The 144,179-nt window shown below is 42.7% G+C and overlaps 4 protein-coding genes across 5 annotated transcripts in view; 2 read left to right on the top strand and 2 right to left on the bottom strand.

The window, feature by feature from the left end:
• SMIM8 (small integral membrane protein 8) overlaps positions 1 to 2,740 on the bottom strand; it is a 6,789-nt gene extending 4,049 nt beyond the window's left edge. Inside the window, exons 1-3 of the mRNA XM_053288894.1 lie at positions 2,584 to 2,740; positions 2,202 to 2,280; positions 417 to 558 (exon numbers count right to left, since the gene is read on the bottom strand). Coding sequence (XP_053144869.1) covers positions 417 to 551 — 135 coding nt within the window. The 5' untranslated portion in view covers positions 552 to 558; positions 2,202 to 2,280; positions 2,584 to 2,740. The remainder of the gene's footprint in view (positions 1 to 416; positions 559 to 2,201; positions 2,281 to 2,583) is intronic.
• A 7,057-nt stretch (positions 2,741 to 9,797) lies between these two features.
• Positions 9,798 to 25,002, top strand: GJB7 (gap junction protein beta 7). Its single transcript, XM_053289747.1, has 2 exons — positions 9,798 to 10,407; positions 22,861 to 25,002. Exon 2 carries the CDS (start codon positions 22,888 to 22,890, stop codon positions 23,683 to 23,685), a length of 798 nt encoding a protein of 265 aa, XP_053145722.1. The 5' UTR covers positions 9,798 to 10,407; positions 22,861 to 22,887; the 3' UTR covers positions 23,686 to 25,002.
• A 21,658-nt stretch (positions 25,003 to 46,660) lies between these two features.
• Positions 46,661 to 111,979, bottom strand: ZNF292 (zinc finger protein 292). 2 transcript variants are annotated; one of them, XM_053287235.1, is made up of 8 exons: positions 111,672 to 111,979; positions 84,023 to 84,177; positions 83,848 to 83,926; positions 79,500 to 79,635; positions 69,790 to 69,992; positions 65,395 to 65,531; positions 57,531 to 57,672; positions 46,661 to 54,722 (listed from the first exon to the last, which is right to left on the bottom strand). In XM_053287235.1, exons 1-8 carry the CDS (start codon positions 111,843 to 111,845, stop codon positions 47,589 to 47,591), a joined length of 8,160 nt encoding a protein of 2,719 aa, XP_053143210.1. In that variant the 5' UTR covers positions 111,846 to 111,979; the 3' UTR covers positions 46,661 to 47,588. The 2 variants fall into 2 exon arrangements, with proteins under 2 accessions (XP_053143210.1, XP_053143211.1); XM_053287236.1 differs by lacking the exons at positions 57,531 to 57,672; positions 79,500 to 79,635; positions 83,848 to 83,926; positions 84,023 to 84,177; positions 111,672 to 111,979 and having other exon boundaries at positions 69,790 to 69,925.
• Positions 111,980 to 112,042: 63 nt separating this feature from the next.
• CGA (glycoprotein hormones, alpha polypeptide) lies at positions 112,043 to 126,964 on the top strand. The gene is made up of 5 exons (XM_053287238.1): positions 112,043 to 112,223; positions 122,020 to 122,090; positions 123,294 to 123,400; positions 125,005 to 125,195; positions 126,350 to 126,964. The coding sequence occupies exons 1-5, from the start codon at positions 112,092 to 112,094 to the stop codon at positions 126,431 to 126,433; spliced, it is 585 nt and encodes a 194-aa protein (XP_053143213.1). The 5' UTR covers positions 112,043 to 112,091; the 3' UTR covers positions 126,434 to 126,964.
• The last annotated feature ends 17,215 nt before the right edge of the window (positions 126,965 to 144,179 follow it).

The following is a 144,179-nucleotide window of genomic DNA, read 5'->3' as shown; positions in this document are numbered from 1 at the left end:
GGTGGCAACTTGGGACCGGGCTTTCTCTGTGGCTGCCCAAGAGCTTTGGAATATGCTCCCTGCTGAACTAAGAGCATCTCCTTCTCTGTTTGTTTTCAGGAAGACCCTCAAGACTTTCCTGTTTTTGCAAGCTTTATATTAGAATTTTAATAATTTTAATATTTTTTTAATATTGTTTTTATCATGTTTTATGCATTTTAACCTGTGATTTTAATGTGGGATTTGTACACCGCCTGGAGATTTACATATCAGGTGGTATTAAAATATGATAGATAGATAGATAGATAGATAGATAACTAGGTTCTACTTGTGAATGAATTAACAAAATCCCAATTTTACATGTACTGTAAAGAACACAAAAACAAGCCATTGCTATTATTTATATTATTTATTTATGTTTTTAAGGCGCTACTTACAGGTTTAATGAAAAGTTCTGGATTCACAGCACGGAACAGGGTGGTGGTCCGGGCACCTCGGAGCCCTGGAATTTGATAGTCTTTCCCCTTGAGTGCTTCATGCTGTAAGTCTGGAGGCTGAGGTGCTGAGGACATTTTGCTGCTGCATAAAACACTTGGATTATTTTATTTTATTTTTATATACCGCCCTTCCAAAGGTGGCTCGGGGCAGTTTAAATTAAAATAATTTTTTTTAAAAAGCAGATTAAAATTACAATTAAAACTAGATAACATTATCAATGCCTACTTAGGTATTCTTTTGGTAGGAATGTGGTGCAAAGGAATGCAAGTAACCAATTAAATTAAGAAAACAACTGGATATGAGTTAATGGATACCAGTGGTAAGCCTTCCAGAATATATGAAGGACTTAAAGGTAAGGTAAAGTGTGCCATCAAGTCAATTTTGACTCCTGGCGCCCACAGAGCCCTGTTGTTTTCTTTGGTAGGATACAGGAGGGGTTTACCGTTGCCTCCTCCTGCGCAGTCTGAGACGATGCCTTTCAGCACCTTCCTATATCACTGCTGCCTGATATAGTAGCAGTGAGATTCGAACTGGCAACCTTCTGCTTGTTAGTCAAGCATTTCCCCGCTGCACCACTGAAGGACTTAGTGGAGAATAAAAGGGAGCAGGGTTGCAATTTTTGATATGGAGAATGTAAACTATCTGTTTATAGAAAGCGGTGGAAGGGGGAGCTAGATGATTATTCTTGATTAAATAATTTTTGGGACTTCGCCATCATGAAGAAGGTAGTTATTAGCCTGGTTAAAATATGAGAAGCAAGATTTTATTTTCAGCGCAAATGACATTCCTTGGGTTTTTTCTAGAAAACATACAGTAACAGTTATTAGTTTGCTATTGTTGAGTCAGATGGGAAAAGTCAATTTGGATTACTATAATTTTATTATGAGTCACCTTAAGTGGCGCAGCAGTGAAATGCTTGACTAGCAAGCAGAAGGTTGCCAGTTCGAATCCCCACTGGTATTATATCGGGCAGCAGCAATATAGGAAGATACTGAAAGGCATCATCTCATACTGCACAGGAGGCAATGGTAAACCTTTCCTGTATTCTACCAAAAGAAAACCACAGGGCTCTGTGGGCGCCAGGAGTCATCACCAACTAGACGGTACACTTTACCTTTTAATTTTATTAGAACTAGCTGAACCTGCACAGAGCATTTGTGCGCTAGGACTTTGTTGCTCTCCTTGCCCTCTGCCACAGCCCGCTTTATTGCTCAGTGTTAGCTACCCACTCTCAGCCACCCCCTCCCCACTGCTCACCCACCAACCTGCCCTCCCCATCACTCACCCCCCCCTTCCCTATCTGCATATGGAATCCCCCACTGCCCAATCACCACGGTTACCTCCGACTGGTAAAGCACTGTGCAGGAGGGGTATGCTACATTGATTGACAGATAGATTTAGATGTTGCATTGATCCATACAAATAAATTATATTAAGTATAGGAATGTAATTGAATGTATTTGATATGAGCAAATATTTTATATTTTATGAGCAAAATATTAAAAAGATAATTATTATGATATAGTTTTGAGTTTAATCCAGAAAGTTTTTTTTTACTTTTAATTTAGTTGGCATGTGGTCCCAGGATTAATATTTACATTTCTTCACATGCAGCCAAGCTTTCTCTTCTCATCCTGCTATGAGAGAGTGATATACTCAGTGCAAATTACAATAAATGTGAAATTCACATGCACAACTTCATGTTTCTACCAAACTTAACTGACCTTCTATTCTCTGTGTGGGTGCTGTTTTAATCCTCCTCTCTGTGTGCGTTTCTTTCTCCAGTTTTCGTTTTTTAAAAGACTAGACCAGAGAGAGAGTGAGAAGATAACCCCCCGCCGCCAGTGTAACTCACCTGGGCCCGGGGAACGAAACACCTGAGGGTCCCACCCGCGACCTACCCCGTTTAGACCAATGTACGAGGGCGAGCTCGAAGGCTCTCTGGCCCTACGGCAGCCGGAAGCTATTGGTGGTACTGTGCTAATTTGAGGACATGCATGATGGGGCGGGATTGGAACGGGGTCACTGCTCCAATAAATACGACAGGCAACAGGACTCTGGATAAATGCCTCCCCTTCCCCCCCAATAGAGACACTTCGCGCTCACCTCCCTCTACTCCCCGCGATATGCCGTGCTGCCAGCGAGACTACACACACGGCTCAGGACAGGCGCAGAGTGAGCCTCTGAGTAAGCGTCGTCCACGCGGCCAATCCGCAGGGAAGCGACAAAGGTTCGCGAGCGCCTCTTTCGGTGCGGAGGCTTCCTCTCCTCTCGGTTGTTCTCTGCGGGATTGGCGGCCTTTTATTTTTTCTTTCCGTAAAAAAAAAAAAAAATCCTCGGCGCGACCGAGCGAGAAAAGGAAAAGTGGAGGAGTTATTTCAGCGGGAGTTTGTGGAAACCAATCGCTACGCACGTTCAGCTGCGACTGCGGGTTATCAAGGAAGAAGAAACTCTAGGGATGCCCGTGCATATGTGAACTAACACTTTGTATACTGTATCTGAAATAAATTTGGCTTGTTTTATTTTCTAATTATTTGATTTAGGCGTTATCCGAATCTGGAATCCTAAGATTTCTCCTCTTTTAATGGACCCAAGTCTACGGTGTGTGTGTGTTTCGTAGGCTACCCCATCTGGAAGAGCGTGTTACTTATTTGGCAAAGTAGCTACAGCGAAAGTAACTTTTCTGTTACCCAAATGTTCTGAATTTTTTTATTTATAATGTTGGCGTTCCTATCACTGTTGCTAAGCAATTATTAGTAATCTGCCTTCATTATAATGGAAGACAGTTTGTCAGCCACTGTGACTGCAATTCGTATGCATTACTAATTTGCAAACATCAGATACATCAGATAGTGGAAAACTCAAGAAGCTACTTTGGTGCTAGACAATTCAATGGGCCATCTGTGTTTTGTGTCAATATTTTACTCACAGCACATCATCTGCTGTACTAGTAGATAGTGTTGTGACAACAGCTTTTATGATAATCCACAGAGAAGAAAACAAAGAAATATTAATAGCTAGGTTATTCCATTCTTTTTGTTATGGCTAGAAAAATACAACATGACAGTGCCAAACGAGTTGTTTCTGTTGAGATGAGACAGTAGGCAGAAAGATCTTTCTATGGTGACCCAGTAGGTATGGATGGGAAGTTCAGGACCTTCTAAAGAAATCAGCATAATTCTTAGAACAGTCTGTTATTTTTACACTGGAAACTGAATACCTGTCATTGAGCAATTAGAACCAAAAACAAGTTGTTCTAGTAAGAACTAATCAGCCTACTTTCCTTTCACTTTCTCTACATCTGAACTACATTTGGTGCAGATCAAAGTCCACAAGTTAGATCTCTTGTGCCTCAAATGTTCATGTGTCCACCATCTTGGATTGGGGTGGATGTCATCATTACAAACTGCACCATTGAGGTGTCCCTATGTGTAATTCGCTACAGCTGTTCCAAATTTGATTCAAATCGGCTAGACAGTCTTCAACTTAGTGCACATGTGCCTCAAAAATTTATGCATCTGCCATCTTGGATCAAGGTGGGTGACATCATCACAAACCACACCATTGGGGCATCCCTATGTATCCATTCAGCTATAGCAAATTTGGTTCTAATTGATTAGACTGTCCACGAGTTAGTGCACTTACGCCTCCAAAGTTTATGTATCCACCATCTGCTTTGAGGTGGATGACATTGTCACAATCTTCGCTGTTGAGGTATCCCTATATGTCCCTACAACTGCAGCAAGTTTGGTTCAAATCGGTTAAGCGGTTCACAAGTTAGCCCACTTGCACCTCAAAAGTTTATGTGTCCACCATCTTGAATCGGCATGGATGACATCATCACAAACTACGCCATTGAGGTGTCCTTGTGTGTCACTCACTGCAACTGTACCCAATCTGGGTCAAATAGGTTAGGCAGCCCACAAATTAGCCCACTTGCACCTCAGATGTTCACATGGCCACCATCTTGAATTGGAGTGGATGACATCATCACACACCATCCCTATGTGTACTTACATCTGTAGCAAACCCCTGCTAACTTGGCAAAGAGGCACCTTTTAATGTCGTGATTCTCTTTATTTAGCAGGGGGAGAGTAACTGGCCCTATTCACCCCCAGCACAGTACCTCTAGTGACTGTTTCTGGTGTCTATTTTATGTTTCTTTTTAGATTGTGAGCCCTTTGGGGACAGGGATCCATCTTATTTATGTATTATTTCTCTGTGCAAACCGCCCTAAGCCATATTTGGAAGGGCAGTTTAGAAATCGAATAAATAATAATAACAATAATAAATTTGGTTCAAATTGGTTAGGCGGTTCATAAGTTAGCCCACTTGCACCTCAAAAGTTTACACATCCACCATCTTGGATCACGGTGGATGACATCATCACAAACTATGCCATTGAGGTGTCCCTATCTGTCACTCACTGCAACTGTACCTGAATTGGTTTAAATTGGTTAGATAGTCCACAAATTAGCCCACCTGTGCCTCAGATGTTCACGTGGCAGCCATCTTGAATTGGAGTGGTTGACATCATCACACACCACACCCTTTGTGCATACCTATGTGTCCCTACATCTGTAGCAAATTTGGTTCAAATTGGTTAGGCATTTCACAAGTTAGCCCACTTGCGCTTCAAAGGTTTACATGTCCACCATCTTGGATTGGGGTGGATGACATCATCACAAACTATGCCATTGAGGTGTCCCTATGTGTCCCTACAACTGTTCCCGATTTGGTTGATATTGGTTCAGGCGTTGCAAAGTTGATTGGGGGCGGGGAGACACATGGACACACACACACAGAATGCCTGGTGATCTCATAAGCCTACTGGAAAGTAGGCTAAAAAGCACCATCCAGGTGTATTCTGCACTACAGGCACAAGCTTGCCATGGTTCCTGAAACTGGGCCTGGTAACCATTTCACAGAGAGAACTGAGGCCAAATGATCAAAGTGTTTATTTTTAGTGGTGGGCACAACATTGCACACCTTGATTCTATGAACAGGCAGCTGAGCTGTTGCTGTACAAGTGATAGCTAAAGTGAAAGTTTTATAGCTAAAACTACATGGCTCTAATTCTGGCAAGTAAGGAAAAGTGATCCAGTTATTTCCTACTTTCTTAACAACCTGTGTTAGCAATATTTCACAAACATTTTGAATTTGGGCACTTCTTTTAACTTGCTATGCCTGCTGCCCCCAATCCAGACCCAACCATCTCTTTTGCAAGTGAGCATGTGGAAATCTTTTGGGAATCTGTGGAATCTGACACTAATCCAACACTGGCATTAGTATAGGAACAGATCAGGACATCCCTGTCTCCTGCTAAAACTAGGCATACTCCAGGGAATATCTTTTGATAAAAGGAGCTTTTCTTCCTGGGCTCAATTATTCCCAAATTAAGTTGGGATGATGAGTCAGTGATGGAGGCGGATTTGTATATTTAAATGTCACATCTATTTAAACCATGTGTTTCATTCCCAGGTCTTCTAGGGCAGGGGTAGATAATGTGGCTCTCCAGATGTTGCTGAACTACAACTCCCATCAACCCCAGCTACATTTTATTACAGCTTGGAATGATGGGAGTTGTAGTTCAGCAACCTCTGGCAAGCTGCACATTACCTTCCCCTGTTCTAGGGAGTGTTCCACAGTGATAATCTAGGGCCTTAGGGAACAGTGATGGAGATTGTTGCCTGACTATTCCTGGTTCCAGATCTGTACAGGGTATGGTTCCGGGACCTTTTCACAGACCTTTTACGGCCTCCCTGCTCATGATCCCAAAGCCTGGGATTAATGTCCTTGCATTGGCATGATGGAACATATAAGTCCACTCACAACTGGAGGTTGTCTTCAGGAGGACCTGTGCACAGATGTTCATTAAGCTAATGATGGAGGGCTGAGTGGAAAAGTCAACAAACAGGTGTGATAATATGCCACATTTTAATTGTGCTGCCTCCTACATACAGTATCACAAAATATAGATGTGATAATACTATCTTCACAAGGCATCCGTCAGAATGTGTAGAATAGCATCTTGATTCCAAATACAGGCCTATTCAATCAAAATAAATTTTTCGATTATGAGCACTATTTAGTCACAATTAAGAACGTTTAAAACCTATTAGTTCAAATGAAGGAGTTAAGCATGGCTTAGCTCTCTTCTATTGAATTAAGGGGACTTGGAAGTGCTTAAATTTGGCAAAATCATGCCCAATGTTAAATTTTAAAAAAAATTACTGGCTGACATCCAGACTAAATTACTTATGAGTAGCACCACTGAAATTAATGAGGTAAGTTAGCTATGAGGCACTTGCCCCATTAATTTCAGTTGGACTACTCATAAGTAATTTAGTCTGGATGTCAGCCACTGTTATTTGAGGCAAACAGTCACAAAATTATAAACCGAGTAATAAATGTAATTGAGTTTTCCTCTCCCTCCCCATCCCCACCCACAGTCCTGCTGATTGTTTTTGTCAGCAGTTTTTGTTAATTATTTTGTTAATCAAAAACATGGTTAATATGAATGGAGCCCGGGACACTGGGGAATATAAACAAGAGGAAAGGACTACAATAAAACATATTGTACTCATATTATAAAAGCTTATAAAACAAAATTTATTGAAGAATCATGAATAGTCCTGAAGATAAGAGAAGGCATTTTGTAAATGAAATTGCTTTGTTATAACTTTACCAATCTCTTCACAGATAATTTGTGTACCCCTCTAAAATATACAAAACTATTATTTTATTAAAAATAAAGTATATGAAAAAACCAATTAAGAGCTCTTTGCTACACATGTGTATTAGCACTATATATTTATCTACTAAGATCATTTATCTGATCTATCTCTAAAGGTTTTTGAATGCTTTGCCATTGTATCTTTACATCAAGAGTTTTGACAGATAAAAGGACTAAGTATTAGTTATGCATGCTGAGATCCAGGTGGTGAGATATTAAAAAAAAAAATTGTAACGGGCACTTCCATTTCAAAATGAAAGATCTTATCAGAAAGAAGAACCTTACTGTTTCCATGTTTTCATATGTTGTGAGAAGCAAGTGGATTAAATTGCTTGGCCTTGCCTTTGTCAAGGAAGATTAAAGCAATTGTTCACCTTAAAATACTGAACAAGCACATAGATGAATCATTTCCGTTGAATAGAACATGGAAGACACAGTGTTTTGTTCTTTTCACTGTCATATAGTCTAGTCATACACTCAGCAAAGCTGCTGTCAGTGGGTACACCCCAAAGCCAACAATATTTTCCAGAGTCAGATTTCCATCAAATGTGGGAAGTTGAATATGATAGGTTTTTAAAACTGTCCTTTGCAACCAGAGTACAGTCACATCCCTATATGTCAAGATTTCCCCCTTCCTTCGTAACCTTAAGACAATGCCTGGATAGCTTACGAAATGTACATAGGTGAGGCTGGAGGGAGGGTTTCTTGGCTGCATCTCCAGTGTGCTCTTCTCATTCTGGGGAGGCTCTGAAAATGTTCTGCTATCCTGTTGTGGGTGTCAACATTGATCCTGTACAGAGTGGATAATCCTGAGGTACTTTGATGTAGGCATGGTTGCATTCCCAAGGTAAATTATCCCTTTAAGAAGCTTGTTTTTGTGAGATTTCCTCATGCTTTCTCTCTACATCAGGAAGAGCCTCCCATTATCATAACTCCTTCTGCTACATCAGGAAAGCCACCTAATGGCGCAGCAGGGAAATAACTTGCCTAGCAAGCCAGAGGTTGCCAGTTTGGATGCCCACTGGTATGTTTCCCATACTATGGGAAACACCTATATTGGGCAGTAGCAATACAGGAGGATGCTGCAATGCAAGGCATCATCTCATACTGCACGGGAGGAGACAATGATAAACCTCTTCTGTATTCTACCAAAGGGCTCTGTGGTCACCAGGAGTTGACATCGACTCGACAGCACAACTTTGCCTTTACATCAAGAAAGGATAGACATGGCAAAAGGAGCATTGGAAAGAAGCTCTCAGATGCATACACTTTTCCAGGACTGCCCCTGAGATTTTGTAACATCTGTTCCAATTTTTCTTTTAACAGGGAGTTTTCTTAGGAGTCTTTGTGCTCTGAATACCTAAGCGGCATGGGAAGAGGAAGGTAGGAAAGATATGGGTCTGGGAAATAAGTGAACAACAGGGGGTCCAGGTGGGCACAGAGAACCCTTGCTCCTTTGCTTTGCATAGCCATGCATCAGCTAGTCTGTACATTTCTTGCTCACCAAGCCACTCTGTTCCATTAGAGATGTGTCTTTCATATGCAATATTTCTCAAGCTAACGGTTTCATTTTCTTTTGTCGGTGTTGTCATATTCAACTGTGGATATACATCACTATGGTAAAACATATAGATAAACCAACACATACAAACTAAACATTTCCTGAAGTCTGAAGGAGGAAAGCCCTGTTTTGGTGAGCTGCCAGTGCCTAATTTCTGTTGGCTAAAAGGATCTTCTGCAAATTAGTGTAGTTAAAATGTTTTATTTAATTTATTTATTTATTTATTTATTTAAACAAACATTTTAATACCACCCAAAACTTACATCTCTGGGTGGTTTACAACAGCAGGGACATTTTATATCCCGCTCCAAGGAGCCCCAGTCCTGTAGTACTACAAATTTAAGTTTCTCCTCACAACAACCCTGTGAAGTAGGTTAGGCTGAGAGAGAAGTGACTGGCCCAGAGTCACCCAGCAAGTATTTGGCTGAATGGGGATTTGAACTCTGGTTTCCCCAGTCCTAGTCCAGCACTGTAACCACTACACCATGCTGGCTCTATTATAGCTGGTCATCTAAAGATTAAAGGAAAAATATTTGGAATAAAATGTTAACATTCAGAAGAAATTCAGTTTCCACTAAAAGAGTGTTCCAGTCGAAGCCTGCTGGGTTGCTGTTATTTAAAAAACACTTTGCACATGTGCACATTTCAGAGGCAGCATTAAAGTTATATGATCAGGATAAATGAGTATAGAGAATCAAGGTTATTGATTCTCACAGTGGGAAATGGAGAGCTTTGGAACACAAACAGCTCTATTGCATCTTTATTTATTTAGCACCATCTGTGTGCATGGCACTTTCCAGAGAATGAGAAGACAGGCTCCTGCCCGGAGGGACTCACACTCTAAAAACAGGCAGGGGGGAGACATCAGAAGAAGAAGAGAGAAGTGGAGGCTGAAGTATACTGAGAAAGAATACAGAATTAATATATGAACATATGTATGTGGGTGGGCTGTTACAGAACCATCTGGGAATAAGTAAGGGCATTTGTATCTATGAAGTTTATTTTCTGAAAAAAGCCCAAAGCAAGAGCAGTATGACAGCAGCTGAATATGTACCTTAGGATCCCAGCCTCCCTCCACAGAGCTCAGAGCTCTGTATGTGGAATTTCCTCCATTTCATCTTCACAATCGATTTTGTGAGGTAGATGAGAAAGAGTGACTGGTTCAGAGTGAGGCAATGAGCTTCATTCCTGATCAGGAATTTGAACACAGGTCTCTGAAGGCCAAGCCTCACACACTATCCACTATACCACACTGTCTCTCAACTAAGCCTCTACTCAAAGAGCTTCCAAATTGTACTGTACAGTATCAGAAGACTTGGTGGGTTGCATATGATACTTAGAAAAGAAACAAACATTTGAGCAGCAGTATGTGCCTCTAAACATTTGCCCAAGTTTCTGTTTGCTTCTGATACTTTTCTTGACAACAGGAGACATGCTGGGTGTTCTCATTTGAATAGTATGCCAGAAGAAATGATCAGGTTACACCTGTTTAGGTTATACTGCCTAGGAAACCAGTGAACTCCATTTGCAAAGGTTGAGACTGTAAAACTGCCTCTCTGGGGAAATGAATCATTAATGTTTCATGGTACCAGAAACCTGCTGTGTTTTTTGAAAACCATCTGCTGCATTACAGGTACGTAAAATTTCCACTTACGAGAAAGTGTATTTATGTGTGTGTTTAAAATTGCATGTAAAACAGCTTTAACTATGGAAGCAGAACCAAAAACATAGTATTACAAAAATGTTTTCTGAAAACGTAAAAATTCTTACTAAGTAGAAGTCTAGTGGAAAAAGAGAAATGCTAGTCCATATTAGAGAACAATAACTGACTATCTATAATGGTTGCTTAAGTGGGATTTATTAAAGTTGGGATCTCACACACACGCACCCTGCCCTCTTGTAGTTTCTTGGTTTATTACCACATTTTCCCCGAGACTAAAAATGTTCTAAAAATCTACATCTAGAAAATCTTCTAAAAATGTTTTTGCTCTGGCTCAGGTGACACAATAACAAATTGTTCATCTGTCGCCTTGGGAATCCACCTAAATGCCACCAAAAGAGCATTTCTTTTCAGTATAGCAGACCTAAAGAAAAAAAGAAAAAGAAAAGTGATGTGAAATGGATATGAATGTATGTTAATGAGAATAATGATGTTCTGTGAAACCAGTTTGTTCATAACAGATGTGGGAAATGTGCAGTAAAATATATTATTTGCAGAAAGGTATAAATAGACAAAGCTAACTTTATAAAGGCTAATGCACCGAGGGAGCATATTTGCCAGATTCAGTATGGCCCTGGTCTTTGCCAGAGGGTTGGGGGGCGAGAAGGACCTGCATCTCCTGACAAGTAGCTTGTCCCCCTGCTCCTCCACCCCACTTTGCTGGATCCCTGTGGTAGCTTGGAGGAAAGACACTATCCACATAGAGCACTTGTTATTATCTATCTATCTATCTATCTACGTACAGTTCTCAATGGGCTCATTTCCATTTATGTCCAGGACAGAACAGATAGCTAGGGGAGAGGGGGCCCGTGTTCACCCCTCTCCCCAGTGGCCCCTCGAAGATAATGAAGCAAATAGGGAGGGGTGGAACTGAGGGGGCCCTCAGGAGCTGTGGGCCCAGGCTCTTTGAACCCATCCGCTCCTATTAGTTACACCCCTGGGACAGAAGCAGTCATGAAAACACCATTATTTTTCTTTCATAAAAAGAAACCACTGCACTCACAACCCACAGTTGTACTGCAACAACCTTACCTCAGGGGGGTTGCACCAGGCCCCATGCCAATCTTTTGGGAGGGATAATAGAAGAGAGAGAGAAGTGAGAGAGTTAGGAGGAAAGAATTAGGAGGACAGAGCCATCTAACTTGATAGGAAGAAAAGAGAGAGAATAGAAGAGTAAAAGGGAAAATAAGACAAACCATTTAAAGCAGATCCCATATTGTAGGCTGCTGTAAATATGGATCCTAGATCTGGACAGCTTCAAGGCTTCCATCATCAATCATCATCATCATCATCATCATTAATTCAATTTCTATACCGCCCTTCTAAAAATAGCTCAGGGCGATTTACACAGAGAAATAATAAATAAATAAGATGGATCCCTGTCCCCAAATGGCTCACAATCTAAAAGAAACATAAGTTAGACACGAGCAACAGTCACTGGAAGTATTGTGCTGGGGGTGAATGGGGGTGAATAGGGCCAGTTATTCTCCCCTTGTCATTGGCGTATCTAGGCAAAATAGTGCCTAGGGAAGCACTGAAATTGTGCCCCCTGTCCAAACCATTTCAGCCCCCTGTCTGCAAAGGTTCCCCCTCCCACTGCTGGCTTCTAGGGCCTCACAGGGACCATTTTAGCATGTGTCATGGCCATTAAAAAAAATTTTTTTAATGGCCGCTAAAAACAAAATGGCCACCACGCATGCTCAAATGGCCTCTGCGAGGCCTGGACTGGCCTAGGGCCTCACAGAGGCCATTTGAGCATGTGCAGTGGCCATTGTGTTTTCAGCAGCCATTTTTAATTTTTTTTGAATTTTATTAAATGGCACCCCCCCCTTCAAGTGGTACCCAGGGCACGTGCCCTGCCTGCCCCACCCTAGATATGCCCCTGCCCCTTGTTAAATGAAGAGAATCACCATGTTAAAAGGTGCCTCTTTGCCAAATTAGCAGGGATTATCATGGAGAGATTGTTTGTATTTTTAGTAGTTTAGAAGGGAACTTTGTGGATAGTGGACAGCTTTTCCTGCCAACATTTTATGGGGACAGGAGAAGTTGCATCTGCTGGTAGGGATGTGCACAAACCAGTTCAGCACTCCTTTTACAGAGCACCAAACTGCTTTGGTAGTCTGGCATTCAAGCTGGTTCGGAGGTGATGTAGGGGCTTTGAGGGGCAGCGAAGATGCTCTTACCCGCCCCACCACTTTCCCCCTGGCCACCAGTGCTCTCTCCAAAACTGCTGGTGCGGGGCTGCAGCATGCCTCTTTACAGCCCCAGTCAGCATCATTCTGGAAGTGGCTGGTGTGCCTGTGCATGGCGCACATGCACACACGCATTGGCCACTTCCAGTAAGATGCTGACCGGGTAGACAAGGAGGTACGCTGCAGCCCTGCGCCAACGGTTTTGGGGAGAGCACCGGCGGGGGGGGGAGTGGTGGGGTGGGTAAGAGCACCCTCTCTGCCCCTTAAAGCCCCTCCCCCGCACCTCCCAGGAGTGCACAAACCAATTCGTGCACATCCCTATCTGATGGAATTCTCCTTTTAATGAACCTAAAGGACAGGGGGAAACTAGGAATGAGCAATTTAGTAGCCAATCACACTGGAGTAGTCTCCTTAAAGTCCTCGTAATTCTCCTTAAATGGGACTTCACAATGTAAGTGATCATTAAAGGCCTCTAAAAAGATTACAAACTATTTGTGCCTGAAAGGATATTGCACTTCACAGGTACTTGGTTATTAAGTGGTGCCCATCTCTTCTCAAATGCAAATGTTAAATATTAACCAGATGGAACAATGCCATTGGTAACTATAAAAAAGATGGCTGGTTGAAGTTCTAACACACATGGTAGTGCTGGGTGGGCGGGGCAGGTTGTGTTTTCTCTGAAATATCACCTGGTATAGGCATATGAAACTCTATATCTCTTTTTAAACATTTATATCCCACTTTTTCCTCCAAGGAGCTCAGAGCACATGGTAATGTTTATCTTCGCAACAACCCTGTGAAGTAGGTTAGGCTGAGAGATACATGACTGGCCCAGAGTCACCCAATGAGTTTCATGGTTGAATGGGGATTCAAACTCGGGTCTTCCTGGTCCTAGTCCAACACTCTAACCACTGCACTCATGCATTCATTCATTTTGAGAGGAAGGGATTGATGTGTTGCTTTATAGGGAGAAAAGATCTGTTGGTGGTAGTGATTTCAAAATTTATGGAGAAGGAGACCCCTCAGCAGAACTCTGTCACATCACCTGATCTTATAAGTTGCTGTGTTGTGATTGTCTAGCATGTTCTTAGTATGTCCTAGAACATACAGGTTATCATACGAACGTACCCCTCCACTTAACCAGTGCTTCAGCCTTTTGCCAGCATACTAATACCGTAGGAGCCACTCCCTTTCTTGTCATGTTGCTGGGCCAAGAAAGAAAAAGATCCACCACATGCCCTGATGTGATATGCACACACACCCTGGGATGGCGCCAGTCTTCTACGCCATGAGCTGTACGTACTCGTGGCAAACACAACTACTCAGAATGTATGAGGCAGCTCTCAAAGTCACTTCCAAATGGCATATCTAAACTGCAGCCTAATCCTTCTTCCTCCACTTGCTAGCAGTGTCAGCTGTTGTGGAGCATTCAGCTGTGTGAACATTCATTGAGGGGATGGGGCTGTTGCTCAGAGTTAAAGCATGTGCTTGCATGCAGAAGGTCTTGGGTGCAATTCATGGCATCTCCAGGTAGGCCTGGAAAGACTTCTGTCTGGAACCTGGTGGAACTGCTACCAGCAGGGGCATAATGAGGCTGGAGTGGGCCCAGAGACAAAATTTTAAAATTGGCCCCTCGCTGATACACACACACTCACTTCACATGTGACTTGCCTCTGGGGGGCCCCTCGAGGCGTGGGGCCCCCCAGGCAGCCCCCCCCCTGCCTAATGGTAGTTACGCCCCTGGCTACCAGTCAGTGTAGGCAATACTGAGCTAGATGGGCCGATGGTCTGACTCAATAATATAAGGTAGCTTCCTGTGTCCTAAGCTTCTGGCACAGCATCTGACACTATGCATAGAATTTAACTTCCAGCATGCACTGGCAAAAGTGTTGAAAAAAGTGTTTTTCCCCACACTTGGCAAACTGTGTTGAAAGCCACATCCTGCATGTTTTATAGCTGCTTCCCTCACAAACACAAAGTAATCTTATATAGATTTAATTAAGAGTTTATTCAAAAACAACTCCATTTTCTCCTTCTCCTTTTCCTTCCTGACTCCACCTCCAACACTCTCTACAGGATCCCCACTGGGACAAACTTCTAAACAACAAAACATAAAAGATACTGGATAGAGTACAACACTGCATATGGTGGTAGGTGCACATGACTACTCCACTTTGGACTAGGATTTGCCACATAAAGTGGTCTCAAACTCTTTCCTTTGGCTACTGTTCCATACACAATGGCCCAGTGAACAGGCTCCTTATTTCCAGCAATCCACAGCTTTAGGTCAACAGATGCATCTGGACTAGTTTTCTTGTCACTGTTCATTTCACTTTGATTTTGTCTGAGTTCCCTCAGCCTGGAGCTGGTATATGTAGGTTTTCCTCACAGCCACCAGCCAGCCACCCCAGATGTTTGTGTGAATGAGATGTGCCGCGAACTCAGCATAATCTTGACAAATATCATAGTTCAAAATGTAATAACAACATCAAAAATCAACACCACCACATACCACCACACAGAGTCTTATGTGTCAGAGAGACCTTATTAGAGAAACCTCATTATGCAAACATAAATAAATATCACAGCACCACCAAATTGTTGTGGGCTGTACACATTCCTTTTCTTTGCAAAACCGGTAAGAAAATCCCAAGCAAACAATAATAAACTATTTTTTAAATCTCTGCTCTGTCTTGGAAAAGTGGAAGGGGACAAGAAGGGAAGGAAGTGCTGAAATCAAATGTTTGCTAGCAAAGATGAGATTATTTTCCATTATCATTGTATTGGAAGTTTCTTTTCTAGGCTCAAGAGTATATGCTGTTTAGTGATGATCAGAATGAGCAGTCTTGTTAAGCAGTCCCTGGCTGTTGTGTTAGTATAGCTCTTTTCTTCTACGAGACACATTGATTAAAACTCTTTTTGTCCCAGTATCAGATTGTTGTTAAAAGCAACAAGTCGAAGAGCTTCTTCCTATGTGCACAGGGCTCTGGAAAGCTCTCCACATGGAAACAACTTTATTTGCAGGGCTGAGAAGATGAGTAGAGTAAAAGGAGGGAGAGTGTGGGATCTGGGGACATCTGCGTTCCTGGGTTGTTTACACAGATGGTGGATGTTCTCATCACAGCTCAGTGACAGTTGCTTGCAGAGGATGAACAAGCAAAACAAAAATTTCCATACTGCATAGAACATGCTGTGGAACCACCTACAGAAACTGGTGAAGCACTGGCTCACTGGTAAATTGTCCCAAATTAAGCAACTGGGTTTGTCATGGCATTGATTGATTTAGCACGTTTATATATTTAGCATTTCCATTTGAGAGCCAGTGTGTTGGAGTGGTTAGTGTGGCAGACTAGGGAGATCTGGGTTCCAATACCTGCTCAGCCATGAAACATACTAAATGTCTTTGGGCCTGTCAGGAACCCACTCTGACACCCCACTTAAGTCCAGGGAGGTGATTTGTTTTTATATTGTTTTATAACTACTTAGTCTCCAGGTTCTGGGAATTTATTCAGTTTTTACTTTCTTTCACTGACACTATATGATTACTTATTACTCTGCTCTCAGTACTCAACACCTTGGTTATATAGCCTCACAAGCACAGAATAAGCAAATATGTTCACTGTATAAATGAAACAAAACTTGAGGTGTAGAACAAAAACCAGAATAAGTTTATTGTTTACAACTGATTGGAATAAAGATCTCTCTGCAAGGCAGGGCACATAAACTTCTCTACAAAGTTGCAAAGTACATCATCTGTTTAACTGTCTCAGAGTGGTTTTTCTTCTTCTTCTTGATAACATGTAACATTGAGGGAGGTGATGAAACTGCGACAAAGGTATATAAAACTTGGTTTGCAGACTTAGTGAATCAGCTCAGACAGGAGGTTTCACTTCTGGGCACCTTTCACATTCAAGGTCCGTCCCCCGCCCGCCCCCCAGGCTTAACACTCCCCACTGCCAGTTCCATAGTCTTCACACATTCACCAATCAAGTCTCACACAACCCCCTGAACAATCTCTCCGCTATGCTCTGTCCAACACCTCTCACTCCTAACAATCAGCTCCAACTACTCCCTCCAACTCTAACACTGACTCCAACTGTCTTCTCCTAACCAACTATCCTAATTTAAATCCCCCCCCCAACATTCCATGCTTAGTTACTATGGCAACACACAGTCTCACACACTCACTCCTCAGCGCCTATATGTATTTTCCATCACAGGGCCAGTCTCTCTTTCAAATATCTATGCTATATAGTTTACATACAATTTCTAAAAGGATTATGCCATATTTTTGGACTGTCTTCCTCTGCTAGTGCATGGTATAATAACTGAATATAAAGCCCACCTTCTAAACCAGGGCTGCACAATTATGTCCCTCCAGCAGTTGTTGGACTATGATTCCCATCATCCCCAGTCAAGTGTCCAATAGTCAGGAATGATGGGAGTTGTAGTTCAACATCTGCAGCAGGGCTGAAGTTGTGCAACCCTGTTCTAACCCACACGCCTGGGAACACAGGAAACTGACTTATCTTAAGTCAGAACATTGGCTCAGCACCTGAGCTCAAGATTGGCAGGCAGCACTTCTCCAGGTATCATACAGGGACCTTTCCAAGCTCTATCTGGAACTGCCCAGAATTGAACCTGAGACCTTCTGCAAGCAAAGGATGTGCTCCACCACTCAGCTGCCCTTCCCTTGAATCCTAGGTGTGCAGAGGCTTCTTGTAATGATGATTCAGTTGCGAGGGAAGTGATTCAACACAGACTCAAAGATGATATATATATATATCAACACAAACATGCATTTGAACCGGATGCTGTTAATGTAGGATGGAAATTAACGGAATACAGAAGATAAACTGAATGCTTATTCTAGCAAATGTAGCTTTTCCATTTTCATTAGGGACTGATTTAATTTCACATTTAAAAATGTCCCAAGGCTTTTTACATGTTTCTGGGTATGGTGTTGAAATAAGTTAGGCTCAAATTCAGTCTTGTTTTTCTGACTACTACTGATCAGCTCTCAGACATTTTTGCAGTTCTTCTGGGGTTTTGTTTTTAAAGTCAAAATTATCTGATTATCTGTCGTCTCTGAGGTTGAAGAATGCTTGAAACTTAGACCAATCATTCTCATCATAGAAGCTTGAGATTTTGCATAATCTCTGCTTTAACTTGTACCATCTGAATGGCTGTGTTGAAGATTTTGAATAGTTATAAAAGCCACTATTTAAGAGGGGGGCGGCGGGGGTGGGAGGAAGGTAGGATTATACTTTGTACATTGCATTTCATGATACAAGATTGGGCATGGAATGGTCATCTTTTATGATGACACAAGATCATGCTGGTGGTGATGAAGCAGTACTATCTAGTGAGAAAACAGTGCCATCTGACAGCCAAAAAGTAGAATTGCAAGTTCTACATTGTAGGCATTTACAGTGCAATCATCAGTACATTTACTCAGAAGTAAGTTTTCACTCAGTTCACATGGACTTACTCCCACAGTAAATTGTGCCAGGACTGCAGCCTAATAAAACAATCATGCAATCCCATCCAATATAATCAACACTGCATTTTACTCGTTAAAGCAGAAGCTTCAGAGTAATAATAATAATATTATAATAATAATTCAATTTCTATACCACCCTTCCAAAAATGGCTCAGGGTGGTTTAGACAGAGAAACAATAAATAAATAAGATGGCTCCCTGTCCCCAAAGGGCTCACAATCTAAAAAGAAATATCAGATAGACACCAGCAACAGTCACTGGAGGTACTGTTCTGGGGGTTGATAGGGCCAGTTATTCTCCCCCTTCTAAATAAAGAGAATCACCATGGTAAAAGGTGCCTCTTTGCCAAGTTAGCAGGGGTAATGAGAATTTCATTCCACTAGTACCTACAGGTTAATTATTTGGGTGTGTGTGTGTGTATATATGTGTGTGTGTTTGTGTGTATTTACTCACGTACTTACATATTTGGACATTTTGATCTATACTATAACTGTTAGGACACTTAAGCCTTTAACTTAGTATGTTTGTATACAAATGAATAGGTCCAGGGAGACCTGAGTTCAAATCCACACTCAGCTATGAAACTCACTGGGTGACTCTGGATCAGTCGCTTATCTCTCAGCCTAACCTCCCTGACAGGGTTGTTGTCATGATAAACAGAACAATGCACACTGCTCTGGGCTCCTTGGAGGAAGAGTGGAATACAAACACAGTAAATAAATAAAAATAATAATATATTTTACACCGTCAAGCTGGCTCAAATTCTTAGCATTGATGCTGGATGAGCATCAATTCTCCACTTCTAATATCCAAAGGAACTGGCTTTTGCTAATGTAGTGCAAACCAAAGGGAAGTGTTGAATCTCACCCTGGGAACTGGGGATGAACTGGGCCCCTTTAAAATTACTACCAGGAAACAGCAGCATAGGATGGGCCCTGGGGCCAGGGAACAGCTTTTAGGATGTTCCTAAAACATCTCAGAAGCTGAGAGGATGTTCCTTTCAGCTTCTCTCCCTCTCCCACCTTAAAAAAAGAAACTCTTGTACGGCAGTACTGTGCACAGAGAAAGCCTGCACAGCAACTGCGATGAGTGATTCTATCTAGTATGGTGCTTAGGACTAGGTGTAGTATTAGTGCAAGGATTTATTCCTTCATGCAGAATATACATGACACCCTTGGTAATTGTGGCCTCTCGGAGCAATATATACGATCGTTAAATTATGATCAGGCAAAAAAGATCATTTACACAGAAGGTAAGAGACATAGAAAAGCAGAGTGATCTTAGCCTGATTGCTTCCAGATATAATTATCCCAGTTTTTCAAATTACCCGAGGCCAGCTGCATACCTAACACATTTGCCTACACCTGGGCTGAGAAGGGTCTTCTCTCAGGCCCGTTTTAATGTCCTCCCTTCAGCTGTGTTGGGGGGCAGATTTCGAGGGATCCCCTTGGAGGAATGTATGTGCCCATGTGGAGCTGCCGAGGTGGAAACAAACATTAACACATACCTTGTTTAACTGCCCTTTCTATGATATTGCCCGTTCCATTCAGATCACCCCCTATCAAAAGAAACATTTGGATTGGTCTGAGGAACATTTTATTTATTTTTTAGGAGAAAGGCATGAAGAAGTTACTCATAGGATTGCTTGCTTTTGCTCGGAGGCATGTAAAATAAGGTGTCTGCAACTGGTTTTTAAATTTTTACTTATTGTATTGTACTGTATGCTCTTTGCTGTAGTGTTTATTTGGTCGTTGACAGTAAATAAATGAGTTCATTCCTTCATGCTGATACGGAGAGCCCTTCTCTAGGCTGGAAGCTAGCTACTGCATTTGCCCATAACTTTAAAATACTGATAATGAAAAGAGTTCTTGCTAGGTAAGGGATCATTTGCCATTATTTCCCATTTCCTGCTGAACAGCATATCTTGCAAGTAGAGATTGGTAGGGCTAGAAGAGCATCTTTAAGTAAACCATATTATATTCAGTAAACTATAAAAGAGCATCTTTAAGTAAACCATAACATCTTCTCTGTGTTTCTCACCCTAGATCAGCATACTGTTGTAACAAATGTCTCACTAAATCCTTGGCAAGTCTGATTGCTAAACTGTCTGTTTGGCCTAAGCAAAGACTTGAAAACATTTTGATAGACAACAGGCTTGGAAATAATTCTAAGGGCTCACAAGAATTAATTGGTGACTATGTTGTTGTTGTTATTGTTATTGTTGTTGTTGTTTACACAGTCAGGCAGGTGTTATTGACTGGTTTGTTTTATCCAGACAGCGAGTCCTTCCCAAGGACCTGGGATGGCTGAATTTTATTATCAGTGTTGTTGCTGTTGTTATAAATATCGTCGCAGAATATAGGCTGTTCCCAGTAAAGTTGCTTTTTGTAATTGGTGGTTTGTAATTGATGGTGATTTGTAATTCTATAATTGTGATTTGTAATTTTATAATTGATTACAAATTTTATTTGTAATTGTAATTTTGTAATTGATGGTGATTTCTGTGGCCCCTATGGTGCTGAGGTGCTCTTCAAGTAGTTTTGGAATTGCACCTAGGGTGCCAATTACCACTGGGATTATTTTGGTCTTCTTCTGCCAAAGCCTTTCAATTTCAATTTGTAGATCTTTGTATTTTGTGATTTTTTCTATTTCTTTTTCTTCTATTCTGCTATCCCCTGGTATTGCTATGTCAATTATTTTAACTTGTTTTTCTTTCTTCTCAACTACAGTTATATCTGGTGTATTGTGTGGCAGATGTTTGTCTGTTTGTAGTCAGAAGTCCCATAATAATTTTTCATCTTCGTTTTCTACAACTTTTTCAATTTCATGGTCTCACCAATGTTTGGCTACAGGTAGCTTGTATTTTTTGCAGATGTTCCAGTGTATCATCCCTGCTACCTTGTCATGCCTTTGTTTGTAGTCAGTCTGTGCGATCTTTTTACGACAGCTTATTAGGTGGTCCATGGTTTCATCTGCTTCCTTACAAAGGCGGCACTTGCTGTTTGTTGTTGACTTTTCTACTTTTGCTCTTATTGCATTTGTTCTTAGTGCCTGTTCTTGTGCAGCCAGTATTAAACTCTCTGTTTCTTTCTTCAATTTGCCATTCTTAAGCCATTGCCAGGTCTTGGTGATGTCTGATTTTCCACTTATATTGTGTAAATATTGAGCATGCAGTGGCTTATTTTTCCATTTTTCTGCTCGGTTCTTGACTTGTTCTTTCTTGTAGGCCTGCTTTGTTTCATTGGTGTTGAATAGTTTCTCATTATTGACCATTTGAAGTGCATCTTCTTCTCTGTCCTTGATATATTCTTCAAGGCCTCTTTTCTCCTCCTCTGCTGTTTGATGGACTTGCAGTATTCCTCTTCCACCTGAGCTGCGAGGGAGATATAGCCTATCTACATCACTGCGGGGGTGCATAGCATGATTGATGGTCATTATTTTCCTGGTCTTACGATCTAGCGTCTCTAGCTGTGCCTGGATCCAGTCTATTATTCCTGCAGTGTATCTGATAACAGCTATAGCCCAGGTGTTTATGGCTTGTATGGTGTTCCCGCCATTGAGTTTGGACTTGAGGATTTTTCTAACTCTCCTGATGTATTCACTTCCAATTTTTCTCTTAACTTCAGTGTGTGCAATGTTATCAGCCTGGAGAATGCCCAAGTATTTGTAATGTTCTTTCTCTTCCAGGTTCTTGATGTTGCTTCCATTGGGCAGTTCTATTCCTTCTGTTTTTGTTATTTTCCCTCTGTTCATTATTAATGCATCACACTTGTCTAGTCCAAATAATAACAATAATAATAATTATTATTATTTCTATACCACCCTTCCAAAAATGGTTCACGGTGGCTTACACAGAGGAATAATAAATAAGTAAGATGGATCCCTGTCCCCAAAGGGCTCACAATCTAAAAGAAACATAAGATAGACACCAGCAACAGTCACTGGAGGTACTTTGCTGGAGGTAGATAGAGCCAGTTACTCTCCCCCTGCTAAATATATAATTTATATAAATATATAAGCAGGGGTAGGACCAGATAAAATTCTAATTGGATTAATTAAAAATGTCAGTTGCTCAGTTACTCAAAGGGACAATTCTTAGGTGACAGGAGTAATGTGGCTGTTGCTCTCTGTTCCCCATGGTTCCATCCCATCTCCATCCAGAAATGTTTAACAGAAGCAAACACATGGGATGGGCTGACAACACGGTTACTTCATTAATCTACCCTAGGTTCAAGCATTACAGCAGCTGCTTGGGACAGAACCATGGGGAAAGAGAACCCATACTGTTCCTGAAATGGAAGAACTGACAGGATTAGATAAGCCTTTTTTATTCTATATTATTTCTTAGGGGATAGTAATGTATTGTACTGTACCCCACTTAGGATACAAGAATCTCTCTTTGTACTCTGAACTCCAACAGCTAATGGGAAGTCAAAACAGTTGTGTTATTTCCAATTTGCATATAGGAAGATAACCAATAGAAATAATTTGAACTCAGATTCAACATTCCACCCCTCTGGCAAGCCCAATTATTTCTAAATTGGTTCAGTTATCACTTTATGGTTCAACCAGTTATGCAATTCAGACTGCATATCCTGTCCCGTCCTCAAAAAGAGGGCAGTTTCATAGCTGATATTTAATTTTATTTATTTATTTATTTATTTGCTTGCAGCTCTTTGTCCTGCCTGAAGCAGAAACAATGAGCTGGGGATTCCTCCGAGATATCCTAAGTGGCGTGAATAAATATTCAACTGGAATTGGTAGGATTTGGCTGGCTATCGTATTTATATTCCGCCTGCTTGTCTACGTGGTGGCAGCAGAACAAGTCTGGAAGGATGAACAGAAGGAATTTGAGTGTAACATTAGACAACCTGGCTGTGAAAATGTGTGCTTTGATCACTTCTTTCCAGTCTCCCAAGTAAGGCTTTGGGCCTTGCAACTGATCATGGTCTCCACCCCATCACTTCTTGTTGTTCTCCATGTTGCTTACCGAGAAAACAGAGAAAAGAGATACAAAAAGAAGCTGTATAAGAAGCCAGGAAGCATGGATGGAGGATTGCTCTGCACCTATCTCATCAGCCTCCTTTCCAAAACTGGGTTTGAAATTGGTTTCCTCTTTCTGTTTTACAAGCTGTATGGTGGCTTCAATGTGCCCCGCCTTGTGAAATGCGACATGAGTCCCTGCCCCAATACTGTTGACTGCTACATAGCCAAGCCCACTGAGAAGAAAGTCTTCCTGTATATTGTGTTGGTGACATCCTGCCTGTGTATTGTCTTAAATGTCATTGAATTCAGCTATTTGATTTTAAAATATACCATCAAATGTTGTTTAAGGAGACACCCAAAGTCTGATCGAGATGCCAAATATGGACACAAAAACTTGAATTCTATGAATCACAATGGAACAACCTTGCACCATGGCAATGATTTAGCCACTGACATTGAGATCCAAGAAGAAAATAAAAGAAGCCTGCCCATCACTCTGCAGGAGGAATAAAAGTACTGTTCCATGATGTTAAATAAAATGCATTTTAATAATCTTTTAAATCTATGTTCGGATTAGTCAAAGCCAGCCTGAGGATTTTAACCAGTAGAAAAAACATTTTATCTTCTACCACACATGAAATTATGCAAGTTGTTCATGGAGTTTAATAAAGATGCAAAAACTGACATTTTCTTTGAGCTGTTGTATAAATCCTGATGTTCCTGCTAATAAATATTGAAAAGAACAAGCAGTCACTGGGCATGTTTTGATATAATTCATTAGAAAAAGAGAAGTCTGTTTTACTGTCTTGAAGATTTTTTCAAGCCAAAGAAAAACAATGCTTCCCCATTAGGGCAACCCTGCCTGTGGTGGACCATAGTCATTTAAAGCTGTCAGTGTTCAGCAACTACTCACTGGCTTTTTGTACTGTGTGCAGGAAATCCACCGGTCAGGATTCTCAGGTCCATCACCTACCAGATCTACAGAGACTACAGCAACAGAGACTTCCATAGTTTGACCTATGCCCTCTGCTTCCTGCTGACTTATGTGAGGACATTGATAGGACTAGTCAAAACAAGTTTCATGACAAGCTCCAGCATCAATCAAAACTTGTTCCCTTCTGCTCATAATTTCAAACCCTTTGCATTTTCTAGCAGAAATCAGTGGATAACCATACACATTTACAGATAACAAGAGACCATTATACTGAGAGTCACTATACTAGCTATGGCTTACTTGTTATCATTATTCCTAAGGGTACAGAGAAAAATGGAGAATTATTTGCTAAAGTCTCTCACCATGTTCAGGCTCACAGTCCCAAATGATGTGTTTGGAATCAAATAAGAATGTTGGTGGAAATGTAATTTTTATCTTGTAATGTAGCTGCACAGTTTGACTGTTACAGAATTTTGGAGTGGGGTTTTTGGGGGGGTGTTTTTGTTTTTGTTTTAATGACACTGCCTTTGGCATTGAGGAAGTCTTCTCTGTGAAACGCGGACAGTGGCTCTAGAGAAGGACTGAGAGCTCTATGGAGTAAAATAATGTTATCTATGGATCATGAGATACTATATTCAGGCCTACTTCCATTTGTAAGTTTTAAAACTAAATGTAGCCATGTTTACAGATTTTTCTTCACATTTTAAAAACCCAAGCACATGTACCAACTCATTCTCATGTGATATCTACTAGAAACTACCACCAGAATTTTGTGTGCTGCATGCTTGGCTCCATTTGACTTCCACTTTCAGGTTTATTAGCATAAATACATTGGCCAATCTTTTGAAAACTGACTCGTTTCCATCTCATTTCCCTATGGAATCTCTCTCTCTCTCTCTCATCTGCTTGCATATACCTGTTCACCAACAGCTACCTCTTCTCTTTCAGTTTACCCTACAGTATTTCACAATCCATCAGAAGTGTCTTAAACGTTAGGTCTCCTCTCCTTCACACCTAGTTTTGTACACCCAAAGTAGCTGGTGACTATGGAGGTTTCCATCTTTTTGCTTACTAAGTGCTGGTCATGATCATACAATTATACATGGCATAGGACAATTGGATGCAGAGATGCTTTTCTCTCTTTTTTTCATAATATTAAAACTTGGGGTCAGCTTATGAAATTGCTTGGTTGTGGATTCTGGACACGCAAAAGAGTTCCTCACACTTTGCACAATCAATTTATTAGATATGCAGTTGTAAGACATGGTGATGACCTCCAGTTTAAAAAGAAGATTCAAAAAGATTAATTAAAGAGATGCTTATCAATCGCTGCTGGCCACAATGGTTATCTGGATCTGCATAGTTAGAGGCCATGCCACTGAAAACCATTTGCTGTGGAGCAACAGCAGGAGGGGCTAGACTGTGCAAGCACTGCGTGTAGACTTCTCAGAGGGAGATCTGGTGGGCCACTGTGGAAAGCGGGGTACTGGATTAGATGGCCCTTTGGCCCGATCCACTAAGGCTCTTCTTCTGTTCTTATGATTGCATACTATCAAGTGATTTTTGTCATCTTAAAAAAAAGTGCTACCCTTCACCCAAAAGAAAAGCAGCCACGATTGCCCTGATGAGCTGCAGCTGTGTGGGGGCTGTTCCAGCTGCAATGCAACAGAAGTCCACGTGAGAAGTGGGATCTGGCGGCCTTTTGGCTTAAAAAGGGACCAGGGCTAGCCGGAGGTGCAGCCACTGGCACAGGCTGCCAAAGGGGGTGGGTTTGAGGGCTGGGGCCAACTTATTGTTCAGGATTGTTGGAAGGAAGAGTCCTGCTCACTTCATAGTTTTTAGTTAGGCTTGATACAGGTGTGTGTCTTGGGTTGAACAGAGATGGGGGGGGCGACAACCCTGGGGCAGCTACACCAGTTGTGGTAATTGACAAAGGTATGGCGTTGGTAGGCCAGTGGGTCATTATAGGGGGAGGGAATTCAGAAATTTAATTGCTATTGCCTCTTACGTCCTCTTTGACCTCAGAGAGCAATGCCCCCCACCCACAGAACCTCACCTTATTACTCTGTAATGCCAGGCCAGTTCACAATAAATCTGAGGTAATCCATGACTTGATCATGGATGAAGGAGCTGACTTGGTATGTATCACAGAGACCTGGTTGGGAGAGACTATTGTTCTGGTTTGGTGCCAGCTTCTCCCAGAGGATTACTCCATGATGAAGCAGGTGAGAGGATGTGGGCAGGGAGGTGGGGTGACTGTGGTCTATAAGAATACTATCTCCCTTACTAGGATCCCTGTCAGGGATTTGGCCTATATTGAATGTGTGAACCTAAGTCTAGGGACCAAGGATAGAATGGAACTTCTGCTGATGTACCGATCACCCCTCTGCCCAGTGACGTACTTAATTGAGCTGATGGACATGGTTGCTGAGTTGGCATTGGAGCAGCCCAGGTAGTTGCTGGTGGGGTACTTCAATGTTCATTTTGGGACTGGGTTGTTGGGAGTGGCTCAAGAGTTCATAGCAGCCATGACGACTGTGGGCCTACCCCAACTGATCACATATCACTGGTCAGATGTTCAAGTTAGTCTTTTGCTCTGATCAGGGTGGTGTTCCATGGGTGGGGACTCCTGTCATCTCCCCCTTGTCATGGATGGATCACCATATGGTTAAGGTAGAACTTACAGCTGCAACCCACCTTTGCAGGGGTGAAGGACTTATTAGATTGTTCTGCCCGAGGAGGTAAATGGATCCAATAGGATTCCAAGAAGCCTTGGAAGGGCTTAGGGTTGGCTCCGCTAGTGATTCTGTCAGTGCTCTGGTGCAAGCATGGAATAATGAAGTCACTAGAGCAGTAGACACAATTGCTCCTAAGCGTCTATCTAACTTACTTTAAAGACAGCCCCATGGTATCTAGATGAACTACAAGAGCTGAAGCGGCAAAGTAGATGATCAGAGCGCAAGTGGAGGAAGACTCAGAGCAAGTCTGATTGGGTAAAACACAGAGCACATTTGAAAATCTATGCTTTGGCAGTGCGGGTAGCAAAGAAGCAGTCCTTTTCTGTCCGTACTGCTTCCACAAACTCATATCCAGCTGAGTTGTCTAGGGTTATGAGTGGGTTAGTATGTTCCATTCCCCCTTGAATTTAAACTTGGAACTATCAGTTACTCACTGTGACATTTTTTACAACTTTCTTGTGAATAAAATATCTTGCATTCAGCCAAGCTGGATTCCACAGTTACTGGAGTCTACTATGGAGATATCTCTTCTTATGGGATTAGATTGGATTTTCAGTTTGTGACTCCTGAAGAAGTGGACAAACTGCTTCAGACTGTGTGCCCTACAACCTGTTCTCTTGACCCTTACTCAACTTGGCTTATCTCATCTGATAATCATATTATCAGAGAGGGTCAGGTAAATATTATAAATGCTTTTCTGAGGGAGGGCAGGATATCTCCTTCTCTTAAGGAGGCTATTATTAGAGCACTCTTGAAGAAACCTGCATTGGATCCCTCCGAGTTAGCAAATTACAGACCTGTTTTCTAACCTTCCATGGGTGGGCAAGGTGATTGAGTGGGTGGTGGTCTCTCAACTCCAGGCAGTTTTAGATGATACAGATTATCTGGACCCATTTCAAACTGGCTTCCATGTGGGCTATGGGGTTGAGACTGCCTTGGTCAGCCTAACGGATGATCTCCAACTGGCTATTGACAGAGGGAGTGTGACTCTGCTGATCTTTTTGGATCTTTCTGTAGCTTTTGATACCATCGACCATGGTATCCTTCTGGACCGCCTGAGGGAGGTGGGATTGGGTGGCACTGTTATACAGTTCGCACTGTTATACACTTGTTCTGCTCCCACCTCTCTGGTACATTCCAGATGGTGTCACTTGGAGATTGCTGCTCTGTAAAGTGAGAACTTCAGGTTACTTACCTGTAACTGGAGTTGTTCTGGTGGTCATCTGTCCAGTCACACAGATGGGCTTCTAAGCAGTGCCAGAAGCATCCAGAACCTCACAAGCTGATCTTTCTCTTTCCCCCCCTCAATATCTGCCTTATGATAGGTACCTAGGCTCCACCCCTGTACACCTTGGTTACATGACCCTCACCCTCCTCCTCAGTTCGAGCCCGCCAAATCTGGCTCTGCGTGTGACAAGTTGGGCGGGTGTGTGACTGGACAGATGACCACCAGAAGAATTCCAGTTATAGGTAAGCGACCTGCAGTTCTTCTAAGTGGTCTCTGTCCATCACACAGATGGGCGCATAGCAAGCTCCAGAACTATGGAGAAGGGGCAGAGCCCAGGACATATGGCTTTTCACAAGTACACTGTACAGAGCCAAGAGAACAAAGCTAACGTAGAACACACACAACTTTATTGAACTTAACAGCAAAAGAAGCAGCAGAGAGACCATATGTAAATCATCAGCAATATACAGGAATGGAGCAGTTAATCGAATACAGCCTGTAAAACCGATTTCCCAAAAGAGGCATACTCTGATGGAGGACATAGAGAGCCCCGACTTTTAAAATTCCAATAGATAAGCAAGAATTACTGCAAGTATCGTGTGGGTCGGGTCATGAAAACCTTTCAAGACTGCGAACCCTGAAAAACTTCTCCACTTTGCTGCATAAAACCCCATTGTAGACGGCTTTCTACTAGCCGCCAAAACCTCTTTCAGCTCTGATGACCAGACAGCCAGATTCTCCACGCTGTCAGATGTAACGTCTGTATGTCGGGATGAAGAATCCGGCTGTTCTGCATTGACAAAAGCGATGGTTGGAGAGGCAGTCGGACGAACCGACCCCGCGAGAGGTGCAGGAGACAAGGGAACCATGGACGACGTGGCCACCAAGGGGCTATCAGAATGCAGTCTGCCAAGTCAAGGTCCAACTTTTGGAGAACTCGAGGCAGAAGGGGAATTGGAGGAAACAGATCTAGAAACTTCCCTGACCAGTTGGTCGCAAATGCATTGCCCTTCGAACCTTTCCCGATTCCTGCCCTAGAGTGGTAGAGAGGTCACTGGCGATTGGCCTCGCTTGCGAACAAGTCGACTACTGGGGACCCCCAGAGTCTGAAGATGGTAAGCAACACGTCTGGATCCAATTTCCATTCGTGAGATGTGTGACTCGAAAGGCTCAATGAGTCTGCCAAGGATTTGTCCAGTCCCTTGACGTGCACGGAGAAAAGGACCACATGGTATTCTAGGGCCCAATGCCAGAGTTCGAGCGTTAGCGTCAAAAGAGCACGAGACCCCGTCCCTCCTTGCCTGTTGATATAGGCCTTGGTTGTTGTATTGTCTGTTATGATTTGTACATGACGGCCTTGTATCTCTGGCAGAAAACCCTTTAAGGCCTTGTATACGGCCAAGAGCTCTAAATAATTTATATGATGGATGGACTCTTCAGTCCAATGGCCATTTATGCGAAAGTCTCGCAGATGCGCTCCCCAACCGTCCTTTGAGGCATCTGTCGTCACTTGCACTTGGGGAGATGGCTTGTGGAATGGAGTTGATTGTTTCAAATTCCATACAGTCACCCACCATTTCAAAGAACGGTGAATCTGAGTCGGGACCTGCAACAACTTGGAATTGTGGTCTTTCGTCAGTCTGAAGGTATCGAGGAACCATCGCTGCAGAGGTCTCATGTGGAACCTGGCTGTTGGCTGAGTAGCCATCGTGGAGGCCATGTAACCTAACATTCTTTGCAATGTCCTTGCCGGGTGAAGAGCCTGACCTTAAACGTGACATGCCAACTGCTGAATATTCTGAATATGGTCTTCCGGCAGACACGCTGTCGTGGACACAGAGTCTAACATGACACCCAGGAACCTGATGCAGCGTGTGGGGCGTAGTTGTGACTTCTTGTAATTGACTGATAGTCCCAGATCTGTCAGTAGTTCTATAGTCATGTGGAGGTTGTTGCGAAGGCAGTCCAGAGAGTGTGCTGCCAAAAACCAATCGTCGAGTACAGGAATATTTGAACCCCTCTTTCTTGCAGATAACCCACAATGACCACCATGCATTTCGTATACACTCTTGGTGCCGAGGAAAGTCCAAAAGGCATGGCCCTGAATTAGTAGATTTCCTCCCCTACTGGAAATTGAAGGTATTTCTGGTGTTGCGGGCGGATGGAAATGTGGTAGTAGGCATCCTCCAGGTCAATGGACACAAACCACATTCCTTCTGACAGGAGAGTCATAATGTCTGAAATCGTAAGCATTCTGAAGCGATGGTACTGCACGAAAGTGTTCAGAAGATGAAGATCTAAAACAGGCCTTAGGCCTCCGTCTTTCCATCTGTAGATCCGTTGCCAGATAGCTTCATAACATCAGCTGATAAGGCTCTTTCCCAAAAATGAAGGTGTAGTCGAGACACCCTGTTTCTTCGTGCCTTCCTTGAGAATTTCTGGCAGTGCGTGCAGGACACAGTACTATGAGTTTCACCCAGACAGAATAAGCATAAACTATGCCCGTCTGAAGAGGGAAAGGCAGATTTGCATTTCAAACAACATTTAAAGGCCAGAATGCAGGCCATGCAGTGAATCAAATCACCACAGCCTTCACCTCAGAATGAGGGATGAATTCAAGAAGGAACACTAAACATGAATAAAAGAAAAGCACAAAATGATAAAGGGAGAAATATGTTAAGGAGGCAGAAGAAATAAACTAAAAATTATAAATCCTAATAGAATAACCTGTGAGGTAATCTAAGATGTTTCTCTTTTGGTGGACAAAAAGGAACAGAGGAGGAGGGTGTGGGTCATGTGACCAAGGTGTACAGGGGTGGAGCCTAGCTACCTATATAAGGCAGATATTGAAAGAAAAAATAAAGATTAGCTTGTTAGGTTCCAGATGCTTCTGGCGCTGCTTAGAAGCTAATCTGTGTGATGGACAGAGACCACTTAGAAGAACTAGTGTAGAGTTTCATGAGGCTCCATACTGTCTCCAATGCTCTTTAGCATCTACATGAAGCTGCTGGGAGAGCATGAGGAGGTTTGGTGCTAGGTGTTATCAATATGCCAATGAAACCCAGATTTACTTCTCCATGTTGATCTCATCAGGAAATGGCATATCTTCTCTAAATGCCTCCCTGGTGGTGGGAATGGGCTAGATGAGGGATAACAAACTGAAGTTGAATCCAAATAAGATGGAGGTACTGACTGTGGGGGGTTGAAACCTGAGAGATGGTCTAGATCTGCCTGATCTGGATGGGGTTACACTCCTCCTGAAAGATCAGGTACATAGCTTGGGAGTGCTTCTGGACCCAAACCTCTCTCTGATTTCTTAGGTTGAGGCAGTGGCCAAGAGTGCTTTTTATCAGCTTTGGCTGATACGTCAGCTACGTCCATTTCTACTGGTAAATGACCTTAAAACAGTGGTACATATGCTGGTAACCTCCAGCTTGACTGCTGCAATACACTCTACATGGGGCTGCCTTTATACATAGTCTGGAAACTATAATTGGTACAGAATGCGGCAGCCAGATTGGTCTCTGGGACAACACGAAGGGACCATATAACCCCAGTTTTGAAAGAAGTGCACTAGCTTTGTCTATGTTCCCAGATGAAATACAAAGTGCTGGTTATTACCAATAAAGTCCTTAATGGCTTGGGTCCAGGCTATTTAAGAGAGTGCCTCCTTTGTCATGAACCATGCCACCTTTTATGGTCTTCTGGAGCGGTCCGGTCATGGTTGCCACTGGCTCATTTGATGGCAACTCAGGACCAGGCTTTCTCTGTGGTTGTCCCAGAGCTTTGGAATATGCTCCCTGCTGAAATTAGAGCATCTCCTTCTCTGTTTGTTTTCGGGAAGGCCCTCAAGGCTCTCCTGTTCTCATAAGCTTTTAATTAGAATTAATTTTAATAATTTGTTTTATATTGTTTTTGTGTTATGTATTTTAATCTGTGATTTTCAATATTAAAATTTGTACACCATCTAGAGATGTACATATCAGGCAGTATAAAAACACGATAAATAAATAAATACCCAGTTCCTTCAATCCTCCCTCCTAAGGCTTGTTTTGTAAACCTCCAACTATTATTGTTGACCTCCTGTGAACCTGCTCCAATTTCTCTACTTCATATTAAAAGTGCAGTGCCCAGAACCAGACAGTACTCCAAAAGCTGTCTAATGTGGAATAAGGTGGAACTATCACCTTGCATGACTTGGAAACCATGGTTCTGTTAAACCTAAGTATGTAGTATACCGCTCTGGGCTCCTTGGAGGCAGAGCGGGATATAAAATGTTAAAAAAAAAAAAAAGTCACATTAGCCTTTCTTGCAGCTGAATTATACTGTTGACTCAGGTTCATCTGGTTCAGGTTCTGCTGACTCAGGTTCAGCTTGAAATCATGAGATCCTTTTCGCATGTTACTGGTAAGTCAGCTATGTATCTCCTATGCCTCTGTATTTGATTATTTTGTCTTAAGTGCAAAATGTTGTATTTTCAGTTGGATTTCATTTTACAAGTTATAGCCCACTTTTCCTTTCTATCAATATTAATTTGAATGTTATTCCTGTGGTGCTAGTTAGCCCTCCCAGTTTTGTGTCATCTGCAATTTTGATAAGGATTCATCCTACCTGTTCATCTAAGTCACTAATAAAAATGTTGAGTATCAGATCCAGGACAAAGTCCTTCAGCATCCCACTTGAACCCTCCCCCCCGCTCCAGTTTTAGGAGGAGCCACTGATGGGTACTTTGCATAGAGTTTTTCAACCAATTGTGAATGAACCTGATGAAAGACATTATAATCTAGACCAGCGTTTCCCAGCCTCCAAGTCCTGCCACACTTAATCTATACAATTATAGATTAATAACTATATTATACTAGATATAACTATATTATATATTCTATATAATTGAATACCTCTATACCATTGCTTTACCCTTCTGGAGCTTTAATTAAATTAAATTTTTGTTTTTATACTGGCTCACCCAGATGGCTCTAGGCGGCCCACAAATATAAACACAGATTTAAAAAACTCATTAAAACAAAATTAAAATCAGTTTACCATCATTTCAGTACTCACTAAAGGCCAGGCTAAAAAGATCTCTCTTTAGGGCTCTTTTACAGGCTACTAAAACTCTTAAGCCTTTAATACCCATAGGGAGGGAGCACATTCCAGAGCCCAGAAGCAGCTACAGTGAAGGCCCAATCCCAAATCACTGCCAGGCGAGCTGGCAGCAGCCGGAGATGGACCTCTCCTGATGACAAAGTGCGGTGGGGATCATACTAAAGAAGGCGCTCTCCTATGTAACCCGGTCCTAAGCCATTTAGGGCTTTAAAAGGTCATTACCAGCACTTTGTATTTTGCCTGGAAACATAATCGGTAGCCAGTGCAGCTGTTTTAAAGCAGGCATTACATGGGGTAAGACAACTGCCAACGCAAGACTTCTGCAACCGACCTGCTCCTTTATGCATCCGGAGGGATATGCTTTCTTTGGTGTTATGAGGCAAGTCATCTCCAAATGGGGCACACTCTGCAGTGAAGGCACATCCTTCCCTGTACTTAGGTCAGCTGCAAAGGCAGCAGGAGTCTAAATTCCCTGCAGTTGGAGCCAATTCGCCCTATAAAGCCAGGTCTTTGAATTCAATCTCAGCTTTGCAGTTGACTCACTCATTTATGCACAAGGAAGGGGGCACTCCTTCCCACTGCATTCAGGGGTAAGTCAGCTGCAAAAGCAGGGAATGCCCTGCTTTTGCTGCCGTCTTGGAGCCAGCCACCATGGCACATCTGCCAGAATATCATTGCACACTGGTTGGGAAACACACTGATCGAGACTGTATATTACCAGTTTGCTAATCAGTATCATGGGGGAAACCTACTTTGCTGAAATCAGGATAATTTACTTCTACAGTATCCCCATAGCCCACTAAGCTAGCTTTTCTAATAAAATAAATACATAAAATAAATAAGGAAAAGGAAAAGGAAGGAGAAAAAAAGATTAATCTGGCAGAAATTATTCTCGACAAATCCAAATAGGCTTTTATTAATCACTGCATGCTATCAGTACAGACTGGCTGCTTTTAATCTGTTTTAGAATCTTCCCTGGTGTTAAAGTCAGACTCACTTGTTGGAGTGTAATAGAGTTCATGCAAGGTGTCTTCCAAGTCCGGCCCCCACAATCCAGTCTCCTCAAAAGCTGCTCCTGAAAGTTGGGCAATATAGGAAGTAGCATGGGTAACTAGTGAGAAGGAGAAATCCCTGGAAATCACATGGCGGCACATTCTGCGGGTGGAGCTCCACAACAAAAGGTACCTGCCTCTACCTGATTTCCACAGACTCCTCTCCCACTGCAGCCCTGGACCTTATTAAATGACACTCCCAAGGAATCTTTTTTTGGAGAGCCCCCCTGGGGGGGGCGCTGAATTGAGAGCTGAGCTGAACCCTTGCACAACCTTCATTTCACTCTCACAAGTTTGGACCCAAGCCTTTATGCAACACCCACTGATTTCTGCAGCAGCACTTTGATTCAATGGTGTTTGAAAATCTTTGCGTGTGAGCTCAATTTTAAAGAGCTATTTCTCAGGACAAATTATGAGGCACAGAGCTGCAATCTTAATGCACACATTCAAATAAATGCGAGCTGTAAGGAAACATGTTCAGTACCCAAAGGCAAAGAACCAGCAACACCAAAAATACAGGGAGTCCATGCTTGCTGAATTATACCCCTTCAGACAGCAAGTAGGCAAGTCACACTTGAATGCCTTCCTATAATTAATAGGGGAAATCCTCTGAACAGAATTCTAGTAGGTCAGTGGGAAGCACACAGTTCATTCAAACATGCAACTGCAATCTGAGGTTACCCAGCCAAGCAAGAACTAGAATGGTTGCTTTTGCTGATCATGTCGCTCCGTTCTAAGCAGCTTATCCAAGGACACATCTCAAAGCTACGGGAAGTGGGGTTCTCCTTATGCTAAACTAAGAGCACTGTATGAGGGTTTGACATAAAAAGAATGTCACAGAACAAATGAAAAGGTTATCACTGAAGGCTGTCCCAGGCAATGTATTAAATTGGATTATCTTTTGTTACACAAGGCACAATGTGACTTCCATGACTTATGATTTAAGTAGGTTTATACAATTTTTGCTGAAATAAATATTGAATAAGCACATAACAGTATAACCAAAGGTTTCATGCCAACAGACTTTAATTTTGTATTTTTAAAAAACTGCTTCCTAAGCTGAATGTTTAGCCGCAGCTGTACTTACAACTCTACTATAATGATATTTAAACAGATCTCATCTGCAGTGCCTGTGAGATTCTGTTTCAGATGGAGATCCCCTGTGGGTTTGGAGGACACACCTATCTAGACCTCCAACAAGTCAGGCTGCCCTGAACTTCAGTTGAGTTCCTAGAAAGTCTGCTGGTAAAGCTTATAGGGATTCTTTAGGCTTTACTAAGCAGAACCTGCCCAATTCACATAAGCAAACTGAATGGGGTGATCTCACCAGTTGGCCAACTTATCCTTGAAACTAATGTTCTGACACTCAGACTGAAAATGACCCTTCCAAATGTATTGACCAATGAGACCACTTATTTCTTCTCTGTGAAGATCTATTAGGAATCTTCTTCCAAATGTTGACACAAAGAAAGACTTGAAAGTCTGAACTTGGAAAGTCTGAAGTGGAATCCAAATTGCTGTATTAGATAATTGTGCGATGTCATATAGTTCCCCCTGCCCCCGGTTGTTGTTTACTGGCTGTTCTTTAATATTTCTTTAAATAAATTAAGAAAAAAGAACATCTGAACAGAAACTGATCATTCAAGTCAGTTTTTGTCCAAATGCCAGAACACAGCCTGAATTGATTGAGAAGTTGGTAGGATGACCTAGTTATCTTTCAATGTGATTGTGTGAATCAGGGGGAAAAAAAGATTCTCTCTCAGAAAAGTATGGCTTTCTTGCTCAGACTATGAAAGTGATGGGGCATTCTAAACAGAAGTCATTCTTTTCCTTAATGATACATGAGCTTCCTTAAATTCATCTGTCACTCACTAACAGCGACTGCACGTGCATCACATCTTCCTGTTAACAAGGAGTTATTTTCAGTGGTGTTGATGCAAATGCAGATCCAGAACCTCAGCTAGGGAACAATAAGCTGAGAAAAGACAAGTTGAAGGGGAAATATAGGAAGCTGGAGAAGGATTCCCACTTGCTCATCTCCTTTGCAGAAAGCTGACCCCATCTAGAATATGAGGTCACTGAATACGCAGTCCCAGCCTAAGGGAATACTAAAAACACGGTGAAGAGTAGAGACATTATCTTCCCAACAATATCAGAACTCGCAGTCGCCAGCTCTAGTTGAAACTGAATCATTGGCACTCCCCTAGAAGGACAGTCTCCTCAGTGGTATGGAGTGTATCCGAAAGGTAGGATGGGTTACTCTGACCTCCTGCTGAGAGACAGGGCCAACTGCTAGCATTTCGTGTGACCGTGTGGGAGGAGCTATCCCCTCGGCCAAAGTTTGGAGCCAACTAACCAATGCTCCGGTGCCATTAAAGCACAAAACAGTAAAGACACCAACAGAACAGTTGTGAGGGTGGAAAGACCTGAGGAATAATGTTTACCACTAGCTCAACACCCCAGGAAGAACAGACGACCCCAGAAATGGAAACTGTCCAACAGCAAGGATGGAATAGAAACAAGAACCGGTTGAGCTAGGGAGGAACAATTATACTCCACACCACGGAGGAGAATGACCTTTCAGGTGTGTGCCAATGACTCATTTTCCCTCAGTGGAGGAGTGTATCTGAAGGATGGGACCTAACAGACCCACTATAACCTAGACGGGTGGGAAGCAAAGTCTGGACCCAGTGGTGGAACCACTTGCTGTAGCACTCCTGCCAAATGCAGAATTGGCCGATGCCCAGTCTTGGACCTTTTAATGTTTAACAAACATAGACAAAGACTTCCAGGTAATGGCCCTGCATATTATTAATGGTGCTAGGGTAGAAAAGGCCGCGGAGGAAGCAGCCTCCTTGTAGATGCTAGCAAGACCCTGAGCAGTGTAGACCAATTTGATGCACTGACATATCTATCTTGCCAAAGTGGAATTGGAGACCTTGTGCCCAAGTGAACAGTCCTGAAAACATAACAAAGAGGGACTCAGATTCTGAAACCCTCGGTACACCTCAAAAAATCTTAACAATCTGCATACATCTAATGTGTGCCATTCCTTTTCTTTGGGGGACGTCAGTCGAGAACAGATTGATGGCAATTCCTGTGATATGTGAAAAAGGGAGTTAATCTTTGGAATAAAGGTAGGGTCTGTCCAAAGGAGAACATAATCAGGAAATATTAAACATAGTTCTTTCTGAACGGATAGAGCTCCCAATTCAGATACTCTTCTAGCAGAAGTTATGGTGACTAGAAAAAGAACCTTAAGACAAAAACCTTAGGGGGACTGATCTAACTGGCTTGAATGGAGCCTTGGTAAGGGCTGTCAATACTAAGTTCAGGCACTGGAGCATTGGCTTGTAGCTATTTATTTATTTGATATGGTAGTTGGCTACAATACTACTTTCTAATGGCACTGGAGCATTGATTAGTTGGCTACAATATTATGTTCAGGTCCTAGGTAGGAAGCCTATGCACCATGGGTGGCTTAAGAATTGAAGCGCCTCAAAAACCTCCACACATGCGGGTAGCTTGTCAGAGATGTGGTACCTTGTGCATCCAAAACTGAAGCTAGGGTGGCAACTTGCCATTTAAGAGCGGCATCTGGTGGGCCACTGTGCGAAACAGGACGCTGGACTAGATGGGCCCTGGGTCTGATCCAGCAGGGCTGTTCTTAAGAGTATTTGGGTGGAGGCCAGCATCCAACCCTTTTTGCAGCAAACTCAAGATGTTGTTAACTGAAACAGATGTGCTGTGCATAAGACAGATTGGGACCTACACCAAGTGGAAAAGGCTTCCCAGGTGGAATGGTAAGTTCTTATAATAGATGTTCGTCGGGATGCTAAAATGGTGTTCAAACCCCCCCCCCCCCATGAATACCCGCAAGACACTAGAGACCCCCCACTCAATCTCAAAGTGAACAGACTGAGCCAGCCTCAGAGGGACCTCCAGGGAGAGCTCCACCAGGTCCAAGAACCATGGAAACCAGGGTCAGTGTGGGGCAACAAGGACAGTCTCCAGCCTCAATTCCCAGATTCTTCGAACCACCTGCGGAATGATAGCTGTGGGTGGAAAGGTGTATGTTAGACTCTCCGGCCATGGAGCTGTCAGAGCATCCATGCTTTTGGCCCTTCCTGTCCAATACCTTGAGAGAAAATTGGGACAGTTTGGCATTGACTAGTATTGCAAATAGGTCCATTACTGGCATGCCCAACCTCTGAGTGATTTGGAGAAATGCCGGGGTGCTTAGTGACCACTCCTCCTGATCTGTTTGAGACCAGCTGAGCCAGTCTGCTACTGTGTTCGACTCCCCTTTTGCATGATCCGCCTCCAAGGTCAACAGGTTCATCTTGGCCCAAAAGATGAGCAGTTCTGCCCCCATCAGGGCATGATATTTTGTGCTGCCTTGCTGATTTGCATGCACTTTGGCAGTAGCATTGTCTGTTCGGACTAGGATGTGCTGGTTTTGAATGGTTGGTAGGAACTTGCAAAGGTTGTACCTGATTGCCCAAAGTTCTAACCAATTGATGCTGTGTGATTTCTTGGCATCCGTCCAAAGCCCCTGGGTCAATAGGTGGAGACAATGGGCTCCCCAATGAAGGATGGCATCTGTTGTGACCTAAATCCACGTGACCAGCAGAAACTGGACTCCTTTTAGAAAGGCCAGGAAAGTCCATCACTGGAAGGACAGCTGCACTCTCCTGCGCAGGGAAATTTTGAGGCTGGAGTGCTCCATTATTTTCTGTTTCCACAGCAAAAGCATTCCCTACATACAGTACACAGGAGTGGAAACATGCCCATGGGACTAATCCTATGGCAAAAACCATGATCCCCTGGAGCTGACACAGGGTATAGGTGGCTGGACTTGTGCCAACACAGCAGAGCCCAACACTTAGGAACATAGGAAACTGCCATATACTGAGTCAGACCATTGGTCTATCTAGCTCAGTATTGTCTTCACAGACTGGCAGCGGCTTCTCCAAGGTTGCAGGCAGGAATCTCTCTCAGCCCTACCTTGGAGAAGCCGGGGAGGGAACTTGAAACCTTCTGCTCTTCCCAGAGCGGCTTCATCCCCTGAGGGGAATATCTTGCAGTGCTCACACATCAAGTCTCCCATTCATATGCAACCAGGGCAGACCCTGCTTAGCTATGGGGACAAGTCATGTTTGCTACCACAAAACCAGCTCTCTCTCTCCTCTTGCTCTTAAGTTCCTGTCTGCAAGAAGATGGTAGGCACACCATCCTTTGATTGGTATGGATATGAGCACCCAGGTGTAAAATCTTGGTTTGCGGTATAAGTGAATTCTTTTGAAGGCAGACTATGAACCCATGCACTCTGAGCAATGAGAGGGTGGACTGCATGTCCTCGCGGCTCTTCTGGACAGATTGGGACCTGATAATCCAGAAATGGATAAAGCTGTACACCCTTTGTCCTCAAGTGAGCCACAAGGGCTACCATGATTTTGGTCAGCACCCATGGCACAGTTGACAGACTGAAGGGGAGGGCCAGATATTGAAAGTTCAGGTTGTTGTAAGCAAAACAAAGAAAACACCTGTCCTGTGGGTGTATGAGTACATGAAGGCATGCCTCTTTCAGATCTATGGAAGCTAGTAGGTCTCCCTTCTGGACTGCCATCAAGATGGAGCAGAGGGTTTCCATCAGAAACCCTTTCTTCCTCATAAACCTATTTACGTACTTCAGGTACAAGATGGCCCTCCACTCTCCATTCTTATTTGGCACTAGAAATAGAATGGAATACATACCCTACCCGTGTTCTTCCATTGGAACAGGTCCGATGGCCAGAATCTGTACCAGGTGTTGAATTGCCTGCACCATGAGGGTATGCTCGCCCTTCTTCCGTGACTTTGGTGATGGCAAGAACAGGTCTGGGAGTTTTGACATAAGTTACAGAGCATAACCATGGGGATGGTCTGGAGAATCCAGGTGTCTGCACATATCTGTTGCCACATGTGCATGAACTCCTGAAGTGTGCCCCGCACTTGAAATGGGGCTGGTGGATCTGGAGGACCATCATTGGGAATTATTGCACTTGAATCCAGACTTGTTGGACTGGCTGGATTGTGCGCTCCTGTTGGTTGCATTGTCTCAAAAGGAAAATATGTTCTTCGGCCATGGGAACCTGTTTTATTTTGATGAAAGCAAAACCCAGGTTTAGACCCCCTTGGTTTAGAGGAAGTGGATCTGGAGACCTTGCAGTCCTCCTCCTGAGTAGAAGAGGGCATGGCCTTTTCTTAATAATAATAAATAATAACTAATGGCAACAGCATTGGTCATGGAAGCACTTATGAAGAAGGCTGTCTCTTCATTGACCTGCACAGGGCTACATCACATTTCTTATCCTGGTTTTTTAGTACCTCATCCCAGTCTTTTGGAAGGATGGCACCTGTGACCAATGCAGCCACTTTGGCGTCAATGGGAGGTACCTTCAGTATGTCCATAACTGACTTTGAGGACATGTAAAATTGCCTCACAAGTGGAGAAGGCCATTTACCCTCTGTAGGATTATCCCATTCTGAATGAATAATATTTAAGAATAGCTGTGGGCATGGAACCATGACCTCAGGTGCTTATGCCAGCGGAAGCACCTCTGGTTCCTGTTCCAGGTTGTTGGGGGAAGATGGGATGGCCCTTTCCAACCAGAGGATTTTGCAGGCTTTATGTAGCAGCACCAGAAAATCCACCTGATGAAACAAGCAATACTATGTGGCCTGGGACAGTCCAGCCTCAGCTCCCCATCCTCTCTGTTCAAGACAGAAACATCACATTGAGATGCATCAGCTTAATCCATAATTGCTGGAGTGTGGGGCATAGGCAACCTACGTGGCGAGATCATTGCAAGATCTCACCCCAGCCTAGCTGGCTCATTACAAGGCATCAGCTTGTCCTGATCAGAAGGACTGTTTGCACCCCATCACTTGTACCCGGGCATCACCTCTGGGTCCAGGTACAAAACCGCTGCCAAATTGGTGGGACCTGCTATCAAAGGCCTTTTCTGAAGCTCCTCAGCCATCAAGCAGTAGAAATGTGCCTGAATTTTCTCCTCGTCTTCCTCTGTGCAGGTGGAGTTGAAAGGGCAGGTCTGTTTGGAGCTGCCGCTGCCCATATAGGATAGGGCTTGAGCCCACTTAATGATTAAGGCTTCTCTTTGAATGACCACTCAGATGGAGATTGTTACTTAGATATTATTTGGCAACCCTATTGGCCAAAGCTCCTGATTAAGCTGAGTGACTTGCCACTTGATCCCCGTGTGATGGGCCCTGGAGAAGCCTGGCTCCTCCAGAGGACTGCTCAAGTGGGCAGAGAATGGAATCCTGAGATTGCACTGCCTTACGTGCTCCAGCCCTTTTCTACTGGCCTTCTTCTGTCAAGATTCTGTGGCAGGATGTTTCCACCAACCACTCGACCTGACACACAGAGATGAAGGTAGAATCCTGAGTGAGACCAACCTCTCTCACTGCATGAATGGCCATGTTGCTTAGAGCTATGCCGCAGTGGCTGCAGTCAGCACATTTGCCAGCTTTGAGGAAAACCTGTACTTCTATCTCCGTTTTGCCCCGACTCACAACAGTCAACAATAGGGAAGGGGGTGGGTGGGTGGGAGAGAAAGCAACAGTGAACGCCTGTTCAAAAGTTTGGCACCAGGCTAAAATTTTTGTATCTGCTTGGAGCGAGATAGGGCAAAAACCTGGGACTGATAGTTCATTCCACATGGTCACATGAAATGCTAGCAATTGGCCCCATCTTGTAGCAGAAGGTCATAGCAACCCATCCTATCCTTCAAATACATTCATCCACTGAGGGAGAATGAGAAAGTATTTATAGAATATGTAATCATGAGTTTCACAGAGCTAAAGTACACATTACAATAAGCCTGCCATTAATTGCTACATTTTTACACTGGCAAGTGTCTCTTTGAAGCAAAAAGCCGTCTCAGAGTACCTGATCCAGTCTGACACTGTGGTGTGCTGGAAATTAATTGTAACAGGAAAGGTTAGACAGAAAGGTGTTACAGAGGAAGTGTTTAAACCCTATCTTCATAGTACTGATCCATGTCAGTTCATCAGCCCACACCATCAGCTGCTTTGTTACAAAGGGGCACTTAAGAACTAAGAACAGCCCTGCTGGATCAGGCCCAAGGCCTATATAGCCCAGCATCCTGTTTCACAAAGTAGCCCACCAGATGCCTCTGGGAAGCCCACAGGCAAGAGCTGAGGGCATGCCATCTCTCCTACTACTACTCCCCTATACTGGTATTTAGAGTCATCTTGCCTCTGAGGCTGGAGGTGGCCTATAGCTCTGACTAGTAGCCACTGATAGACCTGTCCTCTGTGAATTTATATAAGCCCCTCTTAAAGCCATCCAAAATGCTGGCCATCATGTGATAGAGAACTCCATGGGTTGATTATGCATTGTATGAAAAAGTTTTGAATTTTTTTTATCAACTTTCTCCATACCATGCATTATTTTATATACCTCTAATAGGTTTCCTTTCAGTCTTTTTCTAAACTAAAAAGGCCCAGGTATTGTAGCCTTGCCTCATAAGGATCATCTTGGTTGCCCTTTTCTGCACCTTTTCCAGTTCCACAATGTCTACACTTGCAGACTGATTTAACATAATGTGTCATTTGACTCCCACAGCCATCCAGCTAGTTATTGTTGGAAACAGAGAATAGATCATTTTTCACTCTGAGGAAGATCATTCTTATAATTATCTAAAAGTACAGTATCTTATCACACCCCCAATTTGGTGCACCACTGATATTTTAACACTTTTCATCAAGGAAAAATGTGTATTAAATACATATTTCAGGAATACACATTTCATAAACATCTAAAGCGGTTTACATTATCAATCAAGAATGTATCCCACTCTTCCCAATTCCTTTGATGGCACTGACCAGTAGTAGTCTTCTAGGACCACCAAGTGGCGGGTCAGGTCCCATTCCCTCCCTCCAATGCAAACTGCCAGCCAGTCCCCTTGAGACAGTCACCATATCCTTGTATTGTGTGCAGCTCTTCTAGGTTGACAACTGGGACAGAAACTGGTAGTCGTCACAAAGACAGATTTAGCCCTGTAGTCTCCAATAGCTAAGCCCTATTTTATTAATTTTTTTCTTCATATTAAAAAATCCCTTCTGGCCCCAAAGGAACATACAAATGACACAAAAAAGCAGGATTCAGCTCCAGTCTAAGCTTCGCATTTTCCTGGGAAAACAAACCTATGAAAAACTATCTTGTTTGGCTTTCAATACTATTGACCATAGTATCATTCTTGACCATCTGAGAGGGTTGGGAGTCGGAGGCACTGCTTTGCATTGGTTCCACTCCTATCTCCTGGGCAGATTCCAGATGGTGTTACTTGGAGACCATTGTTCTTCAGAATGTGAATTTTTATATGGCACCCTTCAGAGCTCTATATTGTCTCCAGTGCTTTTCAATATCTATATGAAACCACTGGGAGAGATCATCAGGATATTTGATGCACACTGTTATCAGTATACTGACAGCCAAATCTGTTTCTCCATGTCAACATCTGGAGAAGGCATAACCTCTCTAAATGCATGCTAGGAGGCAGTGATGGGCTGGATGAAGGATAAACTGAGACAAAGGTACATTATGTGGGGTCGGAACTGAGGGGACAATTTTGATCTGCCAGTTCTGGATAGAGTCACACTTCCCCAGTAGGAATAGGTACGCAGTCTGGGAATACTTCTGGATCCAATCTTTCCCCTGGTGTCTCAGGTTGAGGTAGTGGCCAGATAGCTGCTTTCTATTAGTTTCAGCCAAAATGCCAGCTGCGTCCATTTCTTGAGATAAAATACCCCAGAATGGTAGTACAGATGCTGGTCACCTCCAGACTTGACTACTGCAGTGTGCTCTATATGGGGCTGCCTTTGTGCGTAGCCAGAAACTGCAGCTGGTACAGAATGAGGCAGCCAGGTTGGTCTCTGGGTCACTGTGAAGAGACCATATTACTCCTATACTGAGAACTACACTGGCTACCAAAAGGTTTCTGTGCACAATACAAGGTGCTGGTTATAATCTATAAAGCCCTGAACAGCTTAGGCCCAGGGTATTTAAGAGAACGTCTTCTTCACTATGAGCCCCATCACCCATTGAGATCATCTGCATTTGCCACCAGCTTGTCTGGTAGCTACACAGGGATGAGCCTTCTCTGTTGCTGCCCCGACACTCTGGAATGCACTCCCTGCTGCACTAAGAGCCTCCCCATGTCTGACAACTTTTTAAAAAGTCTTTAAAAACGTGCTTATTCACCCAAGCTTTTTAATAGATTTGTAGTTTAAAACTTTAAGGTTTTAATTTCTGTTTTGTTTTCTGTTGCTGTAAGCCACCCAGAGACAGAAGTTGGGGGCAGTGTACAATTTGATAAGTTATAAATAGATGAAAATTATTTTCTTCTACAAACCATCCTTCAACAGTTACTTAATGTCTAGCTGCACTGCAAAAAGGGGCCTACCAGGGCTGCAGGCTAGTTCTACTTGTCCCACTGAAAGGGCCTGTGGTGCACTTTAGAGGAAGATTGTCCCATGCCCCCTTTCTAGGTCATACAGCATAAAATGGCTTGAAAGAGGGACAGAAAAGCAGGTGAACTAGTCTCCTTCCCTGTGCAGATGTGTTCTTCTTAACTTATATGTTCCTATCTTTCACTTTGTCTCCATTGTTTCAAGCATTTCTGTGAAGAAAGAATGAGAAAAGAGTGACAACTGGTACTGAGAGAACATCCCTTCACAGGAACAATTATTCAGAGAAAGAGGTGGGGAAATGGGGGAAAGAGACACCCATTATGTTATTTGTTCCTTCAATAAAATTTTTTAAAGAGATAAAAGAGGTTTATCAATTTAGTGCGTGTGTTCACTTATCTAAGGTATAAAACAGAAACATGTTAAATAATTAAGTGAAATATTTAATATTGGAATACTGAACTGGCAAGGGAGGGCAGGTCAATAGAAGAGAAATGGATCAGGCAATTCATCTTCTATAGGCTTACTAATGTCTAGCAGTTTATAAAAATGCATCTGGTACATTACAATGCAGATTACCAGTTTGTTTATATTAGGAACATATTTCTGTATGAAAATGAAGCTGTGCATAATTTGGGTGCTACGTACGTACATGTACACACACACACAATTCTGATTCAACTGTGTTTTCTTTTTTATGCCACGCACGATGAAGCCATAGAAGCTACTATTTGGAGGGAGAACTTTTGGTCAGGAAAGGCATCCACGCCCTGTAGAAATCCTAGTTTTGTTAGTGAGACTTGCCCAGCCTAGCACAGAGTAAAGGAAAGTGAATAGTTGATGCTACACCAATCCAAACAGCAAGCTGATAGCATCATACCATATCCACGCTCTGCTGCTGGGGAACAATATGCTAGAAGGGCCCCAAAGTCACTAGGCAGTGTAGACATAAGGATAGAGGGAACAATTCCCTCTGCCTGAACCTCCCTGCCACACTAACTTGATGGGTTAAATAGATTGTACCCTAAGTAGTGTAAGCACAACAGCACATGTAAGTGATATTGCCCATGCCAAGGTTTCTTAACTTTGGGCCTCCAGATATTTTTTGGACTACAACTCCCATCATCCTCAGCCACAAAGGCCGTATCAGGGGATGATGGGAGTTGTAGTCCAACATCATCGGGGGGGGGGGGAACGGGACACCCAAGGTTAAGAAACCCTGGCCCATGCCATTCCCTAGGGCAGCTACTTGTGTCCCCTAAAAAGCCACTCCTGGGCCTTGGTGTATCCTCAGGAATGGCATGGCATGTGACATGGGGGCTGCAGTGAAAGGGGGAAATTCCCAGAAACAGGGCAAAAGCACCTCTCACAAGTAGTTTCACTCCAAGATGCCACTATGCTGTTTCTAGGGATTCCCCCTCTCACTACAGCCCCATGGTGCCACACCTCAAATTGCTTTCATGGGTCCCCTGACCCGAGGAGAGGATTTTTGGGAAGTGTAGGGAGGAAGGGGTAGAAATATTGCTACACAGGTGCTGTTGGGGTAATGCCACTTAGGATACAACCCATCCAGTTTAATATCCTTCATTGCATGTACATACTATCAACTTAAACGATACAAGAAATTCTACTTGTAAAAAGGCAGAAGAAACCTAGTTTTCTATAATCACATCTATTAAGACAGAAATCACAATGCTTTCTCAAGAGCACAATCTTAATTTCTTATTCAAAAAACTCCATTTAGTTTCTAAAGCTGTTGTGAACATTACATTTTTCACATATATACCATCTTGGTATATACTAGGAGTTAAAAAAATTAGTACTTTAAAAATTAATTCCTTACAAAGGATTGTTTCCAAAGCAGTGTTTTAGGAGTTACTCTAAATACCAGTCTAAATTATAGAAACAAAAAGGACCTTTAAGATAACATGTATAAAACAAGAAATGAAATGTGATTTTATTTAAGGCAATACTGGGCTACTTCACAAATCACCACCTGAAAATATATACACTGCTCCACACTACTAATTTTCTATCACATTCACGATGGGTTATTCAATACCAAAATGTTGTTTAAATCTTCAGTGTCAGCAAACTATTTAAAATTTACATTTCCATTATATTATGGAAGCGGAAGAGTTTTGATCCAATTAAAAAGCAATGCAAGTGCAGTTGCAAGAAAAAGTCTGAGTTAACTACATATGGATACCATCCAAAGATACTGGATGTTTCAAGTTACAAAGACAACCGAGTAGTATGTTTTAAACCAATTAAGTGTGATCTGATCAAGTTTCTCTCCTGTACACACATATTATGCAAAATAAACTGGATATGGTAGACTTACCTAGTATTTACTTCAAAAAAGTTTAAGATTAAAAGAACATTTTTAAAAACTGGATCACTTAGTTACAAATTAAAATTCTGAATATAAATGTGTCATTTAATATTTCAGACTTACAGACTGCTGATGGCAGCAAATGATTTACAATAATAAATATATACAAAAACGTATCTACAAATAAAAGTACTGTTATATATGAGCAGTGACCCAGTGAAAGATACCACAGACAATTCACAAATATTTCAGTCATGGAAAGAAAAAAAATTGATTAAAAAATTGAGGTTTTGATCAATTATTTACAAAACTGAAACAATGATTCTGTTCCTCAAGTCCCATAGGGATAAAAACAAAGAAATTTACATGACAACTGTCATGATTTTGCTAGGTTTAATCACTCCAACAGAAAACCTTTAGAAATAGTATCATGCTTGATGGCTTCCTACTCAAAATAAAAAAAAAAGTAGTACAGGTCATGTTCAGACACTAATCAGCACAAAGAGTTCACTCATATTACCCAATTATTTTGTAACCTTTAGATTTGCCTCCCTATGTCCATCAACTTTTACCAGACTGACAATAGGTTTCATTTCCTGAAGCTGTTTCAACACAAGCTCAGTGCAATCTTTAAAAGTCTTGTCTAGAACTATTTTTACAGTACCACTACACTGAAATTGTGATGCATTAGCAAACTGTACATGGGTTTCAGTTTCAGAACATGATCGTGTTCTTGTAAAAGAGTTCTTTTCATTAGATTTCCTTGAGTGTGAATGAGAACTTTTTCTGGTTCCACAGCTATGAGAGCCCCTCTCTGTATTTTTCTTTTGCTTCACGGCCGACTCCTCAAGGAACTTGAGAAAAGATACTTCAAATCCCATAGGCTTAAATGAACTCCAATCAAAAACTGTAGGCTGCTCTTCAGCCGTTTGAACAGCAACAGCAGTTTCCTCCTCTCTGCGCACACTACTCAGTTCAACAGCCAGGATTTCTTCTTGCTTCTCAACCTTTCTCTTTTTACTCTGAGGGGGATTTTTCTCTTTGCTTGCTCTTTTTAGATTCCCAATTATGCTTTGCTTTTCTGAAGTGCAAACACTGGTTTCTTGACCTTCACTGGGAACATCAGAAGCAGACTTTGCCTGGTTCTCTGCATTTGTGAGGTCCTCATTAATGAGTTTGGTAATAAACAGTTCTGCAAGTTCATCCACTTCATCCTTCTCATCTTTTTGAGGTTCATTCTGTGTCACTGGTGTAGAGGCTCTCAAGACCTCACAGGTCTCTGACAAATCTGGTTGCAATTCTTTTACATCACATGTTTTATCCTCAATTGCCTCATTTGAAGCTGCTTCTTTCTCTGATGAATCTGCATGCTTGTTTGAGACAATCAGGAGATTCCTGTGTTGCGATGTAAACGCTTTAGACAATTTGTGACATTTATAGTGCCTGATTATATTATTCTCACTTGTGACAACTGATGAACAGCCTTTTATCATACACGGATATTGTGTAACAAGTCTGCTTGTACATTCAGCTAAAGCATCAATTCTAGCCTTTATTGAAAATACATACTTTCCACGCTTCAAAGAATAAGCCTTATTTTCATGAATTTGTCCCAGTTTTGATTTTTTTTCTGTAGTAATAGCTCTCTTTCGCTTGGTCCTAATTGATATTTTGTTTCCAGTTTTCCCTGTCCTATATTTTAGTCCTTTATGGTTCGTTTTCATATTTTTTACCTGGTTAGCCTTGATTGAAATATTTTCTTGACCTGGTGTCAGGAACCGTCTAGGTCTTATTAGATGGTCTTTATGTCTGTCATTATGTTTATTAAAAATATGCCTAAGCAGATTAGACCTTGTTGCATATATACGATCACAACCTTCACAATCACACTTGTACATACCATCCTCTGTTTTGTTTTGCTTTATCTTTATTCCATGATCTGTCTCAAGATGAATAATGTAACTAACATATGTTGTAAAGGACAATTTACATTCAGACTGATCACAGGGGAATCTTCCAACAACATCCACGGCTGACTTCAGGCTCCCAATTTCCTCAGGGGTCATCTCATGAAGTTTCATATAGTGCTGAATAAGACTAGTGACTTCTTGAAATATCCTAGAGCAATTTCTTACCTCACACCGAAATTCTTTTACAGTTATACTAGTTTCTGTTTCATCACAATTCTCTTCTTTACTACAGTCATCTTCCTTATTTGGCTCACTTTCTTCTTCTGCCTCCACAGGAAATGATGGCAGATCAGATTTATGCACAGCCTGATAATGAAGAATCAAATTCTGTTGTATTGTAAATGCTGCAAAGCAACCTTGATGCACACATCGGTAAGGTCTGTAGGGACTATAACTAGTAGGGAATTCCAGGGTTTTGCGTACTGTTTTTTTGTGTTTTCTTTCTTCTTTTTCTTTTCTGTGCCTTCTAATCTTGCGTACTTTTGATTGTACTTGCACATTATTAAGTGTAGTTATATTAGGAAGTTCTAGAGGAATCTGAACTATTTCAGGGGGCTTTTCTAATTTTTCAGGAATGTTATTGGCACTTTCCGGCATCACTCTTTCTAGAACGTTCGTAGGTTCTATGCTTATTTCTCTCTTTACTTCAAGTTGTTCAGTCAACCGTGATTCATTTTTGCTTTCCATTAACATGCGTGGGATACTTCTTAGCTCAATCGGTCTTGGTAATGAGCCTGCAGTTTTGCTTTGAGATCTTCTTCCATAGGGTCTTTTTAGTTTTAATTTCACCATTTCCTCTGTTGTAAAGTGATGTACCAGCTGACAGTGAGCCCGGAGATTAGAATTTCTTGTAAATGTTTTTGGACAGGTAGCTACAACACATTTAAAAGGGGCATACTTCAACTGGTGTTTCTTGATTTCCAGTATCATTTCTGGAGTGTATTGATGTATTTTGCTGTAGTGTTTAAATAATGCATCCTTTGTCATAGCACTATAGTTGCAGCCAGGGGCCTGGCACATAAAAGGCTTATGGGCTTTTTCAACAAATGGAGTATGTGTTTCTGAAGATGGCTGAACCATAGATGTGCTCTCAGTTGCTGCAACAGGAACATGAATCCGTGGAAGTAATGCTTCAGCTGGAAGACAATGAATTATGCCATCTAATACTTTACTAGACGTTTCACTTTCTAATTTCAGTTTTTTCAAACCTTCTAAAATTTCCATAATCTGCATATCATCTTTGTGAGCGGTTTCAGACTGAGAAGGGTTACTTTTGGCAGGAGTTTCATTCTGTGTATGTACTATGAGCCGAGTAGGATCAGACAGTTTTACATTTTGTAAAGGGTTTTCTGAAGCAGGCTCAGCAGCACTGATTTGTGGACTCTGGAATGGCTCAATTGGCACCTCCTGGATTTCAGTTTTTACTTCAGTCATCTGGGAGTTCATAGCTGTCTTAATTATTTCAAGACTCTTCTCAAAGTTTTCAATGACATTATCTTCTGAAACCTCTAATTCAGAGTGTTCTTGAATGCAGGAAGCAAGAGTGATCTGTGAGTCACCATTTTCAGTTTTCACTGATAAAGCAGCTATGTCTGCATCAGTTTTATGATTGGTTTTGAAGCTGTCTTGGACACTGGCAGTTAATTCATTGTCTACATTATTCAGTTTCTGTGTAAATTTTTCTATTAACACTGGAGATTCACAGTTGGCTAATACATTTGACTGAAAGTCTTCTGTGGACATTTGCACATTTCCTTCAATGTTTCTGGCTAGAAGTCCCAATGCTGTTAAATCATTAACTATTAATTTCTGTGAATTGTTGGGCACAACTAAAGAAGGAGCTGTTTTTTTCTTTTTCTTTGAACCACTGGTCCCTTTTTTATTTAAACGACACGATTCTGAACGTTTGATGCTACTTATGACTGAAACACGTGAAGTATTACTTCCAAAACTATGTACTGTGGAAGCAGAATTAGGAAGCAAGTTTGAACATAAGCCATTTTCAATAGTCTTAAGTATTAAATCATCTGAAAATACTGGCAAACTGTTGCATTCATCTAATGAGGAAATTTTGGTGTTAAATGTTCTATTTTGGTCTGTTAGCAAGGTAGTTGGGTTGCAGACTGTTGGTAACAAAGGTGACACACCTGGATTAGGCAGAACTGTTGCATTTATTTGGGTCGTACCAGTGATACAACTTGATGTAACTATATGTGGTAATATTTCTGTAGAATCAAACGTACTTGGAATGCCTGCAGTTTCCAAGGCCTGTTTGATAATTTCATTTCCTTCCTCATTCTCACTTGCACTGAAGTTACTTATACTGGTCCGTGGAAACAAGTTCTGTAAAAAAGCAGCTGAACGATTCTCAGTTGCAAGCAGCTGCAGGAATGATGGCTCTTTAAAACATGTCTCTGGATTAAAAGCCGATTCCTGTTGCTGCTGTAAGCTTAAAGCATTTGAAGAAAGAATCATACTGGCAAGAAGAGAGGATTGTCCATTAAGCTGCAGAGCTTCTGGAGAAATTTCTGATTCATCTAGGGGTTTACAGTAGGACCGTTTAGATAAGTGACCACCAAGTGATCTGGGATTGGAAAATACCCTGTAACATCTACTACAAATAAACTTGCCATCCCTGATAATTGCTGGCCATTTTGCCCGCTTATTATGCTTTGGCTTCCTGTCTTTCCCTTCTGGAGCTTGCCTACGATCTTTTTTTGTCCTTTTTGATATCAGGAGCTGTGGAGTGGTTTCACCAAAATTGTCATTCACTTGTGAAGGAAACAGAACATCAACACTTTCTTCTTTTGGGAAAGCAGAATTAGCATTTCCTTCAAGTTGGGAGGAAAAGTGATTAGTATTGCTCTCTATTTGTGAGAAGACAGAACTTGGACCATTATCTGCTGGGGAAGGAAAGAGAGAAATTGGACCATTTTCTGCCGGCAAAGGAAGAAATGGATCTGAACCACTGTCAATGTTTAAGGGCATAGCTGGTTTTTCCAAATCATCCAGTTGCGAAGGTAAAGTTGCACTAGATAGAGTCCCCATGTGAGAGCCTAATGTATTCTCTGGTTCACTTTTAATATGAGAAGATAGACCTGCACTTAGAACATTTTCCACAGTAGGCAATAATGAATTAGTCAGATTTTCCAGTCTTGTTGGGAAAAGAGCATTAGACAGTTGCTGAAGCTGGCTTGTACAACTGGAATTTAAGTTTATTTTGGCTTCTTGAGGAAAAACATCACTAGTGGGAGTGGATGCTTCTGATGGCAAAAAAACTATCTTGCTATCATTTGGCAGATTTTGCAAACTGCATGTTTTGCGACTTTTCTTATTCTTGCGCTGCATTTTAAATGCAGCATATTGATCAGGATGTGCTGTCTTCATATGTTTGCCAATGCTCTGGGCAGAGTTGTAGATTCTAGTACATCCCTCAACTTGGCAAGTGAACTTTTGAACTGGAGCTGCCAGTGGTATGATTGGAACAAAAGGAGCTGGGCTCCCAGCTAGGCTAGGCTGGGCTGGCGTAAGTGTAATTCCTTCTAGTGTCTTCAGAGGCAGGTTATAGAGATTAGTAGCAGTCCTAATGCTCTCTTCAAGTTTTGGAGAGAGTAAATGTTGATACCCTACTTGATTTTGCATGGCGAAGGGCACATGGCGTATCTGGTTTTCTAAATTTTTTGTTTCAAGGACTTCAGATTCAAGTTTAACTGAATTCATGGAAATTGTCTGAGATTGGTTGATACAGTCATCCACTTTTTCGTCCTGAAAAACTGCAAGATCACTACAAGTATCTGCTGAGCACAACTGCTCGAGTACAGGTGCCTCAATATCAGTTTTAGGGCACAAAGTAGGCAATTTTCCCTTTCTTGCCATGTTCTCTCGTATTTTTTGGCCAAGAAGAGGCATCAACACACTGCTGGCTACTATTGCCGATTCTGCCTTGGAGGGAGCAGATATAGGTTGCTCCATGTTTTCAAGGGAGATAGAGTTAGTTTCCTCTAGTGCAGTAGATAGTCTCTCAGGGTTGAGCAATTCATCTTTGACCCGATCTGCAACATAGTCTTCTGCTTTGCCACAGTTATTTATGCTATCATCAGATGGTGGCACCAATACATCTTTTGGGTGGATTTCTTCAGCATTCTCATTGGCTTCTAAAGGATGAGAAAAATTACTCTCACTATCAGACTGCAAGATTTTTTCAGACTGTTTAGTGTGATCTTCAATATGTTTTTCTAATTCATTCTGAGAACGGTAAACTTTTCCACAGCCTGCAATTTTGCAGGTGTAGGTGTTATAGTGCTGTGCTTCATGATCATATAGCAAATATGCTTCTGAAAACACTCTTCCACATTTAGGAAACATGCACCTTGCCCTGAAGACTGGATGCTCTTTTCTATGACTCAGTAGTTCAGCATAGCTGTTAAAACTAGCCTTACATTTCATCTGTATGCAGATATAGGGTTTGCTGCCACAGTGCATTTGTAAGTGATCGTTGAGGTGGGTAACGCTTACAAAATGTCGTCTACAGTACTGGCAAATTACTTTTTTGCTTTGCATTTCAAGGAAGCGTTTAGCTTCCTCATTGTCTTTATGACCTTTTGCGTGTGCAATCAAATTTTTAAAGTATTTAAAGCCTTTCTTACACAAGGTCACGGGGCAGGTAAACTCATTGACAGGCAGCGGCTTTTGAACTGGCATTACATCTGGAATGTAAGGCTTATCTTTTTCATAATTTTCATCATCAGAACCATCATTATCGTTAAAAACAATGAAATCTGCTGCATAAAGACGATTCTTTTTTATGTGCCGTTGTTCCTGCTTAACGACAGCATTGTTTTTTCTATTAATGCCAGTGGTAGCTGTTTTTGGTGGTCTTCCTAATTTTCGCAGTGGTTTCATTGCAGCCAGTCTCTCTTTACTGGACTTCTTAACATGTAGTGTTACATGAGGAACAAAAGTTTCTTTAGAATTAAAATTTTGTGCACATATTGGGCAACTGTACACTCCATCTTTATAGTGTTTCTGTGCATGCCTAACTATTCTATGTCCAAGGAATTCCTTGTCACATAACACACAATATTGCATGTAGGCTTGCCAGTTCCTGAATCTAGCTGATATGAATCCCCGCTCTCTCAGCTTTTTTATTTCTCTGTTTTTCTGCTTTTTATCTCTAATGCCTCTAAGTAAGTTTGTAGCTTCATCAAAGCATCCAGAAAGTCCATTCACTGAAGTTTCTTTGTTCTCATCTTGGCATTCCTCTACCTTTTCATGCATTTCACTGTCATTCAGTTCATCTATTGAAGATACAATTGATGCTTCCTCTCCCATTAATGCAAGACATTGACGTTTTAGCATTTTCCAGTCCCAAAATTCTGGGTCAAAAGGCCACTGAGTTTTTAATACAAGTAAGAGCTCACAGCGTAATGAATTTGGTATTGGAAGGCTTTCTTCATCATATTTCTGGTCAGGCTGATTATACAGCATTTCAACAGCATAATATGCATCCACAGTAGGTTCAAGGAGAAATTCACTCAGCTGACAAGCACGTTTAACTTCCAAGTCATCAGGCAATAAGCAAGATATAGTCTTGCAAATTGAAATTTTGACTTCTGTATTCTCGCTAGCTTCCAAACGCAATGCTTTCACACACAATTCAATGCATGTTGCAAGTCCAGCAGCATCAATCTGTAAATCAAGAGAGATTTTAAAGAGCAATTTCACTACCAAGTTCTTGAACTGTAAATATTAATAAATAATAATAATAATAATAATAATAATAATAATACGATTTCTATACCGCCCTTCCAAAAATGGCTTTTAAGTAATTAAGTAATCCTTGCTATTGATTTTAGTAATATCCACAGTAATCACATATATTTCATGGGTTGTTCTTTTAAAGAGAGAAGAAACGGCTCGGCAGATAGTATAAACTGAATTAGAACATATCAGAATCCTTTCCTTTGAGCTGAACACTAAGGGAACAAAAATGCAACAACTCTCCTTTCTTGCATTTTGTGGATAAAAATTTAATTTGCTGACATTAATCACATATCTTTGAAGGGCAAATTCTAAAATTTAGGTTATTTAATTTGTTGCTGCTGTCTACTTCCACAAGTACCCAATGTTCCTAAGTAAAACTAGTACCTAATTTGTGATATAGATGATAATCTATTTCAATTAGTACTTTGAAAAGAACCTTTTTATTTTAGAGATTAACCATGTTTCGCATATGTATTGACAACTGTTCTGTACTACTGGGGAAATCAGAGCTACACCTTTGTTCTTGATTCAGCTACATCCCAAAGAAGCAACATTTATCATAAGGCAAAATCCCTGTCTCAAACTGTTATTAATGTCTTTAGTAGCTCTTGTGGGGGACAGACATCTCAACATCACTGAAGCATAGCAAGCAATGCATGGACTAAAACAAGCCCATCAAACCCCTGTCTCCCAGGGAAGTAGGTTTCCCCAGGAATGCTTAGCCTTTAGATGTGTTGCATATAATGAAAGCATAAAACTGACAAGAAGCTTTGTTGGAAGAAATGTGGGGGTGATCTGGACTATGATATGTGATACGATTAATGTTGTAACCTGTTTTTCAGGGTTTTTTAAAATTGTGATTGTTTAATTACTGTTTTATGCTGTTTTAATTGTTAATTGTTTTATATGGTTTTTAAATTTTTGTTTTAATTGTTAACTGATTTTTATGGTGTTTTTAATTGTAAACCGCCCTGAGCCATTTTGGAAGGGCGATATAAAACTCAACTAACTAACTAACTAACTAAATGCTAAACACTGTATTCAAACTCTTTTCTAGATGCCTTGTTTCTTTATTCATCTGAATAAAGTCAATGCAACATAACATTTGCTACCACACCTTGCAGAGTGTTCTGAACAAATACTTTTGACAAATCAGAGTTTAACAGAGTTTGCTTATCAAATACTGTTCTTCAAGTGGTTCTCTGTACAATGACAGACATCAGTCCAACAATCAGAACTTTCTCGAACGATTACGATCTTAAAGAAGACCACTGGGTCACCTCTTTGGGGCATGCCTGAAGAGCAGTGGCATTTCCTGGTCAGTTCTATTCTGACCAATGTGAGGACAAAGCATGTGGTGATGGTGTGTGTGTGTCTGTCTACTCAAAGAACAAGTTCCAAGGAAGAAGCTGCATTGTAGTTCAGACCCACGTAAAGGGATTTAATGAGGCAATAGTATCTGGAGATGAGAAATAGGAGGCATTGTAAGCCTACAACACAGCGCTTGGTTAAGAGTGTAAGACGATTCCTTATATTGAACTAGAGTACTATCTGTTCCAAGTAGCAACAGTTCTGTAGGGTTCTCAGGTAGATATCTTTCTCAGCTCTGTCCAATAAAACAGATCAGGTAGCTGCTCTTCCAGATTTCTATTTTGGAACAGCACCTACCTAGTCTAGTCTTCTCCAAAGGGCGGTTTACTTTCTGTGTTGTGATTTATTTTCGTAAGGAGAAGCATTCTTTCATGCAACTCCTCACCTGCAGTATGAAGTAGCAGAGACCAAGCAAAGATTTAACAGCTCAGTAAGAAATGAGGTTACCTTAGATTTTGCTGAGCGCACAGTAATGGGTAGGCACTGAAACCAAGCTCATTTTAGTTGCTAGCTTGTAACTAGTCACCTTGGTGAAGCATGTCAAGATACACAAAAATTAATTGGGTCTATGATAAATCCCAAAGAACATAATTTCTGAGTGATACTTAAGGATTGAAACATTATCTCTACAAAGAAAGAAGCTTTTAGGGACAGGTTTTTGTGTAGATGAAACTGAAGGATTTGTTTCATCATGAACCTGTTTTAAAACAAGCAGTTTCTAAGGGGACAGGCTTGTGGGGGGGGGGGGGAAGAAGAGTTAATCTGTGAAATTCCAGTAAGAATAATTTCACTTCCAACTACATAAGCAGCAGTCTTTCATTCAAGGGTTGCAGTGGGCTGAAATTGTCACTAAATGTTTAAGATAGGGCCAAGTAGTACTCTTATTAAGATGGTATTGAAATGGCTGAGCAAGACCTGCCTGTATACTTCCTTAAAGTAATCTGTTTACTATTCAACACTGATGGTAGAGCAAAAGCCATATGGATTGACACACTGGTAGCTGGGAGTTCTCTCCCACAGCTGGGCTCGGTCTGTTTTCCACAGCTTTGAGATTTCCTAGTAAAAACTTGACAGGATGGGCAATCAGAGAGAAATTGAGTGAACAGTGCAAGTTGCATTGCCAATGTTCTCTGAGGGGAGAGACAGCAACACTATTCTGAGCAGTTAATGCTTTCCCAAAGGTTCCAGCTGCAGATTTATGCAGGTGCAGATCCCATAAGGAGGGTTCCATGGAAATAGCGAAGAACAATATATCCACACAGTACAGTCACTGTCCTTGGTAGCTACCATTGAATTACTTATTGAGTTGATTTTTCAATTTATAGCACCATAAATAAGTAGTCCCCTCTTGTATATCCTTACCTCGGAATTGATTACTTTAATAAGGAAGAAAATGTGGTATACTGTCTTTGTTAACACAGACAGTTGACGACATCTCTCCAGATATATTTGTACAGAAGGTTCTACCCTTTGTTGTAGTTTACTCCAGAAGAGAGTCAGTTCCCTGAAAACAGAATTTGATAAAGTTAAAAGATGCTAGTATTGTAACAGTATATATTCACTCACTATAATTAATCAAATTAATTTTCACTGTTACTGGGGGGCAAGAAATTGGATGCTAACTTGTACTTTATTACCATCTTCTATATGTTAATGTAGAAGAGCTATAGTTGCTGTCTCTTCGGAGGTCTAAACAACTTTTTCTTTCTTCTTGATTGAGTTGGGAAGGAGTTGTAATAGAAAGATAATGGATAGCAGTACAGGCAGCCTAAACCCATATATTTTGGCAGAAACACATACAGACACACTCTTCTGAACATGGGGCAGTTTTATTTAAATCAGAGGTCTCTTTGAACCAGAGTCGCTGAATAACAAACATGGAAACCAAATCACTATTCTGATTTGTTATGGAGCACAGGTCACTTACTATGAAGGCTTTTTCTTGCTGCTGGAATAGAGGACATCTCACATGGGTTATCCTTCCCGCATGCGCCAGAGGCAGGACAAATCAATCAGGTGGGGCCTTTAAAAGGTGTGGAAGGATAGCCCTTCCCTGTTTGGATTAGTCAAGCCAAGCTTCTAGGAAGGAAAAAATCAGTATAGGAGGAGAACAGGTGAAAAATGGGAAGTAGCCACGGAAGCCCACTGGGTGGGTCAAGATGTCCTCTGTTCCAGCAGAAAGAAGCTGCCTTCACGGTAAGTGACCAATGCTCTTCTCTCATGCTGCTGGAGGAGGACATCTCACGTGGGACATGCCACAGCTAAGAGACCCCAGGTGAGGGTCAGGTGAGGCAGAAGGACTTCTTGTAATACGCGTCTGCCGAAGGCAGCTTGTGAGGACTTCGAGAGTGTCCAGCTTGTAGTGTCTTGGAAAACATGGAAGGAGAAGCCCATGTGGCAGCTCTTCATATGTCTACCAGTGATGCATTAATGGAGAATGCAGCCGAGATGGTGGTGGATCTAGTAGAGTGGGCCGTCAGTTTGAGTTAAAGCGGCAGGTGCTGCACTTCATAAGCTAGGGTGATGCATGCCTTGATCCATCTTGCAATAGTGCCTGATTATACTTGTTGGCCCACTGATGATAGTAGAAATGAAACAAAGAGAGCCTCAGTGGTCCTGAAGGAGGACGTTCTGGCCAGATAAGTCTTGAGGCAGCGGAGGACACCTAGCATGTGCCAGTCCTTTCCCCTTGGGTGGATAGGATTTCAGCAGAAGCAAGGTTGTATCACGTCTTGAGAGCGATGAAAAATAGATGCCATCTTTGGTATGAATGATGGGTTCAGATGGACCGAATCAAAGGAAAATATACAGAAATTCCAGTTGGAGGGCAGAGCTCTTAATTCAGAGACCCTCTGTGTGGAGGTGGTGGCAATGAGGAAGGTTAGCTTGAGTGTTAGAATGTGAATTGGGATGGAGTGTAGAGGCTCAGATCGAGGTGCATGGAGTGCAATGAGTACTCTCTAAAAGTCCATTGAAGGAAATCTGTGCATGACCGGATGGGATGAGAGTGCTGCTCCTTTAAGGAAACATGTGAGGTGAGGATGAGAGCGCAAGGCTTTCTTCTTGGTTGGTGACAGAAGGTTCACCAGGGCAGCTGCATGTTGTTTGAGAGTGTTTGCCTTCAATCCTTTATCCAGGCCAGTTTGTAGGAACTAGAGTAATTCCGCGATGCCACACTGCTGTACTGTTAGGTGATGGCGTCAACACCAATGGAGGAAGACCCACCATGTGCTCAGGTAAATATTGTTGGTGGAGTCTCTTTGGGAAGCCAGGATAGTGTCCAGTACCTTGTGGTCATAGCTGTGGCAGCTCAGATGTTGCATTCAGTCATCAGGCAGCAAGCCTGAACCATGCTGGATCATGGTGTGGTACTGGACCCTGGCTGAGCAGATCTGGGGTTACAGGTAGGAACAATGGACCATCTGTGGCGAAATCTTGGGGAACCATGGACGACATGGCCAGAACGATGCCATGAGTATCATTTGTGCCCAAAATATGCATATGCATCATAGTAGGTGGCTGAGAATTGGAATAGGTGGAAATGCATATGAATGTCGTTCTGGCCATGGGACTAACTGCGCGTCCACTCCCTCCACTTGGTGTCAGTGGGAGAAGAACCAGGATAGTATTGTGTTGAATGTGGACACAAAGAGGTCCAAATGTGGGTTACCCAGTTGTGTGATTTTCTCTCTCTCTCTCTCTTTCTTTATTTTTATTTAACGTATTTGTATACCACCCAAAACTTATGTCTCTGGGTGGTTTACAAAGTTAAAACAAGAACTTTAAAAAACAACAATATAAAAATTTTAAAACAATATTCTAATACAACATTAAAAATAATCAAAACAGTATCACTTAAAAGCCTGCATGAACAGATGCATCTTTAAAGGCTTTTAAAAAACTGTCAGAGACGGGGAGGCTCTTATTTCAATAAGGAGCACATTCTAAAGCCCTGGGGGAGCAACGGGGAAGGCCCATCCCTGAGTAGCCACCAGACAAGCTGGTGGCAAATGCAGATGGACCTCTCCTGACGATCTCAATGGGCAGTGTGGTTCATAACGAAGAAGGTGTTCTCTTAAATACCCAGGGCCCAAGCTGTTTAGGGCTTTACAGGTTATAATACCTTGTATTTTGCCCGGAAACATATCAGCAGCCAATGTAGCTCCTTCAATACAGGAGTATTATGGTCTCTCCTAGATGACCCAGAGACCAGCCTGGCTGCCACATTCTGAACCAACTGTAGTTTCTGGACTACGTACAAGGGCAGCCCCACATAGGGCGCATTACAGTAATCTAGTCTGGAGGTTACCAGCAGATGTACTACTGTTTTGAGGTCATCTATCTCAAGAAATGGACGCAGCTGGCGTATCAGCCAAAGCTGATAGAAGGAACCTCTGGCCACTGCCTCAACCTGGGACACCAGGGAGAGACTTGGATCCAGAAGCACCCCAGACTGCGTACCTGTTCCTTCTGGGGAAGTGTGACCCCATCCAGAACAGTCAGATCAAAATCGTCTCCTGAGTTTCGACCCTGAAAGGTCTGTGTGGTCAGCTGGAAGGTCCGTGTTGTCAGGCTCCCATCCAACAGGTGTAGTTCCTGTTGCCTTAACCAATCTGCCTGGCTGCTCAGTGACCTGCTGATGTGCTTGTACACAGTGCTCCGCCCAGTTAAGTAGTAGAGTTGCCTCTATGTGGAGCGACTTTGTGTCCCACCCTGGCGGTTCATGTGTGCTTTGGTGGTGTTGTCTGTCCTGACCAGGGCGTGGCGATGTAGGACCATGGCCTGAAAAGCCTGTAGTGCTAGATGGATGGTCCTCAGTTTGAGCCAACTGATGCTGTAGTGAGCCTCTTGGGGCCTCCACTTTCCCTGTGCTGAATGTAAGAGGCAGTGGGGCCCCCCAGCCTGATAGGCTGGAGTCAGTCGTTACTATGATTCTGAGAGATCCATGAACTGCTTGCCCTGGTAGAGGTGTGACAGATGGAGCCACCAGTGCAGGGAAACCCCAACTGATAAGGGTAGTTGGACCCTGGTCTATTGACATTGAGTTATTGCCTTTTGATGCAGTAGTAGGAACCACTGGAGTTGGTGAAGATGGATTAGGGCCCATGGGACTGCTTCCAGGGATGTGATCACGAGGCCTAGAAGTTGTGCTAGTTTTAGGAGTGGTACTGTCCCCCTGACTAGAGTGTCTTGTATGAGAGAGTGTATCTTTATACATTTCTGTGGTAGATACAGGCAATCTCTGAGCATGTCTATGAGAATTCACAGGTGTTGTATTTGTGTTGATGGATCCAACTGGCTCTTTGTTCTGTTGAGGAGAAAGCAGTGTCATCCAGGTATACAAATATTCTGATCTTTTGAAGTCTGATGTGGGCTACCATGGGGGCTAGCACCTTGATGAAGACCCTTGGTAGCTCTATTGGCAGTGCTGTCTGTTGTACTTGAAATGGAGGAGGTGTCAGTATTCCCGGTGTATGGGGGATGTGTCGGTAATTCCTGGTGTATGAGGAATGCTTTGGTAAGGTCCACTGAAGCCAGGTGGTCCCCGTGGTGAAGATTTCTGAGTGAAGGGTCTCTGCATCTTACCCATTTGTTGAGAAACTTCAGGTCCAGGATGGCCCTCAAAGAGCAGTCTTTTTTGGGCATAGTGAACAGAATGGAGTATATGCCTTTTCCCCTTTGGTGTGTTGGCACCAGTTCCATTGCTGAGATCTGGAGGAGGTGTTGTATTGCCCTCAGGAGGTCCTTGTGAATCTGGAGGAACCTGGATCAGGGTGTAGAGTAGGAAGTGGTCATTGGGTTAGGCAGATAGGTCTGTTCTACAACCATGTGCGATGGTGTTCAACACCCACTTGTTGGATATAGAGGCTTCCCAGGCATGAAAGAAGTGAGATAGGCAGCCTCCCATGCCCCGGGAGTCAGAAAGACTGTAGCGGTTTGGGCTCCTGTCTGGAGTTGTTTCTTGATGTGAAGCGCTATCTGTTCCAGGAAGGGCACTGTTGTCGATGATCTCTGTCTCTTAGTTTGAAGTAGACACAAAAGGAAAGGATGAAAGTCATCCTTGTGTGTGGATGACAGGAGTGCCTTTTTCTTGTTCTTGGTCTCTACCAGAACTTCTTGTAGCACCTCATTGCCTGGCAGCTCGGAGGATGTAAAAGGAACAACAGTGGTCAAGGTTGTTGTAAGGTAGCATCCACTTGCCAGTGCTTGAGAGTGTGTCTAGAGACCTTCACTTTCACTACTTCCAAAAAGGTTTCAGGAAAGGGGAACCAAAGTTCTTGGGCTGATATAGTAGGTAGTACAGTGATTCCTTTGAAGGGACTGGTGTTCGTGCCTGTGCTTGCTGAAACCCTAACGTGTGAAATGCTTTGCAAATTAAATGGGAGAAATCCTCAGATGGAAACAGTCTGCATGAGTGCAACTGAGACTCCACTGTTTGCCCATCTGACCATTCCCCTTTTTCTTTAGAGACTCCCTCATGTTCCGAGGAGCCTGGAGGATATTTCCTGAGATTGTTGGCCCCTGGGGCAATACTGGCATAGCTGAGTGGGGATCTGGGGAATCAATATTCCAATATAGCTGATAATATATATAGCTGATAAGGAGCTGAATCAGCCTTTTTCTTCTTTCATTTTGTGTGTGTTTTGACTTTTGCACCCTCTTTCGCTTAGGACTTTTCTAAGGCTTTTCCGGAGAGACCTCTGAAGCAGATGAGGAAGAGAAGTCATCTTCTGTCTATAGCGTTTTTTGTGAGTCCTGATAGGTTTTTGGGGCTGGTACTGTTGTAAGGACTTTTCCAGAATGCCCTGGAACAGGTTTTACCATGTTTGAGGCACCTCACCCAGAAAGGATGGGGGTGGGTGGGAGCAGCTGACCCTGGACTCCCCGGTTTGGATGGCAGAGGCTTATCTAAAACTGGAGCTCAATTGTTTCCCATGCCCAACAGTAGCGCTGGCATGGTGGGGACGGATACATAGTTTGCTCTATCCTCCAGTTCGTTTGGCTGCCTGCCCAGGATGGATGGAGGTGGCAGCGTTGGCGGGTTTGTAGGTACTTGGGGCTTGGAACACTACTGCTCTCTGGGATGTCTCCAGAGTCCCCCTCCTCAAGTTGCTTTTAGCTGGAGGCTGCACTGGCCTCTCCTTACTATTAAGGCTTTGTTGGGGCTTTCGTTTTGGTCTCGCAACATGGCTGCTTAAACAACAGCATTAGAGGCTCCTGTCTGCCTTGCAAATCATCCGCTGGCTCCCCAAGTGGGTAGGACAGAATCTCCAAATCGGGGCTCTTCTCCTAATTAAGCTGGTATATGGAGCAAACACTTTTTGGCACATGTTTCTACGGGCAGAGAACCTGAAAGGTCCTTTGAAGATCTGTATTCCTCTGCCCCACCTGTGGTACCAGCGAGGACCTGGGGGTCTGAGGCGGGCCCTGTCCGTCTGCATGCACCCATACCTCATGGTGTTGGGGCTTGCTGAGAAGTTTAGGAGGCTGAGTTGCCTTCTTCCTCAGGATGAGAATGTTGATAAAGTGGCTCCCTGAGTAGGGGTGTGCACGGAACCGCGGAGCTGCGGTCTGGCACTGGGGTGGGGGGGTTACTTTAAGGCGCGGGAAGGTTTACTTATCCCTCCTGCCACTTTCCCCCCCTCCGGTGCCCGTATTTCATGGAATAATTGTTCTTACTATTTCCTCGAGTGCCCCTTCTCCTTTAAGAAGACTTTTGTGTACGCGCACGTACTTTCTTAAGTAAATAGAGCGGCAGGATATCTTCCTGCCGCCCCTTCTCCCGCTTTGCTGCACTTTGCAGCAAAGCGAAACAGAAGAAGGGGCAGCAGGAAGATATCCTGCCGCTCTGTTTACTTAAGGAAGTACGTGCGCGCGTCGTGCACAAAAGGCTTCTTAAAGCCTTTCTGCACTTTATGCCATGACGCCAAGCGGAGGAAGGGGCGGCAGGGAGGTATCTCGCTGTCCCATTACTCAAATAATCGCTGCAGCACAGCGCCGGAGAAGGGGCACTCGAGGAAATACTAAGGACAATTATTCCATGAAATACGGGCACCAGAAGGGGGAAAGCGGTGGGAGGGGTAAGTAAACCCTCCTGTGCCCTTAAGGAGACCCCCCACCCTGAACCACCCGAATCCGAACCGCCCAGGTCCGGACCGGACTGGAGACCTATAGAATGGCCTCCGGATCGGTTTGGGCACATCACTATCCCTGAGCGCACCACTGAAGGGGGTGTGTGTGAGAGAAAAAGGACAGGAGACAGGAAAATAAAGAGTTTTTGTAGGCAAGAGAAGAAGAAGCTGTTAGCTGAAGGGCTGAAAAGCAGCTGAGGGAAAACACAAAGGAGATAAGGAGAAGTTTGAACCAAACTCTGAAGGAGGAGAGGGGGAGCGTAGCAGGACAAACTGAACTGGGATGGGCTATCCTTCCATGTCTTTTAAAGGCTTTACCTGATTGATTTGTCCTGCCTCTGGAGCATGTGGGAAGGATAACTCACATGAGATGTCCTCCACCAGCAGCATGAGGAGATATATATATATGCGCGCGCGCACTTAATATATCTTAAAATCTTCAAACAGTGTAAAAATAAGGCTAGCTTACAAACCATCATTCCTGAACTTGCAAGTGAAGCTTTCTCAATTCTGAATTCTCAATTCAGAAAGCTTCTCTGTATGTTAAATGTATTAACATTTTCAAGACTGAGCATTCCTCACCACACTGAACATTTAATACAAATGTTCTCCAAATATGAACTGTAAACTTTAAGGATAAGGGAAGCCTTGTCTATCTTATTCCAGAGAACCACACAAAATCCAACACAAATTTCTACTAAAAATAGTTAATGTTCACAAGGTATAATCTACCAGTCATATTAATTAATATTACACAGACACATACTGGTGCAATCCAATCTCTCAATAACTAGGCATGGGAAAGAGGTCAGAACAGACGCATCAAATTAAAAATAAAACAAGTTCTACTTAAATGAAACGGGTTTTAGTGGAAAGAAAAGAACAGCAAATTGTGCTGCAATGCTTTATCTGCTAAATGGTTCTTAATCCTAAAAAAAAAAAAAAAAGCTAATGGCATTAACTATCACAAATTATGACCAAATTTTCCATTTTAAAATATGCTGTTTTCTTTGTTTAATGGAAGGGCAGATTGTATATTTACTCCTGGTTATGTTGGCTCTAATGCAGCTCAAATGAAAGAGATTCCAACCTACCATGCACAGTACATCTCTCCTTGTTGCAGTTGGCGAGATAAAAACGCTGCACATAAAATTAGAGCACTCTTTTCATCTCCTTCAGATTCCAGATTACAGATCATTTCTAAAGCATCTTTGCAGTCGATGTCTGCAATCTGAAGGGGGATAAAAAAAAAAAAATAATGGACAGATATTTATTTTCAAGTAAAGGATAATTTGGTTATATAAAAAGCTGTCAAGCAGGACTAACAACATTTTAAGAAGTTATTGAGAGCTTTAATATCCTAGGTAAAAACAGAGTGGACTGATTTAAATCTAGTGATTTAAGTAACAGAAAAAGACTGATTAAAGCCATTGATTTAAATCCAAAGTTTCAATTTATTATTTAGGTATTTCCTAAATAGAATTGCATACTGATTGGTTGCTACAGACACACCCTAACTAGGTCTTCTATGAATGGTAGGCACTACTGTTTGTGCAAGGAAGGGGCAATTTTTGCCAATCTCTCATTCCATCAGCCTCCTGTGCCCCACAAAAATCTAATTGGGAAGTTGGAGATTTTCTGTAACAAGGTGGCATATAGCACAGGACACTACAGAGTGAAAGGGGTGTTGATGAACACCCCACCTTGCAAAAGCAGAACTGCCTTCTGTTTATGAAAGACATGGCCAAGATAGTCTAAATACAATGTTTCTTCATTAATTGGGCTTTGCATCTCACTGTTGCATTGTTTATGTTTGCCACTTTTTTCATTTTTACCCACAAAGGATTTCTTCAAAATATTTCCAAATAGGATCAATTATCCGCTACCATTACAAATTTCTGTAGACTTCTGCTGGTTGGTATAAACATCAGAAGGTGTTTTTCCCCCTAGTGTTTTTTGTTGTTTTGGTTGAACCTTTTTTCTTTGTCACATTTCTTACCCCTTATCCCAAAACACACAAAAGTTGTTACTGGGCAGCTCAATGTTCTCCATGAGATGGAAGGCAAATGTCCATATTCTTTAGCTGGTGGAACAATACATATTTATAATTAGAGCACTGACTGAGCCAGTTGCAGAATTCGGGTAGTTACTAGGCATAAAACAGGATTCAGGACTGGCTCGCTGCCTTCGCTGCTGGCCCCATGAAGCTGCTGGCCCCAAATCTGGGGCTGATGCCAGCCCTGCCTCCCTTGCCAGTGCCACCGGCTGCCTTACCTTCTGTGCATGCTGCTGCTTTAATTGCAGGTCAGTGGCAGAGGCAGTGAAGACAAAGCCTTTAATATGAAGCAGTGGCCTCTCCTTGTTGCCACTGCTTCTCTAGCTCCATTTTGAGAGCAAAACACAGTACACGAGTCTGTTGGTGGAAGACAGCAAGACAGAGAGAGAGATACAACCACTGGGGCTAGTGAAGCAACAGCAACAAGAAGCTGTCACTCTCACTGCTGTCACCACTGACCTGCAATTTAAAATAGCGGTGTTTCCAGACAACAAGGCAGCTGGATTATGGGGAAAGAGGGCAGCAAGGCTAGCATCAGGACATGGGGTGGGGCCATGATGCAAGGGGGAATGGACACAAAGGGAAGGCAATGGGGTGGTGAGAAGCTGGTGGCGGCGGGGGGGGGGGGTGTCAACCCATGATTCAGGAGCTGAATGAAGACACTATCTCACCTTGCCCCATGAGGGAGCCATACCTGACAGGAGTAAAAGGTCAGATGGATCAGTGGATGACACCTGTGTTACCCATCACTGCCTAGGCCTTAGTATCAAGGTAGTAATTAAGTACATGAACTATTAGACCATAATGATGGTGGGCAAAGTGTTTTCTCTTTGCAGAGGAAAAGCATTTCAAATTTCATAAGAGGTTTATAAAGTTCTTGTCCTGGATAAAATCTAGGATTAGTTTTCAAAAGGAAGGAAGTATCACTTATTTGCAAATTAGATATTTGGAGCAGCATCCATACTACTACTTCTATGAATAGAAGATGATCTGCTGGGGTGGGCATGAATCACTTTTTGCCAGTTTGCCCTTTCCTCTACAGCCCCACAAAATATGTCTGAGACATATTTTGGTCCCGAGGGGATCCTCAGGAGATTTTTTTTGGGGGGGGGGTTTACAGGGCAACAGAAAAAATGGAGAAATGGGGGAAATTCGCTTCTTCCCCCTCTTGCACAAGGGGAAGACCTTCAGTTTGCTGATGTACTAGTCTGGATGCTGTCCATTGCTAATATGATCTTCTACATTTAAACACATCTATCTTCTATTACAGTTACCTAACAAGGCAAAGTATAACAAAAAAACTCCAGAAACTCCAGTTATATATTTATAATAGTTTAAATTTGAAAAGAACTAGACAAGTGCTTCTTAAGTTTAAAATGGGTTGGCTACACACACATTTAGGCAGGGCATTAGGAGAATTTCCCAACTATACCAATGGTTGACAGTGGAGCAGTCTGTCTTGTGTGCAGTGATGGGCTTTCTTTCATGAGAGGTTTTTAAAGAGAGGCTGGATGGCTGTCTGTTCGAACTCTGGTTTAAAGCTAACTGTTAATGAAGAAAAGGGAAGGGAGTCGGAGAAGGCAGAAGCATTCCACAGGGCACTCCTTATCTCATAACCATGTTTAAAAGATCAGGAAACATTACATCTTCACCAGTTGCTCCTGCCAGACCGATACTGATAAGAGGAATACAGTTTTATTTCCAAACTATCTCTATAAATTTGACAAGGCACATAGCCGCAGGAGGTTCATGCTTCCCTGAATGTTGAGAAAAAGAACAGTCACGACATATGCTATAGGGTGCAATAGTTCATACTATCAAAGAAAGTGCAGTTTTTCCATTGCTAGTATGCCGATGACACCCAGATCTATTTCTCCATGTCAGCATCATCAGGAGAGGGCATAACCTCCTTAAATGCCTGCCTGGAGTTGGTGATGGGCTGGATGAGGGATAACAAACTGAGACTGAATCCAGATAAGACGGAGGTACTCATTGTGTGAGGTCGGAACTTGAGAGACAATTTTGATCTGACTGTTCTGGATGGGGTCACACTTCCCCAGAAGGATCAGGTATGTAGTCTAGGGGTGCTTCTGGATCCAAATCTCTCCCTGGTGTCCCAGGTTGAGGCAGCAGCCAGAAGTTCCTTCTGTCAGCTTTGGCTGATATGCCAGCTGCATCTGTTTTTTGAGATGAACGACCTCAAAACAGTGGTACATCTGCTGGTAACCTCCAGACTGGATTACTGCAATGAGCTCTATGTGGGGCTGCCCTTGTATGTAGTCCGGAAACTACAGTTGGTCCAGAATGCAGCAGCCAGGTTGGTCTCTGGGTCATCTCGACCATATTACTCCCGTATTGAAGGAACTACATTGGCTGCCGATATGTTTCCAGGCAAAATACAAGGTGTTGGTTATAACCTATAAAGCCCTAAATGGCTTGGGCCCTGGGTATTTAAGAGAACGTCTTCTTTGTCATGAACCCCACTTCCCACTGAGTTCGTCAGGAGAGGTCCGTCTGCATTTGCCACCAGCTCGTCTGGTGGCTACTCAGGGATGGGCCTTCTTTGCCCTGAGGCTTTGGAATGCACTCCCTAGTGAAAAAAGAGCCTCCCCATCTCTGACAGCTTTTTAAAAGTCTTTAAAGACACATCTGTTCACCCAGACTTTTAATCAATATTGTTCAAAATCAAGCAGTATGCCAAAGAACTTTCAGTGCTTACTTATTCTGATTAAAAGCTCATTCTGCCCTAAAAGCTTATCACTAACACAAGATTAGTACATTAACAAACAGTAGGCTCCTGTGTGATAGAAGTCTTTCCTGCAATACTGTAAACATTTCAACCATAGAATGTAACTTTAAGTAGTATGAGTGTAAGAGCACTCATGCAAGTGAACTTCTCTGTCCCCTCTATTGCAGCTTCCCAAAGAGCCACTCCTTAAAAAGTGGCTATGCCCAGTTTCTGGGCATTCTCCTCTTCCACTGCAGTCTTCTGTCCTGCATCCCATGCATTCCCCAGGGTCCCCCAACCCTCAGGAATGGCTCTTTGTGGGGCTCAGGGAGCTGCAGTAGGGAGGAAGGTTTGCAGAAGGTAGTTTGTGTAAGAGCTCACACTAAAAGGTAAAGTGTGCTGTCAAGTCAGTGTGGACTCCTGGCGACCGCAGAAACCTGTGCTTGTCTTTTGTAGAATAGAGGAAGGGTTTACCATTGCCATCTCCCACGCTAGAATAAAATCCTATAATCTTAAGAGTCAAGGAGTTTTCTCTTATAAGTACTGAATCAAACTCATTCAGTTAGGAAATGCTGTGTGTGAATTATTCTTTCTTCTGAGATCTCCCAATATGCACCCTTGAACCATCAGAGCTTTCTTGATACCTTTTCCCTCCAAGGCAAAACAGACTTCCAGCACTACAGCTGTGAGAAAAACCTCACATACCTCCTGCATTAACTTTTCGTTTGGTGATCCGGAACAAAGACAGACTAGATAGGTTTGTTTAAAATTGCCTTTGGTGCTGATTTCTGGATGATCAGAGCACAGTTTTGCTAGGGCAGTTGCTTGAGTTAATTGCTTTGACTTCATCAGATGTTTAATGCGCATATCCAGTAGCATGGGGCCTTCAAAGGCTAAAAATTCATTCACTGAAAGACAAAGAAGCCATTAAACATATTCTCATGTGCCACAGAGTTAATAGGCATAGAACAATCTCCATGAAGATATTATGTAAGCTGATAGCAAACACAGGTAGTTCAGACTATCAGACTGGAAGCAAAATGGGGCCATCCTAAAACAAAGTAATGGTTTAGGAACATGGGAAACTGCCTTGTACTGAGTTAGACCATTGCTCCATCTAGCTCAGTGTTGTCTATAGAGGAAGTGGCTTCTGCAGAGTTTCAGGTCTTTCCAAGTCCTACACTGGGAACTGAACCTTGGACCTTCTGCATTCAAAGCAGATGCCTTCCAATAGTCTGAGGGGCTCTCAGTTATACAAAAATAAATGTGTAAATAAACAAAGTCCCCCAAAACACAAATGAGCATGATCAGTGGTCCCCAGGAACCACAGAATGTTGACTGAGGTACACTTCTACGCTCCAACATCAAAACAGGCAGCAGGGGGGAGGGGCCCCGCTTGAACCTTTAACAGCTTATTTTGGAGATGGGGGTAGTATTGGGGCAATGCAACATTTTGTTGCAAGCCACGTTTATTTATAACATGCAATATTTCTGAATGAAAAGGGTGTCAAAGATATGAATCTTCAGAAAGGTTTTGAGAAAGCGTAACTTAAAGCCCACACCCTTATGAAAGAATCAAACTGAACTACAGAAAGTCCAATAAGTCAGATGGCTTAGACAAGACTACAGCAAAAAAAGGAAAAGGAAAAAAAGTAGAGCAAGGGCCTCAATCTTTCTAACAATCGCCAATGCAATTTTACAGTTAAAGTTAAAAGTTTTGAAACATTCATTGAAGAGAGATATAGCTTCAGGTTTTAACTTAATACTGATTGTGGTTTTTAGCCTGACTTAATTTTATTACTTTTGTTTTACATTGTATCTATTTTATTGTTGTGAGACGCCCTGAGCAGTAGTGTACTGGAGGGGCAGGGTATAAATATTGTAAATTAAAATAAAATAAATAAACAAAGGTTGTATTCTTACACAAACACTTACTGCAGTGCTCATCAACATTTCATAGAGTCTTTCTTACAGATAAACTATATGAGACACAAAATGAAACTTCAACAGGGTTAAATATGAAACTAAACTGAATAATACAGTTCATTATTTGACTGGTCAGGAAAGTATTGCTACATATTAGCTAGGTACTGGTCTCACATGAACATCTTAAAACATACAGAAGGCTGAGAAGTACACAGTTGACCTGTTTGAGCATGATTTTATTTCTATGCATCCCCTACCCAATCCCTCTCTCAGCATAAGAATGCATGAATATCTCATTAACTTGTTCACTTCTCCCTGTAATAAGAGAGGCAGAAGAACAGGAAAGGAAGTGCACAAACACAAGGCCTACTCTCAAGGTCTTCCCAGAGACAACTACTACAGGCTTTGAGTTTAAAACAAGATTACAACTTCTCCTGTAGCAATATTTGTATGTCAACATAACTTCTTCCAGAGAGCACAAATTACAAAGAGAAATAAAAGAAAGGTGAACAACCTTGCAAATGAACTATTTTGTGATTTGGAATGCTGTCAAGAGAGACTTTATTAGGACACAATCACCCATTGAATTGTACGAGACAAAGCTGATCCTTCACAGAAACTGCTCCCCACAGCGATGTCCCTGCTATAACTTTTATCTCCATCAAGGGGAGTGAATTACTTCCATTCTATCCTACAGGAAAGAGTGATACACTTGCACACACTGCTGCCATCAGGACAGAACCTTTCCTCACATTGTCACTGGGTGAGTCAGCCACTCAGAAACACTCCACAGAGATTTTAAGTTAGAATTAAAGAAACACCTTTACAATTATTGCAAGTCTCTTATTTGAGAAAGCAGCTCAATGTCATAAGAAACATGACTGTAGAAACTGGTCTTTAAGGGAAGGGTACAATGACAGAAATTGGAGAACAATCCAGATGGTTTTTGACAACAAAGCTAAGATGCCAAAGTTAATTAAAAAAAACCAATTAACAGGCTACAAAAATAAATTAAAATCAATGCCATTGCAAACATCTCCCAGACTAGCTGGATTAAGTAGTTGCATAATATGAAAACAGACATTCTGACATGCAAATTAATCACACTAATTACTTTTCAAAGAGCAAGGTGATGAAATAGAATGAACATGGCCGATTCAGTAGTAATACTAGGGCTATAAAGACAATTGTGATTTATGACTCATGCAAGCTAATCTCACCTGTATTTGTAGATAAATAATATTTACAAACAGTATTGTCAGAAGAATATAACTTATTTTTAAGGCTGTGCAAAGATTCTGCTTTAAAGCTAAATTATCTCAACATCGCCCCTCGCTAAGTGGGGAGGTGGCAAATGCATAGCACTTACCTCTGAACAGAGCAGTTCTCTGTGCAGCACCAGAGAGAGGCTTTAAAGGATTCTGGAGCCACAGGAAGTCCCAGTGGGGTCTTGGATAGCGCAGGGTAAAGTGTGCGGCAAATGCTGGAAGACGTAATCCATCGTCCATAGAGCTCTAAGGAGGCTGGGGGGGCCACTTTGTGCAGAGGAAGTACTGAGAACCACTGGATCAGGACGAAGTGAAGATCTGATGCTTCAAAGCCAAATCTTTGCACAGCCCTAATTATTTTATCAATCAATAAACCTTGGGTAGCATTCACAGTGATCCTTGTGCAATAGCATAAGCCCAATCATTGTCTCTGACGCTGCCGCGTGCGCGCCGTGATGAATGCGGCGTGCGCAGCAGCGTCAGAGACGAGCGTGCGTGCCGAGAGGAGGGCGCATGCGCGCCGCTAGCGCTCATCTCTTTTCAGCCTTTACAAAGTTTAAAGCCTTTACAAAGTTTTTACAAACCTCGTCTCTTTGAAGCCTAATACAAACGACGACGGGGGCAGGGGTGGCAGGGAGGAACTCTGCCGCCCCAAGAAGATTTTTCAATGGACCAGCGCCGGAGGGGGAAGAGCGGGGGGTGGGGGGAAGTACTACCACCACCCCTGCTTAAAGAAACAGTCCCCCCCGTGCCGGACCGGGGGCCCGCCGGACCATGCACACCCCTAACTGGAATGGCTTCCATTTTGAAAGATTACTTCACCAAAAGCAGTGAAATGTTTACCTTACAATGTGAAATTCAGTAGAGAGTTAACGTAGTTATGATCAGGTAGCTAACTGGTAATTATCCATTTATTAGAACCTAATTACTTAAATATTTAGTATTTAATATCAGCTACCTTACATTAGCAAGCCCATTAAGTATACAGTAGAGGTTGAAGAGCAGGGTGGTGTGATGAATTAGAGTGATTATCAGATTTGATTCTATGTGGGGCTGATCCAATACACAATTGTCTGATTTGCTTTGCACTGAATCAGATCAAACTAGCTGAACCCATACAGATCATCTGTGCGCTAGGACTTTGTTGCTCTCCTTGCCTCCCGCCACAGCCCCTGCTTTATTGCTCAGTGTCAGCTACCCACTCTCACTCACCTCCTCTGCACTCACTCGTTTGCCCCCTTCCCACTCCACTTCTCTATCTGCATATGCAATTTCCACTGCTCAGTTACCACAGTGCTTCTGTTCTGTTACCGCCAATTGATAAAAGCACTGTGGGGGCGGGGCTTGCCATGTACGACCTTACTGTATTCTTTCATATCTATCTATCAATCAATCTATCTATCTCTATATATATGATAGAAGATTGGTGCAGAGTGCACTTTATTTTTTGGTTTAGTCTAAAACTTAGTATCTTTTCCCATCTGGCTGGGAAAATGTAATGGGAAATGTACGTAACTCTGGATCATTACATCTGCAAACTAAACACACATTTGGCTTGATTTGGCAGAACACTACTATGACTTTTAGTGAAAGTAGAGATTCTCAGGATTCCACATTTGTGGCAGCCAGAGTCTGAGTCAGAGTCTGCATTTCTACAGACTCAACAGGGTGTACTTACCCACTTGCCAATCCTAGGTTTAAGGACTGAGCACCAATAAGCAAAATAGTATCACAGTGGCAGGCGGTGATGGGGAAAAGGACCACACACAGATGGATCATCATGGGCAGTGGGGAACAGGGGAGAGAAAGGGATAAGTATCTCCTGAGAACTGTTGGTGAATTCTGGTAAAAAGACTGTTTTGAAGAATAGAGGGAATGAACATGATAAATGGGGATGGGGAAGAATCTAAGTGGATTTATTTTTAGTGACAACAACCTCCAGACTAAACCACTTAAATCATACAGCAATCAACACTGCTTTGCCATTTAGCCTGCTCACAAAAAGAAAATCCCTACATTGTAATCACCTATCAAAAAGATAGATAATAGTTTTACTTATCTTCTATTAAGATTGTGTATGTTAAAAATTTCCACAGTAATTCTTTGAAATTAAAATGTCTTGCATATGCAAAAGTGTTGTTAAGAAAACCTATATTGTCTAATTCCCATAACCTGCAAAAATTCTAACATCCTTCACAAATTTCTTCAACCTAAAACAATTGAGTTCATTTTAATATGAGCCCAATTGTTAAACTCTGCTTTGGCAATCAGAAGCTTGTGCACTCATTTCCCATCCCTTTATGGTTTGATATATAGACGCTCCCCAAGTTACAAACATCCAAACATGTAAACAAAGCTCCATAACATACTGCATTAAGGAATTTCCCAACTGCCAACCCACAAAAATGAACAAATAATCACTCTTGGGAACCCTATGTGTCCCAAGTTATGGACATCTGACCTTACAAAAACTTTTGGAACACAAACCTGTTTGTAAGTTGTGAATTTCCTGCAACTGCTTGGCAGGATCTCTTAACTGGGCAAACTATGGTCTCTGCTAATCCTAGCTTGCCTCCAAACTAAGTACAGAAACCAAGGCTCAAAGTGGCTTTCAGTATTTGGTAGAGACCAATTAAGGTTAGAGGTAAGTATACTTTGCCTGATTCAAAATTTCTGGCAAACTACAGTTATCTCAAGGCATGGTGAGAATAAGCAGCCAAGTTAACAAAAACACTTTTGACTGTAAATCATGGTTTGCCAATTGGCTCCATAACATCTAAATAGAGCTATAGCCTCATCTTGCATCATTAACTGATTAAGGGCTGATATGTTAAACAGCTCTAATCATTAAAGGTAAGGGCAAAAAAAGTAAGTAAGTGTCCTCAAAAAGCAATTACAATAATGTGAATGCATTTCTGAAAAGATTTAACTAAACTGAATACCACAGGAATGCTTCCTTTACAAGAAACAAAAATATAGGTCTATGAAATCTGGAAGACAGACATCTTATTAACTGGAGGTGACTGTTCAATATATACACCAGTTTAATATCTTTCCTTTGGTGGGATGTTCATTGTTAAAACGATGAATTTGTTCACTATTCATTCTCCATATCTAATCAAAAACACTCATGTTCTTGTCCACCTTTGAATGACCCAGAGACTAATTACATTTGTTACCTTTTAGCCTTGCACTTCCACCCACAGGCCCTAATAATCCTTTAAACCATAATGTTTACCGTTTCAGGTAGTCTATCCTGCATTAACAGAGGAATATTCTCTGCTATCACTGTAATAAGATACAGAAAGACCTTGATTTTGTTTTTAAATGTACACTTATAACTCATGAATGCAAAGTACAAGCCACATTATTATTATTAACATTTCAAATGTTAATGTCAAGGTTTAATTTCATGCAAATACACTGCACTCTAATTTTGTGATATACTCAATCTGTAAGCAAGGGGCCATAGGATGAAATTACCCTTCCAAACCATTTTAAGTTAAGAGTGCCACAGACAATGAAGAAGTTTTGTTTTTCAAATTAAGAATGTAAAAGTCGAATAGTAAGACACCGTAAGCTTCACTCTATTCAACCTTCAAGAGCTTAATAGTAGAAACAATACATTTATTTTGAGAACAACCTCCACCACTGCTACAAACTCAGCTGCTTTTCATTATTTATTTTATTTATTTTTATTTATTTATTTTTACATTTATATCCCGCTCTTCCTCCAAGGAGCCCAGAGCAGTGTACTACATGCTTTAAGTTTCTCTTCACAACAACCCTGTGAAGTGGGTTAGGCTGAGAGAGAAGTGACTGGCCCAGAGTCACCCAGCAAGTATCATGGCTGAATGGGGATTTGAACTTGGGTCTCCCTGGTCCTTGTCCAGCGCTCTAATTCCCTGGGGGCTTCCAGATGTTGCTGAACTACAACTCCCATCAGCCTGATACAATTTATTGTGGGGATGGGGATGATGGGAACAGTGTTCCCTCTAACAGGGATTCCCAGAGGCTGTTGACTACAATTCCCATAATCCCCAGCCAAAGGCAACTGCAGCTGGGGATGCTGGGAGTTGTAATGAACATCTGGGAATCCCTGTTAGAGAGAACATTGGATGGGAGTTGCAGTTCAACAACATCTGGAGGTCCCCAGGTTGTGAAGCACTAGACTTTCTGGGGAATTTTCCTTTCCCCTAAATCTTCCCCTTAAACATGTTTTTAATGGGGTGGGGGGGGTTATGGCACAGGGCAGTTCCTTCATGAGGTGAGGCAAGGCGAGACAGTAACCTCAAGTGGAAAAGTAGTGTGGTGCCATTGGGATAACTGCTACTATTATTTATATATCACTCTTCACCAAAATTTCCAAAGTGGTTTACGGGCGGTGGGGGGATAGTTCCCTGTCCCCAAAGGGCTCACAGGGATGGCAAGATGCCCCTTGCCATTCACCAACACTGGAGCAGCTCTTTGTGGAGAAGTAGCACAGCCACCACGCAGCATCAAACCCCTCCAATATGGTCCTCTAACTTTGCAATGGTGACACCTGCCATTGCCGCCTCACTTAATGTGCACCCTCCTACCTCCTTTGCATGTTGCAGCTGGGCTAGTAATGATAAAAGGAAAGAAATGTAAGAGGAAATGATGAAAGGGCAGCAGAATACTCTGTAGACCAGGCAGAAAGCATTCTACAGAGCATCTCCAATAATCCATTCTACTGGCCATTCTTCATTTCCTCTCCCCTCCCCTTTTCACTACCAGCCCAGCAGCAGAATGAGAAGGAGGTAGGTAAGAAGTGCCCACTGAGCCAGGTGGTGCCAGGAGTTACTGTCACAAAGTGGGCAGCAGAGATGACTGTATGTGCATGCTTATCTAATAGAGCAACAGCAAAGGAGGCTTGTGCAGGGGGAGAAGCAGCAGCATTTGGCACCGGGCCTTTGGTATGCTGAGGCCTCGGACTGCCAGTTATTATGGCATTATAATGCTACTGTATGTGTATGTGAAGCACCCCAAGTATCATTTGGTGTGAGGCAAAATTATGATTATGATAAAAATATAAATTTCTAGAGACTTAAACACAGCACTATGAATAAGCCTATCATTATAGTATTTGCATGTAAATGGTAGTTAACAGCAAGTCCTCCTTGTTGTTAACTACCTGTGGACTGCATCCAGATCAAACTGAGGGGCTATTCAATATCAACCAAGGTTACTAACTCTGAAAGTGTCAAGCATGTGTAAGCCTTCCATTGTACTGCCAAATGTTCAGTCATTAAAACAATTTTGTGAACTATAACCAGAGGTGGGGTCATCCTACCCCCTCCAACCATCACTTCTCAAGGTGGTTGGAGGGTCCGTTACTAAAACAAACAAACATGGACCAGATGTAGGGTAATACCTTTGAGAGGACTAAATAAATTACAAAAAAGTGGCCAGCAAGTCTGAGTTCTCCGGAACTCTTCTTCCATCGGATTGTTTAGCTTTGCTTAGCAAGTAAGGGGCTTAGACAACCTTTTTCTGGGCAGCAAACAACTGCAAGTCTAAGTACAAGTCACCCAAGAGAATATTACACTTTCTTAACATTTAAGTCAGTCGAAGAATGCATTGTATGACAACTGAACAGTTAACAGAATTTTTAATTGCTCCCAGATTTTTAATTCAAATAAAATAACAGTCTTCCAAAAGCTTGATGAATCAGGCCTACTATTTTCAAGATTTATTTAGAGAGACTGGAACTTGATGTCCCCTATCCCACTCCCCTGGAGTTCAGAATCTGAACAGAGGATGTACAGAAAAACCTTGATATTCGTGGGGGTTCTGTTCCACTCTACAACCATGGATACGGAGTCCACAAATATCGATGCACTGGGGCAATGGGGATTACGTTCCCGGTCGACTGGAAAACCCAGTGGGGATAGCGGCAACAGAAGCTCCTTGTACCTTTTAAAACCATCACTGTGCAGCAGTGGAGGTGGCTGCAGTGACTCCTTCTTCCTCCCTGCCTCCCCAAATGACTGTGCGGCCCAGTCTGCTGCCCACTTTGGGCCTCTTTGCGTGCATGTGTGCAGAGGCCCGAAATGGGCTACAGACCAGCTCACACGGTCATTTGGGAGGCAGGTGGGGAGAGAGAGAAGGAGCCCCCCTGCTGCCACCTCCATTTCTGCCACTGCAGCTGCCTCCTTTCCACTCACCCTCCTCCAGCCCAAGACCTTTACTTGTAAGGGCTGGATTCCCTTTTACAATTATGGCTGTGGCTGACTGGACCAGGCCCCTGACCTGTGGATGCCGACGTCGGGTACTGCAGATAATGAGGTTTGCCTGTATATAGCCAGCACCATGTAAGCAAGCACCAGTACACATTATTTACACAATTTCTTATTCTGCTGGATACATTTTAACATACATATTCAATTAAATGCAGTATCCCTCTCACCATTTTCATATCCTGCCCTGGAGAAGAAAAAAGGACAGAGCTTGGCTATTTGGTTGTGCTAAAATGAACTGCCCAGGACACCTCTGCTGTGTATGGTCAAGGAAGGATGCCCCACTACTTTCCTCTCATGCTCTGGAACTGGAGACAGAAACAAGGAGCTGGCTCTTTTGGCCCTGCACAAAGTTGCTCTGTGTAATGGCTAAACCATCCCTAGCCTTCTTCACAACTGGAGGGGAAAGGAATCATCATGCAACTATAGGGATGATCCCAAGCCCACCTCTTGAGTTCTAGAATTGGAAGGAAAGCTGGCTTGCTTACTATCCTAACCATAGGTAATCTACTTGCCACAGCAAGGGCAACAACCTTTGATGTGCAAGCCTGAGTACAAGAATTGCTGAATTTTAGAATTTATATTGAAATAGTTGGACAGGGAGCTTTAAATGAGCTGCTTTGTTCTAATGAGCTCTCTCTGGATGCGATTCTGAGAGAGGTCAAGTATTTTGTTCTATTTGAATGCTGGTGTTAGATTGAGCCACAAATTTCACATACAGGATGATTGTATGTAAGGATCACTCTCTACAAGCTTACCTGATAAACAAGTTATTGGATTGGTCAGGGGAGAAAGTGAAGTACCCTCTCCCAATTCAACATCTGAGAAATATCACTATAGAAGGTCACAATAAAGATTTATAAACCTTTAGAAATATTATAAAAGGATTATAATCTTTACAATACCATTTTTAAAAAACAGTAGTAGCTGATTAATGTTTTTCCTAAAAATGCCAACTTACCCTTATCCTGATTCAGTGGTTCTTGGGAAAGAATACTGCAAAGGACTGGATTCTTCCATGTCCCATTCTCTTGGGCAAGAAGAGCTAAAAACTGTAGTTGACAGCAGCCAGTTTCCATCAACTTTGCATGTGCCATCTGGGGAAAAAAAGTATATATTAAAGAGTTTTTAACAAGTCTACGACTTATTATACAAATTAAAGCTAGCTCTTAGTTCTTTAAAATTCCAAAACGTAACAAAAGTTATCTATTGCACATGTGCTTCTACAAGCAACAAGAATTCTTTTCAGTTTCGGAATGCACCACTGTCCAATGATGTGAATGAAGGAAGAAGAAAAAAAGGGATTTTAAACTGAACACATATTCAAAATCAGCATACCTGTTTGAACCAGAGGATGCTACATTCCAGCTTAAAACTCTGGAACACTGCAAAAATTCAAAAGCCACATTCTAGTCACACTTTTATTATGTGTGGAACCAACCAAAATGAAACTGTCTTGAGCAGCTAGCTTTCAAAACTTCTTAATCATGCTAGATGGTAAGAAAAATGGGGGGGGGAGGAAGATGCTGGGACTGGTGAAATGGCCTCAAAAGTTCTGCATTTTGTAGCAACCTTAAGATGGAGTGAGGAATTATGCAAGTCCAGATCATGTTGATGAGCCTAAAAAATCTAGCAATCTGTTTTGTCCCCAGCACTAAGGCAGAGAATAGAACATGGAAGTCTTTATATTTACAGAGTTGGATATTAATATGCATGTACTACTTGGTATTACTGTATTACTTAATGGCTGGAGAGTATTCCATTCTCAAATTAGGAAAGCCCCATATTTCCTTCAGTTTCAAAATTCCTCTGCTTTTTATTACAATAATTTCCTAAATGTTAGCTCTGGATATTAGACATCTATCTCCTCATCTCCTTCTGAGTAAGCTGCTTGATTATTAACCAAATGGCTAATTGTATACCTTCCCCTGTACACACACACACACACACACACACACACACACACACACACACACCCCAGTCAACACTGTTCTAACATGGAATCACAGGCCTGAAAGAAGAACATGGTATTTTTCAGCCAGTGGTGCCTGAAGAAAAACTTCAAAACAGCAGAATGGTCTTTTCAGGATGCAAAGCTGGAATTCTGAGTCCATGCAGGGATGCAGTACATGGATCTGGCAGGACTGGTATCATTGTACATACTGTATATACCTACTGCAGATGAGTGAGTATACAAGCATGGTGGAATATTATGTGGGCAACATCAGTAAGTAGTTTGCATTCAGCAACAAATATGTTCCTGGCTGCTACTACCAATCCTATTTCACCAAACAGCAACTGGTTCAAGTACGTGAAAAGGAAACTCTCAAAGCCCAACTGTTTCATCTCTAGTTTGAAGTGCTGACTACAGCTATGAAACAGACAGTTCTAAAGCCTAATTTTGAAGGAGAGATAAACATGTCCCATTTTCTGATTTTCCCAGTGATCATGGCATGCTGGACTATGTGTGTGCCATAGTTCGGCTTTCTATCCACTGCAGTAGTACCTTAACCATGATGACACCCCTGTGAAGCCTGAAAGAGAGAGTGTACATAAACAGTTATAGATAACACTGCTCAGCCCTGATTGAGATTGTGATCCTAAGAACACTTGGAGGCCTTTTCAGCTATACCACTGAAGCATACGAGTGCTTTTAAGTAACTTTCTTTTTGTTGCAGTGCTTTGAAAGAATTGTGCTGTTTATCCCCAAAGCCAATTACGTATGATGAAGGCTGGGGTTGGGGGTGGTTAACGGAAAGAAAGGAAACTATTTTTGTGATTTTAAAGGCTGCAAGACTAATAGAAATTGAAGAGGTGCCCATCAGCATGAAGATACAGAAGGAAATGATACACCTGCTGAATTTCTACCTATCACAAACCTTATAGAGTCACAGGTGTTTTTTCCAGTTAAAGCTCAAAACTGGATCTGATTTCAAAGCACATTTCAGTAAACTGTTTCCGGGGTCTCATGCACTTGCATATAATCTGCTTCAATTCTGACAAGGTGCAGGCACCAAACATCTTTGAGGCTATAAAGGTGCAACTGCTGCCTCTTCATTGGCTTTAAAAAACCCCACCACACACACACACTGTTCCTTCTGAGTGGACAATAAGAACTCTCTCTTTCTATTTCTCTGGCATATCAAATAATCTGAACAGTGAAATGCTGCTTTAAATTTTTCTAGCTGGATAACATTAAATTGATTAAGAAGAGGAAGAACACTAGCCAACATCCAGGTTAACCCTGTGCCAATGCACCAGGATTTATCATGTGAAGGGGGTGCCATGATTTCTGGCAATTTCCCCCATTGCTTCCTTCTGCAGCTGCCTGTGCCTCCTAAAACTATGTTCCTGAGGGCTGGTCCATCTTCAAGTCCATAGTTTTGGGAGACATAGGCCGCTATAAAGGGAAGTAGGGTAGAATTGCCAAAATTCACCCCTGGCCACACTGGCACAGGGTTAAGTCAGGAGCAGTTATTTGATACTTATCCCTTATAACTCTTATAAATAAGACAACCATTTAAACTTCATATATTGAATGCCAGTTTTTGATCTTTCTAGCATCTTCTTCAACACTCACCAATTAGGCTTTTCTTTAATATCCCTACCACAGAAATCTATGTTAATAAGCAATGAAGGAGCAGGTTTACCTAGTGAGTGAAAGAACTTCTGGGCGTAGAGACCATCTTTATTTCAAAGCACTGCAATGCAAAAAAACCTCTAATCCTGCCACATTTCGTTCAAATGTTTTAACCAATACAAACAGGTTGCTCACCTCTAACTTATGATCTGGTAGTGATCTGTTGTATTAATAAAGAATGTGTTCTGCGCCTGCGCAGGGACCTCATGGGTAGATTGACTAGCTCCTCATGATGCCCACTCTGCCCTACATGTGCTCTATGCTTCTGTTGAAGTCGGCAGATGGGGGCACCATTTTCTCAGTTTTTTGTAGACTGCCATATTCTGATGATCTTCTTGTGACCCTTCAAGTTTGTGTGTGTTTTTTTCCTACGGTTGCGGGGAGGTTCGGAAAGGTCTTATGAATACAATAGATCACTACCAAATAATAAGTTACAGGTGAGCAACCTGTTTATCTGTATCATAATCCATTGCATTCATAAGGAATGGGTGATTAGCCAGCTTCTAAACGTGGTGGAGGGCACAGTAGACCCAGAAGCCTATGGCAACACCCTTTTAAGTAGGCTCCTCCCAAAACTGGTCTGCTCTGCCAATCGCAGGTCAATGGCATAATGTTTTTTAAATGGCTGCTGAGAAGACCATGTCGCAGCCGCACAAATATCTGTCATCCTAATCCCCAGCAAATGTGCTGCCGAAGCAGCGTATGCTCTCGTTGAATTTGCTTTTATTGTGCGTGGAGGATCCACTCCCTGCTGTTCCTAGGTCTGCACAATCAACTGCACCAACCACTGCACTAGTCTGTCTCGAGATTGGTTGGCCCTTGCCTTTTCCTTTGTAAGCTACAAAAAGTTTCTTTTTGCTTTGGTTTTCCCCAAGTAATATAACAGTGAGCGACATACATCCAAAGAATGTACATATTTCTTAAAAGTTTTTTTCGATTTCATGTCAACAAGGAATGCCTTGAGGCTTTTGCACCGAGGCAGCAAAAATAAAGTCCATTTAACCAATCCAATCCAATCCATTAAGCAAAGAATGGTCTCAAAACAGTCCTACAATCAGTAAAGTCCAAAGTATCAGTATTTCTCTCTCTCTTCTGTTTGTTTTTAGATAAACTGAGGAGCCAGCAACGAGGTGTTGATGCTTTGGCGGTCAAATAGAAACAGAAAATGGCGCCCCCAACTGCTGATTTCAATGGAAGCACAGTATGTTCAGGGCAGACTGAGCATCACGAGAAGCTAGTCAATCTACCCGCAAGGTCCCTATGCAGGTGCAGAACTCATTCCTTATGAATGGAACTGATCAGGATCCAGATCCATATGTTTCTACCATTTCTGGCCTGAATATGGTGGATTCTGACAGAACTAAGTGTTCTTAGTTGAGCACAAAGTGAGAGAAGACACACATACTCCAAACCTAGGTCTCTGTATGTGCCAGAGCATTTGAGGGATGGGAGAGACAACAGTGATGAGGGACAGCCACAAATAATGGCCAGCTACTAAACCAAGCAAAGACCTTTGGAAATTATGAAACAACAGAGCAACTGAACTTTCTATTGTAGGAGACAATATGTAATATGAAAAGGCAGAGATTAGGACCTAGGTTTTATATGTTTTTGTGCTCCTTGGAATCAGGATGACCCAAAATGTGTAGACTGGCTACAAGATTCTCACCTGAATAAAGGAATGAAATTCTTTCCATTGATTTTCAGGTAGCTCAAGAGGCAGGCACAGCAGAAGTTCAATACAGCTTCTGAAAAAGCAGAATTGCAAAGTTAATTAGATACTTAAATATAAAGCACCATTAAAAAAATAAAATGTAGGAAAAATATATTAAAAATATACTCACAGAGCTAAGCGTTCAATCACAAAGGCTACATTTTCACACTCTGAGGTAAGGTAAGGTCGTGCTTTCACATAACTGTGGATAGCCTCTGTGTATACCTCCAGCAAGGGTAAGGGATCCTCAGATGTTTTCCACTTTTCTGCATACTCAAAAAGAGTCTGTTAAGAAAGCACAGATTCCAAAGTCAAATATTGGATTCCTATTTTATTCGTAGACAAGGGATTAATATTAGCACAGCCATCAGTTTTCTCAACATTAACACAAGCCACACAACCTGTGCTGCCAGGAGCAGCATGGATGATTAGCTACACTGCTCTCGGCAGTGCGTATCACCAGAAGCCGGGATTCATTATCCCAGCCTCCGTGTATCCCATAGTGTACCGCACACAGAGTGTACGGGGGGATTCCCCCAGGGAATGGGCTCTCTAGGCACCACTCTCTGTGTCACCGCAAGCAGCTCACGCAGCAAGCAGCTTGAGCTGACACATGATCTCAGCACTTTGTGCCCTTAACCTTGGCTAAGAGCCAGCCAGGCTTCAGTGCTGGGGTGTGTGGGGATTCCGGCAGTTCTCACAGGTAGCCAAATCCAGACTTGGTTGCTCATAAGAACAGTCTCAGTGGTTACCAAATTTGTTTCCAGGCCCTGTTCAAGGTTCTGGTTTTGATCTTTAAAGCCCTGAATGATCCAAGACCAGGATATATATCACCGTCTACATTCTCCTGTCACTGCATGTTTTCAGGAAAATAATGAAGGCTATTTTATTTCAGGAAAACTTTTAGAAAAGCTGCCTGTCCGATATGTGATTTTAGCCTGGTGCAAATATATACTTTTATATTGGCTTTTTTGGTGTTTGACATTATGCATTTTATACTTGGCTTCCTTGAACATATTTCTGTGTTCAAAGCCAGAATATATAATAAAGTAAGCTAACTAATTGTTGCATGGCACCTGGGCTGTACAATCACCTGATTCCCAGGTATTCCTATGACTGCCAAGAGCTAAAAAGTTTCTGTTCACAGCTTATCTATGAACAGTGTTAACTAAAACTACAGGAGACAATTCGGAGTGGATTCAGAAAGATGTTTTTCCATAGTTGAAATAAAAAAGCAAGGATATTTGTCCTTAAGATCTCCACGAGTCAAGCAAAACAGACCAGTTGTCCTATTGAGTGCAGCAACTCTGCAACGATTTCTTCTGGATCTAAACAGGATTAACTGGAGGATTTTTGTGTGAGCTGGAAAGTGGTCCATTAACTTTTCTGTAGAGACAGAAGAATGAGTATATACTGTACCCCTTCTCTATTTCTTGATGAGGCCAATGAAAGAAAAGGAGCTGGATATTTATGTATTTATTTTACATTTGTATCCTGCTCTTCCTCCAAGGAGTCCAGAGTGGTGTACATGGCTATGGTTATCCTCACCACAAAACTGTGAGGTAGGTTAGGTTAGGTTATTTATATGTGTTTATTTTATGTTATTCTGCCTCTGATGGCAGACTCTTGCAAAGCTTCAGCTCTGAACACCTGAAGCCAAATACTCTACACAGCCCACCAGCACTGTGCAGAACTGACCATTTCCATGCACACTTCCACACATGCTGCACTTCCCCCAGTGCTGGTGGGGACCCTTAAATAGAAACGGAGTCCTATAAAGCCACAGCAACATCTGGCAAGGGACAACTGGGACATGTGGAGTCCTTTCCAATGCATTCTTCAGAGGATGGAGGGAGCAGTCATCTCTGTGTGGTGCCAGCAGGCCTGTGCAGAGTATCTGGCTTTGAGTATTCAGAGTCAAAGTTGGCACAGGCCCATCCGCTAGCCATTGGAAGGAGTGTGGAGCTATGCAGATAAGAGAAGTATCATTTTAAGAGAGAATGATAGGCTCTGGAAATTGTCTGAAAATTCATTCATTTCATTTATTAAAGCTAAACATGCCTAGGCCTGGAGAGTTCCTATATAAAAAGATTGTGTGACTCTGTAACTGGTAACTTTGTAGTGCAGAGTGGGATTAAAATGTAACAAAAATAAATTCACTGACCAACATATTTCCTCCTGGTTTCTGGGATTTTAACAGGCACTGCACAGATGTGCAAGTTTATCTGCAAAGCTAAAGACTTCCACCCTCTCTTACAAAGTAAATGTAAAAATCCTGAAAGGTTTGTGCACCAAGATCCCATGCATGTCCATTCAAAAAGCAAGTTCCACTGAGCTCAATGCCCAGGACTGCAGTTTTAGATTGTTAAATTGTACACCAACTAGGTCCCATGCTCAAGCAATGCAGTTATGGAGAGGGAGAGAGAATCTACAGAATCCTGCCTACTGATAAATATTGTGATGTGAATAAGTGAGATGAGTTTATATACAATTTGAGGAAAAGTACTGAATTATACTGATAATAGCTGGGTCCAGACATAACACTAAGCTTCAACTTAGTGTTGCATGAATGATCTTTGAAAAGCTGTGGACTTGCATGATCACATCTCACACGCAAGATAGAAAGAAAGTGAAACTTATTTTAGTACAAACAACAGTTCTGCATTATGTATACAAACTCTAGGAACTGTGGTTTGCTCCAAATTTAATTCGTTAAAACAAACCAGGATCAATGAGTAACTACGGTTTTTCCTAAAGTATAGACAACTTTCATTCTTCTCCTGTTGCATGCAGGAGGATAGGGGAGAGGGGACATGCACAAACATGTGGCTCGCTGAGGCTTGTTTACATTGCTTCAAACCATGGTTTAGTGTTATGCCTACACTGGGCCAATGTCTTCTAATCCACAAAATTAGGTGCTCCTTTTTTGGCTTTCCTTTTAATACTTACAAGGGAGTAAGAATACCAAGAAATAGGCAAATAAACCACAAATAGGAACATAGGAAGCTACCATATACTGAGTCAGACCATAGATCCATCTAGCTCAGTATTGTCTACACAGACTGGCAGCAGCTTCTCCAAGGTTGCAGGCAGGAGTCTCTCTCAGCCCTATCTTGGAGATGCCAGGGAGGGAAATTGGAACCAGAACACAAAACCATGGCTTATTTCAACCATAATTTAGTTTAGTTAGTTTTAAAAAGCCAGGGTTGGCTGAGATTATTACTATCCGAGGTTGCTTCACTGAATCCTAGTTTGTTTGGGTTCTATCCATCCACCATTCACCCCAGGAAACCCGCACATTCTGCCCTAAGCTACTCAGGCTTGTTCAATGCCTGGCAAAGTGTTGTTCCATCACCAACAACACTCTTACCATCAGCCCTGGGTGTGAGGGGAGGCATAAAAGCCAAAAGCTAGCCTTCTTAGAGATCTCCACCCTTTCCACAGATGCTCACCAAGAAATAACTAGCAGTTTCTTACCTAGGTACCCTGAGTAACTGGTTTGGTGATATTATGCTACCACCAAAAACAAAGATCTAAGATTCTGATTTTAAAGAGAACATGTATTCAGGAATGCTTTAAAGGACCATGTGTTGTATAATTTGTTTCCCCAGTTAAAACTCATGAGATGCCTTTGGTCACAATGCATTTATTTGTTTGCCAATGTGGCCAAGTTGCCTGACACATGCATTGCAAAGCAACGGGAAAGGGTGTGACAAAGCTGTTGCTAGGCAAAGAGAGGAGGCAATCCTCTCTGAGAGTCTGTGAGAGAGGATTACAGCCTTGAGGGGCTTTGTTTCAAAGCTTATCTAAATTGGTATGTCTATAACTGGGTGCTCTGTGAGTGTGAACACTCCAGAGTTGTGAATGGCACAAACCAGGGTCTCTGGTTCATATGTAACAGCAAACCAGTCAAGACAAATTTGATTAACAAGCTTATTTCAAACCATGGTTTTAAATCTTGGTTTGTTATCCCTAAATAAACCATGATGTGTTGATTGGCACTGGTTTAGATGATCAAACTAGCCAAAGACAGAAAATAAACCATGGTTTGTTACACCTGAACTGTGCCGATGAACACTGAAAAGGAATTCTTAATTACCAGGTCTCACATACAGAGTGACATTCTGCAGAATGCAGGGTCCGCACAACTGTCACCACCTGCCTTGGCAGTCCGAGCTTCCCGAAGAGCCCTAGCCAAGAGACATAGCCCATAGCATTGTTGAGTGTCTCTCAAACCATGACAAAGGCTTTTTGAGGCTCCTGAAGAGGTGGTGATGGTTGCATGGATTCTGTGTTCCACTGGTGTCACTTGGTTCACGAGTCAGGTCTCCATGCCATTTTTCACCAGGGTCCCAATGCCATAAAGTACTACATGCAGTCAGCTGGACTGTATGAAGTCTGGGGAAATAATTTTATTTATTTGATTTATATACCATGCTTCCAAAGTGGCTCAGGGTGGTTTACAACAAATAAAAACAATTAAAATCAATTTAACAGTTAAAATCAAAACTAAATCAATTAAACAATTAACATCATTTAAACATTAAAAATATTAACATTAAAATCATTTTAAACCAGCATTAAAAATTTAAACGATAAATCTAATTAAAAGGCTGGGTGAATAAATGTTTCTTCAGCACCTTTTTAGAAGTTGCCAGAGATTAGGAGGCTCTTATTTCAAAAGGGAGCGCATCCCAAAGTCCAAGGGCAGCAACAGAAAAGGCCTGTTCCCAAGTGGCCACCAAACAAGTTGGCAGCAACTGCAGGCGAACCTCTCCAGATAATCTCAACAGCTGGTGGGGCTCATGGTAAAGAAGACATTCTTTTAAATACCCAGGGACTACGCTGTTTAGGGCTTTACAGGTAATAAATAACCAGCACCTTGTATTTTGCCCGGAAATGTATTGGCAGCCACTGTAGTTCTTTCAACACAGGAGTAATATGGTCTCTCTGAGATGACCCAGAGACCAACCTGGCCACTGCATTCTGGACCAACTGAAGTTTCCAGACAACATACAAAGGCAGCCCCACATAGAGCACATTGCAGTAATCCAGCCTAGAGGTTACCAGCAGATGTACCACTGTTTTGAGGTCATTTATATTAAGAAACGGACACAGCTGGCATATAAGCTGAAGCTGATAAAAAGCACCTCTGGCCACTGTGTCGAGCTGGGACACCAGGGAGAGGTTCGGATCCAGAAGCACCCTCAGACCTGTTCCTTCTGGGGGAGCGTGACCCTATCCAGAACCGGCAGATCAACATTGTCTCCCAAGTTCTGACCCTGCACAATAAGTACCTCCATCTTATTTGGATTCAGCCTCAGTTTGTTATCCCTCATCCAGCCCATTACTGCCTCCATGCAGGCATTTAAGGAGGTTATTCATTCTCCAGATAAGGTTGACATGGAGAAGTAGATTTGGGTGTCATCAGCATACTGATAACACCCTGCACCAAATCTCCTGATGATCTTTCCCAGCAGTTTCATGTAGATGTTAAACAACATCAGAGACAATATGGAGCCCTGAGGGACACCATATCGAAGTTCAGATTTGGAAGAACAACAATTTGGTGTTTTAGAGACACCATGTGGAATCTGCCCATGAGACAGGAGCAGAACCATTACGAGGCAGTGCCTCCAAACGCCAATCCCCACAGACATTCCAGAAGGATGCTATGGTCAATAGGAGAAGGTAACAGGGGGAGGAGGGTCATTCTATCTGCCTTGCTGGGACTTACCATCTAGCCCTTCTGCCTCCTGTGGACATTCCAGCACAGACGGAGTGCAGCCTGCTGCCAAGTTCCAGCTGGCTGGTTGCCAGCCTCTCAGATTGCTGAATTCTACCACCTGCTGCCTATCCTGGGAGCTGCTTGTGAGAGGAGTGGCTTTGGGGGCTTGCATGCTTAAAAGCAAGGAGGCTTGCCTAGAAGCACGTGGGAACGTAACAGGGGGAGCAGGGCCATTCTATCTGCCTTGCTGGAACTTACCATCTAGCCCCTCTGCCTCCTGTGGACATTCCAGCACAGATAGAGTTCAACCTGTTGCCAGCCTCCCAGATTGCTGAGTTCTACCACCTGCTGCCTGTCCTGGGAGCTGCTTGTGAGAGGAGTGGCTTTTAGGGCTTGCACGCTTAAAAGCAAGGAGGCTCGCCAAAGGCCGCCCTTTGGGCCTTCGAGGGTGGGGCTGGGGGGTTGCGTTGGGCTAGGCCTTTTGCAGATGTGTTTGGGCTCTCTTGAGAGGGATGGTGCTGGGGGTGTGCCTGGCAGTTCGGGAGCAGCTATTACTGTAGTGGTGGGGAATAGAAGAATTGACGCTGGCAGAGCAGCTGGCCGTTACAGGGGAAGGGAAATCAGTAATTTAGTAACTGTTTCCACTTCCAAATGTTCTGTCAACTCTCAGGCCTCGGGGAGCAGCTCCAACGACCCACACAGGCTGGCCTTGCTCCTCTACAATGCCAGGTCAGTTCAGAATACGACCGAAGTTGTCCACGATTTGATCGTGGATGAGGGAGCTGACCTGGCATGTATAACCGAGACCTGGTTGGGGGAGGCGAGTGGTCCAGTGTGGGCTCAGCTTCTCCCCCCAGGTTACTCTGTCATGGAGCAGGCCAGGGGAAGTGGGCGGGGTGGGGGTGGGGTGGAGTGGCTGTGGTCCATAAGAATACTATTTCCCTTACCAGGGCCCCTGTGAGACAGTTGACTTATATTGAGTGCATATTTTTGAGGCTGGGAACTAGGGATAGATTGCGGATTCTGTTGGTGTACCATCCACCCCGCTGCCCAACTGACTCCCTGAGCTGACGGAGCTGGTTGCGGGGTTGGTGTTGGAGTCTCCAAGACTTTTGGAGCTGGGGGACTTCAATATCCACTTTTGGGCTGGCTTGTCTGGTGCGGCTCAGGAGTTCATAGCGGCCATGACAACTATGGGCCTATCCCAATTAGTTTCTGAACCAACTCATGTTGCCAGCCATGCACTCGATTTGGTCTTTTGTTCGGATCAGGGGGGTGTTCCATGGGTGGGGGATCCGGTGGATTCCCCATTGTCATGGACGGACCACTACCTGGTTAGTCTCACAGCCGCAATCCACCCCTGCAGGGGTGGTGGACCTATTAGGATGGTCCATCCAAAAAGGCTGCTGGACCCAGTGGGATTTCAAAAGGCCTTGGAGGATTTTGACGTTGGTGCGGCCAGTGATTCTGTCGATGCGCTGGTGGGAACCTGGAACAGGGAACTCTACAGGGCAGTAGACATGATTGTTCCTAAGTGTCCCTTCCGACCTGCTGCAAAAATGGCCCCTTGGTATACTGAGGAGCTGCGGGGCTGAAGCGGTTGGGTAGGTGACAAGAGCGCAAGTAGAGGAGAACCTGGTTTGAATCTGACAGGATTCAGCATATGACCCATTTGAGGACTTATGCAGTGGCAGTGCAGGCAGCGAAAAAGAGATTCTGGTCTGCACGCATTGCAGCTGCAGCTTCATGCTCGGCGGAGCTATCCCGGGTTGTGAGGAGTTTGGTTTCTGCTCCTTCTACTTCCAATCAGTCCCTGGAGTTGCTCTGCTGTGATGCCTTTAATGGGTTCTTTGCGAATAAGATCTCCTGTATTTGGGTCGACTTGGACTCCACTATTTCTGCAAGGTCTATGGAGGTGGTGTCCAGCGATCCCTCTTGCAGTGTTAGGTTGGATCAGTTTCAATCTGTGACTCCTGAGAATGTGGACAAGCTGCTTGGGGCGGTGCGGCCTACCACCTGTTCTCTGGATCCTTGCCTGACTTGGCTGCTTCTATCTAGCAGGGAAATTGTTGGAGGTGGCCTAGTTAATATCATAAATGCATCGCTGAGGGAGGGTAGGGTGCCCCCCTGTCTGAAGGAGGAAATGGTTAGACCTCTCTTAAAGAAGCCTTCCCTGGACCCCTTAGTGATGGATAGTTACAGGCCAATCTCCAATCTCTCTTGGTTGGGCAAGGTGATGGAGAGGGTGGTAGCTGACCAACTCCAGGCAGTCTTGCAGGAAACTCATTATCTAGACCAGGGGTGTCAAACTGCGGCCCTCCAGCTGTTGTTGGCCTACAACTACCATTATCCCTGGCTACTGGCCACAGTGGCTGGGGATGATGGGAGTTGTAGGCCAGAAACAGCTGGAGAGCCACAGTTTGACACGGCTGATCTAGACCCATTTCAAACTGGCTTTGGGGTTGAGACAGCCTTGGTCGGCTTGATAGATGACCTTTACCGGGTAATCGATAGAGGGAGTGTGACTCTGCTGGCAGGGTGGATTTGAGTTAAATCAAACTGATTTAAATCACGATTTAAATCACGATTTAAATCACGATTTAAATCACTAGCAGGGTGGATAAAAATTAAAAAAATCCGATTTAAATTTAAAAAAATGATTTTTTTGATTTAAATCAGATTTTTTTTAATTTTTATCCACCCTGCTAGTGATTTAAATCGTGATTTAAATCAGTTTGATTTAAATCAAATCCACCCTGCCTGCTGGTTCTTCTGGATTTCTCGGGGGTGTTCGATACCATCGACCATGGTATCCTTCTGGATCGCCTGGGGGAGTTTGGGATAGGAGGCACTGCTTTGCAGTGGTCCTGTTCCTATCTCTCGGTTAGATTCCAGATGGTGGAGCTTGGTGACAGTTGCTCCTCAAAACAGGAGCTGTTATATGGAGACCCTCAGGGCTCCATTCTGACACCAATGCTTTTTAACATCTACATGAAACCTCTGGGTAGGGATGTGCACGGACCGGTTCGGAGGCCATTCTAAAGGCCTCCGGACCGGTCCGGACACGGGGTGGTTCGGTTCGGGAAGATGGGGTGGGGGGTTCCAATAAGGATGGCCCAACAACCGCGCCGTATTTCCTAGAGCAATCGGGGGGCAGGATACCTCCCTGCCGCCCGCTTCAATCCCCGCTTGGCTGTGGCTCCTCCTGAAGTATTCAGAATCGGGCGGCAGGATACCTTCCTGCCGCCCCCTTCAAAACCCCGCTTGGCTGGCGGCCACCCCCTTCAAGACCCCTGCCTCCCCCAAGACCCCTGCCGCCCCCTTCTCCCCAGTGCCCCATTGCAAAGGGGCGGCAGGGAGTTCTCCTGCCGCCCCTTTGCAATGGGGCACTGGGGAGAAGGGGGCGGCAGGGGTCTTGGGGGAGGCAGGGGTCTTGAAAGGGGGGGCCGCCAGCCGAGCGGGGTTTTGAAGGGGGCGGCAGGAAGGTATCCTGCCGCCCGATTCTGAATACTTCAGGAGGAGCCACAGCCAAGCGGGGATTGAAGCGGGCGGCAGGGAGGTATCCTGCCCCCCCGATTGCTCTAGGAAATACGGCGCGGTTGTTGGGCCATCCTTATTGGAACCCCCCACCCCAGTGCCGGACCGCAGCTCCACGGTTCCGTGCACACCCCTACCGCTGGGTGAGGTCATCAGAAGGGTTGGTGCTGGATGTTATCAGTATGCTGATGACACCCAAATCTACTTCTCCTTTTCATCTTCAGGAAATGGCACTCATTCTCTAAATGCCTGCCTACAGGAAGTAATGGGGTGGATGAGGGAGAACAAATTGAAGTTGAATTTAAGCAAGATGGAGTTGCTCATTGTGGGGGCTCAGAATCTGAGGGATGTGTTAGATCTTCCTGTGCTGGATGGGGTTACACTCCCCAGAAGGAGCAGGTGCGCAGCTTGGGAGTACAACTGGATCCAGGCCTCACCCTGGTATCTCAGGTGGAGGCCATGGCCAGGAGTGCTTTCTATCAGCTTTGGCTGATTCGACAGCTGCGCCCATTCTTTGAAGAGGATTATCTCAGAACAGTGGTGCATCAGATGGTAACCTCCCGGCTTGACTATTGCAATGCGCTCTACATGGGGCTGCCTTTGTACGTAGTCCGGAAACTTCAGTTAGTTCAGAATGCGGCAGCCAGATTGGTCTCTGAGGACCATATTTTTCCAGTTTTGAAACAGTTACACTGGCTGCTGATATGTTTCTGGGCAAAATTCAAAGTGTTGGTTATTACCTTTAAAGCCCTGAACGGCTTAGGTCTGAGATATCTTAGAGAGCGCCTTCTTCTACATGATCCCCACCACATGTTAAGGTCATCTGAGGAGGTCCGTCTCCAGTTACCACCAGTTCATTTGGTGGCGACTCAGAGGTGAGCCTTCTCTGTAGCTGCTCCTGGGCTGTGGAATGCACTCCCAGCAGAAATTTGCAATCTTAATTCTTTACTGACCTTCAAGAGAGCCCTTAAAACCTACCTATTTGGCCTGGCCTTTCAGGGTTTTTAATTAGTTTTAATGCTCACCTGGTTTTCAGGGTTTTAATTGTTCTGATAATTTAATTGTTTTTTAAAGATGTTTTAATTGTTAATTGGGGTTCATATTTATATTCCTGTTTTAATTGTTATTGGTTCTAATGGTTTCTGTTGTAATTGTAAACCGCCCTGAGCCATTTTGGAAGGGCACTATACAAATCAAATAAATGAATGAATAAATAAATATTATCGAAAGCTGCTGAGAGAGCTAAAAGGACCAACAAACTCCATCAATTCCCAATTGGAGATCATCCATATGGCCAACAAAGGCAGTCTCCACCCCATAGCCCGCCTGAAAGCCAGTTTGAAATGGATCTAGATTATCAGTTTCCTCCAAGACTGCCTGTTGCTGGGGGGCCACCATCTTCTCAATCACCTTGTCTAACCATGGAAGGTTGGAAACAGGCCTGTAGTGGCTTAACTCTGAGGGATCCAAGGCAGGCTTCTTCAGAAGTCGTCTAATGATTGCCTCCTTCAGACAAGGGGGCACCCTGTCCTCCCTCAGATAAGCATTTATAATCTCTACCAGGCCCTCTGCAACAGCCTCCCTGCCAGATCGTATAACCCATGTTGGACAAGGATCAAAAGGACAAGTGGTAGGCCGCACCATTCTGAGCAACTGCAACTTGTCCACATCCTCAGGAGTCAAACTGAAATTGATACAGGATCATCACATAAGAGCAGCTTCTGGACAGCGCGCAAAATTTTTAATCTCTCCCCCCGCCCCACCTCTCTTCTTCTGCAGCTTATTAATCAACACTGAAACTAGTTATTCATTACTATGCACCATAAATATGGAAGGAAAAAAGTGTATTTTACAATTATACTCTATTTTATTACCAAGTTTAATAAAAACAAGGCAAACGCAGACAGCTAACAGCTTTTATGCCCCCCCTCCGCCAAAAAAGTTCACTTGTGTAAAGCACATAACTAAGAATGCCTTATTGTTTGCAAAAAACACCCATGTTTAAAACCTCTTTTTTAAATTGTTTGGTTTTGATGGTCTGGGGATTCTCTTGCCATGCCTAGCTATCCCTCTGGAATAGAGCAGGGAATGAGTGAGACTTGGGAGAATGTATAAGTATGTTTTGCATACTTCTGTGCAGGGTGGATTTGATTTAAATCAAACTGATTTAAATCAAACTGATTTAAATCACGATTTAAATCACTAGCAGGGTGGATAAAAATAAAAAAAATCTGATTTAAATAAAAAAATCTGATTTTTTTGATTTAAATTGGATTTTTTTGATTTAAATTGGATTTTTTTTTATTTAAATCTGATTTTTTTGATTTAAATCTGATTTTTTTATTTTTATCCACCCTGCTAGTGATTTAAATCGTGATTTAAATCGTGATTTAAATCAGTTTGATTTAAATCAAATCCACCCTGCTTCTGTGTTATGCATACTCCTCACCTCCGCTCGCTGCTTGGGTGCTCCTTAAGGAGCGAATCGTCTCCCTCCATTTGTCGCCAGCGCCACTCGGGCTCTTCTTAAGGAGGGAACCGTCTGCCTCTTTTTACTGCTGCTAAGCCCAAGCAGCGCCTCAGCCCACTGCTTAGGCATGTCTTGAGGGAACTGTATCCCTCCGAGAGTCTCATTTGTAGGGATGTGCATGCAACCACGGAGGCGCGGTCCGGCACTGGGGGGTACGTAGCTTTAAGGGCGGGGGGGAAGTACTTACCCCTCCCGCCGCTTTCCCTCCTCCGGCGCACGACCTTTTAGCAAAGTTTTTGGGGCGGCAGCGTTCCTCCCTGCCACCCCTGCCCCCGTCGTTGCCCGGGAAAAGGGGAAGTTGAGTGCACGCATGCGCCCGTTGAGGCACACGTGCGCTCATCGCCACCATGCACGCCACACGTCACATGTTGCGTGCGCATGCAATGTGTGATGTGTACGGCGCGTGCATGGTGGCGACGGGCATGCATGCGTGCACTCAACTTCCCCTTTTGCGGGGCAATGATGGGGGCGGGGCGGCAGGGAGGAACGCTGCCGCCCCAAAAACTTTGCTATAAAGTCAAGCGCCGGAGGGGGGAAAGTGGCGGGAGGGGTAAGTACTACCCCCCCTCCGCTGGACCGGCCCCAATCTGGACCGGTTCGGAGGCCTCTAACATGATCCCGGACCGGTCCAGTGCACATCCCTACTCATTTTCTGCAGTGGGACTCTGAGGGAGAGAATTCCCTCCAGAAGAGCCCGAGCGGTAGGCAGTCAGATGCGCCGCTCGGGCTCGGCGGCAGTAAACACAGGGAGATTGTTCCCTCTTTAAGAGACTATGGCGGGCGGGGAGAAGTGGCAATGGAGAAAAGAGGGGGCAGAAGCAGCAGCCCTTGCTGCAGCTACAGTGAGCACCAGTTTGAGGAAGCTGCACGGAAGACTTGAGGGATGTGCACATCTGTGCAGCCGCAGGCCTTAGAGAGAAAGCTGAATACCACCCTGTTCAGAGTGAAAGACCAGGTCAAGCGTGTGACCAGCAATATGCATCGGTCTCGAGACCACTTGGGATAGGCCCATAATTGTCATGGCTGCTATGAACTTCCGAGCCACCCTGGACAAATTGGTCCCAAAGTGAACAATGAAGTCACCAAGCACTACAAGCCTGGGAGACTCCACCACCAAACCCAAGACTAAGTCTGTCAGCTCAATTAGGGACTCTGCTGGGCAGCGGGGCGATTGGTATACCAACAGAAGTCCCAGTCTATCCCTGGTCCCCAAACTTAAGTACACACATTCAATATGGTCAGACACTCCGAAAAGGATCCTAGCAAGGGAGATATTGTTCTTACAGACCACAGCCACTCCACCTCCCCGTTCATGTCCCCTCTGCTGCTTCCTTAGAATATTTAGCATTTGTCTATTTATTTAAAATATTTATATCCTGCCACTCCACTACAACACTGCTCAGGGCAGTAAGAGAGGGAGAAATTCTTCTCCCTCTCATATAACACTAGAACCAAGGGTAATCCCATGAAATTGATTGCAGGGAAATCTAGAACCAACAAACGGAAGTACTTTTTCGCACAATGCATAATCAACTTGTGGAATTCTCTGCCACAAGATGTGGTGACAGCCAACAACCTGTATGGCTAAGAGGGGTTTGGATAACTTCATGGAGGAGCGGTCTATCATCGGCTACTAGTTGGAGAGCTATAGGTCACCTCCAGCCTCAAAGGCAGGATGCCTCTGAGTACCAGTTGCAGGGGAGTAACAGCAGGAGAGAGGGCATGCCCTCAACTCCTGCCTGTGGCTTCCAGTGGCATCTGGTGGGCCACTGTGTGAAACAGGATGCTGGACTAGATGGGCCTTGGGCCTGATCCAGCAGGGCTGTTCTTATGGCAGTCCACAATAGTGTAAAAGTTTAAAAAAATTAACACAAAACACACAATGTAGAGCAAAAACAATTTTAAAACCCCTGGCTGTAATAAAACCCATTAAAAAGCCTCTCAAAATAAATCGGTTTTGGGATCTTTTTAAAAAAAACCCTAAGGGAGGGATCACAGTGAAGCACTTCTGGAAGGGCATTCTAGAGCCGAGGGGCCACAATTGAAAAGACCCTGTCTCTTGACCCCCGCCAACCAGAACTCAATCAATGGCAGGCCATGAGCAGGGCTTGAGATTATGAACAAAGGGCCGCGGCAAATTCATATGGGTGAATGCAGTCCAAATGATACCCTGGTTCCAAGCCTTGTAAAGCTTTAGAGGTCAAAACCAGCACTTTAAATCTAGCCCAGAAGCAAACTGGCAGCCAGTGAAGCTGCAGGATGGGTGTGATACTCGAGAAGTGACTAGTGCCCACAAGTGTCGTCAAAGCAGCATTCTGAACCAGCGGAAGCTTTTGAACAGTCTTCAAGGGAAGCCCCACATAAAATGCTTTGCAGTAATCCAATCTGGATGTTACCGGTGCATGAGTGACTGAAGTCAGGTCTGATTTCTCCAAGTAGGGTCACAGCTAGTGTGCCAGCCGTAGCTGGTAAAAGGCACTCCTGCACACCGCTGCCACCTGAGACTCCAAGGGCAATGTTGGGTCCAGGAGCACCCCCAAGCTGTGAATTTGGTCTTTTAGGGGGAGCATGACTTCATCCAATACCAGATTTGCCTCATCACTCAAGACAATCAGTTTTACCAACCCAAAGCATTTCCATCCTATCCAGATTAAGTTTTAGTCTGTTTACCTCCAACCAATTCAGAATGGTCTACAGATACTGGTTCAGAACATCCAATGCCTCCTTAGTATTAGCAGATTTAATGATAGGCAGAGCTAGGTGGTAACAGCATACTAATGAAACTGCAGCCCATACCCATGGATGACCTCTCTTAGTGGTTTCACGTAGATGATAAAAAGTATGAACCCTGCAGCACCCCAAAGACCACTGGTCAAGGGGTAGAGCAGGTGCCCCCCAGCAACACTTTCTGGGTATTGCCCTCAAAGTAGAACTGGAGCCACAATATCACAGTGACACCAAGTTCCAACCCAGAGAGGCAGTCCAGAAGGATTCAATGAGCGATATCGAAAGCCACTTTAGCCCAGGAGAATCACCAGGGTCACACTCTCCCTATCTCCCAGCGTAGGTCATCCACCAGGGCAACCAAGAATGTTTCTGTCCCATATCCAGGCCAGAAGCCAGACCAGAAAGGATCCAGTAATCGGTTTCATCCAGGACTGCCTGGAGCCGAGATGCCACCACATGCTCCAATACATTGCCCCAAAACAGCGAGTTAGAAACTGGTCCAAAATTGTTTAAGATGGTGGGTCCAAATAGGGCTTTTTCAGGAGGGGTCTAATTACTGCCCCCTTTAGCATGGAGGGCATCATCCCTGATTCAGGGAGGCATTTACAACTCCTGCTACCCATGGACCTAGCCCCTCTGGCTGCCTTCACCACCCATGAAGGGTAAAGGTCAAGCACACATGGTAGATCTTAAGACTTCCCAGCAGCCTGTCCACCTCCTCGGGCAATACAGTCTGAAAGGTATCCAATCTAATAGGACCAGATGGTACATCAGCAACATTCTGTTCTGGTTCAGCAAAAATCTTAACATTCAAGTCAGCCCAGATACAAGTGATTTTATCTGCAAAATGTAATACAAACTGGTCACAACAGGCTTACAAAGGTTCAATTTGATTATCTTTGGGAGCCTCACCATGTACACCCTGAACTACATGAAAAAGCTCCACTGGACATTGAGCAGATGCAATGGTGGTGAAGATTTCTTTGCTGCCATCACCGCCACTGAGTAGGGCCCAATATTGGCTCTAGCCCAAGTTCGATCATGCTTGTTTTAAGTTTTCTGCCATCAGTGCTCAAGCAGTCTATCAGGCTGCTTAATGTCCCACAACTCTCCTGTATGCCAGGGGACTGCTTGGGTGCAGTAGGTTGGGCAAGGACACTTAGATGTGACCGTGTCGATTATATCCCATTATACCAGAGAGAGACCAGGGCATTAACAGGATAGTTCACTCTCTCAGAAGGAAAATCCCTGAAAGCCATCAGGAATCCATAAGCCTCTGCAAGACTATAAATTAAGAGCTTTTGCGGACGATGCTGTGTTGTGTTTTTTTTTGGAAAATCCAATGGACAAGATTGGAAGACTTTTGGAAAAAATACAACAATTTGGCCAACTGGCTGGATTTTACATAAATAAGGCTAAAACCAAGGTTTGGATTAAAAATATGGATCAGAAATCTAAGGATAGATTTTCTGAAATAAGTGAGTTGAAAGTGGAGAAGAAAATTAAATATCTGGGGGTCTGGCTGACAAATAACAACTCTTTGTTGTTCTCAAATAATTATGTTAAAATATGGAATACAGTGAAAATTGATCTACAAAGATTGTCTAATATGAATTTGTCTTTAATGGGAAGAATTTCAGTGGTGAAAATGAATGTCTTGCCTAAAATGTTATTTCTTTTTCAGACTATTCCTATAATTAACACTTTAACTTGCTTTAAGCAATGGCAGAAGGATATAACTAAGTTTGTTTGGCAAGGGATAAGACCAAGAATTAATTTTAAGAATTTAACAGATGCAAAGGAAAGAGGCGGTCTTACCCTACCAGACTTAAGGTTGTATTTTGATGTTGTTTGACGTGGTTAAAAGAATGGATAACATTAAGAAATCCTAGAATACTTGATTTGGAGGGATTTGATAGAAGGTTTGGATGGCATTCATATTTCTGGTATGAAAAGAGTAAAATACATAAAGACTTTTTGGATCATTATGTGAGAAGGAGTTTAATGAGGGTATGGTTAAAATATAAAAATTGGCTGGAACCTAAAACTCCGTTATGGCTATCTCCGATTGAAGCTTTAACACGTAAAGAAGTAAACATGCAATCGCAATGGGGTACTTACAGGGATTTGTTATATTTTCAAGAAAAGGACTGTAAGTTAAAGAGTTTAACTGAAGTTCAAAATTTGACTAGAGATTGGTTCCAGTATCTATAAAATGATGTACAGATGGTATCTGACACCAAAAAACATTGGCATTAATGTATAAAAATGTTTCTAACAAATGTTGGAAGTGTGGACACTCTGAAGGCACTTTTTTTCATATGTGGTGGACCTGTGGGAAGGCTAAAGCCTATTGGGGTATGATATATGATGAGTTAAAGAAAATATTTAAAATGACATTTCCTAAGAAGCCAGAATCCTTCCTGCTGGGGATACCACAAGGCGTAATTTCTACAACTAACTTGTTTTATGTACGCTTCTACGGCGGCCAGAATTATATATGCACAGAAATGGAAGAGTAATGAACTGCCTTCAAAAGAGGATTGGCTGATAAAAATTTTGGAATATGCGGAGATGGAAAAACTTACAACACTGATAAGAGATCAAAATTTGGAAGGCTTCAAAGAAGATTGGAAACCATTCTTGTTGTATCTAAAGGATAATTTCCCTACTATGGACTTTACAGCACAGTTTGAAATTTAGTAAAAAAACCTGCAGGTTGGGTAGATTAACTGTGTTTGTAAGGGTTTAAATTTATGTTTTGAATTATTATTATAGCAAGGGTAAACTCTATAGCCGATGATTCACGAAGAAATGTGTGCGGGAAGTCCGCTTTTGTGTATATTGTAATGAATAATAATATTGTTGTTGTTAAAATCAATAAAAATCGAATTTGGGGTGGGGGGGGGGAGAAGAGAGATTGGTTCCAGTATCACCAGCTAAATGAAATGTAGGAATGAAATGAAGGATCTTAAAGTTGGATTTGAAGATCAGATGTCGAGATTTGAGAAGGAGCTATGTGAAAGTGATGAAAAGTTAGTTTCTAAAATGTACAAGCTTCTGCTTTTGGAGGAGACAAGAGATGAAGTAGTTAAAACGACTATGGTAAAGTGGGCTCAAGATGTGGGGTGCAATATAGAAATGGCAGCCTGGGAAAAATTATGGAAAACTGATTTAAAATTTACAGCATGTTATGCTTTAAAAGAAAATTATTACAAAATGATGTATAGATGGTATTTGACACCAAAAAAATTGGCATTAATGTACAAAAATGTTTCAAACAAATGTTGGAAATGTGGACACTCTGAAGGTACTTTTTTCCATATGTGGTGGACCTGTAGGAAGGCTAAGGCCTATTGGGATATGATATATAATGAGTTAAAGAAAATATTTAAAATGACATTTCCTAAGAAGCCAGAATCCTTCCTGCTGGGAATAACACAAGGAGTATTTTCTGCAACTGATTTAACATTTTTTATGTACGCTTCTATGGCTGCCAGGATAATATATGCACAGAAATGGAAGAGCAATGAACTCCCTTCAAAAGAAGATTGGCTGATAAAAATTTTGGAATACGCGGAGATGGCAAAACTTACAGTATTGATAAGAGATCAAAATTTAGAATGTTTTAAAGAAGATTGGAAACCATTTTTGTTGTACCTAAAGAACTATTTTCCTACTGTGGACTCTACAGCAGGGTTTGAAATTTAGTAATAACAGCAGGTTGGGTAGATTAAAATTGTGTTTGTAAGGTTTAAATCTATATTTTGAATCATTATTATAGCAAAGGTAAATTTGATAGTTGATGATTTACGAAGAGGTCTGAGCGGGAAGTCCTTATTTGTTTATTTGTTGTGAATGTTATGTTAATAAGAATATTGTCAAAATCAATAAAAATTTAATTTGCCAAAAAAAAAAAAAAAGGAATCCATAAGCCTCGGGGCGGGGGCATCCTAATTGGTACACCCTCACAAAGGTATACCAAACTGACCCCTAGTCCAATATTCATGAAAATGATCTGTCCATGACAATGGTAATTAGCAAAAGCAATTAATTCTGCAGGACTGCAATTTCTCTTTTGGGAGTGACTCCATGAAAGCTTTTACAGTCTGCAGGAATGGTGTTCTAGAACGGAGGCTTTAGTTGGAAAGGGACAGTAACTAAGGAACAATTGAAAAAGGAATACTTTTATGGAGATAATAATAAACCAACACTACACTTAACTTCTTATCATGATCTGAAGTAAGAAAGCATGCATATGCAATAATTTACACATCATAAAACTGTGTTTACCCTAGCAACAGATCTGAGAAGGACAACTGCAGTGGGGGTGGGAATCAAACATCCCATGAGAGCAAAGCAACCTGCCTCCTGTCATTCTGAGGGTGGGGGCAGAGACCAGTTCTTCCAATCCAGCATGGCACAGTGCAATTCAGAGTGAGAGCTGGTAGGTGCCCAGAGGATTTTGCAGGCATGCTAGACACCAGGTAGGTTTGGTATAGGGATGTGCACGAATTGCGATTTTGAACACATCCCTTGCCCCTTTCCAACGGAAGAAAGCAGGTGCATACCTGCTCCTTTGCTGCTTGCTGCCACTTCCTGAATCGGTAGTGCTTCTCACAGCTGTTTTCACATGCCAGCGGCACTCTCCCCAGCTGCCCTCATGCCACGCCAGCACACACATAGCCTCCGCACATGCAGAGGAGCAGGTATGCACTTGCACTTCTCAATTTTAAAGGGGCCGGGGACATGTTCTGAATTGCAATTCATGCACACTCCACCCCTAGCTTGTTAAGTTTCTGAACTTGTACATAATTGACAGGTGAAGTCAACCCTAGGAATGATCTTCAGCTGCTGTAGCAATCACACTGTAAACAAAGAAGGGGCCAATGAACTGCATGTAGCTTTCCCTCCCACCCTTCTTAGTGGATCTGGCTTTCCCCTACTAGCAGGAAATGGGATCAAGAATTTAAAGGGCTGCAGAATAAGGAGGTGCAGGAATGTCCTCCCTCAAACTCTGCACTGCAATTGCTCATAATTGTTGTGATGAAATCAAGGCCAGGTCTGGAGATACACCTCTGCCCCTTTCTTACACCACACAGGACCAGAAGCCAGAGATTGGCTTTTATTTATGTACTAGCCAACCCGCTCAGAGCATCTGTGCACTCTTTGCGGCCAGCTGTTCCCCCCTCCCTCCTGCCCTCCCCTCCCCTCCCTCTCTCTCATCCTCCTGCCCCAGTCTCTCCTGCCCTTCCCCTCTCCCCCCTGCCCCACTCTCTCTTGCCCTCCCCCACACTCTCCTGCCCTCCCCCTCCCCCTGCTCTCTTGCCCTCCTTCCCCCTCCCCCATGCTCTCTTGCCCTCCACCTCCTCCCCATTTAATTCTCCTTACCGAGCGCCGGGTGGCCAAAAAGGGCCCTGCCGCCGCTCCTGGGCGGCGAACAGGGAAGTCCCACCTCAGCCTCCCACGGGCGCCTAGCCTCAGCAGCCTGTCCCACCACCGGGCCGAGTGCCACCTTTGTGGACGGGCCCGCCGCGCCAAGTGCCGCCTCCGCGGCCCGCTGCTTGCCAGCCTCTGCAGCCGGCCTCTTCGGGGCTGGCTACCCCCCCCACCCACCTTCTTCCCCAGTCTCTGGGTGGGGATGGGCCCAGGCTGCCAGGCCGAGTGCTGCCTCCGCAGCTGGGCCCCTCGCCTCCGCGGCCGGACCCACCGCCACCGTCGCCGCAGCCTGGCCCGCCGTCGGTCAATTCTCTTAGGTGTGCCAGCCAATCTGGCGCCTCCGCCGCCCAGCCAATCAGCTTGGCGGCCGGGACACACATTCGAAGGCACACTCAGGAGAAATAATAATATAGATGGCAACATTTTTTATAAATATAAAATGATTAGAAATTGGAGAAATGAGGCATTACAGAAAAATATTAGTTTAACACTAACTTATTTTCTAAAAGAAAACTCATCTATCTAGTTAACTTATAAAGAAGTCACTTCATCTATTCCACGTTATAAAGAATAGAGCACTGCTGAATCTACTAGCATAATCAGGTAAGGACTACTCACAAAGTATGCTGCACCTCAGAAAGGAGAAACAACCAGAGTTCTTGTATACCTCAATAACATGAGGGTAGTATCTTGTTCTGTTTATACACTATATATTGCTTGTTAATTAATGACCTCTATTTTAGTCAGTGCTCTGTAAACATCACAACATGGAAATAAGCCTCCCTCTCTTCTCCATCCATTATGTCTACTGAATCCAACCTGAATTTTTTTTTGCTTAACTCTGAGGCTAAAAAAAAAGAAGAAAACATCCTAGTCTCTCCCCACCCTGCACACACACACTGACTTTGCTTCTATTTATTAATTACACTTCTTGTCTTTTATTGCTTGCCACCTACTTCATTTTTTGTATCTTTTAAAATTAATGTTATATTAAAATAAAAGTATTTTAATCATAATAAAGACTTAGTATTCAAATTATATCTTGCAATAGACATTTATAAAGTTCAATTTTTAATCTTCTCAATCATTATCATTAAAAAAATGGGAGAGAGCAAGCAAATTGAGCACCCAATTCTCCAGGAGAGCTGGTCTTGTGGTAGCAAGCATGACTTGTCCCCTTAGCCAAGCAGGTTCCACCCTGGTTGCATATGAATGGGAGACTTGATGTGTGAGCACTGTAAGATATTCCCCTTAGGGCAGGGGTGGGGAACCTTGGCCCTCCAGCTGTTTTTGAACTACAACTTCCATCATCCCCAGCCACAATGTGGCTGGGGATGGTGGGAGTTGTAGTTCAAAAACAGCTGGAGGGCCAAGGTTCCCCACCCCTGCCTTAGGGGATGGAGATGCCCTGGAAGAGAAGAAGGTTCCAAGTTCCCTCTCTGGCATCTCCAAGATAGGGCTGAGAGAGACTCCAGCCAGCAACCTTGGAAAAGTCGCTGCCAGTCTGTACAGACAATACTGAGCTAGATGGATCTATGGTCTAACACAGTATATGGCAGCTTCCTATGTTCCTACGAGAATGACCTAAAATAACCTAAAATGTTCCACCTAAAATGACCTAAAATAACCACTATCAAACATACTGAAGTAGGCTAGTCTGTACTAGTGTAAGCTTGTGTGTTAGTTCATTCCAATCCTTCCAAAAACAAATAAGATCTCAGGAACATCAGAGAGCAAGTACATGAAGTAACTTCAACAGCAGTATCCACTGCTTCATGCACCACCAACAGCATCCATTCTCTCTACCAATCCACCTAGCCCGCGAAAATATTTTTGACCTGAATAGTCTCTCACACACCGTTTGATCAGCTATACTGGCCAAGTATTTAGATTAACTTATAAGTATCTAATTAACATCAGATTAGTAATTCTTGAGAATTAGTAATTCTTGATTAGTAATCAAGAATAAGGGCCATTATGCTAAACTGAAAATTGTCTTCAAAAGGCTCCAGAATCCAGTCCCTTGTTGCCTTACAGACCACATCAGATGACTGCTATAAGGAGTAAGTTACAGTAGATTCTGTGGCAGCCCTACCTGAGTTACAACCTGAGTACTGAGATTATTGATGGATTGATTGTTAAATGTATATACCGCCTTTCATTCAAACAATCCCAAAGCGGTTTACAGCAAAATTTAAAAACAAGGTTGTAAAAAAGACACAATTAAAATATTACGCTAGAAATATAAAACAAATCTGATTAAAAATTTAAAACAAAATCATAAAAGCAATACAGAGTACCAGGGTGGATTTGATTTAAATCAAACTGATTTAAATCACGATTTAAATCACTAGCAGGGTGAATAAAAATAAAAAAAATCTGATTTAAATAAAAAAAATCCGATTTTTTTGATTTAAATCGGATTTTTTTCATTTAAATAGGATTTTTTTTATTTTTATTCACCCTGCTAGTGATTTAAATCGTGATTTAAATCAGTTTGATTTAAATCAAATCCACCCTGCAGAGTACAAAGGGCAACAGCAGAGAATCAAATAAAAGCCTGGGCAAAAAGCCAAGATTTTACACTCTTTCTAAAAGCTGTGATGGAGACCGAGGAGCGAATAGCCATTCCAGGGTCTGGGGGCAGCAACAGAGAAGGCCCTGTCCCGCATGCACGACAACCAAGCCTCCCTCATTGTCGGCACCCGAAGCAGAGCCCCCTCAGATGTCCTCATCAAGCGGGCAGCAACCCTTGGGAGCAGGCAGTCCCTCAGGTATCTCCAGCCCCAAACCGGCTTCCAAAAGCAGAGCTGGGTCCAGTAATACCCCCAAGCTGCATACCTGCTCTTTCAAGGGGAGTGCAACCCCCGTTCAGAACTCGTAAGATCTCCTCATCCCAATTGGCTCTCCTACTGACCAACATTACCTCCATCTTGTCTGGATTCAATTTATTATTTACATACTACATTTCAACAAAAAAGTTCTCAAAGCAGATTTCATAGAAGAAAATTGATGGTTCTTTTGACCATAAAGAAACACACTAGAAACAGCCACTTGAATAATGCTGTGCTGGGGCTGAATTAGGGCTCTCTAATGCCCAGAAGACTTCTTGTCTGCGAATGAGAACTGTTCACAGATCACTACCCACCCACAATGATGTATCAATATTGTTCCAGTACCACCAGAACAGGAGACTCTGTTGCTCCCCCCCCCCCACACCCCTTCAGTTAGCCTGGGTTGAATGGGGACAGTTGCTCTCCCCCTGCTAAACAGAAGAAAACCACCACTTTCTAAGGCAGAACCTGACAAATCCCAGGCACCCAGTATGGTGCCTAGAAATTTAAAAGTGGAGCCTAGTCTAGGATATACAGAGATAGTGTTACTTAATAACAACTTTATTTGTCCCATGCAGTCCTCTTCCTGTTCTAAAAAGGGGATAAACAGAAGCCCATTTGCCCTTCCCTGCCACAATGCCAGTCACTAAGTCTGGTAATTTTGTCAAGAGGCCAATCTCTGGCTCCTAAATTTTTGAGCTGGCTCTTACATCCAAATAAAATTTATCAAGGCCCGTTCTAAGGTGCCTCGTTGCTCAGTAAGCAAGGGATGCTTCTCAGAGATGAATGCAATTACATGGTCAAGAGGAGAAACTAGGCCACATGGAAGGATGACAGCAGCAACACAAAAACGAACTTCACAGCAGAAATGCCTACACTTACTTGAGGCTCTACTTATTTAACCATGATTCCTGAAGGGCTGGGGAGCAAAAAATCATATCTGCCACTGCTATCAGAGGACCCCATGGCAAGTAAATGGTCATATACACAAGAGCATTTTTAAATTAATGGAGCATTTGGTAATATTTGACATATTTGGCATAACAAAATGCATGGGGGGGAAAGCATTTTCTTCCAATCTCATGTTATTGTGGAAAGAAGCTATAGGTTGTGAATCCGATATTAGATGTTTCAAAGAGCAGAGGCCTTATATGGAGCAGCACGTTATCATCAAATTAAGGACATTCTCCCAATATGGTTCCTTTCTGCAATTATGGAATTAATGGCAGGAATAGGAAATATTTTGGGGAATATTCCCCGAATACAAAAATACCAGCTTTGGCTATAGTGTTAGCAATTATGACACAATTCAGACAGCACACTAAACTGTGGTAACTTATCTATGGTTAAGCATTATATTTGAATTGACAGGACATAGCCGACTCTTGGCCAGCACACCAGAAGCAGAAACCATAATTTGAAGCACATTTGCAAACCATGCTTTGTACTAACTATGGTTTGGTATGATGTCTGAATTGATAAGTCACAGTTCACTAACCACTGCACTCATTGCTCCATCTCCACAAGATAAGGTACCATGGAGATGAGGTGACCTCATGAACCTGAGTGCTAGAAGGAAAAGAAAAGCAGACAAATAGTTCCAAATCATGTTCACATGGACCTTAACCACATATATGAAGATTCTGTTACATGTAAATTAAACCATGAGAAAAATGGAAGTAGTTTTTGTCCTCAGCCTCATGACACACTGTTATAGTGGCCTTTTGGGCTGAAAGATTTCTTAACTGAACCTAGCAAGTTTCACTGAAATTTCTCAGAACCTTTTAATTAAAAACATAATGGAGTGTGAAATATGTGGCATATAGGGAGAGCTGGAGAAGCTGGGATCATATACACACGTTACAGAAAATGATTAACAGAGAATCATCAACAGACAGAAATTAAGAATTGTCACGTAGAACTGATCTACATTTAATTAATACACATCTTAAAGCTGTCTTGACATTTGTTCAATGATTGTTTATTGAGAGTTTTCTTGTGCTCCTCTCATACTAGCAGGCATTGGCTAGAATCAGTCGTAGGTTTGTAAATAATCATTTGCCTGGTATCCTTTGAAGAGAAACAGTAACCTGCAAACAGCAGGTGGTTGAGTAAATTGGTAACATAATGGGCTGTAGCAAATATTAATGCCAACTGTAGAAGTCAGCTTTGGGGACATATGCTCCTCTCCCCTCCCTTCCTAGTGATTTGAGTTAAAATGTGTACTGACACAAACCAGGGTTTCTCATAAATCATGGTTGGCAAAGGATCCTGGTTTGTGTTAACTATGGCTTGCATCTCTGCAAATGTAATTAAAATCAGGTTTAATTATAGATAGGGAAAGTGGGGGGGAAATAGTTTTGCAGAGGTAAGAACAGAGGGGAAGGATCACTGGCCTTACAATGGACAACAGGCATGGCTCTGGGGAGATCAGATCTCAGTCTAGAAAGAATAAAGAAAAAATATATGGCTTTAAGTAACAGAATGAAAGATTAGCTCTTAGGGTAAGTGACAAAGTAACCATTTAGAAAATCACTGAAGCTAGGAGTGTGACTAGACTTCCATGGACAAGACCCTGAGAAGCTAGGGCTCTAGATACTAAAACACCACCACTATAGCCTTTGGAAGAGTTCTGGAACCCAATCAAATCAAACAGTGTAGTTCAGGATTCAAGATGCAGCAGAACATGGTTTTTTTTAAAAAAAATTGCATGTTTAACCCAAGAAATCCTTCCTACATGTAGTCTGACAGTTTTCGGACATGAAGCCAGAGACTGGATGCAAACAGAATTCCATGAAATTAGTTTTGGAACTCTACAGTTATATAGTTCTGTAACGCACAGAATACATTCCAGAGTAATTTCTTCACTTCTTCTATAAGCTTGCTCACATCTAGTAAGGTGTTTTTAAAAATACAACTTTCAGAATTAGAGTCATGTGACTAAGGCTACAATATTGTAAATTTCACTGAACTCTGTGGAACTTCCAAATAAATACGGACAAGCAGGGCTCAGGAAATCCACTAGTCTACTAGTCTGTAATGAGTGAAAAATGATGCCTGCTGAGTAATGTACTAACACAGCACTAGGAACTATCTGACAAGCAAAATATTTTGTCTAACTGGTGAACTGAGCCTACATTTCTTGATCCCTGGGCACAGGATCCTCTTTCAAATACAACACATCACACATTTCAGCATCAACCAATGCTAATTTTTAAAGCAGAAGTTACAGCTACAGGTTTTAATTGGATAAATATGTACGCTTGCAGGATCTCTTAAAAACAACATCCCAGGGCTTCATTTTTGTTACAGCATTCTATTATTCCTAATGTGATCCTTTTCATCACCATAGACTAGTAGAAATAACCAATATTGTAGACTGCTCCTTATAAACACCACAGTCCACAATCCTTACCCGTACGACTCTTCTAGAAAAAAACTCAGCAATAAAATACACCATATACTCCAGAATACTGAACCAATGCTTCTGAAGAACTACTTGAAATACAGTGTTATGAATGGAATCTTAGAATTAAGGTGTGAGTAGTTCAGATAAAGTTATTTACTGCCTCCTGGATGAAAATAATCAATTCATTTCAGTTTTCTAAATTAAAGAAACCATGCTACAATAAGTACTGTCTTTATGAACCTAAAGTTTGCTATTTATAGCACTTTCTAATAATGCTATTCGTCCTCCATACCTTGTTGTGTTGTTGTTTTTTTTATCTACCTCCTGCCTCCAACTGGCACAGAATTTCTCTGTGTTAGTGTCTTGCAATGTCACACACTTTTACTATGCTTATTATTGTTTTGTAGGTCTCCGGCTATAAAAGAGAAAACTAAAGTGGAATTAGACAGCAGTATCTGCTCACATTCTACAACTGGTACAGAAAAAACTATTTAGATATTCTCAAATATCTCACAATTTGACAGCTATGAAAAGTTGTTTCCTTTTCTGAATTTCAGATAACAAGGTTGGAGCTGATTTCAACTGTAAAGGTGTAGTGAATACATGTGGACAAGTGGCTACCAGAATACTTGTAACATTAAACAGACTGAAGCTTGAAATACCCACTCACATCTATATTGGTAGAATACTGTGTACCCTGAACAATCTCTACAAAGCACTGCAAACTACATGGGTGGATCTGATTCTTTAGACTACTGTAAAGTGAAAGGGGAATATTCAGCAAAGTATGCAGACACATTCAAGTCAACTCATTTAATTCAGAAGGTCTAAGGATCGTTAGCAGCTCAGAGTAGCCTGCAAGACTGAGGTGACATTATACCCACAACAATAGGGACACAAGCATACTATTACTAAACAGACTCTTTGCCTGTGTGGATTAAAGAAGAACGAAGGGAGTCTAATAACCTCCACAATGGGACAAATACATGCTACTCCGTGTGCAAAGGGCAGGGGGCACATGATCACGGCATCAGGGGAAAGACGACCAAGACCTCGTCTTCTCACCTGAAGCTCCCTCCGAGATACAATGGCGTGCAAGGGGGTGTGTGAGAGAGGAGCCTGCAGCCAACTCTCCTCCTCTTCCTCTGCCCCTGGAACGACCAGCCCATCCCTGCCCCTTCTTCACGCTTCTACTATTGCTGGGCCAAGGACAAGAGCTCGCCGCCATCAACAGACAAAGGCCCCCTCGGAGCCGAGGCGGCACCAGAACAACAAAGGGGCCGAGTCAACAAGAGAGCGCCAGAAAAACTCAGAGAGACGGCTGCGGGGGGTGAAGGGAGGGGGTGGTCGAGGGAGGGGATTGCGGGGCTGCTGCGAGCGGCTCCCCTCTTGGCGCAGGGGGGCGGGCCACCTTGGGCCGCCCGCTTGCAGCCCGTTTCAATGGAGAGCGGCGGCGGCGCTAGAAGCAGGAGCGCGGCCCTACGACTACCGCCTTCCTGTTTCCCTCCTTCTCCCGCAAGCGGGGGGGCTCCCTTCCCTCCCTCCCTCCCCGGAGGCAACCCGGCCCGTCCTGACCTGGCAGAGCTGCTGACAGTACTCGGTGGCTGCTTCCACGGCCGGCTCGTTGCTGTCCTTCAGCCCGGTCTCTAGCGCCAGCAGCCGCTCCTTCAAGCGCTGCATATCCAGGAGGCCGCTCTCGCCACCAACGCCGAGACTACTGTTGTCCTGCTCAGCCTCCTCGTCCGCCATCTTCGCACCCCGCTCCGTCGCGTACGCAGCCCCCCTCCCCCCCACTATTCCTCCTCAACGGCCCACCTCCCCTCCCGCACGCCCCGTACGGGTCACGTGATTACACAATGCCACGTTCCGGGGAGGGGGGCGTCACGTGCGAGATTGGGGAGAAGAATTCGAAAAGGCAGTTCGCTCGCTCTTTCCCCCTCCCCTCCCACTTTCTCTCCTTCCCTGGACGGTCTCTTTTCGCAGAGGGGCGGGGCAATGAGGATTAATATCATCACATGGACAACACCGCGCGCGCCTAGTGGCACTTGCCGCCGCGTGACGTATCTCGAGGACTTTTGGCGGCAAGAAAGCGAACATAAAGTAGAAGTCTTTCGGTTTCGTTCGATTGTTAGTCTTTTTTTAAGTAGTGGGAGTAGCTATGCATTCATAACAGGGGAAAAGTGGAGGGAAAAGTTTGGTTTGTTTCTCACGGTCGCACATGCGCCCCGCCGCCGAGTGAGAATTTACTTTCTTGTAGGATGTCAGCTGCTACCCGACTTGGACTTCAGTCAGACTTTTATATAGTCAATTTAAATTAAAATAAGCAAACCTAATACAAACTTTCTAATATCTTCCTTGAACAATAAATAATACTAAATGTTATCTGTTCAATGTAGTAGTTTAATACTTAAGGAAAAATAAATATTTAGAAATATAAATTAATCGTTTATAAATACAAATTTGCACTGAGAGCAACTGTATATCCCTCTTAGTGGCTGAAACTGAATATGTTATTTCGGTACATGACCAGGAAAAAAAAGAAAGAAAATACACATGCAGTATACATATCAATGTAACTTAACATAGAAATATAAATGCCAAACTAAGCTATAGTAGCCAACTAATCAGTAGTACCCAGCCTAATGCCTTGTAACAGGAGGAGTGCTGGTCTTGTGGTAGCAAGCATGACTGGTCCCCTTTGCTAAGCAGGGTCTGCGCTGGTAGCATATGAATGGGAGACTACATGTTTAAGCACTGCAAGAATGGGGCTGCTCTGAGAAGAGTACCCTTCCTGGCATCTCCAAGATAGGGCTGAGAGAGATTCCTGCCTGCAACCTTGGAGAAGCCGCTGCCAGTCCGTGTAGGCAATACTGAGCTAGATTGACCAATTATCTGACTCGGTCAGGGGCGTAACTACCATTAGGCAAGGGGAGGCGGCTGCCTGGGGGCCCCCACACCTCAAGGGCAAGTCACATGTGAAGTGAGTGTGTATGTATCAGCGAGGGGCACATTTAAAAATTTTGTCTCTGGGCCCATTCCAGCCTCGTTACGCCCCTGGACTCGGTATATGGTAGCTTCCTATGTTCCTAAACACATTTTCTGACAAATTAATACATTGCTGGGGGCTTTTTTAATTTTTCTGGTAGTCTAGGAGAGGTCTGGGACCCACCTGTGAAACAGAATGTTTCAGTCTTTCACGGTTTGGTCTAGGAGTTTCATGTGAGTTAGTGAATGAATGTGTGAGGCCCAAGCAACTTTATATCTATTATATTAGCTGGCTTGTTTGAAATAAAGTCATATTTCCCGATTACCTATAGATACCAAATTTTGCATACACAATCCTGCCACTGAAATTAGTGGAATGCACTACTTTTTACACCAGAATATGCTCGGTGGATTTTTTTTTAAAGTGTATTTTTAAGAAAAACATCTGAATAATAATACTTCCAGATTAGCTACAGATACCAAATTTTGCATGAACTATCCTGCTACTGAAATTAGCTGAATTAACTACATTTCATTTATTTATTTATCATATTTCTTGTAGCATACAATTTTACACTGGAATATGCTGTGAGAAAGGCTTATTATTATTATGCTATTTACACAGATGTTATTGACTGGATTTGGTACTTTAATTATCGGGCCCTTTCCAAGGGTTGAGGATAACTAAAGAAAAATTAAAGATAGCATCATAGTATTCGTGCTGTCTCGAGTAGTGTGGCCTTCTGTAGTTGATGTGTTGTAATTTTATCAATGCCTAATAATAATAATAATAATAATAATAATAATAATAATACTTATTATTATTATTATTAATTTTATGTTATTATTATTTAGAAGAAATACTGAATATAATAATATTTTAAGTGTTATTGTTCTGAACAGATTTTTAACACTCAATAATCAGATCAATAATTCCAAAACAGCAACATGCCCAAGAGAGGGAGAAGATCTTTCTCAAATTCAAATTTACTATGATTCAAATTTGCCATATATGGTAATTATTCAATAAAATTAATGATATGTTGAAGTTGAAATCCTACACATTTCAAACTTCTATTTTACTTCCCTTGTGCAACCACATTAATAAAAAATCTATATGCAGGTGGCCCTTGAATAGTGGTTTTGCCCATTCATGGGCTACCTCCCTGTCTACTAATTTAGCTATGGGGGGGGGGTACTTTTGGTTATTTGTGGTTTGATATTTCCCTCCCACACACGCACACACACACACACACACACACACACACACAATTGGTATACAGTTTAAACAGGCACTTTCCCCACTTCTCAGCTGGTGTGGGGGGAGATTTAAAGAAAAAGTAGCGTGAGAGGCAGAGGCGACTCCATCCACTCTTCCTCTTGCGCCGCTTCTTTAACCTCCGCCCCCCCCCGCCCCACCACGCGTCAACTGAGAAGTGAGAAGAGTGGCTATTCAAAACTTACACCTCCCTGCAATTCTCAGCTGATGCACAGGAAGGTTTAAAGTTTAAATAGCCGCTCTCCCTGCGCAGGCTGTTTCATCCACACTTGCTGCGAGAGTGGATTGTTAGCTAAGGAACCTAACCCCAATTTGGGGATTAGGTCCAAAACTCTGATACTGTGATTTCCACGATAATGGCCTCCTGGCTTTCATTTCTTGAACCCTGCTAGCAGTGTAATCCATGCAAAATGACTTTGCCCAGTCAACAATGGGCTTCACTTCCTACTGTATGGATAATGCAAAAGTGTGAAAGAGTGATGATCTTGCATGATGGTTTGCCTTGGCAAATTGCTTTAGCTTCAGCTCTCATTATGTAAAATAGGAGTCATTTTCAATGGCTTCAAATGGGTCTCTGAGAGCAAACTAATAAAAGGGGGGAGGCGAAGATGCAAAAGGGCTATATAAATGTGTATTCGTAATAACACACTTCTCTCTTTTTCACTTTAACCAGACGTAGGATTCTGGATACTAAGGAGGGCTATTCGGGGCTATTTATTTCTTTTTCTGGTGGGTGTCAGCTGCCTGAGTTATTAATTCTGCCTCAGCTTCAACTACCAAACCTGAAAGAGGTTTAGGGATGTAGTTACATTCCAGAGACACAGAAAAGGCAGAGTCATAACCAAACGTCCTGGTCCTGAATGAAGCATCTATTTTGATAGAAGAATTCTCCTGTGAGTTGGCCCATGACTGTCTGTTGTTTACATCATTAGTTTGCAGGATGGGTTTAACAATTGGGAAGATGCCTTCTACTAGCACCCTTCATCATCCTTATCCTGACTCAATGGAAAGTAAGTGGGCTCCATAGCTCAGGGAGAAAAGTTATTGGATGCTCCTCTGTCACTGGCTTGTCATTTAGCATGTCATTTAGAACATGCTAAAAACTTAGAAGATGGTCCCATAGATTACTGAAGATGCTAGAGTCACTAATATCTTCTATAGTTGCTGGTCCCTTCCAGTTCTCAGCCAGTATACGGAGTACATGAGGATGGGAAGAAAGATGCTGCCCTGTTAGGTGAAAGGTCACGTGGTACCCCAGACAGGGAGGTTTGCCCTGGCTCTCTTGGGGCTGACTTCTTTGCCCAGCCCTAGGAGCTCCCCTTCTGAATGATGTGAGTGAGAGTTTCAGTTTCTTACCCTCGATCTGGGAATGTAACATAATGGGTTTTCCTCTATAATACAATAAGGTGGGGGTGGGTGGGTTTAAAATTTGGGTTGCCAGATGATGTTGGGCTGCAACTCCCATCACTCGCAGCCACAATGGATGGGGATGATGGGAGCTATAGTTCTACATCTGGCAACCCAAGTGTGAAACCACCAGCAGTAAGGCTCATATACTACATAAGACAGTACATGGGCAGGACAATGTGGGGCATCATTGCTGGTGCCAGACACTCCATCCTCCCTATCTTGTTGGGCCTCAAAGACCAAGGAAACATGTAGGTGCGTGGAGTGCAAGTTGTTAGCACAATTTGCACAGCATCTTTACTGCACAACATCTTTACTGATCATGTGACATGTCTGTTAAGACTACAGCCTTAGGTTCCAATTTCCTGGCTTTGTGAAGCTTGAGCCACACTGAGATAGCTTTAACTCTGGTCTTAAACTGGCAGATATTTTGACCATTGAATAACCAGTCATAGCCAGGGCGTGGACTGTTGCCTTGGGACTTTCATTTCATCTCCTAAAGCATTCACCACCTCCTTTGGAAGACCAGCACTTTTCAAATCTCGCTTCAAATTGTAGCCTCTCCCCTCCTTGTTTTACTGAGATCCTGCTTTCTGATAATGGGTATGTTCTCCAGAAATTCTCCTCTTTAAAGTTTGATGTCCCAGCAATTAATAAAGTAACACTAATTGTAACCTATAATCACATTAAAAACATATAACCTGTAGACAACAATGAATATTTAATAAGTACAATAAACTGCTTCCTAGTGTGTTCTACAGTACACCATCCTTCTGTCACAATTGGTGATGGTTAGTCTTTCTGATACCCATGAGCATATGCACACATATGGCTTTTATGCACAGAAACGGCTTTTAAGGTATTAGTTGATACCTTGTCTGTCATATGAGTCTTGGCTTTCTTCCTGGTTTAAGTAGTGAACTAAAGTAGTGGCTTTTCCTCTGAAGGGATGTATAGTTCCACTTTATTGCTCAACTTCCATACAGAGGAAAGACACTGTTGATTCTGTAGATTCTGTGCTAGTCAGTGTCATATCCAGTTATCTCCTATGAACTTGGTTCTGCTGTTATATTTGGTTCCACAAAGGTATTTAATCCCCCAGACATCCAAATAATTATCAAATATCCAATCTATTGTTTTCAATTCAAACACAGATGGTGTATCATAGGCAGACTGTCTTGTTTAATGACTCATTTTAGGAAATCTAACTGTCCTATATAAGCAACATATTATTTCTGTGAAGACATCCTGTCTTGTCTTCCACTCTCCTGGTGAAGTTGATATAGCAACATTTCAGATAACTTGACCACCTCTCTATATGGCTTTGAATTTCATCCACCTCCCAATTTGTTCTTCTTTTAACTCCCATCTTTTATATTAGCAGCATTCTGTCTCCAGGAAGGAATTCCTGTTCTCTTATTTGTTTCTTTAACCATATCTTATTCTGAACTGAAGATTTCCTAGCTGGTTCAATAGCCAATACTGATGGCAAATCTCAGGACCACACCCATTTGGAATCAGCATAGCGTAGTGGTTAGAGTGTTGGAATATGACTGGGAAGACCCAAGTTCAAATCCTTATTCAACCATGAAACTCATTGGGTGATTCTGGGCCTGTCATGTAGCTCTCAGCCTAACCTACCTCACAGGGTTGTTGTGATGATTAAAAAAAAGCATGCACACCACTCTGAGCTCCTTGGAGGAACAGTGGGATATAAATGTTAAATAAATAAAATAAAATCACACCTGTACAAATATCTAGGGGCAGTCTCACACCTCTCCAGAAGACCCAATAATAAGGAGCAAATCCTGTAGCATCATTTATTGTACAGTTAGATGCATGAACCCCTCTATGTGCTACTCCAGTTCCTCTTTTGCTTTAGATTGAGAGTTCCAAGCATATTCAGGAGTGTTCTTCAGTCTTTCAGGTTGTGGGTTCCCCTGTGGACGATATGGTATTATCCAGGATTTCACCATTCCCACTAATTGTAATAACTGAGCATGTAAGTGAGTGTGAGTTTCTCTCTGTGTGGCTGTCTCTATCATAACTTGTGGCACACTAGCCCCTGCCCTCTCACTGCTCCCACCAAGTGCATGCTGTCTTGGTCTACTCCTCAAGTGAATTGCCTTTCAGAAGGGGTTTTTGTTTGTTTGTTTGTTTGTTTTGTATCTGTTGGAAGAGGGATGTTTGGGATTCTATGCTCACCTTTTAACTCATGCTTCACTCATGCTTTTAACTTATCTTCAGGCCCTCGGAGCTCCCAAGGTTTTGTCCTGTTAGTGTGTTCTCAGCCATGTATCTACAATTGAAAAAGGAGGAACAAATGTGTCTGGGCCCTGAGAGAGGTGGCCCATGCCGCATGGGCAGTGTGTGGTATTATTTGCATAGGAATGAAAGAAAGGGTGTGCCGATGTTTTATTTTTCACGGTGTCCTTACCGTTCTTCTGAAGCAAAGGCATGGCAAGGGAGGAAGAAGAAGTGGCAGATGGGGGCAGGGACCCATCTTCACTTCTTGTCTCAGGGTACACTCCGACCTTGCTATGCCCCTGTGTGCTGTGCTGTGAAATTTTCCCCTAGGGAAACATGCAACATGTAACATGCAAATATCTAATAAAAGCCCAGTGGCAGCTTTCCCAAGGAATTGCATAGAGTCTCTCCACATCAGTCTGCATATTCTAGGAGGCAGTTGGCACTGGCATGGAAAATCTCAGTGTAATTTGGAGAACCACAGGAAGCATCCTGTTTCATACCCCCTTCATTGATCCATGTTCCTGGGAAGTGTTTCCTGTCTACTTCTTTATGGTTGGTATGATTTTTAAACTGGCCCTCATTCTTCCACTAAAGAACCCTGAGAGACAGCTCATTATTCTTCCCTTTTTACAAGTATGGAAAGTGAGGCTGAGAAACATCTCTCCTCTAAGCCCAAGGCTAAGCGATTATTCCGACACTTTTCTTTTTGGACGACAGCTTTCTGTGGCCTTTAAAAATTATTGTGAAGACTTGCTGTGAAGCAGTCAGTAAGAGGAGACTCTGTCACATAATACTATTTCTTTTTCCCAGATGACTTATATTTGTTTTTGGTGGGGGTTTCCCCCCTCCAAATAGATTTTCTTGTACTGGTAATGCAGATATATATACATACATATACACACACACACGGAATGTAAAAGTGGTCTTCATTGCTTATTTCAGCAGCATTTTATTTGTTCATAGAAATATCCCCTTGTATTTACCAGCTAATTAATATTAGAAACTGGAAGCCTTGAGAGGGATGTTAAGTCTCCTGCTGCTCTATCACAGATTGCAAAGTACTACAAGAATATTGATTTGAATGAGGTGTTTATGTGTGTGTGTGTGTATATATATATATATATATATATATATATATATATGGAACAGGGGGGAAACAAGATTTCTAAGAGTACAAATGGAAAGCTAGATATGTAATATTCTTGATTCATAAGTGGACTTTTGAATTAGAATGAAAATTAAAAAATGTTTTAATTTTTTTTAATTAAGAGAAAATTCACATTGAAATACATTTTAGAATTCATAACACTACAAGACCATATTGCTTCTGTTACTTAACATGTGCATAAAATGTGAAATTTAAAAATAATGTACCAACCAAGCTTCCAAAGAGAAAAAGGAAAAAAGAGATATGAAATATTTATTTTATTTATTTAATACAGTTCTATACCGCCCAAAACGCAAGTTCTCTGGGCGATTTACAAAACAATAAAAACAACCAATAAAAGATTATAACATTTCAACAACTGAAATTAAAAAGTTAAGACTATTAAAACACAATTAAAACAATATCTAATTAAAAGCCTGGGTGAACAAATGCGTCTTGACTGCCCTTTAAAAAGTTGTAAGAGAAGGGTAGGCCTACTTGGGGAAGGACTATTCAGCCTACTTGGTTTTCATTTTCTCTTGGCTAGCTGAAGTGACCATCTTTAAAGTTACCATATAATTATTTCTTTTGCTACTGACAGTATTGTTTCGCTCAAATTTTCTTGACTGTACTTATTAAAAATTGCTTTTTGAGTTAAATTCTTAAATTTTTCTGGTTAAGGATAACAAAATGTTGAGAGTATAACCACAGGGCACTCTTCACTCAAAATTAAGCACTTTCAGTCCCGCTGATTTCAAATGGAAAATTATGAAGCATGTGTTTCACTCTCTCCCACTGAAATCAATGGGACTTTTAAGTGTTTGAATGAATCATGCTCAGTTCTTACTCAGATTTGTCACACAAGCACCCATCTTTAATATAATCCAGTTGTATTTGACATAACCATTAATATCACAATGCAAAAAGCAATTTGTTTAAGAGTCAAGGAAAAGATAACATCAGTATGATTGAGTAGTAGTGACATCAAGCCATAGTTAGCCAATGAGCAGAAATTACAGTTGATCCTTTGGCTTAAATCTAGGTGGAAGATTTTGTTGGTATAAAAGAAAAACACAGGGTTTATTTCTTCCCAGTATTGACAGACAAGGTACAGCTAAGTTTCAAAACCCTCTTTCAGACCATTAAATCAACTGGCTTCACTTGGAAAAAACAGAAGGGTAATATTATTTGTTAAAATTGTATAGATATTGTCATTTATATAAAATCTTATTCAATGTTTTATTTAAAGCTGAATCTGTGTAAAAGAACAAAATGCTTGCTGAAGACACAACCTCATGTCAGTTAGTCTTCTCCCCCTAAATATCAATAATGTTAATATCTTTTGCATGCACTATATTTCTACGGAGTTTCTTGAACAGAAGCATAGCTTAATTAAAAAATTTAACCTCATCATTCTTGGTTTTTATCCCATATTGGGTGTGCATATGTGCTGTTGCAAGGTGTAACATTTGGGAGGGGGGAATCTGCACCAAGGATGGGGTAATACATGTAGAACCACGTGCATTTCCCCATTTGGATCCCCATCTGCAGCCTGTTCCATGTAAACTATGGCTGATACACAACTCTCATATTGCATTATTTCAATTTATTTTGGCTGTTTGCTTATCAGATGTCTGTTCCCACCTTCCATTTCATTTTTGTACATGACCAAACCTTGTTATTTTGCTTCTTTAGTTCATAGTGTTATTTGTGAAATGTTTTTCTGTTTTCTCCTTTGCTTTTTATTTGTAGTTTAGAATAATTTGTCCATCATTTCAGTGAGTTACTTAGGGCTAGCTCCAAGGTAATGCTTTTCCATTTTCCGTCTTCCTATAAGCAGTAGCAGTAGTAGTAGAAGATGAAAGGAGATGCGCTGAAAATGGCATGTCTGGCTAGGATCACAGTGTTCTATAGGCTTTTGCATGTACACGGATATTTTGCACTAGTGGCATTTTTGACCATTTTTTAATTGGAATGCCAGACTCCCATGCCACATGACAAACTGCTTCTGAAACAACCCCGACTGTCAAAATCCATTTGGTATGTGGCATTGGCAGTTGCTGCTTGAAAAGCCAAATGTCAAAGCCCCATTGAACGTGCTGAACTAGTTGCATGTTTTTTTGGCTCTGGCCCCTGAATGGAAAATCCATGTGGCTTATGGTAGAAAATATACATGAGCGAGTGCTAGACTGCAGCTGTCTTCTGATCACAGATATTTCTTGCAAAATCTACGGACATTTGATGTAATGCTTTAACATAATTTTCTTCTATCTAGTGCAGAGGAATTATACAAAAATTGATTTTAAAAATGTTATGTTTTAACTATCACTCAAGGCTGCTTACAGAGATTGTGGGCACACTTCTGTATACCAGGGTTTATTCTAATGTGCATCTGGACACATTTTGTGCAGTGGGAAAATGTTTTGTGCAGTGGGAGCTAGGTTTTTGTGCAGTTGGGAATATGGGGGGGGGAGTTTAATAAGGGACAGTGTTGCAGAAATAGATGAGAAAAGATGTCTCAGGCCTCAACTGTAGTTTGGGAAGGAAGATAATCTCATCCATTGTTTGCAAGACACTTTCTTTTTCCTTCCTTCTCTTATTTTCCTATCCCTTCTCCCCCACCACCACCCGCCTCTTTTGCTTATATTCTCTGTTCATCCTCATTTCCACTTCCCCCTGTTATGTTTCTCTTTGTCGATTAGAAAATGTTTGGGAGGTGCTAGAGATTGGGGATGTGGGTGGGGACTACACCAGCTTCTTGTGCAGTTGGGGGTGGGGGGAAGCTTAGAATAAACCCTAAAGTATACACAGAGTGTTCTTCATAACAAGCAACATATTTGTCTTTTTAAAAAAAGGACGTGTACTCCATATCCATGCTGCAGGGAGCCCTGATTGGCCCTGAGTTCGCACAGCATAAACACACAGGGTACGCACATCAAAAATGGGTGAAAGAATGAGCTCTCATATGTTACAGGAACACAGTGCACAGTTAAGTGCCTGCTCATTTCTGTAATATGTGAACTGGCCCTTGGCTACATCAGTTCTAAAATTAATTAATTGATTGATTTGATATTTTAAATTATTTTAATTGTAAACCACCCAGAGACACAAGTTTTGGGCGGTATAAAAAAAAATATAAAGATTTAAATTATCATCTTCTGTTTAAGAATGTATCCATTTGCTATCAGTTAAAGTCAGGGTTGGGATGAAGCTACTCCTATCTGGAAAACACTTTCTCCGTCTATGAGTCTCTTCTCACATTATACATTTAAGTTGTAGACCTAATAGATGTACTGTATGTATACACCAACATATGTAAAGTGTGAATTTTGGGGCCAGGGCTATAGGCTCAATGCATAGAATTTGGATGATTAAGGTTGGTCAGTGCCCAGATGGGAAACTCCTGGGTTTCCTATGTACCCTGAGTTCTGTTGGTGGGATTTAAATGTAACAAAATAGATAAAAAATGTGCAAGCATGTGTTTTAAAAAACACCACAACCCTATGCATCATCGAGGTGCATTCACAGAAATCCAGGATTGGCTGCAGTTCCCTGTTGACACATCCAGGCTTGTTGGCTTTATCTAGAGAATATTGAAGTTGCTAGAGTAATTGACTGCATCTCTGCAACTGCATCTCTGACAACAATGACTTTAGTCTCATGTTAGATTGCTGTCTTCAGTCTTCCTACCCATAGTAATTTATTACTACACATTAGGCTAGGCAGGTAGGCATAGTGCTAGACGTAACAATCCTTTGTTACGGCTACATAACAATCCTTTGTTATTCTATGGCAATAGAAAGTAGTGCATATAGCTGAACTAATAAGATGGTTAGCATTGGACAGAATTTGGCTTGCATAGATTTACATTAGCTTCCATTAAAGAAATGTCAAAGTGACACATACATTATGATGTATCTACATCAAGATCCACTTAGCACCTTAAAAAGGACTGCAGTTAAAAGCACTGAAATAACATTGCAATTTTTAAATGGTAACCACAGCTGTGTATTCAGATACCATTGGAACTGTTATCCTAAGCCACTCTCTTCCACCGAAATAAACTGGATTTCTTTCCAAATAGTTAAACCTGATGAGTTGAAAAATCTTTTGCTTCTCTTTTTTGCAGGAGAGCCATGGATCGCAGTGGAAAGTATGCAGCCATCACTTTTGCCATGTTGTCTCTGTCCCTGAACATCATTCATTCTTTGCCAGATGGAGAGTTTATCATGCAAGGTGAGATACCTTCAGTATTTGAAAGAAAAGAAAACATTCAATGCTTCAATAAAAAATACCGGTTAAGTCTCTATCATCTTTGTACCATTGTCATAAAGCAGACCTGCTATGTCATGTTTTCTGACATGATGGCATCATAAAATATATTTCTTTAACAAAAATATCTCTGTTTGAAAGTTGTTCATGTGTAACACTATTAGATAAACTATGCCAGTTGCTAATTTGCATTATTACATTTAAAACTTTTTGCAGGTGGTAAGACTGCAACACAAAGTACACTTTCATACCATGACCAAAGCTGCTATTTGGCCAGTGGGGGTGGGGGGCATCTTCAAATAGGCAGGGCATTTAAATTCAGTGGCTGAGAACTGGACTACTGAAGTGAGCACATAACAGATAGCTATGTGCCCACTTCAGCCTTCCCCACTGTGTGCCCAGCACATAGTTCAGTGCCCTGTAACTGATAGAAATATGTCCTTCAGGTTTGTGCAGCCTTCAGGGATATATTTCACTCTTGGAATCACTCCAATAAAATTTAAATGCTAGAATATATTTTTATACTGTAGATTCTTGAATAGATAGCATTTTTATAATATTTTAATAGTGTTTTAGATCTGGAAACCAATAGGATTTAAAGAATAATCTAATGTTTGATAGTAAATTAGAAACTCCTAGTGGGGAGTGTTCTATAAAGTTTTTACTGTAGGCCAGCAGAGGGAGTATCTTGTTCACAAGTTGCTACTGCTGAAATGCAAGCTGAGTGATGTGTGTGTGTTTTTACACACACATTATGAAAAGCAATGTCTCTCTCAAACCACTTTAAAAAAAAGACAATTAAGTGGTTTGAGAGAGACATTGCTTTTCATGTTCTGTTTCCAACCTAAATTAGTCTAATGGGAATTCTTCAACCTCAAAACTGTTTTGTTAGAGTTTATATCACGGGGAGGGCGGGAGGACCCCAAACCAAAACTTGCATCTTGAGTGGCCTTTTAGAATATGAATATTTTAAAGAAGCAGCAACAAGCTTGCATCAAAAAAGTAACATTGGTTTTTAAAAGGCAGGTATTTTACAAATGCAGAGATAAAAGTAAACCAGCCTCAGAGATACCTGGATATTAGTTATATCCAGATCAATATATCTCCAAATCAAGATATGGAAGAAGGTATAAATAAATATGGGGGAAATGTGAAAATATATGCAGTATAAAAAGAAGGTTTTAATGAGGATTATATGCAAAGGGTTGTTCACTTTTTTCTGTTTTCATTCAGGCGTTCACACTAATTAGACTAATTTTATTAATTTACATGGTGGCTGAATGTGCTCATAAAAATGTAGAAGGTTGCCTCAAAAGTTTTATTTGCTGGAAGTATCCCATGAAAGGAATCTCCTTCTATTCATGGAATGAACTGATGGCATACATTGAGATTTCCAAGCTCTAGTGGTACTAGTCACTTGGCAACTAAAGCAGTTCAAGTTATAAATGTTTTCTGTTCCTGCTTAAGCACCCATATCACCAGAACATATTCTAACACCATGTATTGAAATGTGAGCTACACCTGGAACCTAAAACAGGATTAACATATTATTTTTGGGCATCTGATAGGTTGTTCAGAATGTAAACTAAGACAGAACACACGCATGGCAGGATTCTTCAATGGACGGCCTGTTTTCCAGTGTGAAGGATGTTGTTTCTCAAGGGCATATCCCACTCCAATGAGGTCAAAAAAAACAATGTCAGTCCCAAAGAACATTACATCAGAAGCGACGTGCTGTGTAGCAAAATCCTTCCAAGAGGTAATCAAGCCATTCCTATGCAATATGGACTTGTTTGCTAGATGTATCTTTTCCTTACACCCCAGAACAGCACTAGAATCCACAGACATACATAAGGGCTGTGTGGTAAACTCAAACTGAGATTGTCTTCTGAGGCTATGGGAATTTGAGAAAAGGGCATGTCTGTCTGGAGGTGCAAGGGTGGGGGGCAAGTCCCTCACCCTACCCTCCCATCCATGTCTGTTCCAGAAATCTGAAGTGGGATACAACTTTCCCACTCCGAAGTGTACTTTGTTGGTTTTGTTCCCACCCCCACCCCCCCCGCCGCCCCTTTATTATTCTTGTGCCACCACTGATTTGAGAATGTACTCATCCTATCCTGAGATGGGGATGGGTGTATCTTGAATTTCTGTAGCTACATGTGTAGCCAGAGTTTTCCAAGGCTAAGAAATGCACAATGTTCCATGTCCAGATTTCCATCCACCCCACCAACCCCCGGTGTGAGTGAGTGGTTGAAAAGACAAGGTAAAGCCTGTCTTTACTCTCTTGGGTAGGGAGGGCATATGTAGAGTGGGATAGTGTGTTGCTTCATTTTGTCTGGGAAGAATCCTGAAACAGTGCGTTGTATGAAGAGAGGAGGAGTAAGGGAGGGGACCAGGAGAAGACAGTTCTTACACCATATTCAGTAACTTGAAGGTCAAGCTGTGCATTACAGAGGTGATTCATGATTGGCTCTCATGATGTGCTGTCTTTACTTTAGTGCAGCCACTGAGGACTCAGAATTTGATCAGAGGTGTTGCAGGGGAGGCACTTGACTCTTTTGCCACACACCATTTTCATGATCTAAATCCACTCATTCCAAAATTGCTGTTAGCTATAGAATGTATAGGTTCTTGTACTTGTTTCTTCTGCAGATCCAACAGCTGCTGGCAAGAGGGTGCTACTGGTTAGATAGGGGAAAATGGAGCAGAGGGGAAACTTAACTCCTTCTTCCCTGAGTAGTACCACTGTTCTGATCAAACTCAGTTCTCAGCAACTGCATTAAACAAAAACACTGGAAGAGCCAATCATATTCCTCATGTGATAGTTCTTAGGGAAGTTTAACTTTGCATGAAACCCCTGACTTTTGCAATGAACTTAAATGTAATTTTATTGTATATTTTTCTTCTCTCAAGGCTCCATTTCCCTTTAATGAAAATGTAAGGATAGAGAATCACACTGCTTGCCACTGCAGCACCTGCTACTATCATAAATCTTAAAGCCTCTACGAATGGACTACAGATGGCATCATTTGGGGCATTGGTAGCAATATTGTGTAAGATCTTAACTTTTCTGATACAAAAACATTTGTCTTTCCTATGAAATACCCTGCTCTTTCATATTATCCTATGAAACACCCTGTGGTAGTTCTTTATTTTATTTTTTTTAAAACTTAAACACACATTGTGTTAAGCAGCTAAATATGCTTCAATTTGTCATTTAAGGACCAAATATAGAATTGTGCATAACAAAAGCATTGTTTATTTTGCATGCAAGATGTGAATTTATAGATATCATCTAAGAAAAATGGTAATACGATAGTTTAAAATTCCCTCCTACCCCCAAGGTTAACTCTGTTAACTGAACTGATGGAGACATTTTTTTAAAATGACATATTACTAGTATGTCGTATTACTAGTATGTGTGGATTTTTTCCTTCATCAGACTCAAATGACATGATTTCACTGTAGACATAACAGTTATTCTGATTGAAAACAAAACCCTGTCAATTAAAAGGAAACTTACTTCAATGTTTTTCAGGTTTATCTTGGTTTTAAAACTAATCTTTTTAGTGTTTGGTTATATTTTCCCTGTTGAATAGAAACCTAAGCCTTTCCCCTGATGAAACTGACTGTTGGCTCATGCACCATATTCTAGAACAGGCCTACTCAACTTAGCCCCCCCCCCATCCCCACCAGCTGCGTTTGAACTACAACTCCTATAATCCCCAGCCACAGTGGCCAATAGCCAGGGTTTATGGGAGTTATAGGCCAACATCTGCAGAAGGGCCAAAGTTGAGCAGCCCTATTCTAGAACAAGAATGTCAGCCACAAGCGAATTGGGAGGGCCAAATTCCCTGCTCAGCACCAGTGTCCATATCCCACCACTGTATGTCAGCATGCGTGACTTGCTAAGGGTTTGTTGGTCCTGAAAATTATTAAACTGTGTGTACTGCAGTGTGGGGGAGTTATAGGTATCAGGCCTTTACTGAACTCACCAAGTTACAACACCCCTTTGTAACTCGTACTGGCAGTCAGATACAAACCAAGTTCACAGCATGTGGGAAGGGGTCCGAGGGAAGTCACCAAGTTAAAAGAAGCAGAAGATAGTCTCCATCTACTCCAATCTACTTGCTTTTGTATTGTGTAAACAAATAATTCCTTCACCGTCTTCATTTGTTATTTCCAGAGCACTTAATATGTACAAGGTGCTATGCAGCAGATAAAAATTTCACAAATTAAAGTAGAGGCAAGAGGAACAGGATGATGGAGGAAAGAGGCTATGCCTTTGCTGGGCAAAGAAGAATAAAGAAGCTGTCAATAATTATATAACAATGATCATACTGGAAAGGCAAGAGATAGGTTTTAAAGAGAGAAGGGTAGCCGAATAAATACTAGAGGAAAAAGAGTTCCATATGTATGGTGCAGCAACAGTGAGAAGATGTGAATGAGAAACAGTATTGGAGATTTAATAAATGAATTGGGATTGGAAAAATCAAGTATTTTGTTCTATGAGGAGCAGAGAGACTGAAGCACAAAGATAAAATTCTCTCAGAACCGATAGGTAAGAAAATACTTGATGCTGTACCAAGAAAAACATGAAGTAGTCAAATTAATTGCATGAGAGCAAAACTGCATGACAGCAAAAGGTTAAGGTGAGAAGCAACAAACAATTGATATAACAGAAGAGGAACTTTTTTAAAAGAATCAATAGAAACTAAAAGGATGAACCATGGCAATGTTATAAAGATAAAAATGGCAAGCTACAGAACTAATATGAAGAGAGAAATAAAGGGAAGAACTGAACACAGCACAAACAACTGGTAGAGATAATATATTGAAGACTAACAGCACAATCTGATATATCTATTAGGAAGTAAGTCCCATTGTGTTCAACATAGTATCCTCTCTTGTAAGAGTACACAGGATTGCAGCAATAGGTTATTAAAAGAAAAGCAGAAATTAAATACAATTACATCTAAAAATGGATGTTGTAACTTGCTATAAACTTTCTCCACAATAGTCCCCAGCCATTTTGACTACCAGAAAGGCATCAACCCTCTAAAGTATCAAACAACCAGATGCTTGTAATTTGGAGAATGGAGGATGATAAAGCACTTGGCGTTTCAGAGGGTTGAGATGGGAAGCTGTGATCTTGTGAAAAGGATAGGGGACAGGAAGCATGGGTCCCATATTATAATAAGGATATCTGGAACAAAAAGGATAGCTCAGTCATACAGATTGCATTTAGCCCCACTATAGGAAGGTAAATTGTGCAATTATTGTTTATCTGAGCTTTTCTCTATCTTTGTGGCCAAACTTTCTTGCTAAGCTGAATTTAAATTATTTATTGCTTATCACACAAAGTCTCAGAGCAGTTTACCTATGGTTGCCAAGCCCACTCCCATCGTAAAGGGCTAGACTTATTTAGCATCAGCAGCAGAACTGCATCATCTGAACATTATCTGGTGGTCCATTGCAAACAGTTATGCATTCCTTTGCTTTAAAAAAAATTTAAACAAATCCTTCAGTTACAGTTCTTGATAGGATTATAAGAATACCTAATGAATTTAATGGAGACTAGATTTGTTGCTATTTGTAATGTAAAGTCTTTAACTCATGAAGAGGCAGAAAACATGAAAAAATGTTGAAAAAGAAACCATTGTAAAAACAGATATGCAGATTCCACAGCAAATGATGCATTAGGACTTACAAGCATGCTACTGAATTATTACTTCATTGCTTAGGGATTAAAAAAAAAGAGCTTTCATCATCTTTCTCTCATATTACCAGAGATCAAAGCAACTAGCTATAATTGTTGGATGTTGTCACTGAAACTTTGCCCTCCGGGTGAAAGCAAGAAAAGCACCCACACACTACAGCCCTATCCAGAATGGTTCATTAGCATTCCCCTCCCCCCTATTTTAATAAACTCTCCTTGTCTGTTCCACATCCTAACTTACATTAAGGTGGTTTTCTTTGATTAAGTTGATATTATGAATCCATGTGATTTAGAAAACATGTATATATCACTTAAGAAGCAGCATGAACTAGAAGCTGTTAGACTTGGTGGTGAAGGCTTGAACAAATGAAGCTACCTTATAATAAGTCTGCATCAGACCATTGGTTTACCTAGCTCAATAGGCTGACAGCGGTTCTTCAGGGTTTCAGACAGCAGTTTTTTCTAGCCCTGCTTGAATGCCAGGAATTGACCTTCTACATGCAAGGCATGTGCACTTGCCACTTAGCTACAGAAGCTCCCATCACTTCCTTGCTCAAACATAAACTGAATGGATGGCACATGGCCAATGACATTTTCTCATGCCTCATGAGCCTAAGCATGTATACTCACAGGGCAATAGCGACCTGCCATAATGAGCTGGAGTGGGCGAAAATGAGCTGTAGCTGTATTGGTACCAGCAGCCTGCTCTCTCGCTGTCCTCTGGTCTTGCTTTGGTTGTAATTGAACTGTGCAGGTTGCTCATCCACCTGACAGAGAGGAGGGAAATCACCAACCTTGGTTTCCCTTCCCAACCAGGCAAAGGAGCAGCCTGCATAGCTCAGTCACAACTGGAACAGGTCCAGAGGAAAGTGAGCTGCTGGTACTGAAGCAGCTGCAGCTCATTCTCCACCCACCCCTCCAGCTCGTTAGGATGAGCCGCTAGTGTCATAGGGTAGGGATGTGCACGGAACCGCGGCGGGGCAGTTTGAAGGCGGCGAGGGTGCCGCTTTAAGAGCGCGGGAGGGTGCACTTACCCCTCCCACCTCTTTCCCCCCACTGGCGTCCTTTGTTGTTAAGAAAACTGATTCTCCGGAGGCCCGGAGCACGTATCTTCCTGCTGCCTCATTGGCCGGATATGGCTGGAAGTCCCTGATGTGCCTGCGCGTGCCTGCACATGTTTGTGCACTTTTCCCAAGCGCAGGTGCATCAGGGACTTCCGCCCATATCTGGGTAATAGCGTGGCAGCGAGGTACGCTGCCACCCTGATCAGCTTTCTTAACAGAGGACGCTAGTGAGGGAAAAGCGGCTCGAGGGGTAAGTGCACTGTGCACCCTCCCCCGCCCTTAAAGCAGCACCCTTGCCGCTTTTGAACCGGGAACTGCCAGTTCTGTGCACATCCCTATCATAGGGCGGTTTGTTTGTTTTTTCTCTGTGTAAACTGCCCTGAGCCATTTTTGGATGGGTGTGATAGATAGATAGATAGATAGATAGATAGGGCTGCCATATGGAAAAAAAGACATGTTTCCTGTTCCTTTAAGAGATGCCCAGAAGAGGGGATTTCAGCAGGTGCAGCTTTCATGCAGGGGAAAGAAAAACTGCACCTGCTGAAATCATTTCATCTGTGCATCACTTAAAGAAACAGGAGACCTGCCCTCTTTTCCATATGGCAACCTTAGCTGGAGGGCATTTGTAGGGGAGAACTGGTGGACAGGAGTGTGTAATGCCAGAAATAACTAATAATTAATAATGATAAAATATCTCCTGAGCTATTTATATGTTTTCTCCCAGCTGGTCTCAAAAACCAGAAGTGGGTGTGGGTGGGATTAAGTGACCTTTCAACCCCAAATAATCTTTCTATAGCATATTCCACATATCTGTGAGTGTACATATCAGTCTGTCCTAAGATTTTACCTTTTGCTTACAAAGATTCTGGAATCTAAGGCTTGGCATCTTTGAACATGTGAAGAGTTGCTTCCTCACAGAGAGAAAGAAATCTTTCAAAAAGAACTTAGGAGTAAAGTGCCCCTGCCTGAACATGCGTCTTTAAGGAAGAGCTTTGCTGGATCAGATCGCAGATCTATCCAGTTCAGTATTCTTTTCCCACAGTGACCAACCAAATGCCTCTGAGAAGCCCAGATGCATGACATGCAGGCAAATAACAGTCTTCCACTGCTGTTTCCCAGCAACTGCTATTCAAGAGCATCTATCCCTGAACCTAGAAGCAGCATGTAGCCATCATGGCTAGTTGCTATTGATAGTGGCTTCACTCCCTATCCAGAGACTCTCTAGCTGTGCTGAGTAATCTGGTATCCTATCCTGTCCCTCACCCTGCCTAGGTGGGGCAGCGGTTCCCATGATGCTGTATGGGCTGAGGGGTGGTCTGGGTGGGGTGAAATGACAGGCAACTAGGGAGAAAGGTCTTGGGCTCCACTCTAACCTGACTGTACTGCTGGCTGGGAAACGAAGGCAGTCTTGCCAAATGCAAATTCAGGGGAGGAGCTACAAGAGGCACCACAGTGTGCCCGTATTTCCATTTATACCACACAGCGAGCCTTCTTTCACTGCACATGCATATAATGTCACACTATAAATGTAATTCCCCTCACTAACTGCTTTAAATAGTACCTAGGAGCGTGCTATAACAGCCAGCGCTCACTCGCTTGCTCACCCACCCACCTACAGTCCATCTTTATGGCCACGGTTCTCTCAACATCCCCACCATTTGGTGGGCATCGAATTAATTTATAATATAACTTTATTTCATTGCAATGGAAGCATTTTGCAAGCCCTTATTTCTTATGTTTCTGTACTGATAGTTTGAGACTACCATCTAGTGGCAAAATCAGTTGTGGATTCTGGGTGCTTTCCAGACTAGCTGCTCATCAGCAGCAAAATGCCTCCATTCAGGCAAGTCGCATTTGAAACATAAACAGTAGGGGGAGCAGTCTCGCAGCAACTAACAACCTGAAAAAACAACAACTTTTTCATGCCGGATATACGACGTCCTAGCTCTATATTACAGCAATTAAATTAAAAACATTGGAAGTGTGAACAGTACCCTGCTGTTCGCGTAGGGACTGTGGTGTCATGACGCAGGAAGTGTGGAAGCACACTTCCGAGATACATCCTGGCCCCGTTGTAGGGTCTAGTTTGGAAAGCGCCCTGCTTTTAACTAACATAAGAATAAGAAGAAATGGGATTAAAAATGTGGGCACTTTGAATTATTAATTGTTTGTGATGTGTAATAGAAAGAGGAGGACTCAAGAAGAAGGTCTTTATTGCTTCCGTCTGTAGAAAAATCAGAAGCTACAAAAACCCTATATGGTTTCTGTCTTCATCGTGGAAGTGAGGGCTAATTCACACATCATACTGCAAGGCTGAACTGCTTGCTTTGGAAGCAGTTGAGCATTTGAACACCATCTTAACCAATGGGCATGTTTTGGTCAAGCTTAATCTTGGCAACTATGATGTACTTGATCTCTACAAGGTCCCTATATGGAATTTATAATGTAACTCTCAAGTTGAAGGTGTTACCTCTGAATTCTGCTACAACTCACTTTCTCAAACAAATACTCTCAGTAACTTCTGAATAGAACCATTCCAGACAATAGCACAATCAATAAGCAGTGGTTATCTTTTGACAGCACAAAAAGGGAGAGAACGGAACATAGGTCACTTACCATGAAGGCTTTTTCTTGATGCTGGATCTGAAGACATCTCACTAATGAGTTACCCTTCCCCACGTGCTCCTAGGCAGGACATGCAAATTAGAAGGAAGCCTTTAAGAGCCTGGGGAGGGTAACCTTGCCCAGTTCTTTTAGGCCAAGTAGAGCAGAAGAAGAAACAGGTATGCTTCATTAGAGAAAACAGCACAGAGAATGTGATATAAGGCAGAGATGAACAGACCACCAGGTCCCCACTTTGTCTGAATCCCCCCCCCCCCCCGGAGTAGCTGCGGAGGTCATCGGATGGGCTGAGATTTCCTCAGACGCGGCTTAAAGAAGAATCCTTCACGGTAAGTTACCATTGCTCCATTCTCTGATGATGGAGTCTGAGGACATCTCATGGACTTACCACAGCTCCAGCCAACACACTCTGGGCAGGAGCACCCATATCTACAACAGGGAAGGACCTGTTGTAGCACCCTTCTGCTGAAGGCTGCCTGAGAGGATGCAAATGAGTCCATATCTTGTAATGTATTGTGAAAGTAGAATGAGCCTTTCAAGTGGCTGCTCTGCAAATTTCCTGAGCAGATGCATTGGTCGAAAATGCTGTTGAGGTGGCCACTGCCCTGGTGGAGTGGGCAAGTATATGTATGGGTGAGTGAAGGTGTTGATTCTTGTATGCCAGAGAAATGTATGCCTTGAGCCAGCATGAGATAGTGGCCAGCAAAACAGGTTGCCCCATAGATCGAGGTAGGAAGGAGACAAAGAGGGATTCTGTTTGGCGAAATGAAGGTAAAATTACATCCTGAGAGTGGTGGGATGAAGAGGATACCTTAGGTCGGAAGAAGAGATCTGGAATCAGAGGTACTGAGTTAGTGGAGAAACGCAAAGGTTCTCGTGGATGGAGAAAGTGCACCGTTCAGACACCCTTTGAGCTGACATGACAGCTATTAAGAACGCTAATTTAAAATGCCACCATCTTAAGAGGTATAGAGTGTAGTAGTGTTGTGCACAGAACTGGTGCCTGACAGCTTGCTAAAAAGGTTGAAGGATGGTAAATTGATGAAAAGTATACTTAAGGACAAAATAGTGAAATCCAAAACAGATTGTGAGGAGCTCCAAAAAAATCTCTCCAAAATGGGGGAGCGGGCGATAGAATGGCAAATGTGGTTCAATGTGAGCAAGTGTAAAGTGATGCATATTGGGGCAAAAAACCCCAACTTCACATATACACTGATGGGATCTGAGCTGTCAGTGACCGACCAGGAGAGAGATTTTGGAGTCGTGGTGGACAGCTCATTGAAAGTGTCGACTCAGTGCGTGGCAGCTGTGAAAAAGGCTAATTCCATGCTAGGAGTCATTAGGAAGGGGATTGAAAATAAAAATGCTAATATTATAATTCCATTATACAAATCTATGGTGTGGCCACATCTAGTACATCTGTACTGAGTACAGCTTTGGTCACCATTTCTTAAGAACGTTATTGTAGAACTAGAAAAGATGCAGAAGAGGGCAACCAAGATGATTGGGGCCTAGAGCACCTTCCTTATGAGGCTAGGCTACAACATTCCTTATGAGGAATGCAGTTCTAGGCTACAGCATCTTTATCTTGGAAAAGAGGCGATTAAGGGGAGACATGATCGAGGTATATAAAATTATGCATGGAGTGGAGAGAGGGTGGACAGAGAGAAATTTCTCTTTCATACACACACAACACTAGAACCAGGGTTCATCCCATGAACTGAAGGTCGGGAAATTGAGGACTGACAAGAGGAAGTACTTTTTCACATAGCACATCATTAATCTATGGAATTCTTTGCCATAGGATGTGGTAATGGCCACCAGCTTGGATGGTTTTAAAAGGGGCTATTCATGGAGGACTGGTCTATCAATGACTACTAGTCTGGTTGCTGCCGGCCACCTCTAGCCTCAGAGGCACGATGCCTCTCAATAGCAGTTGCAGGGGAGAGAGGGCATGCACATACCTCTTGCCTGTAGACTTCCTGGAGGCATCTGGTGGACCACTGTGTGAAAAAGGATGCTGGACTAGATAGGCCTTGGGCCTGATTCAGCAGGGTTGTTCTTATGTTCTTAAAGGGAAGGAGCTATTCCTTCACAGCCTGTCATGAGGAACTGGGTTTTCTAAGTGATCCTCTGTGCACAGATTACTGGATAGGCTCTATTGGTAGACCTCTGCTTAGGCACATAGACTAAGAAACTCTAGCATAAACTACATAACTATTCCAACTGCGCAGGAGCTGGAGCACCTCACAGTTCTCAAGGCCCCCTGGGCCAGATGGACAGGCTCAGCGGCTGCTCTGCCCACCACCCCTGCTCCCATTGGGGGGGGAGGTAGGGAGGCCTGCTCGGTTCAGTCCCCATCCCCCAGCTGCACACGTGGCAGCCAAAATTAAAGGGGAAAGATCGGCAGTTTGGTGCGGTGGGGCTGCAGGGGGGTTTGCTTGTTTTACAAGGGGGGCCTTGCGGGGGGGACTCGTGTGTGGGGTGTGTGGTCCGGGTGGCAAAATTATCTAGGTACGCCACTGAGAAAGCACTTAAGCTTTTTCTGTGTGAGAAAGAGCCAGAGTGGTGTAGTGGTTAGAGTGCTAGACTAGGACCGGGGAGACCTGAGTTCAAATCCCCATTCAGCCATGATACTTGCTGGGTGACTCTGGGCCAGTCACTTCTCTCTCAGCCCAACCTACTTCACAGGGTTGTTGTGAGGAGAAACTTAAGCATGTAGTACACCGCTCTGGGCTCCTTGGAGGAAGAGCGGGATATAAAAATGTAAAAAATAATAATAAAATAATAATAATACAGATGAGATATTTGTACTATGTTTATTAATTTATTATTTATTTTAAAAATCTTGTATACCACCTCCTCCAAAGACTCTAGGTGGTGAATGTTTAATGTGTGAGTCATCTCAATTTCATGGGAGGTTTCCACGTCAGCACCAGCTAGGCTAGGGATAGGTAGTGTTGGAGTGGAGAAGTGCCACGTGATGGGTTGAACTGATGTTGACTCTTCATGGAAAAGTCTGTGTTTGAAACCAGTATTTGTCATCAGACAACATAGGTACCCGACACAGTAGTTGTTAACCTCATTCAGATCTTATAAAATTGTCCCACTGTAGCCGTGTGCATCTGGCCGAAGGGAACACAGACACTTTGAATTTCAGAAGAGGAAACATCTCCAAAATTAGGAGTATGGTGAAAAGAAAGCTGAAAGGGAAAATGAGAGTCACTTCGCTCCAGAGTGCATGGAGTTTACTCAAAACCACAGTACCAGAAGCCCAGTTAGCAGGGGCATAACTACTATTAGGCAAGGGGAGACAGCTGCCTGGGGGCCTCCATGCCTCGAGGCAAGTCACATGATTCCCCAACACCCACAGAGCTTCCTTCATTATGATTCTTCCTTCGTATTTCTTCCTTCGACCTGGCTAGTATCTCTCTCTCTCTCTCTCTCTCTCTCTCTCTCTCTCTCTCTCTCGCGCGCGATCCTCCCTCCCTGCCTCCCTCCTTGTGTGTGTGTTTGTGTATCAGCAAGGGGCCCATTTTAAAATTTTGTCTCTGGGCCCACTCCAGCCTTGTTACACTCCTGCCAGTTAGATTGTATACCCAAAAAGAGGAAAGGCACCACCAAATACAGGAGGATGCCAGTATGGTACACAAGTAAAGTCAAGGAAGTTACAAAGGGGAAGAAGATTTCCTTCAGAAATTGGAAAGCTTGCCCAAATGAAGAAAACAGACAGGAACACAAAGTCTGGCAAAAGAAATGCAAGGGAACAATAAGGGAGGTGAAAAGAGAGTTTGAGGAACATTTAGCTAAAAGCATCAAGGGGAATAACAAAAACTTCTTTAAATTCATTGGAAGCAGGAAACCTGCCAGGAAGGCTGTTGGACTGTAATATGATGAGGAAGTGAAAAGGATTATTAAGGAGAATACGGAGATTGCAGAGAAGCTAAATGAGTACTTTGCTTCTGTCTTCATGGCAGAGGATACTGAGTGTATACTGTGCCTGAACCGAGCTTCTCAGGGACAGAGGCTAAAGAACTGAATCAGATAGAGGTGACAAGAGACAATGTTCTAAACTGTCTGGAAAAATTAAAAATTAACAAATCACCAGGGCCAGACAGCATCCACCCAATAATCCTTAAAGAACTCAAATGTGAGTTTGCTGACCTCCTTGCAGAAATATATCTTATCCCTACAATCAAGCTCTGTACCAGAGGACTGGAAAGTAGCCAATGTAACACCAGTTTTCAAAAAGAGATCCAGGCAGGATCTGGGAAATTATAGGCTCATTAGTTTAATGTCTGTTGTAGGCAAATTGATGGAAAGTATTCTCAATGATATAGAAGAACAGGCTCTGCTGAAGGAGGACTAGTATGGCTTCCGCAAAGGTAAATCTCGCCTCAGTAACCTTTTGGAGTTCTTTGAGAATGTCAATACGTGTGTGGATAAAGGTGATCCAGTGTGATCCACTTTCAAAAAGCTTTCAACAAAGATCCTCATCAAAGACTCTTGAGAAAATGTAGCAGTCATGGTGATAGGTTCATGTGTGGACTGGTAACTGGTTGAAGGACAGGAAACAGAGGTAGAAATAAATGGACAGTTCTCTAAATGGAGGGAAGTAAGAAGTGGGCCCACCCAGGAATCTGTACTGGGACCAAGCTCTTTAACTTGTTTATATAAGATCTAGAAATTGGGGTAAGCAGTGAGGTGGCCAGATTTGCAGATGACACCAGACTATGTAGGTTAGTGAAATCCAAAAGAGATTGCCGTGTGCTCCAAAAAATCTCTCCAAACTGGGGGAATGGGCAACAAAATGGCAAAAGTGGTTCATGTTAGCAAATGTAAAATGATGCATATTGGGACAAAAAAACCCAACTTCACATATACACTGATGGGGTCTGAGCTGACAGTAACTGACCAGGAGAGGGATCTTGGGTTCATCATGGTGGACAGCTAGTTGAAAGTGTCAACAATGTGCTGTGAAAAAGGCCAATTCCATGCTTGGAATCATTGGAAAGGGGAATGAAAATAAAACTGCTAATATTATAATGCCCTTATACAAAACTATGGTGCAGCCCTATTTGGAGTACTGCATACAATTCTGGTCACCATACCTAAAGAAGGCCATTGTAGAACTGGAAAAGGTGCAGAAGAAGGCAACCAGGAACCAGTGTGATGTAGTGGCTAGAGTGCTGGACTAGGACTGGGGAGACCCGCCTCCCTGGCAGGTTTTCTGCTTCTATGTATTTAAAGAAGTTTTTGTTATCCCCCTTTATACTTTTCGCTCAATGTTCCTCAATCTCTCTTTTTTGCCTCCCTTATTGTCACCTTGCATTGCTTTTGCCAGAGTTTGTGTTCCTTTCTGTTCTCTTCATTTGGACAGGCCTTCCAATTTCGGAAGGAAGCCTTCTTCCCTTTTATGGCTTCCTTGATATTACCTGTTAGCCATGCTGGCATCCTCCAGGACTTAGTGGTACCTTTCCTCCTTTTGGGTATACAATCTAACTGGGCTTCTAGTATTGTGGTTTTGAGTAAACTCCATTCACTCTGGAGCGAAGTGACTCTCCTGATTTTCTCTTTCAGCTTTCTTTTCACCATACTCCTCATTTTGGAGAAGTTTCCTCTTCTGAAATTCAAAATGTCTGTATTAGACTTCCTTGGTGATTCTCCCCCCACATGTATGCTGAATTTGATTGCACTATGGTCACTGTTCTCTAAAGAGTCTATGACCCTGACATCACGCACCAGGTCCTGGGTGCCACTCAGAATTAAGTCCAAGGTCGCCTTCACTCTGGTTAGTTCCAAGACCAACTGTTCTAGGGCACAGTCATTTAGCATATCTAGAAATCTGACCCCTTTGTCATTACCTGATTGTGAATTTACCCAGTCTAATGTGTGGGTAATTGAAGTCACCCATTATTACAGCCCAGCCTCTCCTTGATGCCTCCCTGATTTCCTGCTGCAACTTCCAGTCACTGTCAGTGTTTTGATTCCTATGCTTCCATAGGAAGTATGTATATTGCAATGTGTTCTTGTCCTTCTCTTCCAACATCCACAATCCAATGGTCCTTACAAATGGTAATGACTGTTTCCTTCAAGGTTGGTATATTCTTCTATAAATAAGAGGTAATCCATATATTTGCTCCCATTCTTGTTGGTGTGCTTACATTCAATTTATTTGTTTGTTTTGTGTTTCATTCCGATGGGGAATACATTTCTGTGTCATTAATCTTCCTGGTTTCCATTCTATCTGTCTGTCTGTCTATCCTGCCTGATATTTGTATCTCTAGATATTTGAAGACATAGCATTGATTGTTTTTAAATACAGAATGAATGTCAGTGAGGGAAAATATGTTGCCGAGGCAAAGCCTGTGCAATCAATAAGGAAAACAAACAAACCCTTCAGTAGACAAAAACATAAGCACCTAGCTCTCCATGTTGCTCTTAATATTCTTTTTATAAAAAACTAACTCTAAAATGGCTTATTGAAACACCTCAGATTTTGGATGGAGTCTATCTCTTCTTTTAAAATGCTGTGTGTGTGTGTGTGTGTGTGTAAATAAAGTGATCAAAAAACCATACAGACAACTTGAATTCTTTTTGTAGGGGTAATTGTATTTTGAATATTGTCATGAACAAAAACAGTAGTACACAATGTTATGAGCTGTGGTGGTTATTGCTGCTGTTGACGATCCACATAGAACTGGGTGATTCAGTAACCCAGCGTATGTTTTATTCACAGGCCAGGTTGTGTTCAGCAGATTTCAAAGTGTGAAACACCCAACACCAAACCAGTCATTCGAACATCAAACTAGTATTGGGCTGTAAGCTGCAGAGGACATGAGACTTAGTTTTCACATGAGAACAGAATGCTCCTAGAATCTAGGTTGTTCAATGTGCTTCTCTCATTAAATAAATCCATGCAAAGGGTTCAAGGTGCATTCTTTTGTTACATTCATATTATATTCTACCTCCAAGAAGCACAAAGAAGCATTGTACGTTGTAACAACTCTCTGCTGATAGGATAAGAAATGAGACTGTGATGTGCAGTACACTCTGATGGACTGTGAGGGGAGCCATGAGCAAGGAATCTATGTGTTTCAACAATCCTGTGTTTTGTCTTGGCTATATGTAATTTTTGGACTCATCACTAAAACTTTCTATTTTGGTCTCCTTTATGTAAAAATGGAAGAATAAGAAAAGCTGACAACCAAAGGAAGCATGTTATGTATTGCTTTGTAATTATATCCAACACCTACAGCTAAAGTTTTGTCTGGTTGGCTGAAATCAAAATGTTAAGTTTTGCAACTGTTTCCTTCTTGTCCACACACCTTAGGCCTCCACAGCTCCATGCCTCAGTATTCATTTTCTCAGTAGCAAAACACAACTTCCTTTAGGTACACCTAGAAGGAAAGAGGAGCCCATTTCCAGTAGGTCACATTTCCTTGAACCCTCTTTCGTTCTTCATTCCCTCTTCCCTTCAGTTTAAGCAAGTCTGCCACGGCCTGCCTCCTCATTCTCTTCCTGATTTTTCAGCCCTTATTCTATCCTTCTATCTTCCTAGGGAATTTAAATCTTTCCTCTAAATCCTCTCAAGATGTGTTTTGATTGGGCAAGAAGGAAGAGTGGCATCAAATCACTATCCTCTTCAGTCAACATGATACAAGAAAATAGGTTGTTGCCCAATTCATTCAAACACAATGAGGTAATCCACACAATCAAAAACTGTGTTCTACCCAGGTTTTCTTCTTACCTTGCTTCCACCCAAGCAAAAATTAGGAGCACACATAACTCCCAAACCTGGGTAGAAGTGATTGTGGGGAAAAAAGGTAGGAGGAAAACCTAGGCAGATTTTCCTCCTACCTTGCTTCCACACAATCACTTTTAACCAGGTTTTCCTCTTACCTTGCTTCCACACAACCTAAAATTGGGAGCACACACAGCAACCAAACCTGGGTAGAACACAGTTTTTGATTGTGTGAATGACCTCAATGTGTGCCCATATGACTTTGTGAGCTCTTTCTCACAGTAGAGTGAGAGGGCTTGAGGGCAGTGTTGGGAAAGGCAGCAGAAGCTCACCTTCCAAACAAATGATCCATGTGGAATTGCTGGGCATGCAAATCACTCACCCAGATTGTCTGTGGCTGCAAGGTGTGGGGGTTAGGATGTGTTTTCCTGGCCCCCAGAAATCCCACAAAGCACTGTGTGAATGTGCGATGTATTGTAGAAATCTCTCCAGAGATGGGTGGGAACTGTTTAGTATTTCAGCACTGGCTGAAAGCAGCTGGTGCTGACACATGGTCAATTAAATGGGGTTAAGGGAGCACTCACTCCCTTAACCTCGTTTAACAGCCTAGCTTCTTAGCTGGGTTTGCTGTCGAGGTGCCGCTGGGAGCCACTCAGCTCCCAGTGTTTCCCATGGGCAGTCAAGCCTGGGCTTAGTTGCCCTGGCCTGGTCTTGACTGCTCATGAGAACAGCCTCTGTTTCTACCTTTTCCCTGGTGGTTGCTTCTTCTCTGGGTTGAGGACAAGAAAGAGGTGTTGACAAGTATTCTATATGCCCGTTTTGTACAAGTTAATATTACCCTTAAATAATGTGGAGGGAAATGAGTAAAAAAACTGAGGTTTTTAATTAGAGAAATTTGACATGACTACATCTGAGAGTAGTCTGTTTACCCATATGGACTATCTAATGTTTTCAATTAGCTTTTGTTATTATCCCTAAGGTACATTAATATTTATTCAAACAACATTTTCCCCTTTCCCCCCTTTATAATGATTTGATCTTGTTGGAGTTCCAGTGCATTGACCTTTTGCATCAACCATCCTAATGACCGCTAGGGTCACTGGGAGTAGATATAGTGAGTAAAGTTTCCCTAGCTGTTCTGCCTGTCTCTACTCTATGACCCCTGATATGACTCTTCAGGTATTTCCTGTGAGAGTCAGAATCCATTCCTTTCCTCTTAGAGAGCAGATGGAAACATCCCTCTCTTTCTCTCCCTACCTATTCATTGGGGCTATTCACACGATTGTAGAAAATCGGGCTAGTCTCCGCTAGCCCGATTTTCTACAATCGTGAGAACCACCGGGCTCGACTGCGAGCCCGGTGTTTCTTGAGCGGATAACTTGCTCAAGTAGCCCACCCCTTAAACCGGGTTTGCGGAGTGAGCGCTCCACAAACCCGTATTTTTTAATCGTGAGTAGCCGTGGCACGGCTCCGTGCTGTGGTTACTCATGAGTAGACCCTCGGCGGGAGGCTGAAAAGCAGCCTCCCGGCTCGGGTTCTCCCCAGTATGCCCTGTGCGTTCACGCAGGGCATACTGGTGCTTCGGGGGGCTGTGCAGCCCCTGAACTCCCCAGCCCCTGCCGGCTCCATCACAGAGCCAGCAATCGTGTGGGTGGCCGATCCAGCCACCCAGGGCTCCTGCCCTGATTGCCTGTGGGGAGAGCGGGCTTAGCCCACTCTCCCCACTGAGCTTCCCAAACCGGGTCTCTCTGATCGTGAGACCTGGCTCATTATGTAGTTCTATAGATTAGGATTACATCTTTCCTATCCAAAATGTACTTCACCAATAAATACTTAGTATTTAGTTCTACAAGAATCTCCATGTGCCTTCTCTAAATAGCTGCAACAACTAAACTCTGCATTCTACTCTGTAACTGGAGTGGGTAGCTTCTTTAGTGCTCTGCTAATTAAACTGGGGATAAAAATTACAACCTCCAACAGCTCTGCATCAAAAAGCACAGTCTTGTAAAAAGCTGCTCAAGTGTCATGGGGTGAAAAAACCCTTTTGTTGAAATAGGGTTGTGACTTAATGCCCTTATCTGGTAGCTCTGAACCCCTGAATCAATTATGCTGATGTGCTATGGAGCATTGACATTTCAAACTGATTTGGCATAATCTACTCAAGGTTAGTTACACAAAAATCAAGTCCTTCCTAGTTAATGTGCTTCCAAAGGCTACACTCACAAGAGGACCTATTAGGGATCAAGTCCCTAGTTAACATGCATAGGATTGACCTCCTACTTCTTAACTCTCCTAACCTTCCTGAGGAGAATAGATAGAAATGATGACCACTTGCAAAGGAGGACAGACCTGCTGTACATCTTCACAGTCGTATTGAAGCAGAAGTTTTGGCATGTGCAGCTTGTCATGTAGGCAGGAGCAGAGTGAGGCTGGCGGCGGTCCATGTGTGGCTGCCGCCATGACCCCCTGGCCCCGCCCCCACATCTGATGTCAGATGTGGGGGCGTGATCTCCCTTCCAAACAGGGCTGTGCGGCCCCATTTGGAAAGGAGATCAGCCCACACTGCATTGGGCAGCATGGGTCGGAGCAACTCTCCCTGCCTTAGAGGATTAAGTGGGCCTATCTCTCTCGGCCCCATTTAGGAGGGAAATCGATTGGCCCTGCTGCGTTGGCAGCAAGACCAGGAATGGCTCTCCCTCCCTTTAAGGCAGGGAGAGTCACTCCGGCCACATTGTCAATGCAGCACAGGCCGATTTCGGCTCCAAACGGGGCCATGTGGCCCTGTTTGGGACTGAAATAATGCCCCCATGTCAGACATGGGGGGCGTGTCTGGGGCTGTGCTTGCAGCCCCTGATTGGTGGTGGCCCGGGTTCTTCTTTGAACCCGTTCGCCCAATGGTGGCTTTGCCCCTGCATGTAGGTATGCCTGCTGAAATGCTCCCCTCTGCAACTTTTAAAGGTACAGAAGCCTTTCTGTTCTCCTTGGCATGTGGTAATCCTGTGGAAAGGGCTGAGTGACTCTGTAGCTGGAGGTATAGTTTGCTCATCTTGCAATTGTACATCTTCTGAAAAGCTTAACTAAGGCTGAAGGTGCTACAGTGTAACACAACCTAGTAAGGGAGTTCATCACTGCTGAGTTAATTGGCCTGAAATGAGTATGTGAATTGACTGTAGGGATGTACCAAATTGCTTTGGCACAGCCTGCCAATTAGTTTTGGTGGCTCAGGAAACAGTATATTTAAGCATGATTAAAGCCAGTCCTTACCTGCTCCTCTGCTGTCCCACTACATTTCCTGGTGTGGCACTGCACTGCTCAGAAGTCTGCACGCAAATGCAGCGCTGCATCCAGCAGCATGCATGCGGCAGTGGGATGCTCATGGCCACCGCACATGCATGGTGTCCTTGTTCGTCCCACTACCACACCTTGCAGGATGAACATGGACACAGCCATGCAGAGACTTCTGAGCAGTGCAGTGCTGCACCAGGAGGAGCAGCTACAGAGCGGCTTTACTTGTGCTTAAAGGTACCACTCCCTGCCCCGCTGAAACAATTAGTGCACATCCCTAAATTAATGGAGGTCTGTGAGAATGCTCTG

The sequence above is a fragment of the Hemicordylus capensis genome, chromosome 1 (genome assembly GCF_027244095.1).
Source record: "Hemicordylus capensis ecotype Gifberg chromosome 1, rHemCap1.1.pri, whole genome shotgun sequence".
Lineage (NCBI taxonomy): Eukaryota > Metazoa > Chordata > Lepidosauria > Squamata > Cordylidae > Hemicordylus > Hemicordylus capensis.
This window is presented reverse-complemented; position numbering and strand designations above follow the sequence as displayed.

Coding starts and splice junctions, on each gene's coding strand:
- CGA (XM_053287238.1), top strand. CDS start 112,092: ATGAGGATTAATATCATCACATGGACAACACCGCGCGCGCCTAGTGGC. Junction 112,224..122,019: donor TCTTTCGGTTTCGTTCGATT/GTTAGTCTTTTT, acceptor TTTTAAAAAAAG/GACGTGTACTCCATATCCAT. Junction 125,196..126,349: donor TAGCAAAATCCTTCCAAGAG/GTAATCAAGCCA, acceptor TCTTCTCTCAAG/GCTCCATTTCCCTTTAATGA.
- GJB7 (XM_053289747.1), top strand. CDS start 22,888: ATGAGCTGGGGATTCCTCCGAGATATCCTAAGTGGCGTGAATAAATAT.
- ZNF292 (XM_053287235.1), bottom strand. CDS start 111,845: ATGGCGGACGAGGAGGCTGAGCAGGACAACAGTAGTCTCGGCGTTGGT. Junction 69,993..79,499: donor ACCACTGAATCAGGATAAGG/GTAAGTTGGCAT, acceptor TTTGTCTTTCAG/TGAATGAATTTTTAGCCTTT. Junction 65,532..69,789: donor ACGAAAAGTTAATGCAGGAG/GTATGTGAGGTT, acceptor ATCCCCCTTCAG/ATTGCAGACATCGACTGCAA.